General features: G+C 42.2%; 3 protein-coding genes and 1 long non-coding RNA gene across 5 annotated transcripts; 2 read left to right on the top strand and 2 right to left on the bottom strand.

Moving 5' to 3' along the window:
* Positions 1 to 43,835: 43,835 nt before the first annotated feature.
* LOC125881595 (CBY1-interacting BAR domain-containing protein 2-like) lies at positions 43,836 to 105,848 on the bottom strand. The gene is made up of 9 exons (XM_049564781.1): positions 105,550 to 105,848; positions 105,152 to 105,386; positions 104,992 to 105,060; positions 103,617 to 103,718; positions 78,317 to 78,322; positions 78,085 to 78,189; positions 77,880 to 77,993; positions 48,083 to 48,286; positions 43,836 to 45,597 (listed from the first exon to the last, which is right to left on the bottom strand). The coding sequence occupies exons 1-9, from the start codon at positions 105,567 to 105,569 to the stop codon at positions 45,415 to 45,417; spliced, it is 1,038 nt and encodes a 345-aa protein (XP_049420738.1). The 5' UTR covers positions 105,570 to 105,848; the 3' UTR covers positions 43,836 to 45,414.
* LOC125881597 (uncharacterized) lies at positions 73,799 to 105,117 on the top strand. The gene is made up of 3 exons (XR_007448247.1): positions 73,799 to 74,103; positions 77,013 to 77,207; positions 105,020 to 105,117. It is a non-coding gene; the product is annotated as an uncharacterized LOC125881597 (long non-coding RNA).
* Positions 105,849 to 117,814: 11,966 nt separating the features above from the next.
* LOC125881594 (uncharacterized) lies at positions 117,815 to 124,015 on the bottom strand. 2 transcript variants are annotated; one of them, XM_049564780.1, is made up of 9 exons: positions 123,607 to 124,015; positions 122,007 to 122,086; positions 121,615 to 121,733; positions 121,082 to 121,495; positions 120,722 to 120,944; positions 120,081 to 120,295; positions 119,858 to 120,005; positions 119,572 to 119,681; positions 117,815 to 118,732 (listed from the first exon to the last, which is right to left on the bottom strand). In XM_049564780.1, exons 4-9 carry the CDS (start codon positions 121,136 to 121,138, stop codon positions 118,421 to 118,423), a joined length of 1,065 nt encoding a protein of 354 aa, XP_049420737.1. In that variant the 5' UTR covers positions 121,139 to 121,495; positions 121,615 to 121,733; positions 122,007 to 122,086; positions 123,607 to 124,015; the 3' UTR covers positions 117,815 to 118,420. The 2 variants fall into 2 exon arrangements, with proteins under 2 accessions (XP_049420737.1, XP_049420736.1); XM_049564779.1 differs by lacking the exon at positions 123,607 to 124,015 and adding an exon at positions 122,500 to 123,202.
* LOC125882260 (uncharacterized) lies at positions 123,313 to 125,575 on the top strand. The gene is made up of 3 exons (XM_049566044.1): positions 123,313 to 123,485; positions 124,066 to 124,152; positions 124,667 to 125,575. The coding sequence occupies exons 1-3, from the start codon at positions 123,402 to 123,404 to the stop codon at positions 125,573 to 125,575; spliced, it is 1,080 nt and encodes a 359-aa protein (XP_049422001.1). The 5' UTR covers positions 123,313 to 123,401.
* Positions 125,576 to 144,179: the final 18,604 nt, after the last annotated feature.

Raw genomic sequence — 144,179 nt, 5'->3', positions numbered from 1 at the left:
CTCATCAGACACGACACGACAGCGGACAGCAGTAAGAAGAAAGGAGGGGGACTGGCTGTGTTTGTGAATGATAGATAGTGTAACTCTGGGCAAATCACTATCAAGGAACAGCATTGCTGTAGGGACATTGAGCTACTGGCTGTTGGCATGAGACCATATTATCTACCCAGGGAGTCTTCTCATGTCATTATGGTAGCAGTGTATGTCCCCCCGTCTGCTAAAGCTGAGTCTGCTTGTGACATTCTCCACTCTGTTACAAGTAGGCTGCAGACACAGCATCCTCAGGCCCTCCTTCTGATCTCTGGGGACTTCAACCACGCCTGTGCATCCACCACCCTGCCCACCTTCACCCAGTATGTTTCCTGCCACACCAGAGACAATAAAACACTGGTGCAGAGAGAACCAGCAACCACCAGCACTGTGAAAAGATGGTCTGAGGAGGCCGAGGAGGCCCTGAAAGACTGCTTCGAGACCACTGTGTGGGAGGTACTCAGTGATTCCCATGGGGAGGACGTTGACAGTATGACATCATGCATTACGGACTACATAAACTTCTGTGTGGAAAGCACTGTACCCACCAGGACTGTACGCTGCTTCTCTAACACCAAACCCTGGATTACTCCAGAGTTAAAAGCTCTTCTGAAGGAGAAGCGGAGAGCTTTTAACTCTGGAAACAAAGAGGAGCAGAAGGCCGTGCAGAAGGAGCTACGGAGAAATATCAGGCGGGGAAAGGAAGGATTTAAAAAGAAGATGGAGGAACAGCTACAGCAGAGCGACGTCAGCGGAGTCTGGAGAGGTCTGAAAACCATCTCAGGACACAAACAACCAGACTCCCAGGCCAGAGGTGACCAGCAGTGGGTGAATGATCTGAATCTGTTCTTCAATAGATTTGATCAGTCTGCCCCTCCCCTGGCCTAGACATCAACCCCTTATCTTCACCTTCACCCCACCTACACTCCTGGCACACTGCTTCGACACCTCCCCCACCCCCTCCTCCCCCGGACATCTCACCAACCCCCACTCCTCTCCCTACCTCATCACCTCCACCCCCCAGCACACAGCCCCCCTGCTCCAGCTTGTCCTTCACTACCTGTCAGGTGAGAGATCAGCTGAGGAAGATAAAGACGAGGAAGGCTGCGGGTCCAGACGGCATCAGCTCCAGACTCCTGAAGTCCTGCGCAGACCAACTGTGCAGGATCGTTGAAACCATCTTCAACCTGAGCCTGAGACTGGGAAGAGTACCACAGCTGTGGAAGACATCCTGCGTGGTACCTGTGCCCAAGACTCCGCACCCCAAGGACTTCAGCAGCTTCAGACCAGTGGCATTAACATCACACCTCATGAAGACTCTGGAGCGCCTGGTCCTGTCTCGTCTCCGCCCCGCAGTATCAATCAATCAATCAATCAATTTTATTTATAAAGCCCAATATCACAAATCACAATTTGCCTCACAGGGCTTTACAGCATACGACATCCCTCTGTCCTTAAGACCCTCACAGCGGATAAGGAAAAACTCCCCAAAAAAAAACCTTTAACGGGGAAAAAAAACGGTAGAAACCTCAGGAAGAGCAACTGAGGAGGGATCCCTCTTCCAGCACGGACAGGCGTGCAATAGATGTCGTACAGAACAGATCAGCATAATAAATTAACAGTAATCCACATGACACAGAGAGAGAGAGAGAGAGAGAGAGAGAGAGAGAGAGATGCAGGTAATGACAGTAGCTTACAACAACATTAATGAAAGTAATAATATTATAGTTATAGTTCTGGTTACTGCGGTACAATATGTTCAAAGTATGTATTAATACCTGGCAGTATACATGTGTGACAATAATCATATGTGTATAATAACAGAAGAAGTATGACTAATGACTAATGATGGCAGCAGCAGCAGGAAGCATCTGGCGGGACCACGGCAGCAGCACAACCACACACGTCACGCTGTCCAGGCACCGCTGTGATATGAGTTAATCTGAGAGACAGTGGAGCACAAAGGCTCCGGAGAAGAAGCCGAGTTAGTGACATCCAGAATGGCCGGGTTAGCTAGATGCAGTAATAGGATATGAGAGAGAGAGAGAGAGATAGAGAGAGAAGGAGAGAAGGGGCCCGGTGTATTATAGAGGGGTCCTCCGGCAGACTAGGCCTGTTGAACCTTAGATTGAGGAGGAGCAATGTGGTTTTCCTCCCGGACGCGGAACTGTGGACCAGCTCTTTACCCTCGCCAGGGTGCTGGAGGGGGCATGGGAGTTCGCCCAACCAGTCCACATGTGTTTTGTGGATTTGGAGAAGTCTTACCACCGTGTCCCCAGGGGCATCCTGTGGGGGGTGTTCCGGGAGTATGGGGTTGGTGGCCCCTTGCTAAGGGCCATCCAGTCCCTGTACTGAAGGAGCATGAGTCTTATTCGCGTGCCTGGCAGTAAGTCAGACCTGTTCCCGGTGAGGGTTGGACTCCGCCAGGGCTGTCCTTTGTCACTGGTTCTGTTCATAACTTTTATGGACAGAATTTCTAGGCGCAGCCGAGTGGTGGAAGGTGTCAGGTTCGGTGACGGGAGGATCTCGTCCCTGCTTTTTGCAGATGACGTGGTCCTCCTAGCTCCATCGAACAGTAACCTCCAGCTCTTGCTGGGACAGTTCGCAGCCGAGTGTGAAGCGGCTGGGATGAGAATCAGCACCTCCAAGTCTGAGGCCATGGTCCTCAGCTGGAAAAGGGTGGATTGCCCACTCCAGGTCGGGGGGGAGGTCCTTCCTCAGGTGGAGGAGTTTAAGTATCTTGGGATCTTGTTCACGAGTGAGGGTAGGATGGAGTGGGAGATTGACAGGCGGACTGGGGCGGCGTCAGCAGTGATACAGGCGCTTAACCGGTCCGTTGTGGTGAAGAGGCAGCTTAGCCAAAAAGCGAAGCTTTCGATTTACTGGTCGATCTACGTTCCAACCCTCACCTATGGTCACGAGCTCTGGGTAGTGACCGAAAGAATGAGACTGCGAGTACAAGCGGCTGAAATGAGTTTCCTCCGCAGGGTGGCTGGGCTCAGCCTTAGGGATAGGGTGAGGAGCTCAGACATCCGGGAGGGACTCGGAGCAGAGCTGCTGTTCCTTCACATCGAGAGGAGCCAGTTGAGGTGGTTCGGGCATCTGGTAAGGATGCCTTCCTGACGCCTCCCTTGGGAGGCGTTTCAGGCATGTCCAACCGGGAGGAGACCTTGGGGCCGCCCCAGGACATGCTGGAGGGACTACATTACCTGGCTGGCCTGGGAACGCCTCGGGGTTCCCGCGGAAGAGCTGACGGAAGTGGCTGGGGAGAGGACTGTCTGGGCTTCTTTGCTGAGGCTGCTGCCCCCACGACCCGGACCCGGATAAGCGGAGGACGACGAGTACGAGTACTAGTACGAGTACGAGTAAAACCCTATTTGTCTTTGTGACATGTGCTTTTGTGTTGTTTGGACTTGCTGCAACAATTTCAAACTGTGAGTCTGTGTACTTTGTCTCACATGTAGAGTCTGTTCTTGCACAAGTACTGTCAGATGTTTTTGTAATCATCACATCAGTAAAATATGTATCAGCTGTGTATGTTTTGTCTTTACAGTTACTCTCTATTTTGGGTTGTTTTGATTTGACAATATGGACCCACACAATCACACAAGACCCTTTTGTCATGGTACACATTTGGTGCCTGTATATCTTGTCTTTGTTGGTTATCACCTGGTGTTCCAGGTGTTTTCTCTGTCTGTGATGTCTATCATTACAGTCGCTATTGCATTTAATTAAAGTGCTTTTCTCTGCGAAGTAAACACTGAGCAGGTCAATGTTTTCTACTTCTTCTACATTACAGATTTCTACTCTTTCTTGGTCTGTCTTCTCTACACTTATTCCACCTCTATATCTTGTCTGTAACCTTGTGTCCATATGTGATTTGCTGTTGTTGTGTCTCCACAATCTTGTCCTCTGTGGTATCCATATGTGTGATGCATGTTTTTGAGTCTGTAGACTCATACAGTCTATTAGGATGGCTTTCTTCAGATTATGCATGCAACTTCCCTTCCTGGGTGTCTGCTGGACTATTTACCTTTGTGTCAAAGGTGTCTGTGTTGGGTTGTCTTGGTACATGTAAACTGAATGGCTCCGTGCTGCCCTTGACTTGAGTATCTTGGCAATCAACCTGTAAACCGGACAGTTCTTGGTGAAATTGTTGTTTTAGTTCCTCTGTACTTATACAGGGTTGAATCTGATCTGAGCACAGGTCTCTGGGGCTGAGCTTCAAGGGAGTGTTACGGTCCACATGGTTTTCTGTGCTTGCCCTCCTGCTACATCATAGTCGTCCAATATAAGTGTTTTTGGCATCTCTGTGGTCGCCCTTGACTGTTACTAACTCTTTTTTCTGTTGTTGCCTGTTGCTCGCCAACCAAGGTAGGCATCTTCCAGTCCCAACAGAGTCTTCCCCGTCTGTTTTTAAATTTGACAGGGTGTTGCTGTGCCAAGAGTTGGAGTCCAAATTCTCATCAGATGTGTTACCCCCTCCTGTGCCTCTCTCACACCATTCCAGGGAGTCAGCACCCAAATCCCCCTCTTCTAAACCTAATCCTATAGAGAGGTAGGGAGAGTATTTAAGGGCCTTCTGGGGCTGTGAAGACAGTAAAGAACAGGATGGTGAGATAGAAAGCTGCTCCTCATTTGTCATTTTGGAAAAGTGGATCTTTCTGATCATTGCCCATTGTATCTGTCCTTAATAGTGACATATAGAAGGAAGCTTACACATTGGAGATTTAATTCTAGCATTTTGAATAAACATAGGATCGAACATTTAACAAAAGTGATATCAGATTATTTAGAATATAACAATAATAGTGAGGTGTCTCTGGTTGTGCCCTGGGATGCCTGCAAGGCAGTAATGAGAGGGAAGGTGATTTCATCTTTTCTTAAAAATCAACAAGCAGAAACTCAACATCCTTCTGGTTGAATTGAAAAATCCAGAATCTGAATATAAAATCTAACATAAATCCTAAGATTAAAGTAGCAATAACAAGGAAAAGAAACCAGATGGAAGTCATATATACGTAAGAAATCCAAAACAAATTGGTGTATACTAAACAAAAGCCCTATGAAGAAGGCAGCAAATATACAAAATACTGGCTTAGAAATTACTGAAACAACAGGCAGATAATATAAGACAAAGGGTCCCAAAACTATGGACACCCACCACCAAATAAAGGAAAAGTAAAGACTGTTACAAGGAATACTATGAAAAAATTTCAAAACCTGAGTTGTGACCAATGACCAGAAGATGGAGACACTACTCAAATTATTACACTTGCTAACCCTTACAGAAGATCAAAATAAAATACAAGTCTCAAGGATAACAAAAGAGGAAATGTACTCGGCCATAGTCACGTTAAACGTTAATAAATCCGCTGGCACAGATGGATTTATCTCAGAGTGGTATTAGAGGATCCAACACCTTTTTTTTTTACTACTTTTACTAATTTAACTGGGCTCTAACAAAAGGAGAAACTCCAGCTTCATGGAAATAAGTAATTATTTCAGTTATACCTATGGGGAAAAAAAACATAAATTAAATTGTTCAGTCTAAAGACAAATTAGTGTGCTTAATCTAGATTACAAATTTATTACTGCAAAAACATGTAAGCATTTTTTTTACCCCAAACAGTGAATATGGACCAAACATGATATGATATGATATGATATGATATGAGATATATATATATATATATATATATATATATATATATATATATATATATATATATATATATATATACAGTACAGGCCAAAAGTTGGGACACACCTTCTCATTCAATGCGTTTTCTTTATTTTCATGACTATTTACATTGTAGATTCTCACTGAAGGCATCAAAACTATGAATGAACACATGTGGAGTTATGTACTTAACAAAAAAAGGTGAAATAACTGAAAACATGTTTTATATTCTACTTTCTTCAAATTAGCCACCCTTTGCTCTGATTACTGCTTTGCACACTCTTGGCATTCTCTTGATGAGCTTCAAGAGGTAGTCACCTGAAATGGTTTTCCAACAGTCTTGAAGGAGTTCCCAGAGGTGTTTAGCACTTGTTGGCCCCTTTGCCTTCACTCTGCGGTCCAGCTCACCCCAAACCATCTTGATTGGGTTCAGGTCCGGTGACTGTGGAGGCCAGGTCATCTGCCGCAGCACTCCATCACTCTCCTTCTTGGTCAAATAGCCCTTACACAGCCTGGAGGTGTGTTTGGGGTCATTGTCCTGTTAAAAAATAAATGATCGTCCAACTAAACGCAAAGCGGATGGGATGGCATGTCGCTGCAGGATGCTGTGGTAGCCATGCTGGTTCAGTGTGCCTTCAATTTTGAATAAATCCCCAACAGTGTCACCAGCAAAACACCCCCACACCATCACACCTCCTCCTCCATGCTTCACAGTGGGAACCAGGCATGTGGAATCCATCCGTTCACCTTTTGTGCGTCTCACAAAGACACGGTGGTTGGAACCAAAGATCTCAAATTTGGACTCATCAGACCAAAGCACAGATTTCCACTGGTCTAATGTCCATTCCTTGTGTTTCTTGGCCCAAACAAATCTCTTCTGCTTGTTGCCTCTCCTTAGCAGTGGTTTCCTAGCAGCTATTTGACCATGAAGGCCTGATTCACGCAGTCTCCTCTTAACAGTTGTTCTAGAGATGGGTCTGCTGCTAGAACTCTGTGTGCCAGTTTCGTTGTAGCGCTTGATGGTTTTTGCGACTCCACTTGGGGACACATTTTTTTTGTAATTTTCCGGACTAACTGACCTTCATTTCTTAAAGTAATGATGGCCACTCGTTTTTCTTTAGTTAGCTGATTGGTTCTTGCCATAATATGAATTTTAACAGTTGTCCAATAGGGCTGTCGGCTGTGTATTAACCTGACTTCTGCACAACACAACTGATGGTCCCAACCCCATTGATAAAGCAAGAAATTCCACTAATTAACCCTGATAAGGCACACCTGTGAAGTGGAAACCATTTCAGGTGACTACCTCTTGAAGCTCATGGAGAGAATGCCAAGAGTGTGCAAAGCAGTAATCAGAGCAAAGGGTGGCTATTTTGAAGAAACTAGAATATAAAACATGTTTTCAGTTATTTCACCTTTTTTGTTAAGTACATAACTCCACATGTGTTCATTCATAGTTTTGATGCCTTCAGTGAGAATCTACAATGTAAATAGTCATGAAAATAAAGAAAACGCATTGAATGAGAAGGTGTGTCCAAACTTTTGGCCTGTACTGTATATATATATATATATATATATATATATATATATATATACAGTGTACACATACATATACGTATATATATACACACATATACACACACAGATTATATATATATATATATATATATATATAATCTGTGTATGTATATATGTACGCTGAACTTACTTTTGAAAGCTCTGCAATGGATGAAGAGCGGATTATTCATGAAGTTGAAATGATGAGTTATCTACACAACATCTCTTCACTGAACTGCAAAAACCCAAATAAAGTTGGATTTATACCCATGCAGCAGACCCTACCCTGTAGCCTATGTATGTCGCCTATACCGTTATGAGCATTAATAGATATGCAGTGGTTTGTCTGTGTCACTCTGCAGTTACACTTCCAAAACATATGGTGCATAGTTTAGCTGATTCAAAATACACCCAAAACGCACAATAAACATGGCTTAATAGACAATTTCACACAATACAAGTACAAAAATTGGCTTTACTATAATTCGCAGCATTCATAGACAAAGCACTCATCTTTATCTGGACACATTTTCCCCACAAATACAACATACTAATGTTATTGGCAGAAGCCTGTGGAATTTTACATTGTATAAATTAGACTAGCAACTAGCAAACCTTTCCTCTTCTCTTATGAAACCAGGGACAGTAGCAACATTTAACAAAGGTAACATTACAAAATTTGGCCTTTAGTACATCTCACAAGGTTCATCGACAAAACAGTCTTATACTTAACAAATATAATATGCTAACGTTATTAGCACAAGCCTATGGCATTTTGCATTGTATGAATTAGCCTAGCGACAAGCAGAGATTTCCTCTGCCCATATGAATCAATCAGTTTCACTCAATTTTATTTATAAAGCCCAATATCACAAATCACAGTTTGCCTCACAGGGCTTTACAGCATACAACATCCCTCTGTCCTTAGGACCCTCACAGTGGCTAAGGAAAAACCCCTTTAACGGGGGAGGATAGCCAGGATAAATCCCAAAATATAAATCCCTGAAAGGATAAATCACCCACAAGACTTAACATGCTATTTTTGTGGAGGCTTTATTATCAACACAATGTATTGTTTATCTGTGATATTAAAGTAGATAAAAGCTTTGCTTCCACTGAGGGAAATGGTTTCAGCTTACAAAAATAAACAGAAGGTCTGCGTCGCCGCGACATGTGGATACATTCCTGGGGAGGCGCATGACAGGCTACAGTGTAGGTACGGCATCGGCTCAACACAGAAGTATAAATTCCGCCTAAGGTTGCAGCTGGCTGGAGGAAGATCAATGGAAAACTGAAATTTTCTGTTGAATGACCAATACTAATAACAATCTACGTACTTGCTGTTGGCTACATTGTTATGTCACTTCCAGTAAATATCACAACATTAAATGTGTGTTTTCGGTCTAAAAAGTGCAAATGTAGAAAGATGGAAAGTACACAACCATCAAGCGCATGGCTTATAGGTATCCTGTGTGGTTTGTTTACATGACATAACAGAAGTTCATATTTAACATACTGAGTGTGGACAAACAGTGAAGCTTGCTTGCTGTTAGGACATGGTGTAAAATACATATGACACCCGTATTTCCCATTCACAGACTTTACAAAAAAGTGTGTGCAGTGCACCTAGTACACAACAATAGCAGAGGACAGGCACAGCCAAGACACTGTGGGCTCTTGTTTCGCAGACCGGGCGAGGCGGTTCGCAGCGCACCTGCACTTCGCCAACTGGGTGTGGCCAGGCGGATTTTCCAAGTTCGGCACACCGTGCGTCTGGCGCAGCTACTCCTCTTTCCCACCTCCGTCCCTCCTACCTGCGCAAGTCGGAAAGAGGGAGGAGAGAAGGCGTGGAGTGGGTTTTACACACATCACACCAATCAAATGAGCCCCTCTCCTTGCCCTTAAATGCGCCACGCGAAGGCATAATGAGAGTTTACTCAATTTGCCATGGCAGAAGAGAGCAGCAGCGTCAGACGGCCAAACTTCTCCCAGGAGGAAACTGATGTTTTGGTCCGGGAGGTCCAAGCTTGCAGTGTCCGAATATACGGAGCTGCGAACAGACCTCCACGGGCTGATGATGCAAAGGTAGCCTGGGAGGAGGTCACCACAAGTGTAAATCAATGTTGTGTTTCTCTCGTGCGCGCACGCTCTCTCTCTCGTTCTCTCTCGCAGTTTCACTCTGTTTCTTTTCTTTTGACTTTTCTAAGATGAAAGATGCTGAATATATACTCCCTATCTGATGCTGTGGCTGTTTGCAGCTGTGTTAATCAAATCAGGTTGGGTTTCCATTACGCATGCCAAACGTGCCAAACGTGCCAAACGGTGCCAATCCCCTTTGATCTGGCATCAGATATGATGGGACAGTCGATATAGAGATACATTTATGTGCTGATTGCAGATAGTTGCATTGAATAGTGTTTTTTGGGTATTTATTGCATCGTTAATGTGCCTGATATCCTGGAAACCTGCCTGTGAGGTTTTGGTGACGTGTGCGCACTGTCCGCCCGTCAGCCAAACTTCGGCTTACACCGGCTGCGCTCCCCCTGCGCTGACAGTAGACCTGGTTTCAGCTGGCGAGCTTTTAGCGCACCTTCGGCGAAGCCTTTTGGCACGAAACTGTCACTGCGTCAAGCTGGATCTGTCGACACCTCCCCCTGCTGCGCTGCGACACCCATCTCAGCGCACCTCGGTCTGCCAAACTACCAAACTGAGCGCACTTCGGGCTGCGCTGCTCAAAACTAGCTCTGCGCGGGGTTCGCCACCCTGCGCTACCCTGCGCCACCCTGCACTGTGCCGGGAAACTAGAGCCCTGTGTGTGTTTTTTGACATGGAAATATAAGACACAGACAAAGGAGTTCAGCAAGATGATTTTTAAGTATTTCAAAAGTAATCCAAAGTATGTAGAATTCTGTACTTATTTGAGTAATCTGACGTAATACTTAAAGAGGCAACAGATAGGATTCGGGTTTTTTTAGCTTGGCACCACCTAGCATCAACGGTGTTGCTCGCACTGTCGCAACGACCAAATTGACTGTGGGGATCAGAGATAATCAATAAAATGTAGGCTGTAAAGCCACCAGTATACCTCTATGTATATGTAGAATGAGAAGGTGTGGACACTATACTAAATAAATGAGTAAAGAGACCGAGCAACAATTATCAGATTTATCTGAAGAAAAAAACAAATAGTAATGCAAATAATTATACCAGAATGCACAGTACCAGTACAAACAACTCACAGTAAATGATACCAATGTGTACAGTATCAGTTCAAACAACAGTAGACACGTAAGTCACTATGTAACCTATGTAAACGCTGATAGTCTGATTTTACTGTGTATACTACCCTGTGCAACCCATATTATTTTCATAATGATATACATAGGCAAAAATGCTGTCTGTTGCTACTTCAACAAATTACATTTTAAGGCATGCATTCAGTAATTTGTAGTGGAGTAAATTTTAAAGGTAACACTCCCAAAACTGTTAATGTACCACTTTTACTGCCCACCCACACAGATATTGAACCAAATGAGGCCCTGGCAGTACACAAGTCAAAACAAACAAAACAATTTGTCATGATTTCTTAGCAAAAACATATTAGAAGGGACACTGCTAATAGAAATAACCACAAATGTTCTCCATGCTGTTGCTGTTTTAAGCAAATATTTATGATCTCAAGCAACAGATTGCTCTCCCTGGGGGTGAGAGATGGCCATTGGGATGGCAGCATGTTGTGGTGGAACTGCAGGATCATACCTGTGCTCTGCCAGCGGTGGTGCTTTCGTCTCAGAGCCTGGCTTTTCCCGCAGTCCTGGGACTGGACTTCCTGAGTCTCAGTGAGCTGCAAATGGATGTCAGACGGAATTTGTACTGGTTCAGGAATAACAGTTCAAAGAAATATTGTTTTGAAGATGACACTAAAAGACTTACTGATTGGACTGGAAAGGGCCTGCTTTCTTTTTATTCAGCCATTGATCCTCGGGGAGATGCTCATCCTACCCTCTCCAGGCCAGACACAGAGCTGTTGCACAAGGCAGTGGGGAGAGCACAGTTGGATGGACACAGCAAGACTCAGTTTTGCAACCTGTTAGAAAAGAATACAGATGTGTGCACCTCCTCCTTGGGCCGAACAAATGTTCTGACACACAAAATATTTGTTACTCAGGACATCCCGATTAAACAGAAATCCTACCGAGTCTCTCCAGTGAAACTGAAGGTGATAAAGGGGCTAGTGGAGGAAATGCTGGTAGCTGACATCATCGAACCCTCATCTTCAGCTTGGGCATCACCAGTGGTCCTCATTCCAAAAAAAGATGGGAAACCCAGGTTCTGCGTGAACTACATCAAACTTCACATAGTAACATACACCGATGCCTACCCTCTGCCAACCATACAGGACATTCTGGATTCACTTGCTGGCTCGGCTGTTTTCTCCACCATCGACCTCAACAGTGGTTACTGGCAGTGCCTGATGGATGAGGACAGCAGGGACAAGATAGCCTTCACTTGCGCTTTTGGACTCTATCAGTTCAAGGTCATGCCCTTTGGACTCAAAAATGCACCAGCAACCTTCCAGAGGCTGATGGAGATGACCCTGGGAGAGCTGAGAGGTAACATTTGCTTTGTCTACCTGGATGATATCATCATTTACTCTCCGTCCTGGGAACAACACTATGATGACCTCCAGGTGGTCTTCCAGAAGCTCAGAGAGGCAAAGCTGACTGTCAACATGAAAAAATGCAACTTCTTCCAAACCTCCCTCAAGTTCCTGGGTCACATTGTGTCTGCCGCAGGTATCCAGGTGGATCCAGACAAGACAAAGGCAGTTGAGGAATTCCCAGTGCCAACTAACATTAAGGCGGTCCAGCAGTTCCTCGGCATGTCAGGCTGGTACCACAGGTTTGTCCCGAACTTCTCCCAGCTGGCTGAACCCCTGAATGCACTGAAGCACAAAGGGGCCAAGTTCAAGTGGACACCGGCTACAGGGGGCTGGCTAACTACTGCAGCTACCAAGTGATTTTCTATGCTGCGGAGCCGCGCTTCTAATTCACTGAGCCTTGCCTCCAACGCAGCAAATAAGCTACACTTATTACAATTACCACTGTCGCTAAAGGAGGCAGAGGCATAACTAAACATCTGGCAAACCGAGCAAGAAAGAGCAGAAGGAGAAGCCATCGCTAAGCTAATGTAGCTAACAAGGCTAGTAACGTGCAAACAATAGCTAAGAGATTAGCAAGAAAGTCGTAAAAAGGAGGAGAGCTACAAGTGCTTAAACAGAACTAGTGTGGGTTAAGACTTGAATTAGATGTTAAGCAACTGAAGCATTCACTAGAGCAGCACAGAGACGCTGTCACAGAAAACACTGGAAATGATGCAACACACTTACCGCAATACGTCAGCACGTCTCTCAAACTAGGAACTAGTGATCTGTAACCAATTACATTTCAAAAGAAACCTTCACAATACACTAGTCCTACTCCAGGCATATACTTTTCTTTTTCTGGTTTAAATGAATTATAATGTCATACTAAACTGACATTAGCCACTGTATATGGAATATGAGCAATGGTTTTAGGTCTCTAAGACCCAATGCATTTAAATGACAGTTCAGGTTAAGATGGCTTTCCAAAGGCAAACATCGAATTGATCAATTCAATGATACATTTGTAATTTTTGATTTACTCAGTAATCCAAAAGAAAACTCTTACAAAGTTTCTTGTAAAATACACTGCTCAGAAAAATTAAGGGAACACTTAAATCACACATCAGATCTTAATGAACGAATCACTCTAGTTGAAAATCTTTAGTTATGTACCTTGTATAATTTGTTGAGAACAAAATGACATAACAACAGTCAATGGCAACCAAAATCATCAACCCGCTGAGGGCTGGATACAAAATAACACCAAAAATCAAAGTAAAAAAACTGAAATGGATTTAGGTGAGGAGAATGACATTGTCCTGCACCAGGAGGAACGCAGGGCGCATGCACTAGCATAAGGTCTGATAATCGCTCTGAGGATTTAATTCCAGTACCTAACAGCAGTCGGGTACCGTTGGCTATGACATGGAGGTCTGCGCAACCCACCAAGGATATGCCTCCTTAGACCATCACTGCCAAACCTTGTATGCTGGATGGTGGTACAGGTAGCGTAATGTTCACCACAGCGTCTCCAGACTCGTTCACACCTGTCACATGCTCAGTGTGAACCTGAAGGGAATGGGGGGCCAATGGTGGACCTGCCAATTGTGGTGTTCTCTGGCGAATGCCAGTGGAGCTGCACGGTGCTGGGCTGTGAGCACAGGTCCCAATAGAGAATGCTGGGCCTTCATGCCACCCTCATGGACTCTGTTTCTGACAGTTTGATTAGAAACATGCACACCAGTAGCCTGCTGGCGGTCATTTTGTTAGGCCCTGGCAGTGCTCCTCCGGTTCCTCCTCCAAAAGGAGCAGATTCTGGTTCTGCTGCTGGGTTGATGTCCTTCTACAGCCTTGTCCAGCTCTCCTCATGTAATGGCAGGTCTCCTGGTATCTTCTCTTGAGACTGTGCTGGGAGACACAGGAAACCTTTGTCACAGGGTGCAGTGTGTCTATGTGTGTGTGTGTGTGTGTGTGCGCGTGTGCATGTGTGTGCAGTCCGTAGGGGGATCCTGACTGGCCCATGCTGGTTGGAGTGGTGAGTCCAACCCCCTTCAGGCAGGTGATTGAGAAGGTGCAGGTCAGGTGTGCGAGAGGAGAGATGACAGACGCTGTGGCAGAGAGGAGTGGAGTGAAGCTCAGAAAACCACAGAGTGCCAACCAGCCTACGGCTGGATCGACCGAACCTGAGAGGACGGCAAGAGCCTCTGCAGCTCGACTGCACCAGGAAGGAACGGCAGCGGAGAGACCATAGACACCCACTGCTACATAGAGGGAGGCATGCCACGTGGGGAAAGTGGAGGGGTGAACGCATGCTGCATGTTTGATTTTGTGTATTTTGTGATTTTCCATTTGCCTAAGTTCGTGTGATTATTAGGGACCGAGCCTAGAGGCAGAGGACTGCTCAAGGAGCAGTCCTCGCCAAAGGCGAGGACCCTCTTGTTTTAGCTGCGTGCGTTTATAAGTGACCGGGCCCAACAGTAGTGGACTACTCACAAAGAAGTCCTCGCCAAAGGCGAGGACCCTCCCTATAGTTTTTGCCGCATTTTTTCTCACTGACCAGTCCTCGCCGAACACTATTGTTTTTGCTGTGTTTATTATTATTATTATTAGGGACCGAGCCCTAAGGCAGAGGACTGCTCACAGAGCAGACCCTATTGTTTTTGTTGCGTTTATTATTAGGGACCGAGCCTAGAGGCAGAGGACTGCTCAAGGAGCAGTCCTCTGCCTCTAGGCTGCCTCTGCTCTGCCTCTAGGCTGCCTCTGCTCTTCTGCCAGGTGCGCTTACTTAATTAGGGACCTCGGCTGAAGGGCGAGGACCCTCTTGTTCTTATAGTGTTTATTAGGGACCTCGGCTGAAGGGCGAGGACCCTATTGTTCTTGTAGCGTTTATTATTAGGGACCGAGCCTAGAGGCAGAGGACTACTCACAAAGAAGTCCTCGCCAAAGGCGAGGACCCTACCTATAGTTTTTGCCGCATTTTTTTTCACTGACCAGTGAACACAGTGACCAGTGTTTTTGCTATGTTTATTATTATTTATTAGGGACCGAGCCCTAAGGCAGAGGACTGCTCACAGAGCAGTCCTCGCCGAAGGCGAGGACTCTATTGTTTTTGCTGTGTTTATTATTATTATTATTATTAGGGACCGAGCCCTAAGGCAGAGGACTGCTCACAGAGCAGTCCTCGCCAAAGGCGAGGACCCTATTGTTTTTGCTGTGTTTATTATTATTCTTTATTCTTTATTCTTTATTCTTTCTTCCGCCGCCTCTTTGAACTGAAATTTGACCCCCTAAACATGCTCAAAAACTCACCAAAATTGGCACGCACATCAGAACCGGTGAAAAATTTTATAAAATGGTGACATTAACCCCTAAAGTGCCAAAATGGGCTCTCTAGCGCCACCTAGGCACACAAAAATGGCCGCCACGGCCTGTAGGAACGTCGTAGAAACATGAAACCAAAAGCGGCGTGTTCGTTTCATCAAGACCTAAAAATCACGTGCTGACACCCCTGACCTAAATCCAACAGGAAGTGACATATTTGCCCTTTCAAAGTAAGATTTTGCCTTAAAACTGCCTTTCCTAAAAAAATCATCTTCTCATACAGCGTTTATCCTATCGACTTCAAACTTGCACAGATTACAGATCAACTCCTTCTAATCAAAAGTTGTGCGTAACTTTTTCATTACTCGCTTCATTTAGATTTTATGGCCTCCATAAGGTGAGATGTCACAAAAACGTCCTGACAATCTTCGAAAGCTGTCCCATAGGAAATGAATGGCAGCAGGGGGGAGAAAGAGACCAATCTTCGGGCTTTTTCTAGCATTTACAGCGTCTCCATACTTTGTGCTACAGACTCCATTCCAACTCACAAATGTTGCCACAGGTCTCATCTATTCACTCATGTTTTCATCTTTTTCATATCTTTTATCGTTTTTGATCGGTGCCTCTCAAAGTACCATGAGCAAAAGTGGAGAAATTCTCAGTTTACAATGGGTATGTATTGCATGGAATGCTGTGAGCTAGAGTGGAGAGGGCTCTAAAAATTGTCTAAAACTTTTGTATTTAACTCACTGCCATGGCCACAATTTTCACTGTACAGACACAATTTATGCCACAAAATGTAGGAAAATTTGTCCTGCTCACAGATATGTTGACATGAAATCTCTCACACGTACACATTTTTGCTGAGTGGCTCCAAAGCGAAGGGAGCACCGTTTTTTTTCTCATTCACTCCCATGTAAACTCTGAGGAGAAATTTCTGGAAACAGCTTAGGTGCAACACATTTTAAACTCGCTCCCCTGACCACATTTTTGACTGAAGAAATATAAAACGCGGCACGTGCGTTCACGAGACGTGGCTGTCTCTCAAAATCACTTTATTTTCTTGCTTGGACCAACGGTTTGGGCATGCGAAGCATTTGTTCGAGGAGTTAAAACCCATTATAAACAGCCTTTGGTGAGCTGCTCTCCTTAGCTGTCTGTGTGTGCCACAGGTGCTGACAAGTCATTAATCGCCATGACAATGGCTGCACACACACACACACATAACCACAGGGCTCTCTCTGTCTGTGTGTCTCACAATCTATAAAGGACAGATTACAGCAGCAGAAACTTCATTTGCAACAGCAAATACACATTATTAACCCCTACAGTGCCAAAATGGGCTCTCTAGCGCCACCTAGACGCACTAAAATGGCCACTACAGCCCGTAGGAATGTCGTATCAAGATCAAACCAAAACTGGTGTGTTTGACTTACAAATCACGCATTGACACGCATGACCTGATTCCAACAGGAAGTGAGCTATTTGACCTTTCAAAGTAAGATTTCACCTCAAACGTGTTCTCAAGAAAACACATCTCCTCCTACACCGTTTACTTTATCAGTTTTAAAGATGCACACATGCCACCTCAACTGCTACTAAACAGATCTTCTGTATAACTTTATCTCTCTCATCATCACATTATTTTCATGATTGGACCAACGGTTTGGGAAACTTGCTTACACTAAAATGTCTCCACTAAATGTCTCTTGTGTCTGTCTGCCAGGTGCACTTACTTAATTACCATGGCAACCGCTGTCACACACAAACTCACAGAAACATGATGTCTGTGCGTATCTACATCTTACATTCAGACATGACAGACAGCATCTCAACATTTTAACCCTTTTAGGTGCCAGAGTTAATTGAGGAAAATATTCCATTTCATTTCAACATTTCAAAGGCTGTGACAGAAGGTGACAGAAAGCATACTGTAAATGAAAACTATTCATCATAACCAAATGCTGCTTGATCTGTAAGTATTAACTCATCTAATTTGCATATTGTTTTACGCAGATTTTCACATATTGGATTTCAAAACTCAGAAAATCAACATACACACATAGATTTCTTTTGTTTTGTGCTGTTTTGTTGTCTGTTCCTTCCTACCTAAAAGATCTCTGCTGCATAGGATCTTTTGCAATATGTGACGTGCATGATAACGCCGAAACATCTAAAACCAAAGTAGGCTGTTTCTGATTAGACTATTGACATTTTTGACCTAAATCCAACAGGAGTGACACGTATTTTGCCCTTTATTATTATTATTTCTTTCTTCCGCCGCCTCTTTGAACTGGAATGGCTTTCTCATACAGGCTTATTCATGACCAAAATTGTACGCATTACAGATCAATCCTGAAAAATTTTATAAAATTGACATTAACCCCTGCCATCCAACAGGAAGTGACGTATTTGCCCTTTCAAAGTAAGATTTTGCCTTAAAACTGCCTTTCCTAAAAATCATCTTGTCATACAGCTTATCCTATCGACTTCAAACTTGCACAGATTACAGATCAACTCCTTCTAATCAAAAGTTGTGCGTAACTTTTTCATTACTCGCTTCATTTAGATTTTATGGCCTCCATAAGGTGAGATGTCACAAAAACGTCCTGACAATCTTCGAAAGCTGTCCCATAGGAAATGAATGGCAGCAGGGGGAGAAAGGGAACAATCTAAGGGCTTTTTCTAGCATTTACAGCGTCTCCATACTTTGTGCTACAGACTCCATTCCAACTCTCAAATGTTGCCACAGGTCTCATCTATTCACTCATGTTTTCATCTTTTTCATATCTTTTATCGTTTTTGATCGGTGCCTCTCAAAGTACCATGAGCAAAAGTGGAGAAATTCTCAGTTTACAATGGGTGTGTATTGCATGGAATGCTGTGAGCTAGAGTGGAGAGGGCTCTAAAAATTGTCTAAAACTTTTGTATTTAACTCACTGCCATGGCCACAATTTTCACTGTACAGACACAATTTATGCCACAAAATGTAGGAAAATTTGTCCTGCTCACAGATATGCTGACATGGAATCTCTCACACGCACACATTTTTGCTGAGTGGCTCCAAAGCGAAGGGAGCACCGTTTTTTTTCTCATTCACTCCCATGTAAACTCTGAGGAGAAATTTCTGGAAACAGCTTAGGTGCAACACATTTTAAACTCGCTCCCCTGACCACATTTTTGACTGAGGAAATATAAAACGCGGCACGTGCGTTCACGAGACGTGGCTGTCTCTCAAAATCACTTTATTTTCTTGATTGGACCAACGGTTTGGGTATGGGAAGGACTTGTTTGAGGAGTTAAAACCCATTATAAACAGCCTTTGGTGAGCTGCTCTCCTGAGCTGTGTGTGTGTGCCACAGGTGCAGACAAGTCATTAATCGCCATGACAACGGCTGCACACACACACACACATAACCACACGGCTCTCTGTCTGTGTGTCTCACAATCTTTAAAGGACAGATTACAGCAGCAGAAACTTCATTTGAAACAGCAAATACACATTATTAACCCCTACAGTGCCAAAATGGGCTCTCTAGCGCCACCTAGACGCACTAAAATGGCCACTACAGCCCGTAGGAATGTCGTATCAAGATCAAACCAAAACTGGTGTGTTTGACTTACAAATCACGCATTGACACGCATGACCTGATTCCAACAGGAAGTGAGCTATTTGACCTTTCAAAGTAAGATTTCACCTCAAACGTGTTCTCAAGAAAACACATCTCCTCCTACACCGTTTACTTTATCAGTTTTAAAGATGCACACATGCCACCTCAACTGCTACTAAACAGATCTTCTGTATAACTTTATCTCTCTCATCATCACATTATTTTCATGATTGGACCAACGGTTTGGGAATGGGAAGAACTTGCTGGAGGAGTTAAATCTCCACTAAAAGATGTCTCTCTGTGTTCTGTCTGTCTGCCAGGTGCACTTACTTAATTACCATGGCAACCGCTGTCACACACAAACTCACAGAAACATGATGTCTGTGCGTGTCTACATCTTACATTCAGACATGACAGGGGCAGCATCTCCATTTTAACCCTTTAGGTGCCAGAGTTAATTGAGGAAAATATTCCATTTTCATTTCAACATTTCAAAAGGCTGTGGCTTGAAAGTGGTGACAGATAAAGGCATACTGTCAATGAGAAAAGTATTCATCGTGACCCAATGTGTGGGATCGGAGTAAATTAACTCTTCTAATTTGCATTTTGTTACGTCACTAGGCAGTGGCCATATTAGATTTCATACATATCAGTAAATCAAAATATTTACGCAGTAGGTTTCTTTTGTTTTGTGCTGTTTTTGTTGTCTCTTCCTCAAAATAAAGGAAGAGGACTCTGCTGGGAATAAATTGATTAATCTAATTTGCATATTGTGACATCACTTCTACATACCTACAGCTACAGAAAGCATTCTAACATCAAAACGTTCAGCTCTGTAAGGATTGCAGCTTTAATTATTATTATTATTATTCTTTATTCTTTATTCTTTCTTCCGCCTCATTGAACTGGAATTTGACCCCCTAAACATGCTCAAAAACTCACCAAAATTGGCACGCACATCAGAACTGGTGAAAAATTTTATAAAATGGTGACATTAACCCCTAAAGTGCCAAAATGGGCTCTCTAGCGCCACCTAGGCACACAAAAATGGCCGCCACGGCCTGTAGGAACGTCGTAGAAACATGAAACCAAAAGTGGCGTGTTCGTCTCATCAAGACCTAAAAATCACGCGCTGACACCCCTGACCTAAATCCAACAGGAAGTGACGTATTTGCCCTTTCAAAGTAAGATTTTGCCTTAAAACTGCCTTTCCTAAAAAAATCATCTTCTCATACAGCGTTTATCCTATCGACTTCAAACTTGCACAGATTACAGATCAACTCCTTCTAATCAAAAGTTGTGCGTAACTTTTTCATTACTCGCTTCGTTTGGATTTTGTGGCCTCCATAAGGTGAGATGTCAGAAAAACGTCCTGACGATCTTCCAAAGCTGTCCCATAGGAAATGAATGGCAGCAGGGGGGAGAAAGAGACCAATCTTAGGGCTTTTTCTAGCATTTACAGCGTCTCCATACTTTGTGCTACAGACTCCATTCCAACTCTCAAATGTTGCCACAGGTCTCATCTATTCACTCATGTTTTCATCTTTTCCATATCTTTTATCGTTTTTGATCGGTGCCTCTCAAAGTACCATGAGCAAAAGTGGAGAAATTCTCAGTTTACAATGGGTGTGTATTGCGGAATGCTGTGAGCTAGAGTGGAGAGGGCTCTAAAAATCGTCTAAAACTTTTGTCTTTAACTCGCTGCCATGGCCACAATTTTCACTGTACAGACACAATTTATACCACAAAACGTAGGAAAATTTGTCCTGCTCACAGATATGCTGACATGGAATCTCTCTCACGTCCCCATTTTTGCTGAGTGGCTCCAAAGCGAAGGGAGCGCCGATTTTTTTCTCATTCACTCCCATGTAAACTCAGAGGAGAAATTTCTGGAAACAGCTTAGGTGTAACACATTTTAAACTTGCTCCCCTGACCACATTTTTGACTGTAGAAATATAAAACGCGGCACGTGCGTTCACGAGAAGTGGCTGTCTCTCACAATCACTTTATTTTCTTGATTGGACCAACGGTTTGGGTATGGGAAGGACTTGTTTGAGGAGTTAAAACCCATTATAAACAGCCTTTGGTGAGCTGCTCTCCTTAGCTGTCTGTGTGTGCCACAGGTGCAAACAAGTCATTAATCGCCATGACAACGGCTGCACACACAGACACGCACACACGGCTCTCTGTCTGTGTGTCTCACAATCTTTAAAGGACAGATTACAGCAGCAGAATCTTCATTTCAAACAGCAAACACACATTAGTAACCCCTAAAGTGCCAAAATGGGCTCTCTAGCGCAACCTAGGTACACTAAAATGGCCACTGTGGCCTGTAAGGGAATGTCGTAGATCAGATCAAACCAAAACTGGTGTGTTTGACTTACAAATCACGCATTGACACCCAGGACCTGATTCCAACAGGAAGTGAGCTATTTGACCTTTCAAAGTAAGATTTTGCCTCAAACGTGGTCTCAAGAAAACACATCTCCTCCTACACCGTTTATTTTATCAGTTTTAAAGATGCACACATGCCACCTCAACTGCTACTAAACAGATCTTCTGTATAACTTTATCTCTCTCATCATCACATTATTTTTATGATTGGACCAACGGTTTGGGAATGGGAAGAACTTGTTCGAGGAGTTAAATCTCCACTAAAAGATGTCTCTCTGTGTTCTGTCTGTCTGCCAGGTGCACTTACTTAATTACCATGGCAACCGCTATCACACACAAACTCACAGAAACATGATGTCTGTGCGTGTCATCTTACATTCAGACATGACAGGGGCAGCATCTCCATTTTAACCCTTTAGGTGCCAGAGTTAATTGAGGAAAATATTCCATTTTCATTTCAACATTTCAAAAGGCTGTGGCTTGAAAGTGGTGACAGATAAAGGCATACTGTAAATGAGAAAACTATTCATCATGACCCAAAGTTTGTGATAGGAGTAAATTAACTCAACTCAGTTGCATATTGTTACGTCATCACTAGGCAGTGCAGCCATATTGGATTTCATAAATCTCAGTCAACATATTTACACAGTAGATTTCTTTTGTTTTGTGTTGTTTTTGTCATGTCTGTTCCTCAAAATAAAGGAAGAGGAATCTGATGGGAATAAATTGCCCATCTAATTTGCATATTATGACATCACTTCTACATACCTACCGCTACAGAAAGCATTCAAACATCAAAACATTCAGCTCTGTAAGGATTTTCTGATGTTTGTGGCAATATGTGTGAGATTTCAAAATTATTCGCTAGAGGCCGAAACGGGCGAAGTCCCGCCAAACGCTGCTTGCAGCTTTAATTAGGACCGAGACATAAGCTGAGGACTGCTCAGAGCAGTCGCTCTTATTCTTTCTTCCAACTGGAATTTGACCCCCTAAACATGCTCAAAAACTCACCAAAATTGGCACGCACATCAGAACCGGTGAAAATTTTTATAAAATGGTGACATTAACCCCTAAAGTGCCAAAATGGGCTCTCTAGCGCCACCTAGGCACACAAAAATGGCCACCACGGCCTGTAGGAACGTCGTAGAAACATGAAACCAAAAGTGGCGTGTTCGTCTCATCAAGACCTAAAAATCACGAGCTGACACCCCTGACCTAAATCCAACAGGAAGTGACGTATTTGCCCTTTCAAAGTAAGATTTTGCCTTAAAACTGCCTTTCCTAAAAAATCATCTTCTCATACAGCGTTTATCCTATCGACTTCAAACTTGCACAGATTACAGATCAACTCCTTCTAATCAAAAGTTGTGCGTAACTTTTTCATTACTCGCCGTTGGATTTTGTGGCCTCCATAAGGTGAGATGTCAGAAAAACGTCCTGACGATCTTCCAAAGCTGTCCCATAGGAAATGAATGGCAGCAGGGGGGAGAAAGAGACCAATCTTAGGGCTTTTTCTAGCATTTACAGCGTCTCCATACTTTGTGCTACAGACTCCATTCCAACTCTCAAATGTTGCCACAGGTCTCATCTATTCACTCATGTTTTCATCTTTTTCATACCTTTTATCGTTTTTGATCGGTGCCTCTCAAAGTACCATGAGCAAAAGTGGAGAAATTCTCAGTTTACAATGGGTGTGTATTGCACGGAATGCTGTGAGCTAGAGTGGAGAGGGCTCTAAAAATCGTCTAAAACTTTTGTCTTTAACTCGCTGCCATGGCCACAATTTTCACTGTACAGACACAATTTATACCACAAAACGTAGGAAAATTTGTCCTGCTCACAGATATGTTGACATGGAATCTCTCACACGTACACATTTTTGCTGAGTGGCTCCAAAGCGAAGGGAGCGCCGATTTTTTTCTCATTCACTCCCATGTAAACTCTGAGGAGAAATTTCTGGAAACAGCTTAGGTGCAACACATTTTAAACTCGCTCCCTTGACCACATTTTTGACTCGAGAAATATAAAACGAGGCACGTGCGTTCACGAGACATGGCTGGCTCTCAAAATCACTTTATTTTCATGCTTGGACCAACGGTTTGGGCATGCGAAGCATTTGTTCGAGGAGTTAAAACCCATTATAAAAAACCTTTTGTGAGCTGCTCTCCTGAGCTGTCTGTGTGTGCCACAGGTGCAGACAAGTCATTAATCGCCATGACAACGGCTGCACACACAGACACACAGCTCTCTCTGTCTGTGTCTCACAATCTTTAAAGGACAGATTACAGCAGCAGAAACTTCATTTGAAACAGCAAATACACATTATTAACCCCTACAGTGCCAAAATGGGCTCTCTAGCGCCACCTAGACACACTAAAATGGCCACTACAGCCCGTAGGAATGTCGTATCAAGATCAAACCAAAACTGGTGTGTTTGACTTACAAATCACGCATTGACACCCATGACCTGATTCCAACAGGAAGTGAGCTATTTGACCTTTCAAAGTAAGATTTCGCCTCAAATGTGGTCTCAAGAAAACACATCTCCTCCTACACCGTTTATTTTATCAGTTTTAAAGATGCACACATGCCAGCTCAACTGCTACTAAACAGATCTTCTGTATAACTTTATCTCTCTCATCATCACATTATTTTCATGATTGGACCAACAGTTTGGACCAACATTTACACAGTAGATTTGTTTTGTGTTGTTTTTGTCGTCTCTTCCTCAAAATAAAGGAAGAGGAATCTGATGGGAAGAAATTCGCTCATCTAATTTGCATAATGTGACATCACTTGTACATACCTACAGCTACAGAAAGCATTCAAACATCAAAATGTTCAGCTCTGTAAGGATTTTCTGATGTTTGTGGCAATATGTTTGATATTTGTAAATAATTCACAGTAACGACATAAGCTGGGGGCGGAAACGCTGCAGCTTTAATTAGGGACCGAGCCTAAGGCAGAGGACTGCAGCAGTCACAAAGGCAGGACCCTATTGTTTTTGGTGCGATTTCTTTCTTCCGCCTCTTTGAACTGGAATTTGACCCCTGAACATGCTCAAAACTCACCAAAATTGGCACGCACATCAGAACCGTGAAAATTTTATAAAATGGTGACATTAACCCCTAAAGTGCCAAAATGGGCTCTCTAGCGCCACCTAGGCACACAAAAATGGCTGCCACGGCCTGTAGGAACGTCGTAGAAACATGAAACCAAAAGTGGCGTGTTCGTCTCATCAAGACCTAAAAATCACGCGCTGACACCCCTGACCTAAATCCAACAGGACGTGACGTATTTGCCCTTTCAAAGTAAGATTTTGCCTTAAAACTGCCTTTCCTAAAAAAATCATCTTCTCATACAGCATTTATCCTATCGACTTCAAACTTGCACAGATTACAGATCAACTCCTTCTAATCAAAAGTTGTGCGTAACTTTTTCATTACTCGCTTCGTTTGGATTTTGTGGCCTCCATAAGGTGAGATGTCAGAAAAACGTCCTGACGATCTTCCAAAGCTGTCCCATAGGAAATGAATGGCAGCAGGGGGGAGAAAGAGACCAATCTTAGGGCTTTTTCTAGCATTTACAGCGTCTCCATACTTTGTGCTACAGACTCCATTCCAACTCTCAAATGTTGCCACAGGTCTCATCTATTCACTCATGTTTTCATCTTTTTCATATCTTTTTATCATTTTTGATCGGTGCCTCTCAAAGTACCATGAGCAAAAGTGGAGAAATTCTCAGTTTACAATGGGTGTGTATTGCACGGAATGCTGTGAGCTAGAGTGGAGAGGGCTCTAAAAATCGTCTAAAACTTTTGTCTTTAACTCGCTGCCATGGCCACAATTTTCACTGTACAGACACAATTTATACCACAAAACGTAGGAAAATTTGTCCAGCACACAGATATGTTGACATGGAATCTCTCACACGTACACATTTTTGCTGAGTGGCTCCAGCGAAGGAGCGCCCATTATTTTCTCATTCACTCCCATGTAAAGTCTGACGAGAAATTTCTGGAAACAACATAGGTGCAACACATTTTAAACTCGCTCCCCTGACCACATTTTTGACTCGAGAAATATAAAACGCGACACGTGCGTTCACGAGAAGTGGCTGTCTCTCAAAATCACTTTATTTTCTTGCTTGGACCAACGGTTTGGGCATGCGAAGCATTTGTTCGAGGAGTTAAAACCCATTATAAACAGCCTTTGGTGAGCTGCTCTCCTTAGCTGTCTGTGTGTGCCACAGGTGCTGACAAGTCATTAATCGCCATGACAACGGCTGCACACACAGACACAGGGCTCTCTGTCTGTGTGTCTCACAATCTTTAAAGGACAGATTACAGCAGCAGAAACTTCATTTGAAACAGCAAATACACATTATTAATCCATACAGTGCCAAAATGGGCTCTCTAGCGCCACCTAGACGTACTAAAATGGCCACTACAGCCCGTAGGAATGTCGTATCAAGATCAAACCAAAACTGGTGTGTTTGACTTACAAATCACGCATTGACACCCATGACCTGATTCCAACAGGAAGTGAGCTATTTGACCTTTCAAAGTAAGATTTCGCCTCAAACGCTGTCTCAAGAAAACACATCTCCTCCTACACCGTTTATTTTATCAGTTTTAAAGATGCACACATGCCACCTCAACTGCTACTAAACAGATCTTCTGTATAACTTTATCTCTCTCATCATCACATTATTTTCATGATGGGACCAACGGTTTGGACCAACATTTACACAGTAGATTTATTTTGTTTTGTGTTGTTTTTGTCGTCTCTTCCTCAAAATAAAGGAAGAGGAATCTGATGGGAAGAAATTCGCTCATCTAATTTGCATAATGTGACATCACTTGTACATACCTACAGCTACAGAAAGCATTCAAACATCAACACGTTCAGCTCTGTAAGGATTTTCTGATGTTTGTGGCAATATGTTTGATATTTCTAAATAATTCACAGTAACGACATAAGCTGGGGGCGGAAACGAGCGCGAGTGTGAGGTCCCGCCAAACGCTGCTTGCAGCTTTAATTATTATTTCTTTCTTCCGCCGCCTCTTTGAACTGGAATTTGACCCCCTAAACATGCTCAAAAACTCACCAAAATTGGCACGCACATCAGAACCAGTGAAAAATTTTATAAAATCATGACATTAACCCCTAAAGTGCCAAAATGGGCTCTCTAGCGCCACCTAGGCACACAAAAATGGCCGCCATGGCCCGTAGGAACGTCGTAGAAACATGAAACCAAAAGTGGCGTGTTCGTCTCATCAAGACCTAAAAATCACGCGCTGACACCCCTGACCTAAATCCAACAGGAAGTGACGTATTTGCCCTTTCAAAGTAAGATTTTGCCTTAAAACTGCCTTTCCTAAAAAAATCATCTTCTCATACAGCGTTTATCCTATCGACTTCAAACTTGCACAGATTACAGATCAACTCCTTCTAATCAAAAGTTGTGCGTAACTTTTTCATTACTCGCTTCGTTTGGATTTTGTGGCCTCCATAAGGTGAGATGTCAGAAAAACGTCCTGACGATCTTCGAAAGCTGTCCCATAGGAAATGAATGGCAGCAGGGGGGAGAAGGAGACCAATCTTCGGGCTTTTTCTAGCATTTACAGCGTCTCCATACTTTGTGCTACAGACTCCATTCCAACTCTCAAATGTTGCCACAGGTCTCATCTATTCACTCATGTTTTCATCTTTTTCATATCTTTTATCATTTTTGATCTGTGCCTCTCAAAGTACCATGAGCAAAAGTGGAGAAATTCTCAGTTTACAATGGGTGTGTGCATGGAATGCTGTGAGCTAGAGTGGAGAGGGCTCTAAAAATCGTCTAAAACTTTTGTCTTTAACTCGCTGCCATGGCCACAATTTTCACTGTACAGACACAATTTATACCACAAAACGTAGGAAGATTTCTCCAGCTCACAGATATGTTGACATGGAATCTCTCACACATACACATTTTTGCTGAGTGGCTCCAAAGCGAAGGGAGCGCCAATTTTTTTCTCATTCACTCCCATGTAAAGTCTGATGAGAAATTTCTGGATACAGATGGGGTGCAACACATTTTAAACTCGCTCCTCTGACCACATTTTTGACTGTAGAAATATAAAACGCGACACGTGTGTTCACGAGAAGTGGCTGTCTCTCACAATCACTTTATTTTCTTGATTGGACCAGCGGTTTGGGTATGGCAACAATTTGTTTGAGGAGTTCAAACCCATATTAAACAGCCTTTGCTGATCTGCTTTAATGAGCTCTGTGTGTGCCCCTCAGGTGCTGACAAGTCATTAATCGCCATGACAACGGCTGCACACACAGACACAGACACACAGCTCTGTCTGTGTGTCTCACAATCTTTAAAGGACAGATTACAGCAGCAGAAACTTCATTTGAAACAGCAAATACACATTATTAACCCCTAAAGTGCCAAAATGGGCTCTCTAGCGCCACCTAGGTGCACTAAACTGGCCACTGCAGCCCGTTGGAATGTCGTAGAAATATCAAACCAAAACTGGTGTGTTTGACTTACAAATCACGCTCTGACACCCATGACCTAATTCCAACAGGAAGTGAGCTATTTGACCTTTCAAAGTAAGATTTCGCCTGAAACATGCTCTTAAAAAAACATCTCCTCCTCCACCGTTTATTGTATCGGCTTTAAAGACACACACATGCCAGCTCAACTGCTACTAAACAGATCTTCTGTATAATGTTGGGAATAGAATGATTTTATGCATTTTACTATCAGTTGTGTTTCACTATATAAGTTTTAGATGTGTGAACAATGAGAATACTAAGATGATTTCAGCTGATCTGAATGTGTTTGCTTTGCAGAAGCGGAGAAGTACAGGAGAGGAAGAGACATGAAATCTGAGGAGCACATACCGCAATGCTTAGATAATTAGTTTCATATATGGTAAAAATAATAGAAAGTGATGTACAGATAGTAAGGTACAGCACGTGTAGGGAGTTGTGTTGTTCTCTTGTCTTTCAAAACAGGAACCACGCCCCCACTGTCAGCGGGAAGGAGTCAGATTAACACGAGGCAGGGGCGTGGTGTGGTGAAGGAGGAAGTGGAACTGCCAATGAGAAGAGGACAACGCCTTGCGTGCACAATGACACTCTGTTACGCTCAAATATACTGGGTCAGGGAAAGGACAGGAGGTCAGACTTCGTGAACTGACACACCTTTGTTGTTCGTCAGGGACTTGAAGTTGAGACCCAGAGCTCTGTAATTTTATTCCTTTACTGCTTAATAAACTACATTAACTGAGACCGAATATCTTCTCCTATTGCTTCATTAAAGAACATGCAGGACTGAGCTCACACATAGCACATTGGAGAGTAGGATGAGCCCCCAGTCCATCAATAACTTTATCTCTCTCATCATCACATTATTTTCATGATTGGACCAATGGTTTGGGAATGGGAAGAACTTGTTCAAGGAGTTAAATCTCCACTAAAACAGGTCTCTTCTCTGTGTTCTGTCTGTCTCTCTCTGCTCTTCTGCCAGGTGCACTTACTTAATTACCATGACAACCGCTGTCACACACAAACTCACAGAAACATGATGTGTGTGTGTGTCTTAATCTTACATGCAGACATGACAGGGGCACAATCAGTCGATAAAAAGACGTGACGAGTTTTTTTTTTCAACACTTTATTTAAATTCTTGTACAACACAAGCAGTGATAGACATGAACAGAACAAATATACCAGGGTTAAGAGAAAAGAAAAAGAAATAAAATAAACAATGAATGAATAAATAAAAAGTTTAGTAGCTCAAGCAATTAAATTGTTTACATATTTTCAGAGTCTTTATAGCTTTGGAGTTTGAGGAGTGCTGAATGGTTTCTAAGTATTGCTGCATTTCATTCATAAAAATTTTGAACAAGGGTTTTCTGTTACAAAATTTACTCTTCAAATCTACTCTTCGAACTTCGCTAACATAATAAATAGATTAATGATATAGAATTGTTTTTGTTTTGAAATGCTGACATCATAAAATCCAAACAGCACATCTTTGTACAGTATATAAAATAGAACATAAATGTTGCAACGAATATACTCGACAAAATCTTTCCAAAAAGTGACAGTATAGGGGCAGCAAAACAAATGTACAGTTACCAAACAACAGTCTTCGACAATGCTGTCTGCAGCTGTGCTGATTTCATATTGAAACAGAATGCTTGATCACTTGGGGAACAGTTGCTGTTGTGACTGAGATTTATGTTATGAATATGAACAGTTCACAAGTTACAAATTACTCAGTCCCATAGTCTTTTTGGAGCCTGCTTGCTTTTTGTAAACTTGTCTTCATTGGTGGCCCTGAAATGAATCAGGGCTTGTGTTTTGTCTGGTGGCCCTGAAATGGAACAGAGATAACAACATTACTTTCTTTCATTTTTTATTTTTTTGGGCTACCTGTCAGATACTCTTTAAGTTATTAGTTTAGTTTCATGTAGTATTGCGAGTATTATCACAATGAATACTGTAGTCAACATCCAGCAGAACTGGTGAGGCTGTTTACACGGTCACACAGTGTTATCTGGTGACTTTCATCCACATTAACGTTTCACTCTTTGGGTTATAAGTTGATATTCAACCAAATAACCTGTACCACAACAACCGACGTAAGTTATTCAACGAAAAGTCACCAGATAATATGATCACTAACATTAACTTGCAGCTGTAATGTTACCAGCTGCAGACTCTACGGCTACAGGAGATGACACCGTCCGGTCATCTTACAAAAATGTTGATGCAAACATTTCACATATATTAAAACAACTTAACACTTTATCACTGAGAAAAATGACATTTTGTAACTGAACGACAGCATACTCGGTTATCAGAGAACTGGGGTTACGTGCGGCGGGGCAGGCAAGCTGTCGCCCGCGACCAAAAATATGTGTGTTACGCTACAAAGAGGTCTGTAGTCCATAAAATGACATTAAACTAAGATAATGCAATGGTTATCATAATTTTAAAACAACATATTAACGAAGAAAATACAACATTGATAACTTGCTTCCTTACACTTGTCGCCGCCATCTTGCATTGATTGATTGATTGATTGATTGATTGACTGATTGATTCAGATGTTTATTTCGAATATGATGCAATAATAAAAGGAAAATAATAATAAACAATATGAAAAAGAAAGAAAGAAGAGAAAAAAATAAATAAAAATTAAAAACATATTGAATCCAATAAGAAGTGACATAAATCAAACAATATGCATACCCGAAAAGGAGTGAGAAGAAGTAAAACTTATTTGCTCCCACCCCTTCTCCCTAACATAATAAATAACAATAACAGTAACAATAACAATAACAAAACCTCCCAACCTAGTCTAAACCAAAGTATCCATTAATGTCCTGTGTTAATACGTATAGCAAGAACATATTATATATAATACACATATAAACACCCCTCTGACTGAGATGCAAAAACTTTTCCTGGTGGTTTGAATTAAGTTAATTTTAAAATTGAATTTTCCTCTTAAATTATAACCCCCCTCCTGGTCACTGAATAATTTCTGTACAGTTTTTTGGTAGTACATTATTTTTAGCTTTGAACATTATTTGTGCCGTTTGATATTCAACAATGTCTGTAAACTTTAGTAATTTTGACTATATGAATAATGCGTTTGTGTGTTCCTGGTAACCAACTTTGTGTATAATTCGTATAGCTCTTTTTTGAAGAATAGTTAGAGGAGATAGCGTGGTTTTATAGTTGTTGCCCCAAACCTCAGCACAGCACTGTAAGTAAGGTGAGACTAAAGAACAAAGAAATTTAATTTCGTTTTCAATTTCAACTCCATCTATTTTTATCATGACCTGTGTATTCATTCTACAATTACCAAATAACATTATTTTTGTCTTGTTCAAATTTAATGACAACCTGTTTCTGTCAAACCACATGTTTAGTTTCTTCATTTCTTTAGTGATGTCCTCTTGTAATTGTTGTAAGCTGTCCCCAGAGCAAAAAATATATGTATCATCCGCAAAAAGAACAAAATGCAATAACTGAGAGACTTTACAAATATCATTTATGTACACAATGAAGAATTTGGGCCCAATACTGACCCCTGGGGGACACCACAAGTAATTCCCAAACATGATGAGGAGCAGTCACCCAATCTCACAAACTGCTGTCTCCCACTTAAATAACTTTTGACCCAGTCAAGCACTATTCCCCTAACACCATATCTTTCCAGTTTGCTAAGATATCATGGTTGATTGTGTCAAAAGCCTTTTTCAAATCAATAAATATCCCAGCAGCATATTGTTTATGGTCTATAGCATTTGTGATTTCTTCTATTGCTTCTATTATTGCTAGTGAAGTTGATCTGTTTGACCTGAACCCATATTGACTCTCTTCAAGTATGTTGTGCTTTTCCAAAAATGTGTCTGCTGTTGAAGACTTTTTCTAGTATCTTTGAAAATTGTGGCAGTAAAGAGACAGGTCTATAGTTCATGAAATGATGTCTGCTCCCAGTTTTGTACAGAGGTAATACTTTAGCAATTTTCATTTTATTTGGAAATGAACTAGTTTGAAATGATAAGTTGCAGATGTAAGTTAATGGTTTCAAAATGCCGTCAATTACCTTTTTTCACCAGTGACATGTCAATATCGTTAAAGTCAGTAGACCGTTTATTCATACATTTTTTCATGATTCCCGATATCTCATTTTCTTCCACTGCTTTGAGAAACAACAAGCAGGGATTTCTCTCTGGTAAGTGTTCTACACATGTTCCCGGATCAGAAATTGTCCTTGCTAAATTGGGTCCAACATTTACAAAGAATTCATTGAATCCATTAGCCACTTCATTCATGTTATGATTTTAAACGTCCTTATCGATAAAAAACTTAGGAATACTATTGTGTCTTGAGCCATTTTTTAAAATACTATTTACTATACTCCATATTCCTTTAATATTATTTTTGCTATCATCTAATAACCTCTTATAATCATCTTTCTTACTTCCCCTTAAAATATTAGTTAACTTATTTTTATACTTTTTATATTTCTGTTCTGCCTCTTTAGTTCTCTGTCTTATGAAATTTCTGTAAAGTGTATTTTTCTTTTTACATGCATTTTGTAACCCTTTTGTGATCCATGGACAGTTAATGTATGTTAGTTTTTTATTAAATTTCTTAATTGGACAACACTTATATAATGAGCTGAATATTCTTAGAAACTCCTCATATGTACAATTGACATCTTTTTCTCTATATATTATATCCCAGTTCTGCTCCAATAATTTGTTCCTTAGGGTGATTATGGATTCCTCTGACCTTACTCATCTATATTCTGATTGTTTGTCTAACCTTTTCCTTAAGTTGCCTTCATAAACTGTAAACACTGGCAGATGGTCACTAATGTCATTAATCATTAACCCGCTTATTGCACTATTGTCAATGCCATTGGTGAAGATATTATCTATGAGAGTGGCACTGTTGGATGTAATACGGCTTGGTCTAGTGATTCTTGGAAATAGGCTCATACTGTACATCGTGGCGATAAATTCGTCTGTACTTTTGTGCTTACTGGGATTTAACAAGTCTATGTTGAAATCTCCACATATGAAAATTATTTTATCATTAATTTTTGAAAACATATTTTCCATCCACTCAGTGAAAGTTCCGATGCTTGCCCCTGGAGCTCTATATATGCAGCTAACAATAACATGTTTATTATTTTCTTTACAGATTTCAATGGTTAAGCATTCAAGTAGCTCTTCAACCACAGTTGTCATTCCATCCAAAACCCTAAAGTCTAAAGACTTATGGATATATATGGCCACTCCTCCCCCACCTTTGTTTTGTCTGTTGCTAGACCTGAGTTCATAGTCATCTAATTCAAAGTCAATCCCTTTCTCAGTGCTGATCCATGTCTCTGATACTGCTATTATATTGAAGAGCTGTGAAAATGTATGTAAATAGTCCTTAATGCTGTTGAAGTTTGCATATAAACTTCTATTGTGAAAATGAATAATTGATAGTTTGTCCTTAGAAGTAATGGTCCTGTTGAACTGATCATCCGTGTAATAGCAACAATTATTATTTATGGAGGAGAAGAAATTGTTGTCTGGGTCTATGTTCTGTTCCAAGTCCAGTATGTTGTGATCAGTATATTCAAATGCCTTTAACTCCAGTTGTTCATATTCAGTTATCCTCTATGTTATGTGATTATCACCCCCAGATGTAGAGTAAACTCTGTCAGTGCTTGACATGTTTGTTTTTTGTTTATTACCTAAATCTCCAGTACCACCAGTCCAGATCAATCCAGATGATCTATTGGTTGAGCCAGGGCAGTTTAGTTCATGACAATCACTGGAATTTATCTAGATCCATGATGTTTCTGATGCAGATCACTTTAGCTTCCTCGGGGGCCCCATTTAGTTTTATGAATACTTTGCAATTTGAAGTCCAGGTGTTTTGTATTTTCCTCTGTTTCTTGGGTTGACGCGCTCTTCTGGCTATGTCAGCATTATGTTTGGCTAGGTGCTCGTTTATGAAAACATCTGTTCCCTTTAACTTCCTTCCCTGTTTCAGAAGTGCGATCTTGTGCTTTCTGTTAGCGAACCTCAGTATTACGGCCGGTCTATCGCTGGCGTTCCTCCTGGGCAGGGGGTGGCATGCAACAGTCCAACTCGATCCCTTTGGACTGTAGGAAATTGGCCACTTGCTTCTCCATGGAGTTAGCGTCCAGCTCACCGGGCTCCCCTCCGATGTCAGTGGCCACCGCTCGAGCGTATGACCTCGGATTTATTTTGAGACCGGTGACGATCACATCATTGATCCGGGAGTACTGCTCCAGGTCCGCGACTCTGCATTCCAGGTAGGCGATACGCTTTTCCTTCTCAGCATTTTGTAATCGCAGATCCTTCACTTTCGCGACCAACTCCATAATGCTCTTCTGCTGCAGCCTAACAGCAGAAACTTCTTCTGTAATAAAGTCGAGCGACTTTTTAATGTCCTCGACTTCTTCAGTCTTCGGGTTCTTCTTCGGTCCCATGTCTGCCAAAGGGAGGAAGCGGTGAACTTTGCAGCAGCCTCCAAATCTCTGTGGCTGCTCTGACCTGTTAACACAAGCACCAAACAAAAGATGTTCAGTGACGCACACGCCCTGCTCATGCAGACAGTGTGACTGAATTGTCTTTCTCGGCTGGGTTCGGCTGAGCTCGGTGGATGATACACAAAGGATTCTGGGATAGCACTTATTGCCAAGGGTGGTCCTGGAAAATCTTAAAAGTAAGGGCCATACAGCCCTTATTCTTGACCCTCAACTCAACACTTTGAGAATCGGGACAGCACTAGCACTTTGCAGGAGCACGGATTTTTGAGACTGAGGGTTAAGATTGAGGGTTAAGATAGGAATTGGGATTGGGCGTAACTCTCTATTATCAGGTAGCTCTAGTAAGTCCTTAAAAACTCTCCAGCTAATTCAGAATGCAGCAGCACATGTACTAACAGGAACTAAGGAACGGGATCATATTTCCCCCTGTTTTAGCTTCTCTGCACTGGCTCCCGGTAAAATCCAGAATTGAATTTAATTTCCTACTGTTAACTTATACAGCTGTAACTGGTCAAGCTCCGTGATATCTTAGAGAGCTCATAGTGCCATATTATCCCACCAGAACACTGCGCTCTGAGAATGCAGGGTGGAATCATCTTCCTGTTGCGGTCCAGGAGGCAGACACCGTCTCCACATTTAAGACGAGACTTAAGATTATAGTTAGGGCTGGCTCAGGCTTGTACCTTGTACCAGTCCCTAGTTAGGCTGACTTAAGCCTAGTCTGCTGGAGGACCCCCTATAATACACCGGGCACCTTTCTCCTTCTCTCTCTCTCTCTCTCTCTCTCTCTCTCTCTCTCTCTGTCTCGTGTCCTATTACTGCATCTTGCTAACTCGGCCATTCTGGATGTCACTAACTCGATTTCTTCTCTGGAGCCTTTGTGCTCCACTGTCTCTCAGGTTAACTCGTATTGCAGTGGTGCCTGGATAGTGTGACATGTGTGGTTGTGCTGCTGCCGTGGTCCTGCCTGATGCCTCTTGCTGCTGCTGTTATCATTAGTCATACTTCTACTGTTATTATACACATATGAATATTGTCACATATGTATACTATCAGATATTAATGTATACTTTCAACATATTGTACCACAGTATCCAGAACTATAATTATAATAGTATTACTTTCATTAATGTTGTTGTAAGCTATTGTCATTACTGTCTGTCCTGCATCTCTCTCTCTGTCTCTCTGTCTCTCTCTCTGTCTCATTGTGACATACGGATTACTGTTAATTTATCATGCTGAGCTGTTCTGTACGACATCTATTGCACGTCTGTCCGTCCTGGAAGAGGAATCCCTCCTCAGTTGCTCTTTCTGAGGTTTCTACTGTTTTTTGCCCCCCATTAAAAGGGTTTTTTTGGGGGAGTTTTTTTCCTTATTCGTTGTGAGGGTCCTAAGGACAGAGGGATATCGTATGCTGTAAAGCCCCGTGAGGCAAATTGTGATTTGTGATATTGGGCTTTATAAATAAAATTGATTGATTGATTGAAAACACTTTTATGTTTAAAAAGCAATGAAAATTTTGATTACAAGAAAGAAAACGTAGACAAATTATTTGGGGAGGCAAACAAAGTATAAGTAGTGAGGCGGGGTCCTGCTCCCAGGCTTAAGCCAACCAGTAAACTGGTTTACTAGCTAGGACTGTACCATGACCAAGCGATTTGTAAAGCTTTAATAAAATGGGGGAAATACAAAATGTTGAGGAAGGATAAACGAATGAGAGAAGGGGATAAACATGGGGCAGGAGGTTGTCCATTAAGCTTGTCTGGGATGGTTATATGAAGGTCTGGGAGGAGGAAATGGTTACAATTGTTGCAAACATGGGAGCAAATGTGGTGGCCAGCATTGGAGGCTGCGTTGATTTACTTCTCAGGAGTGAGAATGAGACAAAGTCGGAAGTAGGAAGTTGCATTAGAAAAACTGTAAAGGAGTGGAGGTCAAAGATGCACTGGGGCAATTCGGAGCACTGCAGGAAGTGACCAGCCACGGAGGCTGCGTTGATTTACTTCTCAGGAGTGAGAACACGAGAGAGCTGGAAGCATGAAGTTGCGTTAGAAAAACTGGGAGGAAATGGAGGGTTGTAGATGCATAGGAGTGGATTCGGAGCACTGCAGGAAGTGACCAGCGGCGGAGGCTGCATTGATTTACTCCACAGGGGTATGAATGAGACACAGTCAGAAGTATGAGGTGACAGTGTTACCGATAGCTTTCTGTGAAGCTGATGGAAAGTTTTACGGTTGTGAAAATGATAAGATGGCTGTGACGATGTGATGAAGCCTTCGAATGCAGAGATGACAAGAATGATGAACCTGAGAAAGGACAAACACATGGGGTGATTGTTAGTTTGTTTTACTTGTGTGGTTTCCTTTTGTATGAATTAAATGAGCAATAGCTACTTGAGAGATTTCCCCCAATACATATTAAATGAGCGTTGGCAGTAGGGATGTAACGATATGGAAAATTTGATATCTCGATTGTAGTGACCAACTTATCACGGTAAACGATAATATTGTGATATTTTTTTAAGCGCTGTAAAATGTCCGAAAAATAGATACATTGAAATAACTTCACTAAATCTTGTAACTTCCTTATCATACTAAAATATTAACAGCCAAAATCTTATATTAAAATGAAACTTTCACATTAAAGGTGCAAGGGATTGTCACAGCAACAGAAAAAATTATTTTAAATGACAAAATATGTAAACAAATTGCAGGAACAAAGCTTACTTGTCTGGTGCATCTTAACAGTCAGCAAAATATGTAAACAATTTATATATTATTTATTTATTAGCACGAGAGGAAAATATATATATAAAACAAAACAATGCAAGAGTAGAACAAAAAACATAATATCACAAATTTGCAGGAGAAACCAAAAAAACCCTAAGGGCAATGGTCACCATTACACAGAATAATTCACACATTAGATGTGTGCATGTGAGAGGAGTACCTGTATGAGAAAAGGAGTGCATGTTCTCGTGTGTGTGTGTATGTGTTAGATCAAGACTGTGAGCAATGAATTTAATTAACCTTATAAAACCAAGGTTAACACGGCAACGTTTTATGTTGTTTCCTTGAGCTTATGTTGAGAAAGCATGACTGGCCGTCTATATCAATTCTAGCTCGCCACACAATAACCATAATCATAGTGATTCAATCATAGTTGATCTCAATTGGCGTTACGTTACGTCGGTTTATATTCTGTCGGCTCTGCTCAGTGTTTTCAGCTCTGTCATGTTTTGAAGCACTTAGCAACCTAGCTGCTAATACGGCTCAGCTAGTATTAGCTCCTAAGTGTCTTAATGTTAAACGAAAACGGAAAACCTAGTCACCGTTTAGGAGGACAGATACAGCTCAAATGTCCCGTATACATCTAGAGTTACACATTATGACAATCTTAGTAAAACCGAAGTCCCTAACACAATAACGTTTGCATAGCATAACTTGCATGGGCTGTAAAGCTGTGGATGATGGTCATGAGCCAGCAGATTTGTAGTGTTGCTACCCTTCGCAGCAACTTTCTTTCTGAATGTTCTGCACACAGGATAGTTGTCCTCCACCAGCTGTCCCTCGGCATTCTTCAGAAACCCAAAGTACCCCCAGACCTCAGATTTTGTGCGTTTATGCTACGCATTCACGCAGCGCCAAGACTTGAATGGCTGTTATTACATATCCTGATAATCCACCGCGATAATGCAATTAATTTAAACATAAACGGTAATTCTTACCGTGTAAAAATTAACCGAGATTTACCGTAATATCGGTAATTGTTATATCTCTAGTTGGCAGAAGGAACCTGAAATGTGAGATTACTGTTTGTCAAACAAACAAACAACAATTGTTTCCTTTAATTGCATGTGACGATGAGTAACCTAAAACTTGAAACCATACAATCTGGCTCCCTGGTAGTGTGAGATTATGTTACTGGCTGCTGCCCTCAAGGAGGTGGAGTCTCTGTGATGTCACAGGCGGCAATCCTAGCATGGATGTCTCAGCTGGCGTAGATCCCCAGATGCCGGCAGTTACGTAGGCATGGCGTTCGTGGAGTTGGAACCCGGCTTGTAGTCGCAGTTGAAGGGAATTCCTTTTCCTTTCGGGACGCGTTGGAGACAGTCCGCCGTCTGCTCTCTGATGTCCGGTTTGGATTGTGATGTGGAAAATGCTGTTGCGTGGAGGAGGCTGCACCGGGCATGATGGATCGTTGGAACAGGTGGAGAATGTGCATGCACGGTCGCGCCGATGGCAACCACGATCCATGGCCCTCGTGGATGGGGGAGAGGATCGATCCAGAATTGGAGAGAGTTTGTGGGTCAGATGGACTGGAGGAGCTGGTGAGGCCAAAGTATGGAAGCCACGGAACGCTTGCGGCTCTGCCTGGAAGTCTGTCTGTAGCCTGACTGCTGCGGGAATATTATGACTTGAGGATAATCGCGTTCTGGTGGATTTTTGTCTGGATCAGAAGGATTGTTCTGCAGTTCTGGATCCGTGGTGAGTTGATTATTTGATACAATAAAAACTAGCGTTTGTCTTACTTTAAGATTGAGGTAAGCCTGTGGTTACACATGAAGCACACAGTTGGTCGATCGTTGTGAGAAAATTATCGAAGAGAAAGAGAATGCATCAGATGTGCTTAAATACTATTGGGCAGAAATGGGATGTGTTCGAGGCGTGGTCTTTGTTCCCGAACTTATAACATATATACATAAACTAAAAAAAAGATAGGTTGCTTGTTGCTGAAAATGTGGCCCATTGACATTTTCTGTTTTTCAAAATCCGGCCCAGTTGAATTTGTAATTGAATAGCCCTGACTTACATTATGCGTCAAACTAACAGACTAACATGACACACAGTTGCAGTGGTGGAATTCAAATCAAATAAACAGAAGAAGTTTGTGCTCTAGAGAAAGGATCAGCACTCATTGAATAACCTCCTAAGCCCTATGATAAGTTAATATGGCAAGGCCTAACTATTCTAACATGTTTTTGGGGTCTTCGGGTGGGAACCTCCTTTCACCAGTGTTTCATCTAGTTGGTCCCACAACACCTCCAGGAGGCTAGACAGTGATCTCTGGCGTCCCAAAGAGACTGTCCTGAAGCCAGGTCTCACTGCTCCCCGCACCAACCCAACAACCTCCTTTACCTTACTTACACATGGCTTTCTCAGCCCAAACAGCACTGCCAACTTCAACAAACCCAGGCTCCGTACATGTGAGCTCCAGGTAGAGACAGTGCTGATACTACCTTTCCTAGCACATTCACCATACTCTGTTTTACACGCTACATACCATAACTCTAATATAAGCTAAAGTTAAAGGAGATAGATAAACTCACAGGATCAGCAAACACACTCACCTTGCAGCATGGTCTCAAACACTCCCACACTTAAATAACCTTCCTCTTCCTGGATTTTCTCCTGAGAGGACTGATGAGAGGATCTCTCCACCTGATCTCAAGGAGTTATGTACCCTGCTTAGTAGTTCCCCCTGCTGGCCCCCAACTGTCATTATTTCTTCTCTTCCAGATCCACTGACTTGCTCTGGCTGCTTCATCTGACATTTCCTTCACTGTTTTCCTCAAACTCTGTCCCCGCACTCCAAGTTCCCCCAGGAGAGAGACAGCTGATCTTGCTATAAATCTTGCTATAAATCCCCTACACCCCACTTCCACTGGACAAATCCTAGTTTTCCATCCTCGCTGCTCAGCTTCTGCTACTAAGTCTGCATATCTAAGCATTTTTCTTTCATAGGCTTCTTCCACTGAGTCTTCTCAAGGAACTGTCAACTCAATGAAATAAACTATCCGTTGACTCACTGACCACAACACTATGCCAGGCCTCTGCTTGGTACAAACTATTCCCCTCTAAATCTACTTGCATTTCCCAATCACAAGCACCTTGCAGGCGGCCACACCCTTGCCTCCTTACTAACTTATTCCTTCTGTATTTCTCTCCCTCACGGAGAAACAGTTTTAGGTTCTGGGGGGTTGGTAACACATCGTATGTAGCCCCTACCGGGAATCAAATACGATTCTCCTCCATACTCCACAGGTCCCTCCAACTAAGCTTCACCTTCTCTACACTTTCCCAGTTCAACCACTGTCCCTGTTTAGCCTGGGCCACTACCTTTGCACCCCTTAATATCTCCTCCTGTCTACGTATCTGTTCCATGACCAGCTTTCTTTTATCTCTGAGACCTGCTTTATTCCATACCGGTTTGCCTGAGCCAAGCCCCAGGCCTCCCCAGCCAAACTGAACAATACCTACAATCTCTGCATGCCTAAGAGCTGCCTCTGCCTCCTGAACTGCCGATCTTGGGTTCCACTTCCTCCCCTTGGTTGGTTCTTATTTACCTTCTCATGCTATATCCCTCCTAATGAAGGGATATCCGATGGGAAACCTACTATCCTATTTTTCTCTAAATCTGAATATGTATTTCTCAAATATTCTTCAACCTCTGACCTTTCTGCTTTGAGCTGCCCTCCCTTTTCCTGGCTGAACAATCCTTTCACAAGCTTAAAAGAGTCCCTGAAAAAACCTGTCCTTACATGTTCCTTCTTCCTCCTCTTTTTACTGAGATGCTCTGCCCTTCTAAGAACTGCTAGCCTGCTTCTCAGCTCCTCTTGCAACACATTAATTCCCTCCCATTCTCTTCTGTAGCCTTTTTCCACTGCTTTCTTAACTGTCTCCTTTCCTTAACTAACTTCTCTATTTCTCTTTGCCGCCTAGACTTACCTGACTGTACCCTCCCACTCCTCTTTCTCTTATGCACCCCAAACCTCTCTGCACCATATGAGTAAATTATATCTCCCATCTTTTTTAACCTTTCTATTGCATTTCCTCTCAGCCTACTTAAGATTACTGACACATCTCTGTTAACTATCTCCTATTCTTTACCGTCATTTGCCTTAGGCCATCTAACTCTAACCTTTTGCTCCATGGTTCTCTCGCTGACTGGCATACTGACCTCAGTGTCACCTCTCTTACTACCCCCTCCTCCTCCTCTTCAGTGTCAGTGTTACCGATATCCTGCGAACTGTGGTTTTATACCTGCCGCTGGACTTCATCCAATTGACTTCTTAGGAAGTACTGATCAATGCGGCTACTCTGCCCTTTCTTTGCCACACGCTTCTTCTTTCCCTGATGAGTTCTGAGGCCTTTTATTGATGTTACTTTCTGCCAGCCACAAGGACAAACCTGAAGCATCTTGTTCTCGACTGTGCTACTTTTATCCTCTACAGATGTGCTCGCCTTGCCCTGAGTGCTGCTAATTCTAGCCCTGGTGGATAGGTCCGTGCCCCTATCCTTCACTGAGTCACAGATCCAATGAACAGTCATGTCCGTTCCAATGGCTGTTACCGTGTAATCCACCTGTGAGTCATTTTCCACCCCAGCTCTCACTGACTCTTGGGGTATTTTCCCTATGTTGGCTGTATCTAATTTTGGTTGTAGTAAGGCTGCTAGGCCTCATCACTGCTACCATGGGTTGCTAGCCCATGCCAGCACCTTATGGTTCAAGTGGTGGAAGAAGTACTCAGATCTTTAACTCAAGTAAAAGTACAAGAAAAACAAAAAGTAAAAGTACTAGTTATGCAGAACAGTCCATTTCAGATCAACTAAAACTACTGATTTGTTCATGTGTTTGTCACTTTAATGGTGAAGCTGGTAAATGTAGGGCTTTTTTTGCAGGTAGCAGTCAAGTTCTTTGTTTATCCATTATAATTTATTTGTTCATTATGCTGTATGTTCTGGCATAAAACCTGCACTGGCTGTACCACTGTAACACGCTTGACCCCATTATTTGTCAATCCATGAGCCAGCATAATATTAGAAGGTGTGTAACAATCCATTGATCTCAATCGATATATCAATTCAATGATCAGTGATCCAATACACAAATTACAACAACAAAGTGTAAGAACCACTTTCAAAAGTTTGTGTATTTCTGTTTATGGGGTAATTCTATGGAATGGTTTAGATGAAGAGGTTAAACTCAGTAAAAATGGTAATAATTCAAAAGGAAGTTTAGAATAGGAGTGTTTGAAATGTATAGCAGGGAAGAGGAGGAGGAAAATGATGTAAACTGATGAGATGATTGTGGGGAAGAGGGGATTCAGAGAGTGACTAAGTGTGTGTTTTCGTTGTATTGACTCTATTTGTGCTGTCTAGGGGTTGGACTAGATAAGCTTTGCTTCTTACATCCCCTTTTCAAACTGTGTTGTTGTTGTTGTTTGTTTGTGGTTGTTACATTGTTATCAGTGGTGCCCTGTGGATTGGTTATGTTTTATGTGTTGTATTATTTTGTTGGATTGAAATGAATGAATAAACTAAACTAAACTTAACTAATCTAATCATCATCCTTGGGCAATGCCTTTATTTTGAAATTCTGTGTCAATGACAAACAGGGCCAGGCAGATGGCAAGCAGCTGAGAGAAAGATGAAGAGGGTAACTTTATTTTTTCGGAATAAATCAGTGGTGTGGAAATATTTTTGATTATGGAGAATATACAGGTCAACAGACAGAGCACATGCTGTATGTAAACAATGCTGATAAAACACAACGTACCTGCCCGAATGAGCATCTCACTCCGCTAACCTCTCACCACAGCAACATTAGCTGCTCGGTTTCAACAATGTTCAGCTGAAAAAATGTGCATGCAGGCTGAAATTCACCAAGCTGTTCTGTTGGGAGATAGAGTAACTTAAACCAATGGTGAGTAAGAAAAATAATGTAATGTACATGTAATTTGCTCAGCTATGAGTGGAGGGAAAAAAAGTCAGCTAGCCGTTAGGCTAATTTCTGCAATGTAAACATACTTAAGATAACAATGTGTGTCTAGCAAATATTGCCCACTTGAAGTCTGACATTACATAATGGTCAGATCCACACGACAGTGTGGGGGGAGGTGATGGCAGATGGGCTGTTCTAAAAAAAAAAAAAAAAAACCCGCAAAAAAGCTTTACTATCTTTCCTGATCTCACCTCCTATTTAAACTAAAGTGACTGTGCACACTTTGATTTCCTCCAGTAGCAGACAAAGAAGGCAGTGACTGTTTCACCTCAAGTGCTCGAGGAAATCCCAGGTATCCCCTCAAATACTTGACAATTTCAACTCCTGCACCATCTAGAGTTTCCAGATGGGGAGCATCACAGCCTGGCACTGGTTAGGACCACAAGGATCTGCAAAGAGTGGTTCATTCAGCTGGACACACTATCTGCACTGCCATACCCTGCTTAAAGGATGTTTGCGCCCACCCCCCATTCATTATTATCCTTTTTTTTTTCTTTTTTTATGCAGACATTGGATGTACTGATGGGATCACATTTCACTGGCATTGTGTCTTGTTGATTTCATGTGATAAATAAATAGATTGACTAAATTAATAATCATTGGATTGTTAATTTAATCAATCTATTTATTTTGGTAATCTAGTCATCTGTATATTCTGATTAATCTTATTTATATATTCTGATTATTTTTATTGGGGTGGCTATGGCTCAGATATAGAGCGGGTCGTCCACCAATTGACAGATCAGCAGTTCGATCCCCGGCTCCTCCAGTCTGCATGTCAAAGTATCCTTGAGCAAGATCCTGAACCCCAAATTGCTTCCAATGGCTGTTCCATTGGTGCGTGAGTGTGTTAAAAACTGAGTAGCAGGTGGCACCTTGTATGGCAGCCTCGGCCACCAGTGTGTGAATGGGTGAATGTGACTTGTAGTGTAAAGAGCACTTTGAGTGGTCGGATGACTAGAAAGGCACTATACAAATGCATGGCCATTTAAGGTACTTAATTCATCTTTGTCCTCTAGGCCTTCTCTGTACTTTCCACCACCTCTCTAATTTCACTTTTACACTCATTACACACACTTTCATGAGGTCACAGGGTGATAACACATGGCATAGTTTCTCAGTTAACTTCTGTGACTGTTAAAATGATTGTTAATCCTTTCTTTATAAAAATCATTAATACTTTGCTTGATTTGACACATTTCGTTTGATATCATGATATAATTACAGATTAATCCCACAACTCCATTCATACATACTGTTTCAATGAGTATTGTCATAATTATTTCCTTCCTACTTACAGCATTCAAAATGTATTTCTCTCGCTGACCTTCATCTCCTCTTAAATGCTTTTTCCTTGGTGTTGCTGCTCCCTGTTGCTGGGCCTTGGATTGTCTTTTGGTGGTGATGGATCAGATCTTAAAGACATTCAGGTCCAATAATCAATGACCAACTCTGGTCTCTTTTACTGAGCATTCTGTAGTGGAATGGACCTGTTTCAGTTCTTTTTCCTCAGTTTTCTCTTCTCATGTATCTGTGACTTGTGAATGCAGTTGTTATTATGTCTTATTTGTTGACTTCAAGGCCTCCTGAATCTAGCATCAATGTCTGTCTTTTGGTTCTCTGTGACACAGTTCTCCAAAAATAACTACAATATTTCCTTAACTTTATCCATAGTATATTGTACTTGCTATGAATAAATACTGCAAAACAAAAAAAAAAAAATACTGCCCAAATTTGATAAAAATGTTGGGTAAAAAAACCCCCCAAAACATTGCCATTTAACGTAATTCTGAGTTATGCAGGATCCATCAATGCTGACGGCAGAGAAAGTGTGCTCTCTCCTCTTCCTCCATTTGTTGTCTACTTATGAGCCCACATCTTTTAATCATAGGTGTGAGTTGGCATTCACATCTCCAACCTGAAAGAACTGAAATAAAACATATTTTCTTGAAGTGAGTTGATCCATCTTGGTTTATTTTGGTAGTCGTTTTTTCTGCCGATCTGACTCATTTCCAGCAGAGATCATAAGAGAAATTACTAATATATGTGAGTTTTTCAGTGCATTCAGTATTACATTTACATTGTATAAACATAATTTGAAAAGACTGCACCTTGGTGACAACAATAATGAAAATAAGTTGATTGGAAGACAGCTGTACATGTAACAGCATCTATTTCAGCATGGAAAAAAATTAATATATAGATAATATTTTCATTGATATGTGCCCTGCATTGTGTGCCAGTAGTTGGATCTGTGTATCTGTGTGTGTTTCCGAACAGTCTGTTACTTTTGCCATCTGCGCATCTGGGTATATTGAGCAGCATAAGACCGCCTGCTGGTCTGCTGACCCTCTTCTATCTTTGATTCCTCCTCTTCTTCTTCCTCCTCTTCTTCATCCTCTTCTTCCCCCTCCAGCTCCTTCTCCTTCTCCTCCATGCCTCTCTGGCGTTGTAAGATGTTGTGAGACTGCAAATCAAATAAGGTGAGAATTCTTAGGTTGGTCAGAGCATTACTGAAGTTTCTGTCTCATCCCTATCAAGCATTCTCATTGTGTCACTATGGCAGGGTTGCAGTGGTATGAGATTTTCTAAATGTGATTATTGTTTTAGAAAATAATCACAGTTTTGCGGTATCACTGAAAAACACTACTTACAGTGAATGCTGACACAACATTCACATTATTGTTATCATTATTATAAGTTACAATGACCCTTAAAGTAATGAAAATTGAAAGAAATTTTAGGTGGAACAAATGTTTTTTTCTAATTGAAACTTCTTTTTTTCTTAATGGAAGTGTGTGTTAAAAAGTCTCACAAAGGTGAGATTCTCTGTCTTGTTGCTTTTTAAAAAAAAATACCGTAGATAAGCAAATGTACACATATGTTAACTGTCAATTTTCATACCAGGGTATACCTTGAAACCAGAATACTGCTGCAACCCTACCAGTGTTGGGCAGTAGTGTCACTACAGTAGCGGACGTTTGTAGTTTAACTAGATTTCTCAGTAGCTTGGTGGTAGCATCGCTGTTTTCTGAATCAAGTAACTTCTCAGTAGTTAAACTCTTTTATTCATTACTTAGTGTGGTAGCGTCCACACAAGCTACATTTCCAAAATCATTCCTGAAGCTCAAACGAGACGGAGATTTCTGTTACGGACTGAAATAAAACTGTCACCGCTACCACACAGAGTCACTTGCACATGAGCCTGACGGAGGACAGCCCTCCATTCTGAAACACCACCGTTCTGAAACCAGCACTCCCACTGTGTTTGCCAGGGCATATCAGGCTGTGTGATTATGCACAAAGATTGATTTAATGCATTGGAGCAATTTCATACAATTTCGGACATTTAACATGATAAACTAATTTCAATTCAACATGGTCATTTGCTTAGAGGATTCCGCTGAAGCATAATGAGTATTATATGTCATTAAGATGAAGTATTTGCTTGTTTTGTGGTTAATTATGCACATGATCCGTTTGACCCCATCATGTGGTCCGTTCATCTCTGCAGACAGGGGCAAAAGGATCAATGCACAGCCTCCATTTCCTTTGCGTCCATCTCAGTCATTCAAACTTTGTAAACACGGTTGGGATTTGTAGGGGACATATGTATGCTGCTCACTATAAAATGTGTTTACTATAAATAAATGCATCTCTGTGCAGAGAGGGAAATATTAAAAAGTGATCCGTTCATCCCTGCCCTCCCCATAAATGAAGACAGTGACATATTTTCAATAAAAAACAATGAGTTGGACGTTCATTTCAAGCTTTTGTAGTAGGACTACAGCTTAATTCAGAATTGTGTGAGTGTGGCTGGAGAGCGGGCGGCAGTGTTTGATGCAGGAAACTCGGAGAAATATGGACTTGAAAATCAATTTCGGAACGGCGGGGTTTTGGAATGGAGGGGTTGTCCCCAGTTTTGGGATAGCGGGGCCTTTAGAAAAAATGGGAAACCCCACCATTACGAAGAATGGAGGTCTATTTTCAGAAAGGCGGGGTTTTGGAAAGGCGGGGTGTAACCACGCTGACGTGACGACGCTGGTACATGTAACGGTGCTCTGCTGCCTGCAGACGGCACACGCCACCTGATGAGAAGAAAAGCATAGACCTGCCTTAAGTCAATATAATATGAATATTCTGTTTGTTTGTGTTGTTTATTTTGTTGTTTGGAATATCTGTCTTATTTCTAGTCAAAATGTTTCATTTCTAGTCTCTAATCTCTTTACACTTAAAAAATACTTGTTTCAAGCAAAGTTTCACTTGAAATGAGAATAAAAATCTGTCCATGGAGCAAGGTTGTTTTTTTTTTTGCTTGCATTAAGAAAAACAAACTTGCTCCATGGACAGATTTTCTTCTACTTATTTCAAGCGAAAATTTTCCTGAAACAAGTGAAAATTGTCTAGGTGTCTAGTGATGAGATAAGGTGATGAGTCTTATTTCAAGTGTAATGAGATTTGTTTTGACTAGAAATGAAACATTTTGACTAGAAAGAAATATTCTTGGTAAAATTTTGAGTTTTTGCAGTGTACATACACATACATACACACACATGTACGTTTTTGACCATGTTGTGACTGTTTGAAGCAGGTCTTCAGTCTTGCTGTTGTGGTTTGAGTTGTGTTGTGAGTTAGTGCAGGTCATTGTTCAATAAACAATTGAACTTAACTTTTTTGCCTGCCTATCTGTTTGACTGACAGTTTTATTCATCAGTAAGATAACACTGACTTGGCACGAAGTTGGTTCAATTTAGTAAAAAGCTTGGATGTAGTTGTACTAGTTACTTTCATTTTGCTGTAGCTTAGCTTGCTACATTTTTGAGGGTGATAGCTTTGATGTAGTGAAGCTTCATTTAATATTAGAGTAACTAGTAGCTTAGCTCACTACACTTTCCAAGTAGCTTGTCCAACACTGAACCCTACACTACGGTAACAACGACATCAAGGCTCACCCGCCTGCCTGTGTCTGGGTACTGGCTGTGTTGTCTGTGATGCTGGCCTCTGGTAGAAGCCAATGGTGACCTGAGGCTGCGGCCTATGGTGGAGGCCAGAGGATGACTGGGATAGTGGCTCATGAGGGGAGAAGAGTAGCTGATCAGAGGGGTGTCAAGGCGCTCAGCCAGAGAGTCAGACATCTTGATCCATCCACTGAATAGCTATGGAGTCATATAGACAGTGTCATGTTACTCCAATAACAGGAAAGAGGTTGACAGCTTGCCGTTATCACTTCTTGTTAAAGTTTAAAACTGCAATCATTACTGTCTGTTTTTGGCGTAAGTTGATTATATGGAACTACTTATTGATTAGCGACAGCCCCAACAACAAAACCTGAACAAGAACATGTCTAAAGAACACCGTTTGGTGCTGGCTCCTTGTCAAACTAGAATTACCACCTCGCGGTTGTACACTTCTGCACACCAGTCAGGTTTCTCTTACAGTTTACATGCATGTCTGTGAAAACATTGCATTCAAACAACAGAGATAGACAAGGTAAAAGTGACCTTGACCTTTAACCACCGAAACCTAATCAGTTCATCACTGAGTTCAAGTGAATGAATAAGGATTCGGTGGTCAAAGGTCAAGGTCATTGTTACCTTGTCTATCTCCTTTTTGCGAATGTGACATCTCAAGAACACTGAGATACAAAAATGTTAACTTGGTCTCAAAAATGAACTGACGTGCTGATGTACTGCGGTAGGCATGTTGTGTCATTTCCAGTGTTTCTGTGATAGCGTCTCTGTGCTCCTCTAGTGAACTCTACCAGCTTGCTTTCTGTCTTTTCCTCACTTAAGTTGCTTAACATCTACTTCAAGTCTTAACCCACACTAGTTCTCTTTAAGCACTTAAAGTTCTCCTCTTCTTGTACGAATTTCTTGCTAATCTTAGCTGTTGTTTACACGTTATTAGCATTGATAGCTACATTAGCTTAACAGTTAGCGATGGCTTCTCCTTCTGCTCTTTCTTGCTCGGTGTGCTAGATGTTTAGTTATGCCTCTGTCTCCTTTAGCAACAGTGGTAATTGTAACAAGTGTAACTTTGCTGTTTTGGAGGCAAGGCTTAGTGAATTGGATGCGCAGCTCCGCACCGTGGAAAATCATTCAGTAACTGCGGTAGTTAGCCAGTCCCCTGTAGCTGGTGCGGAGCCACATAGCGTAGCCTCTGCTAGCGGCCCTCCGGTAACCCCCGTGCAGCCGGGAGGCAGGGTAACTGCCTGAAGTCAGCAACACCAGCGGCCATAGTCAGATGTATCCTTGGGACCAGAGCAGGCGACACTGAGTCAAATTTAAAACTGCTGGCTAAGGCTAAACGGAGATTTAATAGATTGTTATTCATGTCGGTGGCAATGACACCCGGTTACGCTAATCGGAGGTCACTAAAATTGATGTTGCCTTGGTGTGTGAATACGCTAAAACTATGTCGGACTCCGTAGTTTTCTCTGGACCCCTCCCAAATCTGACCACTGATGACATGTTTAGCCGCAGGTAGGAGGAGGGCTGGCTGTGTTTGTGAATGATAGATGGTGTAACTCTGGGCACATCACTATCAAGGAACAGCATTGCTGCAGGGATGTTGAGCTGCTGACTGTTGGCGTAAGACCATATTATCTACCCAGGGAGCTTTCTCATGTCATTATGGTAGCAGTGTATGTCCCCCCGTCTGCTAAAGCTGAGTCTGCTTGTGACATTCTCCACTCTGTTACAAGTAGGCTGCAAACACAGCACCCTCAGGCCCTCAACCACGCCTGTCCATCCACCACCCTGCCCACCACCACCCTGCCCACCTTCACCCAGTATGTTTCCTGCCACACCAGAGACTATATAAAACACTGGATTTATTTTATGCCAACACCAAGGAGGCATACCACTCATCCCCCCTGCCCTCCCAGGAAGAGCTGATCACAACCTGGTTCATCTTCTGCCTGTCTACAGACCTCTGGTGCAGAGAGAACCAGCAACCACCCGCACTGTGAAGAAGTGGTGTGAGGAGGCCGAGGAGGCCCTGAAAGACTGCTTTGAGGCCACTGTGTGGGAGGTACTCAGCGATTCCCATGGAGAGGACACTGACAGTATGACATCATGCATTACGGACTACATAAACTTCTGTGTGGAAAACATCGTACCCACCAGGACTGTACGTTGCTTCTCCAACACCAAACCCTGGATTACTCCAGAGTTAAAAGCTCTCCCGAAGGAGAAGCGGAGAGCTTTTAACTCTGGAAACAAGGAGGAGCTGAAGGCTGTGCAGAAGGAGCTACGGAGAAACATCAGACGGGGAAAGGAAGGATATAAAAAGAAGATGGAGGAACAGCTGCAGCAGAGCGACGTCAGCGGAGTCTGGAGAGGTCTGAAAACCATCTCAGGACACAAACAACCAGACTCCCAGGCCAGAGGTGACCAGAAGTGGGTGAATGATCTGAATCTGTTCTTCAATAGATTTGATCAGTCTGCCCCTCCCCTGGCCCAGACCACACGGCTGCAACCCCCCTCATCCTCACCTTCACCTTCCCCCCCACCTACACTCCTGGCACACTGCTTCGACACCTCCCCCACTCCCGCTCCCCCGGACATCTCACCAACCCCCACTCCTCCCCCCACCTCATCACCCCCACCCCCCAGCACACAGCCCCCCTGCTCCAGCTTGTCCTTCACTGCCTGTCAGGTGAGAGATCAGCTGAGGAAGATAAAGACGAGGAAGGCTGCGGGTCCAGATGGCATCAGCTCCAGACTCCTGAAGTCCTGCGCAGACCAACTGTGCGGGATAGTTGAAACCATCTTCAACCTGAGCCTGAGGCTGGGAAGAGTACCACAGCTGTGGAAGACATCCTGCGTGGTACTTGTGCCCAAGACTCCGCACCCCAAGGACTTCAGCAGCTTCAGACCAGTAGCATTAACATCACACCTCATGAAGACTCTCGAGCGCTTGGTCCTGTCTCGTCTCCGCCCTGCAGTAGGCCCTTCAATGGACCCGCTGCAGTTTGCCTACCAGCCTGGCAATGTGGTGGTTGATGCCGTCATCTTCCTCCTGCATAGAGCTCTTTCTCACCTGGAGAAGCCTGGAAGCTCTGTGAGAATCATGTTCTTTGATTTCTCCAGCGCTTTCAACACCATACAGCCTGCGCTTCTGAGGGACAAACTGGAGCACATAGGGGTGGCTAATCACCTCACATCCTGGATCCTGGACTACCTCACGGACCGGCCACAGTATGTCAGGACCCAGGATTGTGTATCGGACTTGGTTGTCTGCAGTACAGGGGCCCCGCAGGGGACAGTGCTGGCACCGTTCCTCTTCACTCTCTACACGGCAGACTTTTCATACGACACCCCCACCTGTCATCTGCAGAAGTTCTCTGACGATTCTGCCATAGTCGGCCTCATCACAGATGAGGACGACAGGGAGTACAGAGAACTGAACCAGGACTTTGTGGACTGGTGCCTGAGGAACCACGTTCAGATCAACGCGGGGAAAACCAAAGATCTGATGGTGGATTTCCACAGGCGCAGACTCCTGCCCCCAACACCGGTGAACATCCAGGGAAAGGACATTGAGATGGTGACATCTTATAAGTACCTGGGTGTTCATCTTAACAATAAACTGGACTGGACTAATCACATAACAGCATTGTACAGGAAAGGCCAAAGCAGACTCTACCTGGTGAGGCAGCTCAGGTCTTTTGGAATGCAGGGGGTGCTCCTGAAGACCTTCTTTGACACTGTGGTGGCATCAGCCATCTTTTACGGAGTAGTCTGCTGGGGCAGCAGTGTCTCGGCTGCAGATAGGAAGAGACTGGACAAGCTGATCAAGAAGGCCAGCTCTGTCGTGGGATGCTCTCTGGACTCTGTGCAGGTGGTGGGAGAAAGGAGGATGACAGCCAAGCTGTCATCCCTGAGGACTAATGACTCCCACCCCCTGCAGGAGGAGATAAAAGTTCTGGAGAGCTCCTTCAGCGATAGACTGATTCACCCAAAGTGTGTGAAGGAACGCTATCGCAGGTCCTTCCTGCCTGCTGCTGTCAGGCTACATAACCAGCACTGCTCACAGTAGACTGCACCATGGACACTTTATTGACACTTTATTGACACTATGGACACTTTATGGACACCACAGCTGTCTGCTGTTTTGCACATACAATCACTTGTACTAGATGTGCTCCCTTTATCCACTGCTCATTTTTATTCACTACTGCTCATTATTATCCACTTCCTATTATTTTCATTATTATTATTGTTATTGTTATTTATCGCAGACTCTTGGATTTTTGTACTTATTTGCATGCCTAGTTATTTAAGTTTTTTAAGTCTAATTTTAAAATCTTTAATCTGACTCTTTTTCCTTGACTGCTGTAACACTGGAATTTCTCAATAAAGGTGTATCTTATCTTATCTTATCTTATTTTCCATGGTGCGGAGCCGCGCTTATAATTCACTGAGCCTCGCCTCCAGCACAGCAAATAAGCTACACTTGTTACAATTACCACTGTCGCTAAAGGAGGCAGAGGCATAACTGAACATTTGGCACACCGAGCAAGAAAGAGCAGAGGGAGAAGCCATCGCTAACTATTAAGCTAATGTAGCTAACAAGGCTAATAACGTGCAGACTACAGCTACAACATTAGCAAATAAGTCATAAAAGGAGGAGAGCTATTAGTGCTTAAACAGAACTAGTGTGGGTTAAGTCTTGAATTAGATGTTAAGAAACTGAGGTGAGGAAAGCAGAAAGCAGGCTAGTAGAATTCACTAGAGCAGCACAGAGACGCTGTCACAGAAAACACCGGAAATGACATCACATGCTTACCGCAATACGTCAGCACATCATCCTATTCATTCTATATATACTTCCTTTAGGTAACATCATTAGAAATCACTCTGTAGATTTCCATTGTTACGCGGATGATACACAATTATATTTATGAATGAAGCCAGAAGAAACTAATCAATTACCTAAACTTCATAATTGCCTTAAAGAAATAAAAACCTGGATGAGCACCTTATGTTAAATTCAGACAAAACTGAAGTTATTGTTCTTGGCCCCAAACAACTCAGAGACTCTTTATCTGATGACACAGTTTCTCATGATGGCATTGCTCTGGCCTCTAGCGCTCCCGTAAGAAGCCTCTGAGTAATATTTGACTAAGATTTGTCTTTAAATTCTCATTTAAATTACTGCATGGATTACTGTTAATTTATCATGTTGATCTGTTCTGTACGACATCTATTGCACGTCTGTCCGTCCTGGAAGAGGGATCCCTCCTCAGTTGCTCTTCCTGAGGTTTCTACCGTTTTTTTTCCCCGTTAAAGGGTTTTTTTGGGGGAGTTTTTCCTTATCCGCTGTGAGGGTCTTAAGGACAGAGGGATGTCGTATGCTGTAAAGCCCTGTGAGGCAAATTGTGATTTGTGATATTGGGCTTTATAAATAAAATTGAATTGAATTGAATTTAAAACAAATCACACGGACTGCATTTTTTCATCTGCGTAATATTGCGAAAATTAGGCCCGAAAAGATGCAGAAAAATTGGTCCACGCTTTTGTTACCTCTAGGCTGGATTACTGTTACTCCCTATTATCAGGTAGCTCTAACAAGTCTTTAAAAACTCCAGCTAATTCAGAATGCAGCGGCACATGTACTTACAGGAACTAAGAAACAAGATCATATTTCTCCTGCTTTAGCTTCTCTGCACTGGCTCCTTGAAAAATCCAGAATTGAATTTAAAATCCTACTGTTAACTTATAAAGCTCTAAATGGTCAGGCTCCATCATATCTTAGAAAGCTCATAGTGCCCTATCCACCTTATTTTTCACGGAAACGCGGAGGCAAAACAGAACGCAGCCAGCTTCCGTTTTTTTGTGCGACACTTCCGGTCCAGCACTCTTACCACTGTATAAATGGGAATCGCCTTGTTGTTTACCTTGCTGAGTTTAGCTATATATATGTATATATCACATATTTCATGTCACTATATCACCGTTTAGACTAATCTGATGTTTGTAAAGTCTATAAACACAATGACTGAACAAACATTCGTATTTTCTCTGTGTGTAATTAATAACATGGTTATCGTAGATTAGCTGGGCTAACCGTTAGCTGTTAGCCGTTAGCCGTGTCTGTAATAACTCACTAAACTCACAAAGTGGCCCGTGAAAAAAAGTATTTTCTCCAGCGGATGTCTTAGTTACAACATGATTGAGCTAACTGGAGTAGTTTCATGTCGTATCCAACAACGGGAGGCTTTTAACGGATGACGATCCTGATGTTAGCTTTGCTGCTAGTGTTAACGTTAGCTGTCCCTGTCCGCTGCAGCCACTGATGCTTTCTAGACATCGTGATTTCCCAAAACTGAATAAATACCACACATAGCAACACAAAACTGCTTTGCTAGCTCAGTCATGTTGTAACAGCTGGATGGTTGATGCATACATGCTGATTCAGGTGCTATCAGCATCACTATGGCTTAATGATCAACTCAGTCAATTAAAACAACCCGTCCTGTGTTAGGAGTGTATGTCGCTGACAGAAAGAAAGAAAGAAAAGGGGAAAAAAAGATAGAAAAGCAGCGTACACCTCACATATTTATTTCTCACAGTTGCGCACACGTTTGGCTGGCATGCAGAAGCACCGTCTGTGTGTCGAGGGTGCAAGCCGCAGCTTCAGCTGCTCTGGTAGAGAGGCTTAGCCCGGTGTGTTTTTTCGCTGATTCGAACCTGCAGGTTCTCTGCTGGTACACTTGAGACGGGGATCAAGCAGTTTGTCTCACTCGGGATAGATTGTGCTTTTTTGGTTCATAGTTTATGATTGATGTGCGATTTATTCGCGTTTAGATGGAATACATTTCCGTTATAACGGAAACGTGAGCACAGTTATCTATAAAAAATACACAGACTAACTAACTAACTGATTGGCTAATAAACAACTGAAAATTGAAAAAAATTAGCTTGCACTGTTAGCTCCGGTAAGGCAAAGCATGAGGGAAAGCGGCTGACCGGAAGTCACGCACAAAAAACCAAAAGTTGATCACTATTTACTTCCGTGTTTGAAAATAAGGTGGATTATCCCACCAGAACACTGCGCTCAGAGAATGCAGGGTTACTTGTGGTTCCTAAAGTTACCAAAAGTAGATCAGGAGCCAGGGCCTTCAGCTATCAGGCTCCTCTCTTGTGGAATCATCTTCCTGTTGCGGTCTGGAGGCAGACACTGTCTCAACATTTAAGACTAGACTTAAGACTTTCCTCTTTGATAAAGCTTATAGTTAGGGCCGACTCAGGCTTGCCTTGTACCAGACCCTAGTTAGGCTGACTTAGGCCTAGTCTGCCGGGGGACCTCCTATAATACACCAAGCACTTTCTCTCCTTCTCTCTCTCTCTCATGTCCTGTTACTGCATCTTGAACTTGGCTGTACTGCATGTCACTAACTCAGCTTCTTCTCCGGAGCCTTTGTGCTTCACTGTCGTGCAGGTTAACTTATATCGCAGCGGTGTCTGGATAGTGTGACGTGTGTGGTTATGCTGCTCCCGTGGTCCTGCCAGATGCCTCCTGCTGCTGCTGGTATCAATAGTCATACTTCTACTGTTATTATACACATATGATTATTGTCACATATGTATACTATCAGATATTAATATATACTCTCAACATATTGTACCACAATAGCCGTAATTATAATTATAATATTATTACTTCCATTAATGTTGTTGTAAGCTATTATCATTACCCTCTGTCCTGCATCTCTCTCTCTCTGTCTCTCTCTCTCTGTCTCATTGTGTCATACAGATTACTGTTAATTTATTATGTTGATCTGTTCTGTACGACATCTATTGCACGTCTGTCCGTCCTGGAAGAGGGATCCCTCCTCAGTTGCTCTTCCTGAGGTTTCTACCTTTTTTTTCCCCCGTTATCTGCTGCGAGGGTCCAAAGGACAGAGGGATGTCGTATGCTGTGAAGCCCTCTGAGGCAAATTGTGATTTGTGATATTGGGCTTTCTAAATAAAATTGATTGATTGGATGTCGCTGATTAAAAGTCAAGTGACCTCGCATCTGTCTCATTCTTGTGAACACAATATCCCATGAACACCTGAAGGGAATTTCTTTAAATTAAACACAAATGTCCTCTTGGACTGACGCATAAATTGATTAGGATTTTGTGCTTGAAGGTCAAAGGTCAAATCACTGCCCCTCTCCTCCCAACTTCCGTCTCAGCTCCTCCCCTTTTTGCCAGCGCCAACAGGAGGCAGTTTTTGCCACCTCTCCCAACTTTCAACAGCTGTTCTACTGTCGGGGTCTCTAACTGGACATGGAATTATTGCTGATAAATTATTGTCAGCAGAATCCATACCAATTGTGCAGGGAATCCTCTGTAGCCCACCCCCACTGGGAACTATCAGGTAAGCCAGCATTCATCCTTGCAGTCAACCAGCGGCTGATATTTGCCCGCTTTCTGCTCCACTGCCACACATACACACACATGCTCTCACAGCCTTCGTCCAATGGTACAGTCAACTCCCCTATAGTATCTGTGTGCTTTTCCCATGACTACATTGCCAAGTCTGGCCTCAGGGTGGCTTTTCTCCTTCCTAAACAAAGCTGATGATGTGGAATGATTTTCCTTTGGCCTGGTGTTTCTTACACATTTACTGATCCAAGATGCTCGCTACAAGAGTACTTTGTCATGGCGCCATCTGTACCTCCCTTGGGTACGTGAAGTCTTGCATCCTGCCGTGATATGTCCCTGGTTCCTCTCCCACTGCACAGCTTACACAGGTAATCCTCCCTCATAAAAACCTCTGCAGTTTCACTGGGGTTGAGGAGGGTGTCATAGACTGCTCTCAGGAAAGATATGGCTCCAGCTTCCACAGTTCAGGACATGTGAGGTTTCTTTTAGGGAGGTTAACCTTGTCCAAAATACTTTGAACCCCAGCTCAACAGGTCTGGCTCTTCTCCCTTCCTCTCTCAAGTTTCTCACTGCCTGAACCATGGTTCTTTGCTCCGTTTTACTAGCTTTCGCCCACTGCTAAAAGTGAAATGTCCCATGGTCTTGTCCCTCAGTGCAAGAGTTTCCATGTAATATATCTTGTCCTGAGAAAATGCTCAGTCTGTTGTATGGCTGCCCACATCCACCCAGGCCTTGTTGTGATGCTGGCCTCTCTAACATGGTCATCTTTGAATTCCTTCTAGGTCATGGTGAGCCTGCACTTGAGCAGCTACTTTTAACTCCTCCACCAGTAAAGACAGGGAGCTGTAGCTGGCCAGATCTTAAATAGAGCCCAATTGATGTGAAGTTTGGAGGGATCTATGGAGCTCCATAGCTCTATGGAGCTATGGAGGTGTTTGATGAATGCTCTCTCCATTACCTTCACAATAGTTACTGATACCTTGTACACCATCAATAGCCATATCAATCTTGGCAGCATGTCATTTTATAAAAGCCGTGCCTTGAACTTTCCAGGCAAGCCACACTTCTGGATCTTTCTGATTTTTAGTGCTGGAGATGTGATTCCTGTTGTTGTCATTTAAGATTCAAGGGAAATTTGTCTTTGGACATAAAGGCAGCCACATAAAAATATATACATAGTCCAGAAACAGACATAAAGGGACAGACAAGTGCAGATGTAAAGTGCATTCAAATACATGCAACACTGCCCCTCATTTTACACCCTCCTTATGTCCTGAGTTTAGGAGATTCACTGACAGAGAGCCAATTTACCAGGCACTTGATGGGTTTTTCCTCAAGCACCAGTGACTACTTTGCAAACTGGTAGCCTTGTCATACTTACATGAGCATAATGTCCATGACTAGGTCTTCGTCAGACCTATCATCTACTCATTTATATTTACATCACTTTTTTGTGTGTAACAGATAGCAATGTCCCTGTCAACTGAAAACAATATTTTTTGGCTCCTTAGAGGCAGCAAAACAAGCTGTAAACACACTATCTGACATTATCACAGAATAAATTTGATATGCAGAAAACAGTTATCTATTTGCGCATCAAGGAGTTACAGAGCAACATTGCCATTCCTTAGGAGCTGGGCAGCTCTGGTGCTGGTCTCTCTTGTATTTGCTAATATTCTCTTCCTCCTTCTCCTTCTCCTTCTAAGGAAATCTGACCTCCGACACGTGAACTAAAACCAAACTTGGGCATATAAACCCAGTCCCACACTGTAAAAAAAAAAAAAGAAGTAAATTTACAGAAATATGCTGTCATTTAAAGGTTTAGTCTCAAAATTACAGTAAAATTCTAGTATATAGTAAAATGTTTGGCAGCAGGGGTCCCAGATGGGTACTGTTAATTTACAGTAAATAACCAGGACCCAAAATTACATAAAATTGTCTGTAAAAATACAGAGGTCAAAGTAATTTTAAAAATAATTTTCAAAATTATTACAATTACAGAATTATGGGCCTCATTCACAAACAATGCGTACGCACAAATCTGTGCTTAAACTGTGCGTACGATCATTTGATGCACAAATCCGGGATTCATCAATATTTTCTTACCCGAATTTGTTCTTTGTGAACAAATTTAGAAGTACCTCGGACCATGCGTACGCACAAATGAGGATGGCAGATCTGACTTAGAAAATGCAAACACATACCTTTTAAATACATGCAAAGTCTATAAAACCACATTCATTAAAAAGAGATTTAATTAACATTTTTTAAAATCATTAATTTACTAATATATTGGCCAAATGTATTAAATAACCATGAAATTGACACACGTTCACCCTCATCATTGTGACAATTAAAATATTAACAACAACATGAACAGAAAAAACAATCACTCCATCAACATGCAGATGATCTGTAATGCCAACTGCCATATTCTTAATGCTGTGGCCCGCTGGCCAGGAGGCACCCACGACTAATTTATTTTGCAAAACAGTACAGTGGGAATGCATTTGGAGGCAGGGGCTGTGAGAAGTGGATGGCTTGTTGGTGAGCATCTTTTGTTCTAGTGTTTTATTTCAATTGTTTTTAGTTAGTATTTTTCAAGTCTCTATTTCGTTAATGCTAAAATGTTATATTGTTTAGGTGACCGGGGATATGGCCTTAAAACATGGCTGATGACGCCATACGCAAACCCTGAAACCCCTCAAGAGGTGCGCTATAATAACATACATGCCCACACACATGCCGAAGAGCGCACTTTTGGCGTGCTTAAGGGCCGTTGGATGTGTTTGGATACAGCCGGTGGCAAACTACTTTATACCCCTGAGAAGGTATGCAAGATCATCCTGACATGCTGTGTCCTCCACAATCTTGTAATGACCCATGGCATTCCTGTAAGACCCGGCGCCATCGCTTCTAACAAACTGTGAAATTTACTACTTCTCTCCTCGCGTAACCGCTTCCTTCATTCATGAATCAACTCTAGGCAAGCGGTTTCCTTATATGGAGAAATGGGGGCGTGGTAGTATGCTAATCACAAATTGCGAGCACGCGCCTGTCACTTTAGAATGATTCTGATTCACACACGTACGCAAGGTGGTGAGAACAAAATTGTCTGGTGCGCAGGTGTCATGAATCCCACAGTGATTTTGCGTACACACTTATTTTGTGCGCAAAGTAAGAACATTTCCACGCACATATTAGTGAATGAGGCCCATTGTTGTTAATAAATGTTCATTAAACAGTAAAAAACTGGCATTTTTATGTCAGAATACATTAAAAACAAGCATCTTTCATGTTATTCAATGTAAATTTAGGACATTAATCAGTAAACTTATAAAAATGCACAGTATATCTACAGTAATGTTTTATTTAAAAAAAAAGTTTCTTAATGTAAAAAAATAAACATGTTGTGTAAAAGGATAATATTATATACATTATCAAAGAGAAATGTCTGCAAATACCAAGAATTTTGCAGTCATTTTAGAGTATTACAAGATTTAAAAATGCCCATAGGATGGTGGAAAAACAGAAAAATCATTGTAATTTAAAGACATTTTTAGTAAGATTCTGTGCCTTCCCAGTTAATCTACAGTAACAGTAAGGAGAGGAAAGCTGTATTTTCTAATATTATTGTAACTACACTGTATACCACAGACAAAATATAATTACTAATAATTATAATTATTAATGATGTCTGTGGCACATAACGTTACACTGTGCAAACGTAGCATTGCGTTATTAGGCCTTACAAGCGAGATTTTACACTCCCCGCATTGCATCATGGGATCACTGCGGTCTGAATTTGAATTCTAGGCGCGCAACCAAGTGCGTGTACTGACATGGTTTTTGCTTTTCGGCATTCTCGCAAGAAGGATCAGAACTCAGGTATGTAGCCTAACATATATCTCTGCTGAATTGAGTGACTTGTGACTGTTACACTCGACTGCTTCATCTGCTTTGATTCAATGACATGAGCTAGCATAGGATTACGACTAGCTAGCTAGCTAACTTTAGCTGGCTCAGTGTCAGCTAAAGTTAGCAGTGGAGGGGTGAAAGTCAGTGGAGGGGTGATGACAACGTTAGCTAACGTTACTTCTTCACGGGTTGAAGCTAGCTAACTTTAGCTATTTTATTTCTAATCTGCCCCAAGTAACGTGGTTTGTTCGCTGTGTGGATAAACTGACGAACTGCATAGCCTATAGTAGCTAACGTTAGCTTGACTGTGGGCTAGTATGAAATGTTCTTCAGAGTCATTTGGTCCGTTTTGGAACTAGTGCTAGCTAGCTGGCTACTCATTGTTCTTTCACTGTGTGAGTGAGGCCAATTTGTAACGTTAAAATGACTGATGTTAATGTTAGCAAGAGTAATGTCACATTTCGATTGGTTTGTCTAGCTCGGATTATTATTGCACTGCTTACTTGTGTTTCAGGGTAGGCTACTCTATTCTGACTTCTTCTTTGTAACTAAGTTAGCTGTGAGTTAAACTGTAGCTACAATTAGCTAACGTTACTAGACATCCAACAGACAGCTCCCGGTGATGTTAGTTAGAGGTGAACGTGGGAACCACATGCTCCCACGTTCACGTCTAACTAACATTACCCCATTCCCTTTTTGAAAGTAAAGTGTATTTAGCAAGTCTTTTGGGCAAGGCAACCTGTAGTAATTAAGTATCTAGCTAGCATTAGGAGGATGGCATCCTGAGGATGGTTATCATGTTAGGAAGATGGGAAGATAAATATTATCTAGCTTTTAGCTGTATTTCCCTGGTCATGATGAATCTACAACAGCACTATTTTGTTCGTCGTTATTCTGTTTTAATTTCAGTAGCTATCTACTAGTTTTCATTTTTGGAGTATCTATTACCAACATTGTTTCACAGCTCTTCAAATGGCAGGGAGTGCGACAGGACTCTCACTTCTAACAGTGTTCTGAGATGGGAGGAAGACAAGTCCCCTTGGGGTTGGCAATCTGAAGCTACTAATAGGCTTACTTGAGATGAAAAACAACCTGGGTAGAGATTACTGAAACTGCTTTGTGTGAACTGTGCAGTAAATTCCACTGAGCCTCAATTATTATTTAACAAATGTGTGTGTGATATTTTTATTCCTGCTCAATCAGTGACATTATTTTCTTTTTAAGGTTCACCCAGCCAGTACTGATATAGCTAGACCAAGAACTCACAAGAACACGCCTGAAGGTTACGGACGACGGTGAGAAAATAGGCTTAGGATGTTGTTAGCCCTTCTCAAAGCATCTCTTAAAGTCTGACAAGCCGCTGCAGTATTTAACTATTGTAGATTTTTCCGTAAGTGTATATTGTTGGCTAATTTGCATTATAGGAGTTGAATAGGGTAACAACAGCCTACTTTGTTTTTGACCCCTCACCCTACCTCAAGAGTACACTGACTTTCCACCAAATACAATATTGAACATCACGGTCGCTATGGTGGGTGAGAAGATCCAACCAGTGAAATATCTGAATCTGTTTCACCCATAGACTGTATAAAAATATGGATGTAGTCACCGGGATGTCACCCATTGGTTTCTGAGGGGTGGGTTTGAAGCTCAAAGTAGCCTCTGGACATCGCCATCTTGGCAGTGCCTGAGTCCGCCCAACTCCCAGCCAATCACAAATGGGCAAAGAGGCGGGCCAAATTAAGCCTGGTTGCTTAAACACACCCACCTCGCTCGAAGCTGCTAAGTTAGCTAAGGCTAACAAGCTAGGCTAACAAGCTACGCTACGTTGGCTAGCCCTGTGGTATTGGCTGCTCCCGCTTGGTGCCAGCTCCTTCACAAAACTTGAGGTAAGTTGAGTTTACCTGAAACTAATGTTATACAACAAAACTTGAAACAATGATTCAGCTGTTATTGAGATAAGACAATCTCAAAAAATGCATCAACGTTTTTAAATATATAACATTAATTTTGGTACGTTAATTTGCAACACTTGATTTTGTCAAGACATGCAGTAATTAGGTCAGGGTTACAATGACCTGAATTTAGATTTTCACTTAACTTTAGTAACGAGTTGTTTATTTGGATGTCACTTGATTATAGTTTGAATAAGATAATGTTAATAAGCTAAGTCACATGTGATGTTAGCCATTTAACAGTAGTGTTCTTTCTTACCATGAATGTTTTGTTGATACCAAACAAGAAATTCGAGTTAGTAGTTGGATTTGCAGTGTGCATAACGGCTGACATTAAAGATTATTTCCTAGTACCCAGTGGTCGAATTGAGGGGGGATGAGGCGGGATGCCATTCCCTTTGTTAGAAAACTGACCAAAAACCATCCCCCATGTTAATCTAGAATCTGTGTGCAGGTGGAGCTGTGCTGCTAGCTAAATCCCGCAACTCAGTTTATTTTATAGTGCTCGAAGACGTAATAAATAATAGAAAGTGAAAGTTGAAACCACTTGCACTTGGTGGAACCAAAAAACACATGTACGCGAGACGGGAGCATGTTATAGCTGCACACACACTCACTCATGCACTTGATTGATGCATTCATTGGCAGCATGACCACACAATAAAAAAGACCTTGACCTTCGTGATTATTTTAAAAAGAACGGGTGAGAAGCTTGGATTTGACTCATGCCCAGACAATTTAAGTGACGTGATTTCTCACACAAAACTTGAATGTTGCAGACTGGCTATTTCTACAGAAATGCCTTATCTAGCTACGCTACTGTTAGCCTAGTCTATGTTGTGATAGAGCCAACGTTCAGCTAGCCAAAGTGAAGTGAAATTGGCCAGCTAGGCAGTCTAGCCAGCCAGCTAGGTAACTGCAAACTTTACCTGCTTTTCTGTACATGCTTTGGTGACACCTGGTTATGTAAGGCAAAACTTGCTTGATATTTGGAGTAGAAAAATAATATTGGTATCATTTGTTGTTTGATTGTCAGTAAAGCACTTTGGTTCACATATGGGGTGATTGTAAAGTGCTATATAAATAAAATACATTTACAGCTAATGATATGTTGGTGAGATGATTACCAGTGATTGAAGGGTGTTAGTGAGACATAAAAATAAATCACTCTGCTGCATTAAAAGGTGTATTTACTCATTACTTGAATACACAGTAGTGTCAGTAGTGTAGTAGGATAAAAGGAAGAAATTGAAGGAAATTGAATCGTAGAATTATAAATATAGTGATGCTTAAGACGTCCTGCAATAATGTCCTTTGGGAGGTGTACATTTTGTGAAAGTCGTTGTGGGCATGATGTGTGCACGCAAAAAAATCAAAGCTACAGTGCATCCCCCTTGTAAAAATTAACAATTTGACCACTGCTAGTACCCACACCGCTATTGCAAACAGCGCGCATATTTATGATTTTGATACTGATAAAAGTCCTAAGGGGACTGAAATGTATGTGTAACTTTAACGTTACTGTTATGAACAGTGCATTGTGAGATTATCATCTAGAACAAGATAAAGAAATGTAGAAATTGCTTAAGAAAGGTAGTATTATACTTATTACAAGATGTTAATTTCTTTCAGTAAATCACTGCATAGCATAAAGTGTAAGTACCAGTTTTGGCTACTTGACATTAGACAGCTAATATTATATTGTCTTCCAAGGACAAAAAGAAAGCATTTAAAAGACTGTCATCTATATTTTGAGGTGTTGCTCTCTATTTTATTTTATCCTACAGATGTGACATAATAGTATTGTCAACAAAAATAATTGATTCACCCTTTATAGTTAACTTCCTGTTTTTCAACATACATGACAGAGGGAGACGTGATGTGACAAGATGGCGTGCTGAAGGTGCTGGCGTTCTTATCACAGACCTAACATTTAACAATTAACCCATCGGATAATATACAACAAGAGTCTTTGCAGCAAAAGAAGCGTCTTTCTACACTAACAACGACTATACAAATGAGTGAGAATAAGTGGTACCGGAGGACAAGACAAACAGCAAAAGAAAGTGTTGAACGCCAAACCATAGAGAGTATGGCGGAAGAAATGCCTCCAGGTTGGGCCCAAGAACTATTGAAACAATCTGCAGAACTGAAGGAATCTGTCGAGCAATAGTTCGACGCACTGAACAAAAGAATTAATAGCATGAAAAAAGATCTGCGCACAATGACGAACAGAGTGGCAAATGCCAAACTGCGCATCAGTAACCTGGAGGACTTTAAATCTGAGCACGCTAAGACGGCCCATGACTTAAACAAAGAAATTCACCTGCTGAAATCTAAAATGACATATTTGGAATCTCAGAGCAAAAGGAACAATCTGGTGTTCGTTGGTCTAAAAGAGGGGCTGTTTGAGTCACCCAATCCAGGTACTGAGCTGGGAGAGATACTAAAATATATATTAGATCTGAACCCGGAATCCGGAAAGGTGCCAGAGGTGGAACGGCAACACAGAGCACTACGCCCGAGACCGGGACCTGATGATCCACCGAGGCTGTACATTGTCCGCATGCTCAAGTGGAGTGATAGACAGCGTATCCTGACAGCAGCGAAGGAGAAAAAAGCTTTGAAGTGGCACGGGAAACCTTTCCACCTATTTCAAGACCATTGCATTTTTATTTATCCAGCCTACCGTGGGTTGTTATTATTATGGGTTAAACATGACATTTAAAGTGTAAGAAAGGTCTGGAATGCTATACTGATACACACATCATATTGAAACTGTCAAGAATTTAGTTTTGTTAGTTTTTCTTGTAAACAATAAACAAAAAATATAATTTGTATTTGTTTGTATCTGTCTAATGCAGCCACACCTTTTGAAACACAAAAAAGATTTTTCCACAAATATTTCATGATAATATTTGAGATTGTGTAAAATTTTAAGGGTGTCCGAAAACTTTTTTCCACCACTGTACATTACGCGCATTACGCGCATGTATATATCTGCTCACACATACACACACACATACACACGCGCTCATGTGCTCGCTCACACACACACACACACACACACACACACAGACACACACGCACACACAGACATACAAACCCCTAATGTGTGTAAACTTTGTTAGCAAGAAGTTATGTCTACTTTAAAGTTGATAAGTTGGAATGTTAAGGGGATTTCTAATAAAACAAAGAGATATAAGATCATTACACATCTGAAATCCCTAGAATGTGATGTAGCAATGTTGCAGGAGACTCATTTGAAGGATGCTGAGTGTGTTAAACTCAGACAGAGATGGGTTGGCCAGATCTACTCGGCACCAGGTTCTGGAGCCTCTAGGGGTGTTTGCATTCTAATATCAAAGCGGGTGTCATTCAAACTCTCCCAAATAGTCACTGATAAGGAAGGTAGATTTGTTATCATCTCGGGTTATTTACAAAATGTAAAATGCACATTAGTCAATGCTTACGCTCCGAATATAGGTCAAGCTGAATTTTTATCCAAGCTGAACTTGGTTTTGTCTCAATTTTCGTCAGATCCAATATTAATGGGAGCAGATCTTAATCTTGTTAATGACCCCTTGGTGGACAGATCAGGCCGCCCTCTGCCTTCAGATGCCTCACTATCAGCAGAACTGAAAGAGTTTCAAACCTCTCTGGCAGTGTCTGACATTTGGCGTATAGTAAACCCATCTGCCCGCGAATACACGTTTTATCCCAACGCTCATAACTCCTATTCTAGGATTGATTATTTGCTGTTATCACAAGCTATGGCAGAGAATGTTATCGACAGTAAAATACACAATATCATTATATCCGATCATGCCCCACTGTCAGTCTTGTTTATGTTGTCTGTAAATGATCATAAATGTAAACTATGGAGATTTAATAATTCCTTGCTGAATGAAGAGATGTTTGTATCCACATTAAGGGGAAAAATAAGTGAGTTCATAAACTTTAATTTGAACTCTGTGTCCTCAATGCAGATAGTGTGGGAGGCATTTAAAGTAACTTGCAGGGTTTGGATAATTAGTTATGGCACGATGAGAAAGAAGGAAAGGGTATTAAAGAAAAATAGACTAATTTTGGAGCACAAAACATTGGAATCCCAGCATATGCTGGACCCCAATAATGTAAGACTTAAAAATGCAATGCTGATTGCCAAAACAGAACTGCAATCACTTATTCATGAGGAGACATCTTTTGCATTGTTCAGACTCCGTAGAAAACATTTTGAATCAGGTGATAAAGCAGGAAAAATGCTGGCACTAAGATTAAAACAATTGGAAAACCAACAATCAATACTTTTTGTTTGTGGTGATTCAGAATCAACTATTTTTGAGCAAACTCAAATCAATAAAGCCTTTAGAGAATACTATATTAAACTTTACCAGTCAGAGGGCTCTATTGAAGAGAAGGACATGGACATCTTTTTCAAGGACATTTCCCTACCAAGTCTAAAAGAGGAAGAGAGAGATAGTCTGGAGTCACCAGTTAGTGAATATGAGATTATTTCTGCCTTAAAATCACTCCCAACAGGGAAGTCACCAGGCAACGATGGCTACACTAGTGAATTTTACAAGTGCTTTCAACAAGATTTAGCCCCCCTTCTTAAACTATTATTTAATAATATGATAGCTAACAACTCTATGCCACATAGTATGTCCCAAGCTTTAATTTCTTTACTGCCTAAACCAGGAAAGGACCATTCACAAATGAAGAGTTTTCGTCCTATAAGTTTATTAAATAATGATTATAAGTTGTTTGCCAAAATTCTTGCAAGGCGTTTGGAGTCTGTAATTCCCTCATTGATACATCTGGATCAAGTAGGATTTATTAAAGGCCGCCTTGCCTCTAATAACATGAGGAGGCTTTTTCATGTAATGTCAGAGGCAAATGCTTTGCAGCATCCAGCGATAGCTATATCGCTGGATGCAGAAAAAGCCTTTGATAGGATAGATATTATTTGTTCTGTGTGCTCACTAAATGTAGTTTTGGGCCAACCATCATTCAATGGGTTAGGGCTCTCTATAATAATCCAGTTGCATCAATTAAAACTAACGGTATGATATCAGAACCTTTTCATCTTATGAGATCTACCCAGCAGGGCTGCCCTGTTTCACCATCCCTGTTTTTACTTGCCCTTGAACCTTTGGCATGTGCTATACGGTCAGAGGCAAAAATTTCAGGTGTACACATTGGGTGATATTATTTTAAGGTTAATTTGTTTGCAGATGATTTATTATTAACATTAACACAACTGTCCCAGTCTGTACCTCAGGTGATGAAGTTGACTGATGCATTTGGGGCTTTATCAGGATATAAGGTAAACTATACTAAGAGTGAAGCTATCCCCTTGAACCATCGGACCTACTCGTCACATCTTGGTTCTACCCCATTCCAATGGAGAATTCATGGCATAAAATATCTTGGAATAAACATCCAGTCCCCCATAGATAAGATTTTTGATTTAAATGGACCACAACTTTTGAAGGCAATCTGGGAGGATGTTAAGAGATGGACATTCTTGCCCATATCTTTATGGGGCAGAGTAGAAGTTATAAAAATGAATATCCTACCTAGGCTGTCATTGCTAATATCTGCCATACCATTAAAATTTCCACCACATTGGTTTAAAGAAATTAATAATTTGCTCACAGGTTTCTTGTGGAAGGATAAGCCGCCAAGAATTAGTCACAAAAAAATGTCGAGACCTAGGACAAGTGGGGGATTGGGTGTCCCGGATGTTTATACATACTACTTGGCCTACAATGCTAGATTTCCCCTGTCATGGCCCTATATGAACAAGAATGAAACTGGCAGTTGGAAGTGGACTGAAGAGAAGGTTCTGGCAGAATATAGTAAATCTGTGTCGTTAGCAGCTTTATTTTTCCATCCTAAAATTAACTTTAAATTGGATAACCCTATAATAAAATTCTCATGTGAGGTAGTTAAATCTTTACATAGATGCTTATTTTTTTCTGGGTCCATCATGCCCCCTTATGGAATAACCTGCTATTTACAGCAGGGGGCAGAACATTATGCAACAACGTTTGGAAACATAATGATATTAATGAACTGGGCCAGATTATCAAAGACGGGGACATGATATCCTTTAATGAATTAAAAACTGTATTTAGTGTTAGCGACAGAGTTTCTCTCATATGTACAACTGAGATCTATCTTGAGGGTACATATATTAAAAAATGTCAACACTGGTTGCAATAGTGATTTAGACAATAAGTTCAGGAAAATTGCCACGGGGAGGAGAGTGGTTTCAGTTTTGTGTAAGTTGTTATTCATGGCCTCTCCTGACAGCCTATGCCACATAAAACATCAGTGGGAGAAGGACTTAGGTGTCGCTATGACAAATTCTCAGTAGGAATCCATTTTGAGAAACACAACTGCATCTTCTAAATGTGTGAGATATAAAACCATCCAATTTAAAGTTTTGTCTGGCAAGTGTTTTTTTTTTACCATTGATGTGGTTTTGTCGTGGTCTTTTTGTAATAATTATGTGAGTGTTGGCTGTTGTATGTATCTGTTTGGAAATTGTCAATAATAATAAAAAAAAAAAACTTCCTGTTTTTCATTACCTGAAGCATTTCTTACACTTATTTTACTTTAATAGGCACAGTGTGGATCATTGGTGACAGCTATGTCCAGCGTGGTTCCCAGAGAGCTGCAGAGACCTTGGGAAGCAACCTCAGCATGCTGGGCATCCGTGTCTGGTGGTTTGGCTGGGGTGGACTGCAGTGGAGAGGCCTTCTCTCCTTCTTTTCCCACTCCCTGCGAGGAAGAGCAGTGCCAGATGTCCTCATCATCCACTGTGGTGGCAATGACGTGGGGAAGGTCAGCAGTGTCAAGCTGGTCAGCATGATAAAGGAGGAGAAGACAGGAGAGGACGCTGGCGTTGGTTTGTTTGCCGCTTCTCTGTCACTAAACTAGTGTTTTACTAACACGTTTCAAGTCATTTTATGACTAGTTTTTAGATTTTTCCCTGCTTGCCTACAAGTTTTTACTCCTGGATTATTTGCACGGATTCACGGCTGTCACAACGAAACCTACATGCTGCCATCGCCTTCAACGCCAGCTGTTTGTTGCCATTCTCTCCACCGGGGTCTAACACTCTGTTCTTCTGGTGCTGGGAGGTATTCCAATGGGACAGTTTTGCTGCTGTCTCAGTTTGGTTTGGCCTCGTTGCCTAGGACTACTACCCTTCCCGGCCAGCTTCAATGCTATTGACCACCTGGCTAGTCCTCCAGCTCGGTGCATGGCTAACAACAACTAGCGCTAGGCTAACTCCACCAGCACCCGGCCTGATGCTGAAATATTCCACCTCGCAGCTGCTGAGTTTCAAGAGCTCCATTGCTCCAATGTGTGTCACAGCCATCAGACAGCACGGATTTCCATGCTGACCCCGTTATATCCACTGAAGTGCCCAGAAAAAGTTAATCTATTCTCAGCATGGTCCTGCTACGATTCCTTCCATCTGATCCCCAGCTGAACGCGTCGCACCTCTACGACGTCATCGGAAGGCTGGCGCACTAGGGATTTGTAGCAGCTACCGCTGCTATCCGCAAGATCACAGCGCTAGGCGAAATGGAAGAAATGGACTGGATCACACTGTGCTACGGAGTTTGCAGAGACTTCCACCACCAGCTCTGTCTCCTGTCACTATGGAACTGTTCAACACACAAGCCCTCAACAAGAAATCCCTCCTCATCCATGAACATATTCTGGAAAAAAGGCTTGACTTTATGTGTCTAGTTGAAATGTGGTACAAACCAGGGGACCACCTTCTGCTGAATGAAGTCTGCCCCCCTGGCTATAACTACATGGAGAGAGCCCACAGCTCAGGCCGAGGTGGTGGTCTACTCATCATTCATTGGGCTGAACTGGAACTCTCTCCTTTGCCGATGCCTGACCTTACCTCCATGGAGTGTCTAGCTTTCAAATGCAAACCTCCATACTCCATGACAGTGCTTCTCATATACCGACCCCCAAGCCAAACCCATTATTCCTCCCTGAAATACATGATCTACTGACATCACTCTGCACCATGTCAACCAATATTGTCATCATTGGCGATATTAATATCCATGTTGGCAACCCCACCTGTCCTTTTGCAACAGAGTTTCTGAGTCTGCTTGAATGTCTTGGTCCGCAGAAACATGTCGAGGTCCCCACCCACAACAGGGGCTACACCCTAGATCTGGTCATTACTGACTCAGCCCTCATCAAGAGCCTAGAGGTATATGATCTGGGGGTGTCCGACCATAAGGTGGTCTCAATGGACTTGACATTTCTGCTGCCCTCCACTAGACCTAAGTGTCATATGTCCTTCAGGAATTTAAAATGCACCAATTCTGTTGACATGACCACAGACCTCCAACGTATCACCGTCCCAGCCTCTGCAAACATGGATGAACTAGTGGAGCACTATAATACATCGCTGAGCAATATTCTTGACCTTCATGCCCCTGTCAAGACACGTGAGGTCAGGCTTGAACACTCTGCCCCCTGGTTCACACAGGAACTGTGGAAAATGAAAATGGCTGGCCGCGCCCTGGAATGTCGACTCAGACACACTGGGCTCACTGTTCACAAACTGGCCTTCTGTGAACATCAAAGAGCCTACTCCAAGACCCTCAAAGATGCTCGGTCACAATTCTGCTCCAACCTAATCAATAATAACACTGGCAACTCTAAAAGGCTTTTCTCTACAATAAATCATCTCCTGAAACCACAACCGTCTTCCCCCACTCAAGCTACAGATGAGTGATGCAACAACTTCATTGACTTCTTCAGATCCAAAGTCGACAACATCTACTCTCTGATGCCCAGCTCCTCCTCTCTGTTTGCCCCTGCCTCCAACCCCTCGATGGGGAGGTTGCCATCCCTCCCATGCTTCTCTGAAGTTCCCATTCCAACCACTCTGCTCAAATCATACATCCCCATCCTCAGTCCAATCATCACCCAGGCTGTAAACCTTTCCTTGCAAACTGGTTGCGTCCCACCTGCTTTCAAAGTTGCAGTCATCCGACCCTTCCTTAAGAAACCCACCCTGGACCCCCTGGATCACAAACTACAGGCCTATTTCAAACCTCGCCTTTCTGTCCAAGGTACTATAGAAATCAGTTGCCTCCCAGCTTCAGGACTACCTCAAACATAACAACCTGTTTGAAAAATTTCAGTCAGGTCTCGCTCAGCCCACAGCACCGAAACAGTTTTGCGTAGGGTGACAAATGACCTACTAATGGCAGCTGATGCAGGATCTCCATAACTCCTCATTCTCTTGGACCTGACAGCAGCATTTGACACTGTGGACCATACCATTCTACTGGAGCCCCTTCCGAACACCACTGGACTGTCTGACCATGCACTGCAGTGGTTTCAGTCCTACCTCTCAGACAGGAAGGAATATGTCTCGCTGGGAGGATGCAAGTCCAGGCTGCTCCCTGTCATCTGTGGTGTTCCGCAGGGGTCAGTTTTGGCCCCCTCCTTTTCATCACCTACATGCTCCCCCTCAGTCGTCTCATCAGCAGACATGGGATGTCATTGTTATGCTGATGACACACAACATCAAAACTGCCCCAAACCCCTCTGCAGCCCTGTCATCCCTCACCACCTGTCTCGAGTAGATAAAGGCATGGATGAACAATAACTTTGTCCAACTGAACAGCAATAAAACAGAAGCACTTCGCATTGGCACCCCACACCAGGTTCAGTCTTCACCCATATCCCAATTTACCTTTTATGGCCAGCCCATCCCTCTCTCCTCCTCAGTTACAAATCTGGGGGTTCGGTTTGACCCCCCTTGACCTTCAATGACCCTATAAAACACCTGTGCAAGAACTCATTCTACCATCTTCACAACATCTCCAGACTCTGCCCCACTTTAACCCTCCCAGATGCAGAGAAGCTAGTCCATACCTTTATCTCCTGGAGACTGGACTATTGCAACGGACTCTTCATCGGGATTCTTGACAAGAACATTCAGAAGCTGCAATACATCCAGAACAGCGCTGCCAGGGTCCTGATGAGAGTCCGTAAACACAAGCACATAACCCCCATTCTACACTCATTGCACTGGCTCCCTGTCTCATCCCGGATCAATTTCAAAATTCTGTAGCTCACCCACAAATGCATCAGTGGACACGCACTCCCCTACCTACAAGATCTAATCACTCCACAATCCTCCACCTGCACCCTCAGATCTGCAGGCAGCCTACTCCTCCAAGTCCCCAGCACCAAGCTCTGCACCATGGGAGACCGAGCCTTCTGCTCGGCCGATTGTGGAACAACCTCCCTCTCCAGCTGAGGGCTGTACAGAGCCTGGACTCTTTTAAAAAAGGCCTGAAAACCTTTTTATTCAAAAAGGCCTTTGACTGTTAATTTGAGATAATTATAGTGTTTTTTGTTTTGATTTGTTTTTCATATGTTTTTTTTTCATACGTTTTTATTATGCATTTAACCAGTAGCACTTTGAGATCCAAGGATGAAAAGTGCAAATTAAATCTACTACTACTACTATTATTATTATTATTATTATTATTATTATTATTATTATTACCTGCACCAGCTTCACCTCCAGCATTAAGATAATATTTTCTTTACTGGCCCAAAGGTGCAGGTGGGAGGCTGGTGGCAATCCAGCAAAGATTGATAAGGCCAGGAAATTTAACAGTATTATGGCTACATTTGTTCATAGTTTAAATGGTGCCATAATTGAGCAGTCTCACATCAGACATGACAGTCCTGGGCTATTTTTGAAACATGGAGTTCATTTCACACCTAGGGGAATTTATATGTTTTTAAGTAAATTAGTTAATTGTCTTAAAGACCACCTCCAAACGCAGTGGCCTGCTTACAGTTGGTAGTGTCACTGCTTTTGAATTTGTTAGGGCTTAATATAGCCCAGGCTGTCATGGCTAATGTTGAGTTTTTTATATTCTTTATTTGTTAAAAAAAAAAACAAAAAAAAAAAACAAAAAAAACATCTGTAGCCATAACACTGTTGCCATCTCTGCTCTTCCTCATCCCTACAATACCACCCTTTATCCCCTTTCCCCCTACCACCCCATGTACTCTGCAGCTCTCTGGGCCCATGCTGGGCATGGCTGTTACCACTTTCACAGGCTCAGTCTGTTTTGACTTAAGGGGTGTTTTTTTTTTGTTTTTTTTTTTTTTTTTGCTGTTACGTCCTTTTATTTAAAACATTCAGTTCATCTAGAACTTGTTTAAAATTTCAATAAATTCTATTTATATTTGCACTCCTTTTGTCTTTATTACTAAATGAATGTTGTATTTCACAATCAAATATGACTGTCAATTGAAAGGACAAGCAAATCATCCACTACAGATAAAACAAAGCATTAATGTTTAACATTGTCACTGACAATAATTAAGCAGTCCATTTCTGTGGGGGCCTGATTATTTTAAATTTGTACTTGAAGATAACTAAGCACCTTACACCCAGCAGCAGAGCCTGAGAAGATTTTGGAGAGTACCCTTTGTACAAAAGGTCATCCCTCTGTGCATGTTTCCCTCCTATATATCTCCTTTGCCTAATCACGCGCTGATCATGTGCCGTGCATGTGAACTCAGATATCCCACACTGCCTATGTCCGTGAACGCCTCAAAGATGTGTAGGTCAGTTCAGAGCGTGGAGACATCAGATGAACGTTTCTGCAGTGTGTGCGTCCATAAAACCGTGAGTTGATGTTATTTCATGTTTATGTTACACTCTGCTGATGTTTATATTATCCATATTTTGCCGACTTATAGGTTAATTCTATCTGTTTACATGATGTGATGCAGAGCTAGCCGCTAGCTGGTAATAGCCTGAGAGATTTGTGTTACTGCATTTTGTAGACTATTTCTGTGTATTTTGGTCACTAATTTCTGTCATTTATATACATTGCACACTGAATGCTTATGGCTTAGTGAGTGTCTGTCATTCATATGTTGCACAGTTTGAATGCTTATTCAGTGCTGCTAATTAATGATTGTTAGCTCAACATGAGCTCAACGTGAAAACATTAAGATGCCATTAATAACTATTATATGTTGTTAAAGGTTTTAATCACCACTGTATTTCCAATCATCACAGGAAACTGATGAATGACAGCTTTCAAAAAATGTGCTTTTAGTCTAAACTAAATTTTGACTGATCCATTTTATTTAAGAAAAATTATAACTATTACACAAGCAACAGTTTAATAAAATAAAGTTAAATCTTGCATTCATGAAAACATCCATATTAAAAGGTTACAAAAAGTACACATGAAATAAATCAAAAGATTTGTAACAGTAATTATAAAACCGATGGATTAGGACCCAGTGTCATAATTAGCAAAATCTTAATTTCTTGTGAAACAACCTCTTTACTGTGGAGTAAACATCACATTGGCCTAGGCATTTTAACTTTCCTTAAATGTCCTACATGAGAGAAAGATGACAGGTTTAAAACACAGGTAAAAAACATTGACTACAGCCTGTTTTGGTTAAAAGCCCACTCACCACCAAAATGATCTTATTGCTGAGTAAGTGGCTGTCATTCATAAAATAGTTTTGTGTTTAAGTTCTGTAGATATTCAGCTTTATATTTGAATGTGATTTTAAATTTAACAGCGCACTACCAAGACAACTGGAGTATGAATGTACAGTACGCAATTCATCCACATTAAAGTAATTGTTGCTGTTAAAAGGATATTCAACTGTTCTCAAAGCTCACTGCCACTGTGGAATCATGCTATGTTCGGCTGTCTCATTTTGAGAATATTTTTTTCCATTGGTTCTTCACAGACTGTATGTGGGGAAAAAAGTAGTAATTCTCACTATGATAAAGGGTCTTTGCATAAAAGGCACTAAAATTTTAACGTTGGTAAATACATGTCATGTTCCTTGATTGATAAAATCCTCATTTGGCCTTTTGCATCAGGGGAACACTAAACTGCACTGGTGTGTTAATAATTTCACCTCATCAGTAACAGTTCAGAGCAAGCTGTGCCCTAATTGAGTACTTAGTAATGTATGAAAATTAGTAATATATGTAATGCATTTAAATGTATTATGGTCAATAATTCATCATTTTGAACTAATAAGTTTCTTGACTCTGTGAGGTACTGTATGAAAAAAGGTGTCTTCATCCTGGAGTCAGTGCTGAAGTGATGACTCTCAAAGTGTTCACTGCACAGATGGAAGTCTTGTTGGGAGTCCAGTTCTGTCCTCTCCTGTTGAGTGTCCACTGGTCCAGTCTTTCTGGGTCACCTAGAGGAAAACTTTACACAGAGAAATAGATAATAAAGTAATATATGTGTTAGGTTACCTACTTCACAGACTCTTTTACATGCAAACAATACAACTTAAATTACTTCAATGTTCAACAGATCATAATCAATTTATTTTAGCAAAAAAAAAGGTGGTGGAGTCATCACAGTCCTCATATTCTATGTATTATTTATTGTTGTGTAGCTACAGGCCTATATCCTACACTTATTTTCTTAATATTTTTCATGTGACAGTCAAATGTCACATTAGGTTTTTTTTTAATTACGTTACACACCTTATTGTAATTTCACACGGTTTGCCACTTTTTAATTTACACACACAGAATATGAGGACTGTGATGACTCCACCACCTTTTTTTTTTGCTAAAATAAATTGATTATGATCTGTTGAACATTGAAGTAATTTAAGTTGTATTGTTTGCATGTAAAAGAGTCTGTGAAGTAGGTAACCTAACACATATATTACTTTACAAGTATTGCCTTAATGTTATGTTAACGTTACATTGCTCATATGACAAATTTAACATTATCATTGCAAAACGTTAGCTAACTAAAGTGGTGGACCTTTATTTTCAAACCTCACACAGACGCCTTCTGTTCAAAATATTATCTCCCTAAATGCCTAAATCCTAACACTTCTCTGTTAGGTTCTGACTTCAATGCATCCCGGATTGGCGTCTTGCTCGAAGGCTAACCGTTAGCTGGCTAGTTAGCTAGTTAACGAGCTAAGCTTGTTTTGTATTGTATTGTCTGTTGCTCTGTAACTTGATGCGGATTTTGCTGCTGTGATACAGGTCACACTTGAAAATGAGACCTTTGGTCTCAATGTGATTTTACATGTCCTAAATAAAGGCTCAATAATCATGATAATAAGCTGACAAGCTAGGTGGTGACCGCAGACACCGATACCCGCTAATTAGTGCTAACATTTAAACATAAATAAAATAATACTAGAACTTCCGAATTTCACTTACCGAAAAAACTGGAGCACAGACTTCCTGGATGGTCAATTAATCGAACAGCAAGCCATAATACAATATTTGCTTTAAAAAAATATCCAAAAGACACAAACACGGCTAAGAGGACAGATTCACTGGCTTGAACATGGACGCGAATTAGCTGAAACGACACCGAGCAGACAGACAGTGGCTACGTAACATGCTAGTTAGCCACCCGTGATGGTGCCATCTGTCACCGTTTTTTGTACCAGGCTGTAAACATGTTTATTTCTACTGTAAAGTTGAGCATTTTAACATGGGGGTCTATGGGGATTGACTTGCTTCTGTTTCACCACATTGCCATTTCCCCCCCTTGTTTTGTCATTTATAAGGTGGATGTTGTGGGTCCAGCTCGGACCTCGGGTCCAGTCCGGGAGTCGAGACACTCTGTGTCAGTTCCATGGGTGCGGAGCTGGTCCAAGGGAACAAGCGGGGCGTGCTCCCCGGAGACCCGCACCACCGAGACACAGAGCCAGGAGATGCGGAATGTTTTGCCACCACCATAGAGGCTGGCTCTTGCTGTTTCTGTAGGTACACATTTCCTGGGGACACCTGCACATCTTGGCCACGCCCCCTCCATTGTGATTGGCTAAAGCGCAGCATCGTACAACCCCCCCCCCCAGTCGTCTTTCACAAAGGGCTGCCGACAGATTCTACAATGTAAATTGCAGAATCTGTCTTGAGAGATTACTGATATCCACACCCAAACTGCATCCACACACCCCTCTGGTTACACTACTCTTACATAATCTTATACCGCATACACGCATCCATACATTACCCCCACTAATTTGCACCCTCGGTTTATTTGTAGCAACCCTTTTCACCCCTTATTATTTAAATACAATATTTGCTTTTTTGTGGCTGTGGCCAGGTTTTGCCGACTCAGTGGTTACTCTTAAATAGCTTTCATGTTCCTGTGCATAGATGGGAGACTGACAGAGGGCCATCTCTGTAGCACTCTATCCAGTCCAGAGCCCTGTCGTGATGTCTCGACTCTTAGGATACTCTGACGACGCGATGTTAAGATACCTCTTGGATCTGATGAGTCTGACTATCTGACGCCACCTCTCAGGTGGGCTTTGGCTATGATGGAGAGCTGGAGAGCTAGTTGGACACTAAGTCTATCTTTACAGTTAGATCAGTAATCACACGATGTTGTTTCAATTGTTATCAGCTGTGTCATTAGATAAAGCTACCTCCAGATCCTTTTGAGTGTTCATTTCTTCCAGGTTGTGGTATGAATGTGCATAGACCTCCAGCACTTTAGCATGGAAGAGCATCTCCACTGTGATGAAGTCTGTGAAAATCCTCTGTGAAAACAAAGCAATGGTTTTGTCAGGGGGATATTAATGTTTTAACTGCCGAAGGATGTTTGTGTAAGTGCGTAAGTGTGAGACTGACTTTGATATCCTCTAGCTTCTGTCTCTGGAAGTCTGTGATGGTCTCCTCCAGTTGTCTGATGTTGCGCTGGGCATTGTTGGAAGCCTTCTGAGCATTTACTTCTGCCTGTCAATTAACATACAATACAATACAATACAATACACAAAGCTTTACCTTACAGTCAGTATGAGCTGCTTGAAGGGTTGGTAATGTGATGATATTGAGAAGAAAATATGAAAAACATGTACATTACCTGGGACTGAAAGGTTTTGTCAAGAAAATATTCTCAAGTATGTAATATATTTTTACAAACATATTCAACCTATCTATTTTTATGGCGTTATTTATTCATGAGGTATTTGGTCATGAGGTTAGGGCATTTTCCTTATATTAATAAGACATCCATCCACCCAGCAGCTTATGTCGACATCTTGATGCCAAATCAGAAAAAAAGAAGAAAAAATTAGTATCAGGTATTAAAGGGAAAACTTTATCCTGATAACAACATTTTTCAGTTTTTAACAAGATACCTTTATGTCATAACAGGATATTTTCACATTATAACAAGAACCTTTAATTGTTAAAACAATACTATCTGTCTTATAAAATATTTTATGTTATAAGTGATCACTTATAATGTGAAAGGTTTCATGTTCTAATAGTCCAGGGGCCAAGGGGCTAATTTTCATAAATTGGTATCACTTAAAGGGACTAAACAATTTTGGTATTTTTGACTTTATCTATGTCTCTAGTTTACATTTTAGTATGATAGACCTGCCTATGTAGTAGCTTAATAAAAAGTTTTGGATGATCTTTGGGTCCTCCCCAAAACTGAAAACAGTCAAAATTGAGGCTTCTCCAAAAGGGACAGTATCTGCCTTATCACACGAATCTCGGGAAATAATTATCAGAATGTCACCAAATTTGGACTGAATGTTCACAGACAGTTGCTGCACACAGTGTAGCAAAGATTTCATCAGTACCTTGCTCCTTTTAAAAAATGTATACACCTAAACACACATGAATTACAGGCGGACATAGTAAAGCAATAAAAAATCCAAAAGGCAAATAAGCCAATCACCCCAAAATTGCATTTATATGTGCCAAACAATGTCATCTTATCATAAAAGTAGGTTATTAGATTATTCACCTCACCATCTGATGTCACCAGCCCCTGACAGGTAACTAGTGCAGCCAGAACTTCAAACAGATAAATAGAATGCGGCCCTATTAGTACAGGGGCTAAAGGGATCGTTTTCACAACTTGGTAGGCCCCTATCACCCACGGGGACCCAACAATTTTGGCATTTTTATCACTCTACAGGTCTCTAGTTTATATTTTGGTATGATAGCCCTGCCTATCTAGTAGCTTAATTATAGTTATCACTCTGTAAACAAACTTACACCCGTGTAGGCAAAACACTACAAATAGAGCGAAAAATTAACTAATAGATATCCCCATGTAACTTGCCCAGTTGATCACTCATATTAAGACAAGTATTTTTTGTATTACAAATTTTCTGAAATATTTTATTTAAATATGCACCAATTTTGTTAATGAAGACAATCAAAAGGAGGAGAAATTGATTACGCAGTTACTGTGCTAACACTCAGTGTTACTGTAGCCAACAGTAGGCCTACTAGCACTCAGAGCTGCCCAGTTGCTATTTGACCCATAACAAAGGGAGGCAAAGGGAGTGCTACTGCTTGCCTAAGGCGGAGTCCCAGGCTAGCAGAAGGAAGGAGGTGCCTTATTTCTCCATTGTAGCCCGTCCTAAAATAGAGGGGCCCACCTGCTACCCTCATCCTAGCTAACACTACTACAGAGCTACTATACTGAAATTGAATGTCAGCGAGCATGGAGAGACAGCAATGGCAGACTCTGAAGAGACAGGAGCTGTGGCTGGTGAGTCCTTAAAACAGAGGGAGAGATGGCATAAGGCAGAGCACAGAGATAATCAATCAATCAATTTTATCAATCTTATTTATAAAGCCCAATATCACAAATCACAATTTGCCTCATATGGCTTTACAGCATACGACATCCCTCTGTCCTTTGGTCCTTTGGACCCTCACTGCAGATAAGGAAAAACTCCCCCCAAAAAAACCCTTTAACGGGGAAAAAAAACGGTAAAAACCTCAGGAGGAGCAAATGAGGAGGGATCCCTCTTCCAGGATGGACAGACGTGCAATAGATGTTGTACAGAACAGATCAACATAATAAATTAACAGTAATCCATATGACACAATGAGACAGCTCCTCCGAGAACCGTTACCTTATCGTGGTGGAGGAGTTTGAGTGCCCTAATGACCCTTGGAGCTATGCTGTCGGGGGCACTTTCCCATGGCAGATTGGTTCTGGGCGAAGGGTCAGACGAAGAACGGTTCAAAAGACCCTTCATGATGGATACAAACAAGGACACGTGTACCCGGCCCAGAGGGTTACCGGGTACACGTGGAGCCAGGCCTGGGGTTGGGGCCTGTGGGCGAGCGCCTGGTGGTCGGGCCTTCACCCATGGGGTCCGGCCGGGCCCGGCCCGAACCAGCTACATGGGCTCGTCCCCCTGCAGGCCCACCACCCGCAGAGGGATCCAGAAGGGTTCAGTGCAATGTGGATTGGGCAGCAGACCAAGGCGGGGCCTTGGCAGTCCAATCCTCGGTTACAGAAGTTGGCTCTTGGGACATGGAATGTCACCTCTCTGGCGGGGAAGGAGCCGGAGCTTGTGGAAGAGGTTGAGCACTACCGGCTAGATATAGTCGGCCTCACCTCGACACATAGTTCCAGCTCTGGAACCCTAGTCCTTGAGAGGTGTTGGACTCTCTCCTTCGCTGGAGTTGCTCAGGGTGAGAGGCGGAGGGCCGGGGTGGGCTTTCTGATAGCCCCCACACTCTCTGCCTGTACGTTGGGGTTTACCCCGGTAGACGAAAGGGTTGCTTCCCTGCGCCTTCGGGTCAGGGAACGGGTCCTGACTGTTGCCTGTGCTTATGCGCTGAACAACAGTTCAGATTACTCGCCCTTTTTGGAGTCCCTGGGACGGGTGCTGGACAGTGCCCTGACTGGGTACTCCATTGTTCTGCTGGGGGACTTCAACGCTCATGTGGGCAATGACAGCGGGACCTGGAGGGGTGTGACTGGGAGGAACGGCCTGCCCGATCTGAACCCGAGTGGTGTTCAATTATTGGACTTCTGTGCAGGTCGCAGTTTGGCCATAACTAACACCATGTTCAAACATAAGGATGTCCATCGGTGCACGTGGCACCAGGACAACCTAGGTCGCAGGTCAATGATCGACTTTATAGTCGTATTATTTGACCTGCGGCCATATGTTCTGGACACTCGGGTGAAGAGAGGAGCAGAGCTGTCAACTGATCACCACCTGGTGGTGAGTTGGATCAGATGGTGGGGGAAGACGCCGCACAGACCTGGCAGGCCCAAATGAACAGTGAGGGTCTGCTGGGAATGCCTGGTGGAAGAACCTGTCCAGATGATCTTCAACTCCCACCTCCGGGAGAGCTTCGACCACGTCCCGAGGGCAGAGGGGGACATTGAGTCCGAATGGGCCTTGTTCCGCTCTGCCATTGTCGAGGCAGTGGTAGTGAGCTGTGGCCGCAAGGCTGCTGGGGCCAGTCGCGGCAGTAATCCCTGAACCCGCTGGTGGACACCAGAGGTGAGGGGAGCCGTCAGGCTGAAGAAGGAGGCCTACAGAGCATGGTTGGTCTGTGGGTCTCCGGAAGCAGCTAACAGGTACTGGCAGGCCAAGCGGAGCGCAGCGGTGGCAGTCATGGAGGCAAAAACTCGGGCGTGGGAGGAGTTCGGTGAGGCCATGGAGGAAGACTATCGATCGGCTCCAAAGAGGTTCTGGCAAACCGTCCGGTGCCTCGGGGGGGAAGGCGGCAACTTGCTCACACTGTTTACAGTTGGGACGGGGAGCTGCTGACGTCAACTGGGGACATTGTTGGGCGGTTGAAGGAATACTTTGAGGAGCTCCTCAATCCCACCAACATGTATTCCAGTGAGGAAACAGAGAGGGGGGTCTCGGGGGCAGGTCGTCCAATTTCTGGGGCAGAAGTTGCTGAGGTAGTGAAACAACTCCGAGGCAGCGGAGCCCCGGGGGTGGATGAGATTCGTCCTGGATATCTCAAGGCTCTGGATGTTGTAGGGCTGTCCTGGCTGACACGCCTCTGCAACATTGCGTGGACATCGGGGGCAGTGCCTCTGGAGTGGCAGACCGGGGTGGTGGTCCCCATTTTCAAGAAAGGGGACCAGAGGGTGTGTTCCAACTACAAGGGGATCACACTCCTCAGCCTACCCGGTAAGGTCTACTCCAGGGTGCTAGAGAGGAGGGTCCGGTCGATAGTTGAACCTCAGATTGAGGAGGAGCAATGTGGTTTTCGTCCCGGATGAAACCGTGGACCAGCTCTTTACCCTCACCAGGGTGCTGGAGGGGGCATGGGAGTTTGCCCAACTAGTCCACATGTGTTATGTGGATTTGGAGAAGGCTTACGACTGTGTCCCCAGGGGCATCCTGTGGGGGGTGCTCCGGGAGTATGGGGTTGGTGGCCCCTTGCTAAAGGCCATCCAGTCCCGGTACCGAAGGAGCATGAGTCTGGTTCGCATGGCTGGCAGTAAGTCGGACCTGTTCCCGGTGAGGGCTGGACTCCACCAGGGCTGCCCTTTGTCACCGGTTCTGTTCATAACTTTCATGGACAGAATTTGTAGGCACAGCCGAGTGGTGGAGGGTGTCAGGTTCAGTGATGGAAGGATCTCGTCCCTGCTTTTTGCGGATGACGTGGTCCTCCTAGCTCCATCGAACAGTGACCTCCAGCTCTCGCTGGGACTGTTCGCAGCCGAGTGTGAAGCGGCTGGGATGAGAATCAGCACCTCCAAGTCTGAGGCCATTGTCCTCAGCTGGAAAAGGGTGGATTGCCCACTCCAGGTCGGGGGGGAGGTCCTTCCTCAGGTGGAGGAGTTTAAGTATCTTGGGATCTTGTTCACGAGTGAGGGTAGGATGGAGCAGGAGATTGACAGCTGGATTGGGGCGGCATCAGCAGTGATGCAGGCGCTTAACCGGTCCGTTGTGGTGAAGAGGGAGCTTAGCCAGAAAGCGAAGCTCTTGATTTATCGGTCGATCTATGTTCCAACCCTCACCTATGGTCTCGAGCTCTGGGTAGTGACTGAAAGAATGAGATCGCGAGTACAAGCGGCCGAAATGAGTTTTCTCTGCAGGGTGGCTGGGCTCAGCCTTAGGGATAGGGTGAGGAGCTCAGACATCCGGGAGGGACTCGGAGTAGAGCCGCTGCTCCTCCACATCGAGAGGAGCCAGTTGAGGTAGTTCGGGCATCTGGTAAGGATGCCTTCCGGACGCCTCCCTTGGGAGGTGTTTCGGGTGTGTCCAACCGGGAGGAGACCTCAGGGCCGCCCCAGAACACGCTGGAGGGACTACATCACCCGGCTGGCCTGGGAACGCCTCGGGGTTCCCGTGGAAGAGCTGATGGAAGTTGCTGGGGAGAGGACTGTCTGGGCGTTGTAGTGTAAAAAGACAATTCCTGATCAAGTAGAATGGTTACACTGCACAGGTGATTAAGAAAACAAAGCCATGTGACCATCACATAACCATGTTTAACGTATAAGTTCTTATAATACTGAGTGTGGTGCATCTATATGTGTTAAAACATTGATATACATTGATATACACGTCAAAGTATTCATAATAGAAGTTCACATTGTATCCATATACTAAAGCACACACGCATTCAAGTGTAACCTATCATGCTTTGTGTAATGATAACACACACACACATTCAAATGTTTGTATTATCTAGTGCACATTAAAGGTTCATATTGCATGAGAGCACATAAGGGCACAAGGGGCTGCATAAAGAAAGTCCCTAAAATTCACGTTTTTTTAAAAATAAAGTGAAAGTGAATCCGGAGCTAAGGGTGGAAAACTTGGGGAATTCCAGGCTCCAAGCGAAAGTATTACACCATTAAAAATGGGCCTGCTCATGATTGGACAAAAAGAAAAAGGTGTCCACCAATAGAATTGGGTTAAAGTGGGATGGATTAGCAAAAAGAGGTGGAGACTCCACCCAGTCTCCACCAGCATAAAAGCAGATGAGCTGAGAAGTGGTTTTCAGTCCAGCTCTGGGGCTTGACTCGATGAGTTGTATGTGTTAAGCTTGTGAACACATTAAACTCGATTGCATCGGATTCTGCCTGTCTCCAGTGTTTTCTTGAGTGCTGTTTAGTTGAATCCAAGGTACCAGACTGACACCTGAGGACAATTGAGAAGCATCGTTGAGGACAAGGTCGGGAGCCTACAGGCCCACTTCCAGGCACCGATTTTTGCCCCTTCAGGTTGGCGAGCGCAGCCAGGAGGGAAGGAGGGTCGGAGCCAGAGACCGGGAGCACTGGGCTGTGCGCCAGACACACAGGTGGCCACCAAATAAGGTAAGCAGAGCTTTTTTCTGTCTAAACCAGGTGTGTCTGGGGTGCAGTGCTGGGAGCCACCCAGGTCAAAGGTATTTGACAAACTCCTCTCCTAAAGAACCTAATTATGATGAATTGATTAAATCTAATTATGATGAATTGATTAACGTAATTGTGACAGATTGATTAAATTGAAAAAAATGGAAAATAGTTAAACATATTACAAAAAAGGCAACTAACATCACTGGAGATGGTTGGGTCTGCTGCAACAGGTGTGATCGTGGTGCGGAAAGAGAGAATGTGTGTGTGCTGAATGTATGGAACACAAGTAATAAGATAGTTAAGGCATTTAAAGTATTTAAAGTATTAAGAAAAAGTACATGACAAAAGACCTGTAAGAGTTAAAACAGGAAAAGAGATACAAAAACCGGTAAATGAGAGCTGAAAAAGAAAAAGCAGAGTAAAAGAGAAAATAGAGATACATAAAACCATATCCGTGGATACCACTGCCTATCCTTTCGGCACACCTTTAAGCTTGTAGGGGCAGGTGTGCTGTGTTGGACGGCAGGACTGCACGGGCGGATATAGGGTTACAGAGACATAAAAAGCTTCTGTGGATACTGCTGTTTAAAGGGCGATCTCTCAGTCAAGAGAGCGGGGGAGTCACCATAGATAAACAGGTCTGAACGGGCAGAATGCTGGAAAAGAGTTGAAAAAAGGCCTAAGAGACAAAGGAAAAAGAGAAAACAAAAAAAAATAGCTAACAGATCGATCAAAGTGTACAAAATGTGTAAAAATCCTTAACTGTAAATCATAAAGTTGTTGTGCATATACTGTAACATATTTAGAAGTGTCAAGTAAACAGTAGTGAACGTGATATAATCTGCCTAAAAAGTTATGCATGAAGTGTTGTATAAAGTATTGTAAATATGGTAAAGTGTTAAACAAAATGTAACTGTAAAAAGACTGACAAATCATTGGGAGACTGACTTAACAGAGAGTACGAAGGGAGGGGGTGAGGAACACAGCCAGCAGTGAGGAATACAGTCAGCAGTAAGGAATGCAGCCAGAACAGGGGAATTAACTAATAAATCAAACTGTTGTAGAAGACTTTGAGGTGGGCTCAGAGAGAAATACAGAGCATCTAAAAATAGATGGAAGAGGGAGAGATTGTTGAAGACGAGATTTGGGAAGAAGAATATTGTCTGACTGAGAGCCCTATAGAATATAAAGGAATACGTACACATTTTTGGTTGGAACGAACCTACTTAGATAATGAGGGGGTAGAGCATTGGCAAAGCGAGCAAGAGATTAAACAAAAACTTTGGCAGATCACTAAGTTCGTTAACCTAAAAGAAGTAAAAGAACAGTTTCCAGGTGCCCCATGGGAAGAGATTTTGCGTAGACTGTGGATTCCCTATTCACTAAACTTTCTATTACAGACCTTGTGTGACAAATATAAGGACGGGCCAGTAGCTTAACCCCTGTTCCACTAGGGGATGGGTCACACAAGTTAGAGTACAATCCATTCAAAGAAAAGAAATATAAAACTGCCATAACAGTAGGGAAAATCATAGTACTAATACGTACAAAAGAGACAGATGAGATACCAGAGATCCCAAGAGCCAGTGAGGTAAAACAGGGATTCATGGGGGCCAATCAGGAAAAGATGGAAAAGAGGGTCTTAACCCCAGTGGAGCTAGTAATGAGACAGCACCCAAACAGGGCTAAAAGCATCCAACATTGTGTAGCAAAGTGGCATAAAAGAACATCGGGAAAGAATCGCTGGCCCCTGGAGGGTACTTTCAATCTGGCATGCTGTGATGAAGTGGAGACAGAATTGAGGCATAAAGAAGCTCATGACACTAAAACGAGCTACAAGCTAAAAAACAAAAGAGCCAAAGAAAGGGAGGTGCTGGGATGGTTTAAACAGGCTGGTGCAAAAATGATGGTGCAGCAGGAAGAGAAGGAAAAAGAACAGCAGGATCAGGAAGAGATGACGCCTGCAGCCCCTGTGACACCTACAGCACCACCTCTACCCACACCACCACCGCCCCCATACCCACAAGATCTAACACAGTCAGCAATAGGACAATATCCACTCTGGCAGTCAAAGGACATGGAAATAGAGGATCAGGTACAAGGGAAATTTACAGTGACCTTGACCAAGAATACCAAAAATACCAAACAGAAACCCAACAGGAAGGGACTACAGGAGCCTCGACGAAAACTAAAATTGGAAATGGAGCCTCCCTCAGAAACTGAGAGCACTGATGGATCGACAGACGATGAGGAGGATGAACAAACTGATGAGTATGAGACAGACAAGTCTCTTAAGGTGCCCCACGACTGGATGAATAACACCTGCTATCAGACCACAGACATGGAGGTGATAGAACGGCTCAGTGACAAGGAGACCCCTCCCACTAAAGAGCGGGCTCTGCCCCAAGGACAGAGTGAGAATGGGTGGCAGAGACGACTGAAAAAGGGAAGACTCGAAAAACACCGACCCTACCACTCTAGCTTCTTAAGTCTTCCAACTGAGAAAAACCAATTTCCTGCAGAAGAAATACAGGAACAGAAAAGGGAGAGACAGGCGCGACGACCCAGGCGCCACAGTGACTTGGACGAACAAGAGTTGGAAAGGCTGCTCGAGGCAGAATATCAGCTGTCAAAGAAGCACCATCGCAGACACTCAGCTACTGTCGACCCACCACCGGGTCCAAGCGATGCAGTAAGGTCCATGCAGGCCGACAGAAGCGGACACAGTCAAGAAAATGGTACTGCAGCAGGGCTGTCATCACATAACAACAGCCATGAGGACCTGTTTCAAACATGGCAGGAAATGATAAAACAAAAAGATCAGAGGATAGACCAAATGAGCCAGAGCATAAAGGCCCTAGAAGAAGACCTTAAACTACCCCAGCACCCCCAACGAGGGGAAAAGGAACTTCAAGCCAGCCCTAACACTGAGCACATTACTCTGACACTCAGAGGCATGATGGAATCCAGTAAGACACCACCTCAGAAGGTACAGGCAGTCAGACTGGCAGCTGATAGCAAGGGGCGGAGCCATAAAGGCATGGAACTGAGGGGTGGGAAGGTACTTGACAGACCCCCAAGCCCATCGGATTCTGATTATGAGGAGTCAGACGGCACATCTATGTGCCCTATTGTGACTAAGTCTAGTGGAAGAAAACAGTATGAGCCCTGGCCCTTTATGGACATGATAGGGCTAGCAGAACGCCTGCCCGTGCTTACAGATGGAGCTGACAAGTGGATCATGGCTTTGGAAGAAATCACAGCTGGCATACAGTTGGCGGCCGGAGACATCAAAGCCTTACTCACTTACATGGCAGGAAAACAAGTCACCCAGGAGATCTTTACAGATGCACAGTCGCATGGAGCTATTGGATCTAATTCACATGATTGGCTGGGCTTCGGAGGCTAGCATGTGGAGGCAATTAAGGGTCCCTCTAAGTTCCTACACAGCTTCCAGAAAAGGTGGAAAGAAGAGACAGTGGAAGCATGGAATGCCAATAAAACAACTCAGAGTCTATTTAAAATGATGGTGAAAAAGGCTATGCCAGAAGAGGTACAATGCTGCTTGGAGGGCGTTGTAGGATTGATGAAAATGGACTGGCCATTGTTTTCAGAACACATTGTCCATCATGTGGAGCTCTACAGAAAAAACAAAAAGAAAATAGAAGAGGATAATAAACAACTGGCCAACAAGCTGACACAACTACAGCTGGGAGAATTGAGCAAGCTGGTTAAAAAGGAGAAAGAAAAAGAAAAAACTAAGGTTCAAGCCCCTCTGGTTACAGCAACCCAAACACCTCACCAGGCGACACAGCCACAAGTGCCCCTGCAGTCAAGTCCTTCTGACCCCAACGCAGCAGGGACAGTCACCCCAGCCAGCGCTACACATCACCATTATTATTACCAACAAACACCAAGAGGTGGCAGTGGCCAACGACCCCTCAGAGGGCAGGGCCGAGGCAGAGGACGAGGAGATCCAGCATTTACAACACTTCGGGGAGGCTGGAAAGGGGGCAGAAATTACATACCAGGCAACCAGCATGTCTATCAGGACTTATCCAATCAGCAACCAGGACCGCCCCACATGGGCGCAAGCTATCCAGGAGCCAATCAGGCTCCACCTGATAACCTCTGTTGGGGGTGTGGTCAACCAGGCCACATATGGGCCCAATGCCCTAGTAATCCATGGGAAGGTCCAGCACAAAACTGGCCCAGTGGTGAACAAGGACGCCCCTGGTAGGGGTGCCCAGAGGAGCCTGAGGGGGAACTGATGTCACCAGCTATATCACTACAGTCACATGATGAACCCATCATACCTGTTGTCATCCATGAGCGTGAGTACCCGTTTATGGTAGACACAGGAGCCACATACTCATGCATTGGAAAAGAAGGCTCCAGCTTCCCCCTCTCTAAGTCATCAATAAAGACAATAGGCTTCTCTGGTAAATCACAGGTCATACCACTAACTGAGCCTGTTCCAATGCTCATTGCAGGCAGAGTCATATGTGCACCTTTGCTATATTCAGCCCACACTCCAGTAAACCTGCTTGGAAGAGACATTCTGTGCCCATTAAAAGCAAAAATCATGCGCACTCAAGATGGACTGTATCTGGACTTCCCAGATGAACCCCCACAAAACATGATGGCACAACTACCTCAAGATGCAATAGGAAAGCAACAAGCTCTTGCCTATTGGCTCCAAATGACACCACAAGAGTCAAATCTCAGACAAAAATGGACTGAATGGGAGGTGTGGATTCGTATGCATTATGACACAGCACACACCCCCACTCTGCCACTGCATTTCACACTCATGTATGACAGAGATCAGACTCATGTAGATTATCAGGAATGTTGGGATGCAGTCAGTACAAGGTACAAGGTCTGCTCCCTTCAGCCTTCTCTCTCTTGCTCCAGCTGTTTAACAGCTGCACACCTCTTTCTGGACCAGCCCAGAGGCCCAGACCCTTGCTCCATAGCCCAAACCACTAAAGGGAGGGCAATTGATCATGGACTCTCTTGCAAACACAAGGTTTGCAACAAGCTTTCCAGCAACAAGGAACTAAGTGAGTTAGCACCCAGCGTCTAACTCTACTAAACCCTGAGCGACCAGCTTCCTCAGAGTTTCACCTTTGGAACAAAGAACCCAACAAAGACTGCACCTGGAACCATCTTCCCAGCCTTCTTCTGCCGGCTAACAAAGCAGCACACCACCAAGTGACTCTTTCTCCCATCCACTCAAGGATCGGTAATGTAACAACTGGGCATAGCTTATCACAGCTTTACAGGCTAAGCAAGACTGTTTAACTTGTTGTATGTGATTTGATGCTGTTTATTGAGTTATTGTTGTGATAGTTTCCAGTCAGGTCATTGTTTAGTTGGCTTCACCAAAGCTATCCAGGCCGTTTGCAACACAAATCACATTGACATAGACTCATTAACAAATAGGCTTTCAACAGAGCTACACCGAAACAGGCATCTCAAAGTTCCCGCTTCTTTTCCTTTGTCTTTGTCCTGACCACACGGTCAGACAAACACCTCCCCCTGAAGCCAGCCTTGATTCGGCCATTTTGGTAGTTCTCTGTTGTCAGCCATTTTGTTTTGTAGGCTAAACGGCTCCTTGATCACCATACCCTCCTTTGTCTTTCTTTCTCTTCTTTCTCTCTCTCACACACACACAACACACATATACACACCAAGCTTGTATATAGTTCGTTAGAATTTGTGTGTTTTGGTTTGCTTTGCTAGTTTGTGAATAAATATAATTCTTTGGAGTCATACCTGCCGTCTGTTTAATGTTGCACAAGAGTGAATGAATAGTCAACCTCTGCTGCGTCAAGAACTCTGAGATCCTCCAGGCGTTACTGTTAATTTTGGTTGTTGTCATTAATTTAATTATTAATCAAAACTCCAAATTAATAGTTTAGCGTATTTTACGAGACTGATATCTTTAACTGGTCAGGGGTTTCAGCACTTTAGGCCATAATCTTAAGCTCATGAAGCTGTTGCCAAAAAAATAGTTTCTATCCTCCCCATTCATGTTTGCAAGTGCGACACCTTGTGGGCCATCGCAATCTTAGGATTTAAGGACTTTTCCCATTGACTTGAATTGGTAAGTCCCGAATTTCAAGATCTTGCAAATATGGCCCAAGTTAGATGCTAGGAATGGGTGAAGTTCACTAAGTGGCCACCAGGTGGTGACATAGCACCAAAAGGGAGTCCATAAATACAAGTTTCGAAGCCGTGATTACAAGGACAGTTACATCCTTCTTGCGCTTCCACCTGCGCCTCCACCTGTCACCGCACCTCATCCTGCACCTCAACCTGGACCTTCATCTGCCACCATACCTGTGGAGAAACTCCCAGATGTGGTAAGCACTCTAGACTTACATATCCAGATTTATGAGGGACCCATCCATCATTTTTGCGTATTCCATTTAATTTTTCTCTTTTTAACAATAGGAAAGCAGGACATCAATCTGGACAGATGACCTAAAAAATGGCATCAGAAAAGCCAAGGACATGGTAAATATTGTGGTATTTACTATGAAAAATATGTCGTGGAAATTATTCATGTAATTAAGATGGATTGTGTTTGACCTTTAGATTGCTGACATTCTGAGCCAGGATGAGGAGCTTTTGAAGAAGTGTGCACTCCTTAATATGAAAATGAAAACCGTCTCCAAGTTGATTGCAGACCTCCAGACTGAAGACTCCAGGGAGACTGAAGACATTTAATGTTTTATATTTGTTATTTGTATTGTTATGAAAATGAATAAATTGTTCATTATTTGAAAAAGCAATATATTTTGATAATGTTAAGTTATTTGTTGCTTGTTTTAAAGGGTGTTTTTTTAATAATGTTTTTGATCATAAATACTCTCAAATGTTCAAAATGAAATCTGTTGTTTTATTTCATCTAGTAAAAAGTAAATACAGAATATATAGGGGGAACATTTCTCTCTCTTAACATTACGGCTTTTCACAGGGGAAGTTTATGAGGCTTCTGCCCAACCTCCGAGTGTCAGTTTTCCTCCTTGTCCACACACCGCCAGAGAACCAGTGGGAGAGGTTTGTTTCCTTTTAAATAAGGCTTCGAAATTTGTATATACAAACTCCTCAGGTCAGAGTGGCGGGCAGGTTCCCCAGAGGGTTAAGCCTAGGGGGTCTGAGTGAAAGGCAGCCGCCCTAGAACATACAACATGGGACTGTGGGGATTGGGGGAGGCTGCTTGGGGGCTTAGTGACAGAAGTCAAAGTCCATAAATACAAGTTTCGAGGTCGTAATTATAACGACACAAACCGTCAACCTCTGGTTCTCTACATAGCTGACAGCGGGCACTCAGAGATGGGTAGGGGCATCACAAACATCCCCTCTCCCTCTGGTTCTCGGGTGGTGTACTTTGGTCACCATGACTAAGTGCCGCGTATGAGCTAAAGTCCATAAATACAATTTCCAAAGCCGTAATTATAAGGACCTTTCTGTCCTTCTTGAGTAGCAGGTCTGAAGAACAGCGTGGGGCCCCAGAGCACAGCCTGGGGATGGGGTCCTTGCAAGAGACTGATTGGGGGCTGATGACTAAAGTCCATAAATACAAGAGTCAAAGCCGGAATTATAAGGACCTGAGTGATGTGTACATGGAGTTACCCAGGAATGAAGCACTCTCTGTGGGATCAATGGCTCCACATTCACCCCCTCTTTCCCTGGAACTTTACCCAGGATTGGAGCACTCTCTGTAGGATGAATAGCTCCACATTCACCCCCTCTATCCCTGGATCTTTACCCATGATTGGAGCACTCTCTGTGAGATGAATAGCTCCACATTCACCCCCTCTATCCCTGGACCTTTACCCAGGATCGGAGCACTTTGTGTCGGGTACATGGCTCCACTTTCTTCCCCATCTATCCCTGGAACTTTACCCAGGATTGGAGCACTCTCTGTGGGATAAATAGCTACACATTCACCCCGTCTATCCCAGGAACTTTACCCAGGATTGGAGCACTTTGTGTCGGGTACATGGCTCCACTTTCTCCCCCATCTATCCCTGGAACTCTACCAAGGATTGGAGCACCCTCTGTGGGATAAATAGCTACACATTCACCCCGTCTATCCCAGGAACTTTACCCAGGATTGGAGCACTTTGTGTCGGGTACATGGCTCCACTTTCTCCCCCATCTATCCCTGGAACTTTACCCAGGATTGGAGCACTCTCTGTGGGATAAATGGCTCCACATTCACCCCCTTCCCCTGGTTCTCTGCTTATAATCCTGGCTTCCAAACTTGTATTTATTGACTCTGGCTCCCTAGCAACAGCCCCTTAGAAGCCTCCAGCAAGCCCCAGAGGACCAGGCTGGATTCTTGGCACCCTTGATCCCAACCAGCCCCCTCCAGGGACCTTGCCCACCAGCCGGACCTGTGCACCCACTCTTAAGCACCCCTCCCCTGGCTACACACCAATAGCCGCACTGACCAGAGTTTCGTGCCCCCGGTACTCCATTTAAAGTTTCGTGCCCTTGGTACTCCATTCTGGGTCCGCTGACTCTGAGTGAGAGTGAGGCTTGCTGGAGGCTGCTTGGGGGGCTGTGGTACAGAAGCCAAAGTCGGTAAATACAAGTTTCAAAGCCGTAATTATTAGGAAATATGTATATATCTCCAGAAGTGAGCCATTATTTCCAGGTATCCCTTTCCAACAACCTTGCAATCATGTCCCATGGCTCTTGACTCCCCCTGCTGGTCAAACCGTAGAATGCAGCCGTAATGAAAACTAGTATAGGCGTGCAAATGCCTGACAACCTATAATTAGGGCTATCATTTTTCCCTTTACGGGAATGGTGCCCCACGAGGTGATTTAATGTTAAATAAGTCACATTATTTAACATAATTATTAATTACTATTAATAATTATTAATTATTTCCAATAGCCAATTAGATCCCAACATTTTGGTGCCTCCGTGTGAAGCCTGAATTTATGTTCCCAACATTTTTGGTGCCTCCGTGTGAAGCCTAATGTGTTGATCCCCAACACTATGTCAGGCCTTTGCTTGGTACAAACTATTTCCTGGGGAACAACAAGCTTTCCCCTAAATCTACTTGCATTTCCCAATCACAAGCACCTTCTAGGCGGCCACACTCTTGCCTCCTTACTGACTTATCCCTTCTGTATTTCTCCCCCTCACGGACAAACTGAATTGCTAAACTCCTATTCTTAAAAGCCTCTGAATTTACCTGTCTTTGTTTCCCTTCGATGTCTGTAGCTAAACTTTTCAACACCTGGTTATGTCGCCATGTATACCGGCCTTGTGACAAGCTAACTTTACAGCCTGACAAAATATGCTTTTAGGTTGTGGTACCTGAACACAATGGCCATGATGGGTCCCCATTTACCCACAGTTTTAGGTTCCGGGGGGTTGGTAACACATCGTATGTAGCCCCTACCAGGAATCTAATACGATTCTTCTCCATACTCGACAGGCCCCTCCAACTAAGCTTCCTCTTCTCTACACTTTACCAATTCAACCACTGTCCCTGCTTAGCCTGGGCCACTACTTTTGCACCCCTTAATATCTCCTCATGTCTGCGTATCTGTTCCACAACCAGCTTTCTTTTATCTTTGAGACCTGCTTTATTCCATACCGGTTTGCCTGAGCCAAGCCCCAGCCCTCTCCGTCCAAACTGAACATTACCTACAATCTCTGCATGCCTAAAAGCTGCCTCTGCCTCCTGAACTGCCGATCTTGGGTTCCACTTCCTCCCCTTGGTTGGATTTGGAACCACACTCCTAACTACCACGTCCTTACTCCCAGATAACAAGAGCTCTGTCCTGACCTTTGTACATTTAAATTCCTCTGTTAAACTAGATACTGGCAGCTGAAGTATCCCCTTTCCATACAATGCAACACTACTTAGGCACCTAGGAGCGCCCAACCACATCCTAATATAGGAGCTTTCAATTCTCTCCACAACGGATATTGGAATTTCATAAATTGACAATGGCCACATTAACCTAGGATATAGCCCAAATCGCAGACACCACAACCTCAACTTTCCTGGAAGTTCTGATTTATCTATTCTATCTAATTCTGCAGCCACATCTTTTCTAAATTTCACCACCTGTTCCTCATCATTCAACTCCACATTGTACCACCTACTTAAGCTCTTTACTGACTTTTCCCTAATTGTTGGGATTTCCTCATCATATATGACAAACTTCCTGTCACTTAATTTCCCTCTAAGTATCGAGATGCTTCTAGACTTACTAGGCTTGATCTTCATGCTGGCCCACTTGAGGTTCTTATTTACCTTCTCTAGTAGCCTCTTTGTACATGGCATTGTTGTGGTCACCAGTGTCATGTCATCCATGTAAGTTTTTTTAATCTTTGCTGCCTGAATCTGGTGCCAGATCATACTAATATGTTCTAAACACCCTGCAAAACCTGGTATTCCTGCCTTCTGCACCATAGTATCTAATAAGATATTCCTTTCTAAGTAGCTATCTCTGCACTACTACACTAAAGAAAATTTTTCCCTCCACATTCAAGAGAGAAATAATCCAGAATTGGCTAAGGTCCAGACTCCTTCTCCTTAGGAATGAGGACACCCCCTGCCCTACGCCATGCTCTTGGGATAATTTGTTTCTCCCAAACTATTCTTAGCTGTTTCCACAAAAATGTAAGGATATCAGGTGCACTTTTATAATCCCGGTAGGGTTTAGAAGAAGCCTTTGCATGCCTGACCACCTCCTGAACCTTCCACCTAGGTGGTCTGACATCCATCTCATGCTCTATCCCTCCTAATGGAGGGATATCCGGTGGAAAACCTATTAAAACCTATAAAAACCTATAAAAACTATCCTATTCTTCTCTAAATCTGAATATGTATTTCTCAAATATTCTTCAACCTCTAGCCTTTCTGCTTTAAGCTGCCCTCCCTTTTCCTGGCTAAACAGTCCTTTAACAAACTTAAAAGGGTCCCTGAAAAAACCTGCCCTTACATGTTCCTTCTTCCTCCTCTTTTTCCTGAGATGCTCTGCCTTTCTAAAAACTGCTAGCCTGCTTCTCAACTCCTCTTGCAACACATTAATTCCCTCCCTTTCTTCTTCTGTAGTCTTTTTCAACTGCTTTCTTAACTGTCTCCTTTCCTTAACCAACTTCTCTATTTCTGTTTGCCGCCTAGACTTACCTGACTGTACCCTCTCACCCCTCTTTCTCTCATGCACCCCAAACCTCTCTGCACCATATGAGTAAATTATATCTGCCATCTTTTCCAACTTTTCTATTGTATTTCCTTTAAGCATGCTTAAGATTACTGACAAATCTCTGTTAACTATCTCCCATTCTTTACTGTCATTTGCCCTAGGCCATCTAACTCTAACCTTTTGCTCCATGGTTCTCTCTCTGACTGACATACTGACCTCAGTGTCACCTGCATCCTCTCTTACCACCCCCTCCTTCTCCTCCTCAGTGGCAGTGTTACTGATATCCTTCTACCGCTCGCTGGACTTCATCCAGCTGACTTCTTAGGAAGTACTGATCATGGATGAGGGCAGCAGGTGGGCCCCCCTATTTTAGGACGGCCTACAATGGAGAAATAAGGTACCTCCTTCCCTCTGCTAGCCTGGGAGTCCACCTTAGGCAAGCGGTAGCACTCCCTTTGCCTCCTAGTTATGGGTCAAATAGCAACTGGGCAGCTCTGAGTGCTAGTAGGCCTACTGTATGCTACAGTAACACTGAGTGTTAGCACAATAACTGCGTAATCAATTTCTCCTCCTTTTGATTGTCTTCATTAACAAAATTGGTGCATATTTAAATAAAATATTTCAGAAAATTTGTAATACAAAAAATACTTGTCTTAATATGAGTGATCAACTGGGCAAGTTACATGGGGATATCTATTAGTTAATTTTTCGCCCTATTTGTAGTGTTTTGCCTACACGGGTGTAAGTTTGTTTACAGAGTGATAACTATAATTAAGCTACTAGATAGGCAGGGCTACCATACCAAAATGTAAACTAGAGACCTGTAGAGTGATAAAAATGCCAAAATTGTTTGGTCCCCGTGGGTGATAGGGGCCTACCAAGTTGTGAAAACGATCCCTTTAGCCCCTGTACTAATAGGGCCCCATTCCATTTGTCTGTTTGAAGTTCTGGCTGCACTAGTTACCTGTCAGGGACTGGTGACATCAGATGGTGAGTTGAATAATCTAATAACCTACTTTTATAATAAGATGACATTGTTTGGCACATATAAATGCAATTTTGGGGTGACTGGCTTATTTACATTAATAATGGCAAACACATATACATGCCTTTTGGATTTTTTATTCCTTTACCAGGTCCGCCTGTAATTCATGTGTGTTTAGGTGTATACATTTTTTAAAAGGAGCAAGGCACTGATGAAATCTTTGCTGCATTGTGTGCAGCAACTGTCTGTGAACAATCAGTCCAAATTTGGTGACATTCTGATAATTATTTCCCGAGATTCATGTGATAAGGCAGACATTGTCCCTTTTGGAGAAGCCAAACCAAAATCTGGTAGCATGCTACCAGATTTTTTGCTATGATGAGTAGGCTACTGTAGGCCTACACCAAAAAGGATTTTAAGAATTCCCTATCAAAATCAGCAAGAACAGGTGTGTGGTCTCTTTATAAACCCCTTCCCATGTGGATTAATAATGATTGATAATATATCAGTAATTTAACCTCTCTAACTCCCCTCAGACGCCGGCGTCCGCGCTCCCCTCCTCGGGTCCGTCCCAAGTCTCTTATTTTTATAGTGCTACTGTTAGCTCCTCGGTTGAACCGGAAGTCATTCGAGGTCTGCCATCTTCTAGGCCGTCCCAAGTCTCTTATTTGTGCAGCGACGAGCTAGCGCTAGGAGCTAGCAGCAAGGATTTAGCAGCTACAAGCTAGGATGGTCGAGAGCTTCCTATCCGGAAGAGTTTTTCAGCTAAACGCCATGACGTATAAATACCGGCCCTCTACATCTGGCTCATTTGAACGAGATGGCGGAGAAACAGCGCAAGTGTACCCGTTACATGCTTCTTTGCAATGAAACGCTGTAATTCACATGTCTACGTGACTACAAAGAATGGCGTTAATGATATTTCGTGCAAGACTGTCATGTTGTAATTAAGTTAATTTCATTCACAACCCGTTGCGCTGTTCAACGGACTGTCGGTGATGTGTGGCTGTTAAATGTGCAGCTGCTTATGTCCAGAACCACATGTGTTGATATAACACCACACACACACACAAACACAAACACAAACACACAAACACATTTGCCCATCATTAATTGTCCTGCATGTCATGTGAGTGGATTAATGTTTAATAGCCTGTAGGTAACATTAATTATTAATATTAATATTAATTAATATTATTACTTTCATTAATGCTGTTGTAAGCTACTATCATTACCGTCTGTCCTGCATCTCTCTCTCTCTCTCTCTCTCTCTCTCTCTGTCTCATCGTGTCATGCGGATTACTGTTAATTTATCATGTTGATCTGTTCTGTACGACATCTATTGCACGTCTGTCCGTCCTGGAAGCGGGATCCCTCCTCAGCTGCTCTTCCTGAGGTTTCTACCGTTTTTTCCCCGTTAAAGTTTTTTGGTGAGTTTTTCCTTATCCGCTGTGAGGGTCCTTAGGACAGAGGGATGTCATTTGCTGTAAAGCCCTGTGAGGCAAATTGTGATTTGTGATATTGGGCTTTATAGATAAAATTGATTGGCTGAATCCAAAGCGCTGGGGAGATATGGCTTCTGTCCACTTGCCATACCCTGTGTAACGCCATCTTGCAGCGGCACCATTGCTGCAGTGACATGTGTCAGTCATCAATTCATTATGCTGTCATTGCGAACTGACTCTCTATAATGATAGCATCATGAATAGCTGGATTGATGATAGTGGCCTCCGGTGACTGATGAAGGTATCTTAAATGAGTACCGATATTAAATTAGAAATTAATCATTTGTTTGAGCGATAAGCAGGAAAGATTAGAGTAATAGGGAGATAATAGACTGTATCATTAAACACTGTGTGATATAACGTTAGCATACCTTATGTGTGCTGACGTTAGCAAGCTAGCAGCGTGACGTTTAATCATTATGGACAGGCTACGTGACTAAAAACAACAACAACACGTGTTTGTGTTTTGTTCTAGGATTGTGCCATCCTCAGCTGTTATATAGGATCGCATTGAATTTATGATTACTGATGCATGGATGATTATTGATGTGTCACAGCGACGTATTTGATTTTGTGGCTGGTAAATGTAAAGCAATGTTTTTATGAGTATTTATTCCTATGTAGTTTATTTCGCACACGATCCAAGACACTGTACAGTGATGCTGCATCCTGTTTTACTCTTCAGAGCAACTTCTGACAAGGAAAAGCGCAATGTAGTCATCTTAGTTAGATCCACCAAGCCCGACTCCCCTAACATAAACACGCCTGACATGACAGCAGTATGGCTGAAAAATTACTCTTAACTTTAAATCATGTTTTACACTTAGTTAATGCACTTTGTATTAACCATTCTCACTTTCATTCAAGTGATTTAATGTTATGTTTAAATGAGGTATTTGCTCATATGTAACGTAAACACCGACTCCCCATGGCTAACGTTCAGCTAACGTTAAGCGCCCTGACTAACATAAGCTATTTTATTTGCTGCAGCCTTAGTTGTGTGGTTCACAGATTGTTATTAAGACACCTGCCTGTAACAGGCAACAGTATTTTCCATGTACTGGGACCAACTTGCATTGAAAGTTGTAACGTTAAACACTGGCTCGGAAACACATTTATGAGTTGCACAGGATTAACGTTAATGTTACAGCATTTCAAGTCAGCGAGTAGTGATAGCTAACGTTAGCTGTTAGGCTATGCTATCTTAAATGCTAGTCATTGTGGCATGAAGAGAATATTTAACGTACTGTTTTTATTGGCAACAAAGTCCTGTCTGTTGATATTCTTTATCCAGCTGTGGCAAACACCTTGGTCCTTGGCACGCCCAGGAAGTCTGTGTAAACCATATGGTCTAAAACATGGACAGTCCGCATGAAGTAAGGGGCTGTGTATTTTGCATATCGTTTTGTTCCAAAGTTGGAGTTTTCCGCTGTTATTAGAACAGTTGAGGATGGCACATGTCCTCCCAGCCTTCCTAGACATATTCACCAAAGAGAAATGGTCCACTTCTTGGAGCTTGCATTCAAATGTCCGCTTTGCGCAGCTGTCACCGCAGTAATGGCGGCTGCTCGACTTCTGTTTTTTTCGCCGAATTCGTCTATACCTGAGTATTGTATATGGCAAGTGGACAGAGGCCATTTCTCCTTATTGCCTTGAGCTAGAAGGCTAAAATCCCAATCAAGTGAATTTTTTTCACACATGGCACCTGTCACTTTCAAAAAAGGTAAAAAATCATGAATTGGAGCTTTGGGCCCAAGTGCCGCAGCTGCAGTGGAGAGAGCAGCATAGCTCCTCTGTTTTTTTACCTTCCATACACACACACACACACACACACACACACACACACTCACAAAAAACAAACAAAACAGGCAATAGCTTTCACATTACTGGACCCAGACACCCCACACCAGTGTAGAATGGTTTGGCCAAGTGGGCCTAATAAGGCACACCTCTTTTAAATGGGTTCATGTTCTTTCCATTTTATATGATTTTTTTAAACAAACGTCATTGGTTTTCAGTGAAATAGCTTTGACATTACTGGACCCAGACGCCCCACACCAATGTAGAATGGTTTGGCCAAGTGGGCCTAATAAGGCACACCTCTTTATAAATAGATTTCATGCTCTTTCTATTTGACACAAATTTTGAAACAAACTCCATTGGTTTTCTAAGAAAAAAGGGCATGAAACCCATTTATAAAGAGGTGTGCCTTATTAGGCCCACTTCGCCAAGTCATTCTACACTGGTGTGGGGTGTCTGGGTCCAGTAATGTGAAAGCTATTGAAGAGCTGGCAGAGAGCTTGGTAAATAAGAAACCCATAAGGGCAAAAGACCCAAGGAGCCTCTCTGTCTGGAGCAATGGGAAAGGCAGCGGAAACAGGATGCGATTTATCACCCTGCCGCCCATGGGCATAGTGGACACGGGGTATGCGTGGGACATGTCCCCCGCACTTCCCGTATCTGTGCCCTCTATCCCCCACACTTTTTACAGCCGTTACAACCGTTCAATTCGTTTTTAACATGTGGTAATGTGTTTTTCCGAGCTGTCTTTAAACGCACCATGAGTAGGCGGTGCCAGGCTACATACATATGCTGTCCTGTTGTGATCTGAATCAATCGCACAGACAAGACACTGCTGGGCAGTGTGCTGCTGTGTCTTAACTATGTTCAGCAAACCAGCCAGCAAGAAGCAAAAAACCTTGCACAGTTTCTTCCAAACAAACTGTGTAAGTTGAGTAAAGCTGTTGCATGTAGATAATGTAAGCTAAATGATGACTAATTGATAATTGCCAATATATCAAGTTAAGGTAGTTAACAATACTAATGTTATTGTTACCGATTTAAATCGCTTGCTAGCTAGTTTCATGCTAGGAATAAACCCACTCCTTAATTTCTGCGCAGATCTTGTGCTCACTATTGCTTAGCACATATTTTTTTAATCTTGATTGCCACAATAGAAAGAGCAGGGCATAGGCGTTTCTAGCCCATTTTTTGGGGTGCTGGAGCACCCCTAAATTGAATACCAGCACCCCTAAAATTTGAGAGATTTTAAAAAAAAAAAATGTTTTTTTTTTACTCTATGTCCCTTTTTAACAAGCTAGAAAAGTGTCAAAACCATACAGTACTTGGTTGCAATGTAATATTTTAACAACAAAAATACAGCAGCATGTATTGTGTTAATATTAAAGCCAAGGTGCTACTGACTGGCTAACTGACTGGATGCCCATTAGCATTATAACTCCTATTGTGTGTATTTATTATTATTATTTTGTAGATTTCAAGCACTTTTCTTTTTTGAAGTGTATTTTTATTTATGTATTTGTATTATATAATACAGACAAGAAGGAAAAAGGCAGAGACAAACATTGAAAAAGTCAATTACTGTTAATGTGTTAGTATTACATGTTGTGCATTGCATTTCAAATAAAAGTCCAAAAAATAAGTCCAAGGTACATTTTTGGTATTTTTGGTACTCACTATAGGGGGCTGGTTTACTCCAGAAACATACATACTGTTTATGTGTATGTTGAGGAGCTGCTGTATCAAAATGAGTTGTCTTCCCCCAGAAATTAGGGTTACGATATGTTTCTTTTATGATTCCAATCCATTCCTCTTTTGCTGTGGCTCAGCATTTACATAACCTTTCTCAGATTTGATGGTTTAGTCACAGACTTTTCCAAAAAGTGTTGTGCTTTTCTTTCACAAATGTGGGAATGAAATTGAGTTAAAATGTACAAAACAGTACAATTTATCTTGCCTGGCCGGGCAGCTCTCTGGGTGCTCAGCACCCCTAAACCTCTGATCCTAGAATCACCCCTGGAGCAGGGTCAGGGAGGAGACAGTGGACCAGAGGCCAGCAAGGATGATCATGCAGGGTCTTCACAGGTGAGGAGAGATTATAACTTGCTGAGAGAAAATATCTATAGCATAAAAGTGACTTTGAGGTTAATTTCTACAGCAATTTCACTACTACTATTCCTAATTCTATTTCAAATTTTGCTTTCCACATTTATTATCTATATTATTGCAATAGATAGATGATGGACAGGGAGAAACCAGGCAGGTATTTGGCACTTAATTATCTGGCTACTTACCCTGTAAATGCTTGAGGGTCATTCTGTGTCAACTCAACCAGAGTTTGGCAGCTAAAACTTTAGATTTTTTTAGTATATAATTTTAAAGAACTAAAGTTGGTCCCCTGGTGCTGTACTGTGGCTGTTTGTGGTTATGTGGTTCTTTAGCGGCTAAGGAAAGGTGGAATTGAATGTGAGAGGATGATAAATCACTCAATAGACCTCTGAACAATTTGTCCCCCTCACCTCTGAAATGATGGCTACGTCCCTGCTGCCGCACAGCATGGGTGAGTGTAATATATCAGAAATATAGTGTCCTTCAATTTCATTTTAAGGTTCTCATGCACATTTTAACGTGATTAATGACGTGACATTACAGAGGACTATGTGAAGACCTACAGGGCCCATCATGAGGGCCTGAGCCCCACTCAAAATGTGCAAGAGAATGCCATCTCCAAGGTCAGGAGGGTCAAGACTTTCCTGCAGGGAGTCTGACTGGTTGTTCCTGGCTAGTGTAGACAGCATTAGAATGTGAGTAACATAGTTATGAGAGCTTTGGTTGGAGAGTTGGTACATTTAAATTCCTCTGTTAAACTAGATACTGGAAGCTGAAGTATCCCTTTTCACATACAATGCCACAATGCTTAGACATCTAGGTGTGCCCAACCACTTCCTAATAAAGGAGCTAACCAACCTTTCCATTCTCTCCACAATGGACATTGGAATTTCATAAACTGACATATAATTTCTATTCATATGACTTTTTTGCTCTCTAAGGAAGTATTGAAAATAATATTCAAACTGTCCAGTTTAATCAAATCTATAGCTATTTTGCATCTAATGACACTGTTTTTTAACAATATAACACAATAACAATCTACACTAATATTCAGGGAGGCAATTAGTCAGAATTTTAATGAATGGGGGGCACTGGCCCAAAAAAGGTTGAGAACCACTGCAGAAACTAATGTTGGCTTACAAATTGTAACACCTTCTGTCACTTTTTTCACTTTATGAAACAACCTCGCAAATAGTGACCCAGAAAGATACCCAGTCTTTGCAAAATCTAATTATGTGACTTAAAACTCACTAACTCATGATGCAGTGGGCCTCATTCATGAAACATGAGCAGGAACATATGTGCATCAGGAAGTATTGTGTGTTTATGAGTGTTGTCAGAAAAGTGTTGTGAATGCATTATAATTCACTATAAATGCCCTCATAATACACAATAGATGTGGTCGTCATAAAAAGTGTTACCGTAAGTTCTCATGAATATGTGGTGATGAAAAAAAAAAACAAATGTCTGTATGTAAAGGATACAATGGTCTGTCGATCAGCTGGGTTCCTTAGTCGTATTTTCTCCAGTTTCTGCAACTCCTTCAGCTGACTGTTCAAGTCAGTGCTGAACTTCTTGAGATGTGCCTAAATGGTAAATACAATGTCAGCTCACACGACACACACACATAACAAAGTCAGTCAGTCTTTTCCATATTGTGTGCACATGTGTAAGACTGTCCAAAAGAGAGGACAAAAGACAGCATTGGTTGTTTGATCAAATCCATAAATTGACCTGTATGTATTCTTAATGTTATTCCACTTAATGTGTTAGAGGGGTCATTGTCACCCCATTACCTTCAAAGCTGTGTTGTAGAGTCACTGAAGGCTGGTCTGAGGCAAGGGATCAAGAGCAAGAGCAATTTTTAGAAACCTTATGGAGTGTCAATTTTGGAAACAAGCCCACCTCACTTAGATTAAGGAGCCAAGCCTGGTGGACATAGGGATTAGGTGCTTCAATAATAGGGCAGCAGGCAACAGCAGGGACACTGATGTCCTGACCCGAGGTTACTTAATTTCTTTTATCTGCCAAAGACCTATAGAGGCAGTATGATTTGTCAGGAGCAAGGGTAAATGTAGAGTGACAGTGCAGTGCCGCAAAACGTCTAGGGAGAAGGTGGATGGTCACCATAGCCCAGGACTATGACATGGGAGACCACTTTTTGGAGCCTGTTTCCTACTAAGAGTCAACAGTGGTCTATTTAAACTTGTTTAATTAGCTTCTGTTCCTCAACCTAACTAACCAAACCTTAAGCATGGCAGTGGCAACGTTTTTAAAACAGCCCTCTGTGACAGTTTTTGAAGGCATTGACACAAGCATTGGTCTGCTTAATCAACAAGACTTTCTGTAGGTTCATATAGTATGTTTTGGAGAAATAAACACATCCTCCTACATCTTAATTGAGAAAATGGACAAAGGACTGAATTATCTGTCAAGGTGTCAAGAATTACAGTTGTCACAGATGATGAGGAGTTCATAAAGAAAAATACAAACTGTTAGATAAATCATTTAAACCTCTTCCAAGAGCCTGACAAGAGAGTGTATGAGTATGTGACTACACAAATTTGGGCTTTATGTTCTGCTGAAGTATTTCCTGTTTCACCTTTACAGGGAAAAGGGTTTCAATGATTATGTTGATCTTCTTTTTAGCCTATAATATCTCCAAGAAATGTTCCCATCAGGACCAGTCTAAAATTGTTTTCTACCTTAAAATATGTTCTCCCAACAACAGGTTCTGGAAAAGGGGGAGTCATCTTATTATTAGGGTCATCTTACATTCAGGCCAACATGGTTGTCAGCTGATATTAATTTCTTGCAGATTTATCAATATTGAAGGCACACATTTGTAACCAAACTCACCTTTTTATTTTTGATTATGTCTCCATAGGCTTTTAGAGGAGTAACAACTTTCATCTCCAGTCTCTCTACCTGCAGCAATAAAGGATTCATCATGGCAACAACTTAATGTATAATAGTTAGATGCAGAAAATAGAGCATTAATAACTACAGTGTCCCTGACCTGCGCCTGTCTATAGTCCTGCACCATGGCCAGGTCTTCTGCCAGGTTTTTCAGGCCAACCTGGAGCTCGGGATCCTCTCTGCTGGAGAAGTGAAAGAGCTGAGCCACCAGGATGTCTGCCTTGTCTCTAAGCTTGGCTGTCTTCCTGGTGTAGGAGGCCAGCAGGGAGCACAACTCACCTAGATACTTCTCAGCATGTTTCACTGTCTGCTCCATGCTCTTTATGTGGACATCCCTGCTTGGACATTTCAGGAAAAATTATTGGTAGTAGGATACAGTCTATTGTTACATGTTTGGAATATACTAACTTGGTATATTCTATACAGAGAAGCTTTTGAAACTTCTAACATGTTAATGACTTCCTGGATTATGTGAAACATAAAAGCACTGACTCCTACCTGGAAAGGAGACCGTTCATGTTTGTTCTGTTGTCCCCCCTGCAGCTCCTCTGTCCTGTTCTTTGTTTTCAGTTGAGTCTCACCTGCACCAGGTAACAGAACACTGCTGTCATGGAAACACCAACAACAGATGTTGTGTAATAGCTGTGGTGGGGGTGTAAGTGAAACTCTCTGCCACATGATGGCAGCAGAGTATTATTGTGGCCATCAACCAGGCCTTAGAACTTAAGGGTCTGTATGTCTCGCCCTATAAAGGATTATGTAAGAAATGCTTTATATTACAGAGGAAAATGATCATATCACACTGTCATTTCATCCTCTATAATGACAAGAAATAAAGTTTTGCAGTTTGTATGGCCCAGTTGTTGGCAGTAGCTTTTATACCTCTGGGGGCACAAAGTCAAATGTATATTGATGCACTAAAATAACAATCAACTTTTTTTCCTTTTTTTTTTTTTGTTCTGTTTCCAATGTGAGACTGGTGGTGGAAGTACACTGATCTTTGACTTGAGTAAAAGTACCAATACAACAATGCAAAAATACAAGCCAAGTCCTGCATTTAAAATCCAATTTAATACCTTTGTACTGTTACTTATCACAAAATATACTTGAAGTATCAACTGTAAATATTCTTTGGACAGAAAAATGACCCCTGTTCATGATATTAAATGCTGTATAACATTATAAGATTGTTATTAATCTATAAGTAACATATTACTATTGTAGCTACTTGAGGGGGATAGTCTTGTGGTTCCCAACTCCCAATAGAGAAGGGAGAAGGAAAGAAAAAGAAAAACATTTTAAAAAGCGCTCCCTGAACATATATATATATATATATATAGACAGATAGATATATATATATATATATATATATATATATAAATATATATATATATATATATATATATATATATATATGTATATATATTCATATTTTGGACTTTTCTTTAATATTTGCTTATTTTGTGAAAATCTGTTTTCCTTCGGTCTGAAATATTCATTAAAATTAAACTATCTTAGAAGTTTAGAGGGCAAATGTCGAGACTGTCCTCCTTGAAAAAACAACCATATAGGTCGTTTGTACAAGTGGCGTATTACGACGGCCTGTACCACCTAAGCGACCTCGAGCGGTCGAGTAAATATCGACACTCCGGTGTCTCAGGTGACCCGTCGTCACCATATGAACTTTGACCTCCGTCACCAATCAAAAAACGACGTACTCAGAGGGGGAGGAGTTTCATTGAAATCATTTCGTAATTCAACGTTGTAGCATTAGTAAGTCCGACAAGTTTGTATATTTAATTTTATTTGCTTATGTTTTATATTAAAGTAATCGATACTTGCAATTCATATGTAGCTGAGTTTGTTTATTTTGACGTTTTATTTACAGATCAGTTGTGAATGATATTAACGACATATGATTTTACCAATAAGACGATAACGTTAGCTCACATGCTAATGTTCTAGCTAGTTAGTTTACATATATACATGTAATCCCTTAATGACCCTGCATCTGAAATAACATTAACTGTACACGCAAAATTGAAGGTGTCTTGCTCAAAACAGAATTAGTTTGTCCTATAAAACACTAACGTGACGTTCACTGCCCCGTTATTATTAGAAGGTTACATAGATTAAATAAACAGTAAAGAGAAATTACTTTTAGCCAACGGGGTTAAACTAAATTCTGTGGGACTTCCGGCTTGGCGAAACAAGGAGGAAGACGTGCGTCGGCGAGCTCCTCCAGAGTTGATTTATTTTAGTCTTTAAGTGGCACCATTTACATTACTTAGGTTTGCGCTAAACATTGTTTGTTTGTTTTTTGACTTGTTTGACGTGGCTTTTTATCGCGAAAATACCTCCTAAAAATGTTAAAGCTGGTAACAACCCTCATGCTAACCTGCAGCCTGCGGCTCATGTCAGCTCAGAGGTGAAGTGCAGGCGCGTTGTTTTTCCAGTCCTTTCTCATCTCAGCCATGGGAGTGAAGGCAACAAACTGCTAAGAGGACAGAGAAAAGAGGAGAAAAATCCCAAGATAAACGGTGATAAGAGAAAGAGAAAGCGAGCACACTTACCTGCTGGAAGTTCAGAGCCGAGTGACTACACGAAGGAGAGGAGACAGGAGTCGCTGCCCGGCAATATTCAAAACATCATGGCGGAGCAACGGCAGCTGGCGGCTGGAGCAGCGCATCAATACAGATGTAACTACACGCACACTTTGTTAGGTTACTTATATATATATATACGTAAATATATATATATATATAATCTGTTTGACCATTACATGTATAATGTTGCATTGTTGTGGCTGCACACGTCTGTACGCCTCGTTCATTACTAAAGATTTAAGTTGCACAAATATACAATTATCAACACACACAGTTTCCATTGGTCAAAAATGTATTTCTGCTATTATGATTATGAACAAAGTGGTCTGTTTTATACCAGTATTAAGTTAGTTTGATATTGGACATTCACATTCGTTTGACATTCAAAAGACAACAACAAACAATAATAAAATATGTAATGATAATAATAAATACTAGTACTGTTAAAACAAATGATGATTAAGTTTGGCATAATGGAAGTACATCATGGCAGAGCAGTTTTATTGGATGTCATTGTACTGTGAGAGGTGACAGGTGTTCAAAGTGACTCAGCCTACACACATGACAGAATGTGCTGGTGGAAATGTTGTATCTAGATATTGATATTCAATGAACTAATCACTTGATTGACACATGATGTTAGCGTTGTGACACTTATGAGAAGTGATGATGGTTGTCATAACCCAAACAGGTTGGATTATTTCAAAAACAATATAAAGGATCTTCAAAGCGCAAAGTTTAAGTTTCTGAGTGTGGCATGTCATGTCATTGCTTACCTGTGGCAGTGAATTAATTATTATGTGCAAAATCAGAATCAGAATCAGAAATATTTTATTGATTATTTATGTTACAGGTGCTCCTTGCAAGAGAGGAAAGATACGTGAAAATATAAGAAAGTTAAACAATAGTATTTACAAATATATAGTTAAATAAACAGGAATTATTAACATAAACATAAATAAATATATGTACATATATATTGTAAATTGAACAAGATTATTTACATAAACAGAATCAGGGTGAAATGGGGTTATTGCACAAGTTACATTGAATTATTGCAGTGTGTGTGAAAAAAATCTCAGGGCCACTCAGTGGTACATCTTGGTGGTATGAGTCTCCCACTGAAAGTACTCTTGTGCCTGACCAGCACATGGTGGAGTGGGTGTGAGACATTGTCCAAGATAGTTTGTAGCTTAGACAGCATCCTCCTCTCTGACACCACCGTCAGAGAGTCACACTCCGTTCCCACAATGTCACTGGCCTTGCGGATCAGTTTGTTGAGTCTGTTGGCATCCGCCACCCTCAGCTTGCTGCCCCAGATAGCACTGGCCACCACAGACTCATAGCAAATCCTGAGCACAGTCCGACAGATGTTGAAGGACCTCAGTCGCCTCAGAAAATAGAGACGGCTCTGGCCCTTCCTGTAGAGAGCGTGTTCTTAGCCCAGTCCAGTTTATTGTCAATGTGTACCCCCAGGTACTTACAGTCTTCCGCAATGTCCACACTGACCCCATGGATGGAAACAGGGGTCACCAGTGTCTTGGTCCTCCTTCAGATACCCAGTTCCTTTGTCTTTGCCACGTTGAGCTGCAGATGGTTCTGCTCACACCATGTGACAGAGTTATCCACAACAGCCCTGTACTCATCCTCATCACCCTTGGTGATACATCCGACTATAGCAGAGTCATCAGAAAACTTCTGAAGATGGCAGGTCTCAGTGCAATAGCTGAAGTCTGTGGTGTAGAGGGTGAAGAGGAAGGGAGAGAAGACAGTCCCCTGCGGGGCCCCGGTATTGCTGACCACTCTGTCTGACACACAGCGTTGCAAGCGTACATACTGTGGTCTGCCAGTCAAGTAGTCTACAATCCAGGACACCAGGGGGGCATCCACCTGCATTGCTGTCAGCTTGTCACCCAGTAGAGCTGGAAGTATGGTGTTGAATGCGCTAGAGAAGTCAAAAAACATGACCCTCACAGTGCTCTCCGGCTTATCCAAATGGGCGTAGACACGGTTGAGCAGGTAGATGATGGCGTCCTCAACTCCAAGTCGGGGCTGATAAGCGAACTGGAGGGGGTCCAAAGGTGGCTTGACCATGAGCCGGAGCTGCTCCAAGACGAGTCTCTCCAGGGTCTTCATGACGTGGGAGGTCAATGCCATGGGTCTGTAGTCCTTGGAGCCACTGGGACGCGACATTTTTGGCACAGGAACGAGGCAGGATGTCTTCCACAGCAAGGGGACCCTCTGAAGACTCAGGCTCATGTTGAAGACATGCTTAAGTACTCCACATAGCTGGGGGGCACAGGCTTTGAGCACCCTGGGGCTGACACCATCAGGGCCTGCAGCCTTACTTGAGTGGAGTCAGTAGTGAAGCACATTGTGGAGGTGACGACACGTGGGGGAGGGGTGTAGTCCTCATGATGGAGAGTGCAGTCAGTCTGGACACAGGGGGAGGAGGTGTGTGTGTGTGTGTGTGTGGGGGGGGGGGGTTGAGGTGTGAGAGGGAGGAGTGGGGGAGGAGGGCGGAGTGGGAGATGGACAGACAGCAGAAGAGTCGGGGGGGGGGGGGGTGGCCAGGTCCAGCAGTGTCAAATCTGTTAAAAAACAGATTCAGTTCATTGGCCCTGTCCACGCTGCCTTCAACTCCTCTGTGGTTGTTGGTCCTGAAGCCAGTGATGGTCCTCATTCCACTCCAGACCTCTCTCATGTTGTTCTGCTGGAGTTTCCTGTCCAGCTTCCTCCTGTACCTCTCCTTAGCCTCCCTTATCTTCATCTTCAGCTCCCCCTGTATTGTTCTCACCTCTTCCCTGTTACCAGCTCTGAAGGCCCTCTTCTTTGAGTTGAGGATGACTTTGATGTCCTTTGTTACCCACGGTTTGTTATTTGGATAACAATGGACAGTCCTGGCTGTGACAGTGGAGTCCACACAGAAGCTGATGTAGTCCTTGATGCATTCTGTGAGCCCGTCGATGTCCTCCCCATGTGGCTCACAGAGTGCCTGCCAGTCTGTAACCCCAAACAGCCCTGAAGTGTCTCATAAGCGTCCTCCAACCATCTCCTCACTGTCCTCAGGGTCGCAGGCTGGCTCTTGACTAGTGGTACATAGCAGAGGTTGAGGTAGACCAGGTTGTGGTCTGACCTACCCAGAGGGGGTAGGGGGGAGCAGCTGTATGCATCTTTGGCGTTTGCATACAGCAAGTCCAGTGTTCTCTCCTCTCTGGTAGGACAGCTCACATACTGTGTAAATGTGGGCAATGTTGTTTCCATGGTGACATGGTTGAAGTCACCCAAGCACAAATACCAAACTTTATATAGCAAAAAAGTAAGAAAACTGAGAAAACAAGCGCATGAGCACTGGATCAAAAGAAGGCATCTGCGAGCTCTGTCTCGCCTACGCCTCTCATTTTGTGTGTTGATAAGCATGAGAGAGCTTGCAGACATGTTGCTGGTGGGTAAAGAGTGGCCAGCTTCATTTTTGTGTAATTTCAATAGTCAAAGGTGCAATAGTATCCAGCTGCAGCCCCGGAGCAGAAGCCCCTGACGTGACACAAGCCTCTGGCTTGCCAGAAGTGACTTTTCTCTTTTTTTAACAACTTTTTTAAGTAAAATTGCTTAACATAGTGTCTATGAATTGATGAACTGCCCATATATTTTACCTATATTTAATCATACAAGTCAACTTTGTTTTTTGTTGTTTGTTTCTGAACACCACGTGACGTTCAAACCATAAATAAAAGAAGCTGCGCTCAGTAGGCACTCCTTCTATATTTATATTCATATGCTTTGTTAACTACAACCTTTATTCATTTAGGTCGGACCTTTCAAACTACAAATATTTCACCATTCAATGTGAGAAATCAATGCTAACATTCAAAAATAGCTGACTGTTACCCTATTTCATGTATAAGTGTGCACAATGAAGAGACAAAATCAGACAAACTTTTTTTTTGACAAACTTTATTTTCAGATTTCCACAAACAGTATCTGATGGCTAGGGGTCCATGTCATTGGTTCGACATCCCATTAGTATGGTGCGCCGCGACCGGCTTGCGGCGGAGCAGGCTTATGTGTTTGTCACTTTCTTTTTCATTTTAACCCACACCATGATCTTTTCCTGACCCTAACCAAGTGTTTTTTGTGCCTAAACCTAACCAGACCTTAACCACAGGGCATCATGATGATTTCGGAACGGACTTGGGAACAATGGGTTTAATATGGTCGGAACAATGGGATGTCGGACCAATGGGCTGTCGAACCAATGGGCAGTTCCCATGGCCAGTCCGCTTCTCCTGGCAGCCTGCAAGAGACAGAAAAGACGATAAGCACATAACTTCAAGAAACAAATTCCAACTTCACCACTGTATTTTTTTTTTTTTTTTTTTTTTTTTTTAGCATTTCAGCTATCTTTGGGTCCGTCACTCTGCTTAATTTAGTGTTGTAACGGCCTGACCTCCACGGTCCTCTTCGCTCCCCTCACCCACATTTGAGCACCCGTTATGGGATACACAATGTCAGCCAGCCCGGCCTGACCTCCGCGCTCCTCTCCGCTCCTCTCACCCACACTTGAGCATCCGTCCAGGCCACGGAGGTCAGGCCCGGGCGGGACCATAGGTGAGTGGATCCCAAGTTTACGAGCCCTGCCCTCGCCACTCACCAGGGACCTCTTTAAGGGTCACAGAATAAACAACATAGCTATTTTCTGCCAGTTTATTCCAGTTAGCTTACCTGAAACCTACTGTGTTAAGATGCTGTGTCCTGTGAGCTCAGTTCCGCACAAAGACTGCGACAATACTATCCAGCAAAACACGTCACTTCCGTCATGCCAGGGGCACTTCTGGCAAGCCAGAGGCTTGTGTCACGTTCAGGGGCTTCTGCTCCAGGGCTGCAGCTGGATGCTACTCCACAAGTATGTTCAGATTTTGGTGCAGTACCTCAGCCAAGCCAGCAGATGGGGTGCTTTCGTAGGCACTCCATCTGCTGGCAGAGCAGAGCCAGCGGATGGAGTGTTTTCCCACCAATCTTTTAATATGTCCGAATGGACCCAACTTGTTTAGTAAGTAGGAGTAGTATCTAGTGGCAGTACGTAGTAGTAGTAGTAGTAGTAGTATGCAGTATGCCAGTGGGCCTTTCGGACACAGCCCAGGCGTTTGTTGACAGCTTGATTTTGAGGCTTTGTGCTTCGCGCTGTGCATGTGGGACTGCACTGCCTTGATTCCCATCATGCCGATTTTGAAACATCTTGCACAAAATACACTGTGCCTCGTATAAGTTGCCTGGTACCGGTTTCTGCCATCCAGAAAAATCTTTGTTGGGCAGCCAATTTTCATTAAATTTAAACTTTCCCATGTGGTTCGACTGCTACATGAATGACGTGCATCTGCTCTGAGAGTCACGGCCGCAAACACATCACTGTTTTGTTGGTTCCGCTCTCGTGATTGCGTGACGTTACTGCTATTCGGCAAATTATTTTTAAAAAAATAAATGTTACCTATTATTTTTAGATTTGAGAGTAATTACAATCATAAAATCCTCCTTACCACGTGTTAACATTTTTAAGACTTTTGAAAGATTGATTTAAGACATTTTAATGCCAATTAAGGCCATATTTTCAGATTAATGAATTCAATATCTTTTAAGACTTTAAGGATCCCCGGGAACCCTGGATGATACCCGGACCCTGTAGGCTACATAGGAGTCTTAAAATGTCATCTTGTTGTGTTATTGGGAGCCAGAATAGAAGGAGTCATGGCTCAAAACCAGCTGCCACTGCCCGTCAACAAAAACAAAGACAACTATGGTTAAATGTGATAAGCCCAAAGGACTGAATGGAGGTGATCATCAAAAATGCTCACATGTGCAGCGCACACTTAATATCAGGCTAGGGAGAATGTATTTAGTGTCGTAGGGATGTGTAACGTTATGTTATCATGTCCACCTCATCAGAAACTGGGGAGGGATTTAGATGAATATTGGAATTCTCTGGAACGCTAACTTTTTAGCGCATTAGCTAATGTTAGCTTCATTAGCAAAACAAGCAAGGGTGGTCCTCCTTTGGTTCATCTCAGATTGGCTTCCTGTGACCAGGGCCATTGCAACCGGACAGGCAGACTAGGCAATTGCCTAGGGCCTCGAGCTGGAAGGGGGCCCCCAGAGATGGCTGACACTGGTCCATATCAATGACAATATGATGGAACCCCTATAGACACTGCAACAACGACAACACGTTGGAATCCCTCCTAATGGGGCCCCCTACTAACTGACTTGCTGCTAGGGTGACCAGACATCCCGCATTGTGCAGGACTGCACAGTATTTCTGTCTCTTTTCACGTGTCACGCAAATTGAGACCATCTCCCGCATGATTGGTTGCCACCCACGCTAGCATTGTTTGAGTACCATAGTACTATGGTACCTCACGGTACCACTACTGTGGGATAAGTTCAAAGTCCAATCGCAAGAGGGTGAGTGTCCATGCGCCGTCCAATAACTGCGCGCGCTGGCCACCTGGCACTCACTATCAATATAACAAATCACTCAGAACAATCAGAAGCCCGGCTCCAGGTCCAATAATTTCCTCTTTGTTGATTTCATGACTGCCCAGTAGTACCTGATCAGCTGAGCCATGGCGGCACACAGGTACAGTACAGGCCAAAAGTTTGGACACACCTTCTCATTCAATGCGTTTTCTTTATTTTCATGACTATTTACATTGTAGATTCTCACTGAAGGCATCAAAACTATGAATGAACACATGTGGAGTTATGTACTTAACAAAAAGGTGAAATAACTGAAAACATGTTTTATATTCTAGTTTCTTCAAAATAGCCACCCTTTGCTCTGATTACTGCTTTGCACACTCTTGGCATTCTCTCCATGAGCTTCAAGAGGTAGTCACCTGAAATGGTTTCCACTTCACAGGTGTGCCTTATCAGGGTTAATTAGTGGAATTTCTTGCTTTATCAATGGGGTTGGGACCATCAGTTGTGTTGTGCAGAAGTCAGGTTAATACACAGCCGACAGCCCTATTGGACAACTGTTAAAATTCATATTATGGCAAGAACCAATCAGCTAACTAAAGAAAAACCAGTGGCCATCATTACTTTAAGAAATGAAGGTCAGTCAGTCCGGAAAATTGCAAAAACTTTAAATGTGTCCCCAAGTGGAGTCGCAAAAACCATCAAGCGCTACAACGAAACTGGCACACACGAGGACCGATCCAGGAAAGGAAGACCAAGAGTCACCTCTGCTTCTGAGGATAAGTTCATCCGAGTCACCAGCCTCAGAAATTGCAAGTTAACAGCAGCTCAGATCAGAGACCAGATGAATGCCACACAGAGTTCTAGCAGCAGACCCATCTCTAGAACAACTGTTAAGAGGAGACTGCACGAATCAGGCCTTCATGGTCAAATAGCTGCTAGGAAATCACTGCTAAGGAGAGGCAACAAGCAGAAGAGATTTGTTTGGGCCAAGAAACACAAGGAATGGACATTAGACCAGTGGAAATCTGTGCTTTGGTCTGATGAGTCCAAATTTGAGATCTTTGGTTCCAACCGCCGTGTCTTTGTGAGACGCAGAAAAGGTGAACGGATGGATTCCACATGCCTGGTTCCCACTGTGAAGCATGGAGGAGGAGGTGTGATGGTGTGGGGGTGTTTTGCTGGTGATACTGTTGGGGATTTATTCAAAATTGAAGGCACACTGAACCAGCATGGCTACCACAGCGTCCTGCAGCGACATGCGTTTAGTTGGACGATCATTTATTTTTCAACAGGACAATGACCCCAAACACACCTCCAGGCTGTGTGAGGGCTATTTGACCAAGAAGGAGAGTGATGGAGTGCTGCGGCAGATGACCTGGCCTCCACAGTCACCGGACCTGAACCCACCGGACCTCGAGATGGTTTGGGGTGAGCTGGACCGCAGAGTGAAGGCAAAGGGGCCAACAAGTGCTAAACACCTCTGGGAACTCCTTCAAGACTGTTGGAAAACCATTTCAGGTGACTACCTCTTGAAGCTCATGGAGAGAATGCCAAGAGTGTGCAAAGCAGTAATCAGAGCAAAGGGTGGCTATTTTGAAGAAACTAGAATATAAAACATGTTTTCAGTTATTTCACCTTTTTTTGTTAAGTACATAACTCCACATGTGTTCATTCATAGTTTTGATGCCTTCAGTGAGAATCTACAATGTAAATAGTCATGAAAATAAAGAAAACGCATTGAATGAGAAGGTGTGTCCAAACTTTTGGCCTGTACTGTATGTGACATGTCAGAGGAGAAACGAGCCGTTCATATTTCTCTCTTTGTGGCAGGTAACGGTCCACAAACCTCACCGCACTTTAGGGACTGTTCTTTACTTATGAAGGGACTGTTCTTTACTTGTCAGGGGAGGGGGGTGGCTGGTTGATTTTTATTTTATTTATTTTATTTTGATCCCCCCGATGTTAATCACTTATTGATGCTGTTTTTGAAGTATGAATAAGTCATTAAGTAATTTATTCCATTGAAATATCATTGATGTATTATAGAAAAGTGATTTATCTTTTTATAAATGACAAAAGGCACATCTGCACTGCAAAAAACCCCTGTCTCAATATAAGAAAAAAAAAACTTGCTTTGAGTAGATAAAGACTAGAAACAAGTCAAATTTACTGCCAGTGCAGTAAGAGAATTTCACTTGCTAAGATTTCTTGAAATAAGACAAAATATCTAGACTTTAGAAAAGTCAGAATGTCTTGGAATAAGTAATAAGTCACTTGTTCTAAGCATTGCATTAAGTCAAATAAACTCAAAACTAGCTTTTCAGTTCTTCTTTCACTGGTGTTTCTTTCTTAATTTGAGTGAAAAAATCTTAAAACTAGAGCTACTAAAGAAGATCATTATTCTTAATTCAAGAGTTTGTTTCTTCTTAAAAAGGAGTGGAAAATTCTTGAAACCAGACCTACTAAGCAAGATTATTATTCTTAATTCAAGAGTTATTATCAACTTTTCTGTCTTAAAATGAGAAAGCCTAAAATGAAATCCAGCACACATAATTAACGTTGTCAGCATTTATTAATAATTTTCTGGCTCAGCACACACATACAGAGCAGCAGTATGAACACAGTCCATCCAAACTTTTTCTAGCATGGTTCAGTTTTTAAGCGCAATGACATTATCGAGGTTATACTTCATCATAACATGCATTCTGTTTTTGAAACTGACTGAATAATATGATGTATGATCAAGTAGCTTTTCAGCATCGATCAACTCTGTTGCCTGGGCAAGATTAGGCACAGCAACTTCATATGCTAAAAGATCTCTATTCAAACCCAAAGTCTTGTAAATCTGATATTCAAAACAATACAATGAACTGTTTACCACATAAATGTTTTTAATAAGTCCAAAGACTTGTCTTTCGAACATCCTCTTTATTGTGTACCTCAAGGTATTCAGAAGAGCACTTTGATACTGCTGCACTCCAGAGACAATACTGCTGATGCATCACCCTCAAGAATGATGTGCGTAATAACCTGCGCACTGCAAAAATAAACTGTCTAATTTTGGAATGTTGTCAAAATGAAATGGGCACTGAGCATCCCAATTTTGTACTTGAGAAGGAATTGGGTCCTGTCTCAGAAGTGACAAATATGGAGTACATTACAGCAAAACTTTTTGGGGATTGAAGGCATACAACACACAGTCAAAGTAAAGTGGCTTATACATATACATATGCAACATAGACACGTTTTTGAAACTGACTGGATAATGTGAAGTATGATCAAGTACAGTCCCACAAATATACTTTACAAAACACAAATCCAAAGTTTAGGTCAAAGCTGACCTAAGTTGACACTTGCGTAACATACTTGCTGGGTTCAAGGAAGGGGTTGGCTTTGTATCTGAACTATTTCAATTAAGTGAAACTGAACATATGCATGTTTCTCTGTACTGTTCAACAGAAACAGCATGATCTTCAACAATACCAACATTTGCCCAGAAGACTGTTTTAGTTTTTTTTTATCATGAGAGGCCAAGGTAGTGACAAAGGTAATGTAGCTTTGATGAAATGTAAGAGAATTTTGACAAAAACGTTTTACTGAAAGGACAAACACATTACACAGTACCATGAAATAGAAAGGGCTAGCACAGACTCTAAGTTGAGAGATGCTAAAAGCTACTTGATCATACATCATATTATTCGGTCAGTTTCAAAAATGACATCATTGATGGGAGCCTTTTCAAATCCCACTCACTATTTCCAAATAAACCTTACATTTTGCAGGTGATATTGAACTCTGAAGGAATACAGATATGCAATCTGCATGTGTGTGCTGCACATGCAGCCGAGCCAAACCAGGTGAAGGAACTTACTGGAGTTTGAACTACACTCATACTCATATTACTTTAAGTGCAATAAAAGCTTTGCAAGTAAATATCCAATCACAATGTGACATGACATCACTCAAAACTAGTACAATAATGCAGTGCTTTTGTGTTCCACCACGTTTGCAAACCTAATTAAATGTCTTAAACATCTAAAACTATTTAATTACTACTGAAACCCAGCTCTATAAAGTGCTGTCATGCAGAACATTTGTAGCACATATGTTTTGATGGTTGAGAAAGAAAAGCCATCAGAAATATTTTTTTATGAACCAAAGGAAGACTTTCAACTTTCATCTTCAATGTTTTCTCTTGTACTTCTTAACAACGTCATGACACTGAACACTGAAACTGTGTCAGTGGTTTTGTTTTTGTTTTTAACAATACTTATCCCTAGAGCACAGCTCTACGTCCCAATAAAGTTTTTCCACTCTGACATGGCTCGTTTGTATGAGGGAGTGTTGTCTCTCTCATGAAGTGAGTCATGTAATATTTCTGTCTGTATGACCGAGAGGAGGGTTGCCACACACCTTGGATATGTAAGGTGGATGGTGTAGTAGTAAGCCATCAGATACAGTAGACCTTCACCGAGTTCTTCCTTGGCAAATGTGGTGATGGGAGTGGTTCCGATTGCGACCAGACAGCGGGACCCATCAAAGAGCAATAGAGGGCTGGAGAGAGGTCTCTTCTGGAGGTAGATGGTGGGATCCTCTGTTGGCTACACAAAAAAAGAAATTATCAAAATTATGTTTTTCTTCTTGTTCCTACAGGTTTTCACAGTGCAGAATGATGTATTAGCAGAGTTTGACAGGAGGCTGTTTTCACATTCATCTGCTGAAAATAGAAAGTCTCTGTGCTCATTTAACATCAGATTTTAAGGGGTGGGCCTGCAAGTATGATTAGTGACATCAGAGTCACTCCTGGTAATATTCAACATTCACAAGTCTGATATGGAAACTTGAAACCTTCAGGACACCAAGAATGGACTTTACAGTGAAGTAGGAGACATGTTGTGTCCAGTGAGAAAAATTCAGAAATGTGCATGAAATGTGTATTTGCATATTTATAGATTCTGGAATTTTTATTGGGGGATTATTTTAATATGTTTTTCCTAAAAAATAAAGTAAATTATATCACATATTACAAGAGTATGCGCATTTTAAAAGAGGAAATCTTCATGACAACATTAAGTACATGTATAGCCATATGCTATACATGTACATAGATATACTATGATTGAATTCTAGCTTGTGCATATGGTATAGCATGTGGTATATGAAAGCAGACTTCCTTTCTTTTATAAAGATAGGGTCACTGATAGAAATATGCCCTACAGAAAAAGCAAAAACATGCGCCACTGAAATTATTATGAAAGAATGGCTCTTGCCTCCGTCAGTTTTACGAGTGTCGGCCACCACATATGTCGAGAAATACTGGCGTACTTGTTAGAGATAACGCATCATTAGAGAAAGAACAAAAGATGAAAGTAAAAAGTAAAAGCCCTTCTACAGACAAACAATAAATGTCCAATGTGACAAAATATGAACCAATTCTCACCTGAAGGACATGAAGCAATGCCTCACTGGCATGTCCAATCTTCTTAGGCGGTGCAGCTGGTGAAGGAAAGAGTGTGGGGAGTGCCCTGACCAGCTCTATGGCGTGTTCCACTAGAATAGAACAAATCAAATTTTAGTTTGGTTACCTTTCCTAAACATGACTATTATCAGGTTCATAGTTAGGTCATAGACAATTCTTATTTTCATCAACATACACAATCCTATTTACACCCAGGTCTGAGGAAGCAGCTGCACAGATCATTAGAGACAGCAAAATGCCAAATTACCTCCATCCATGTTCATAGGTGGTTTCATCACTTTCTTCCAAACACCGTAAAATTGCACCTTGGCACAGAAGTCTTCCCATCTCTTCTTTACTTCATCAGTGAATTTCTTGTTGCCCTTATCCAGGATCCGACGCAGCTCATCCATCACCTATAATGCAAATACAATTTAATACCAGCAACAATACTTGCTTTGTGGATAAGTCAAGATAAGTTACTTGCTTACATGATGAAGTTCCTTGAAACATGGATATGCATCCAGGATCTTCGTTGGCCTGTCCTCTTCTTTCAGGACATTACAGTCAATGAAGGCTCTTCTTGCTTCAAACTCAAGGTCAAGGAGTTGGGAGACAGCATCTTGGTTGGGTTTTGATTTCTTGTACATCGCTTGCAGAGTGTTGTAATGTCTGGCCTGGGTTGCCAGACTATCCTGACTCTCCACTATAACAGAGAACAATTATCAGTAATTGGTATCGGACATATAAATATCAATGACACTATTGGTTTTTAACAGCAAGTGTAACATTAAACCAAAACTGACAGATTATTTTAGCCCTTACATAGACGTGGCAGTTTGTTTTCTACGACAGAAAATTAAACGATAAGATATATTGATAAAGGAGATCACCTTAAGCCCCACCACACACAGTACTGTAAATGTATGTTACACACTCAGTAATGTGTGCTCCCTGTGCTCTGAGAGCCAAATAAATGAAAAGAAATGACAAATCATGTCACTTTACAGTAAATCAAGGAGCAATCACAATTAAAATATAGAACATCAATGTACGAAATATATCATGATATCCAATGCTATCGTAATATTGCTAACCTTCATGTTATAACAAAAATTCTGTTTCCACTTACATGAAGTGAGGCTATCATCAGAACTGCTCCCAGATCTTTGATGCAAAATAATTGTTGATCCACCACTTGAGTCTGCATCATAATCCTCTCCCTCCTTGTCACTTGTTGCGAAGTCAATCTGATGCCTTTTCTTTGAATGGCCTCTCACAGGTGTGGGCCCCTGCCTCTTTTGTGGGGACTTCACATTCTGCAGCCTCTTGAGAAGATTCTTGAAAATGGTCATCTGTGGTTAAAAAAAAAAAAAAAAAAAACTCACTGAGAAAAAAAATGTCAGTCAAAAATAAAAACGTACACACTGGACTGTGTGCTACAAGTGCAAGAAATATAACAGAAAATATAACAGAAATTTTAATCACTTACATGCGTTTTGTCTTCATCCTGTAGCATGGGATAATACTCCACTAGTCTCCTAGCCATTGCAGTGATTTCGTGCCTGGTAGGGTATCGGACTTCTTCTCCTTGCTGACTCGCTCAAGATGGAAATCATGCTGGTGACAGTGTTCCTCACTAGCCTGCATCTCAGCTCTTTGGACATAATACATTCCTCTCTCTGCCAGTGGAGACCATCTCAAAGTAGTGTTTACGCACTTGCTCTAACTCACTGTCTGTGTAGACAACATATTCTGGAGGACTGGGAAGCTGTAGGGTTTTCTTTGGGGTTTTCTTCACTAAAGGAGTGGATGCCTGGGGGCAGATTGGGGACATTCCTCCAGGTGACGACACAGGTCCTGTGTCAACAGGGCCAGTTTTGTCTGGTAAGGTGGGATTCTGATCCTGGGTAAAGGTGTAAAAAAAAAAAAAAAAAAAATTGAAAGAGTTAATCAGACTCATTTAAATACAACAGGTCTTGTGCTACTGTAGGTGTTTTCAGGGCAAAGTGGGTAACCAGTTACCTCTGGGCTAATAACAGCCCACACTCGTTTCCTCCTGAGAAAGTGCTCTGGCCCAGGAAAAAGGTCTCTCAAATCATCACGACTGAGGGTGTGGAGTAAGGCCTCATCAATGCCGGCAGCTACAGAAACAGCCATAAACAAACCTTTTACAATTAAAACTGTCTATAGCTTTACAAAATTATATATTTACCTGTATTTAACTTAACGGGATGTACTCTTGTCGTTTTCTGTGTTTTCCATAATAAAATTTAAATACAATACAATTTAAATATTTGGTATCTATTCTTGTAAAACTGTTTAAATTAATTTGGTTTTTGAGATGTAAGCATGCACTGTAATTTAAACTAATAATTCACATTAGAATGCATTTATAACACTTAGACATGACATACCATTTAAAATTGAAACTGTAACATTATCCAGTTCATCCATGATTGTCCCAGTCTTGTTGTCCCTTTAATTGCCTCTGTTCCTGACAGGCAGAAAATATCACGTTAAGTCATGGTTAGGTCAATTTGGCCGAAGGCCTCTCTTCAACGCGGAACCTCTCCTGTCCTGCTACCACCTCATCGCTACTCGGTGCACACTGTGTACACACATGCTGCTGCAGAGCAGCACTTTATGCTTCTTCATACATGGCGGGTATAAACCAGATACATTATCGCCACCCACAAGAGCTATGTAATAATAATAATTTTCACTGTGTAAATGCCGACAGCAGCACTGTTTCTGTTTAACATTTTAGCTAACGTTAGCTAGCCTAGGCAGCAGCTTTCCTTGACTGTAACGGCTGTAATGCAACCTTAACATTCCCGAGAAAAATACATGCATTGTCGACAGTTCATAATCATTTTTGGTTAAAGTGTTTTATAAAAGTTATATTACCTTTTCTCCTTATTGTGATAAATACTTTCCCTCTTCTCCCGGAATTCAAATGGCTGACCGTTGGCTCTGGGTGCAGGTGCAGACGTGACCACATGACTACAGTGAGGGGAGGTGTGTGTGTATGCACGAAACATATCAGTCTAAATCTAAAAAGTTATAATTAAAATAGATAACACGTGGATATTACGACTTTACATTGAATATTAATCGTTAAACTTGTTTTATAATTTTTGTTTGCATTACTATGTAAGTTAAATTGAGTCTTTTAGAATGAATCCCCCCTACTTCCTGATTTGGTATAGACCAAACCAATGCGCCTTGCTCCCGCCGGACTCCGCCAAAAACAATAGCTGGGAGTGTAATTACTGGTGGTGTGGGGTGGACTTGACTGGTTTGTGGACTGCTGGACTGCTTGTTTGATTTATAAATCGTTTATGTCGCTAAGCTAGGAAGACTTGAATTTGTCATTTGAGGAGTTTTAAATAAGTCTAACGCTAAACTAGTTGAAGTTACTGTCAGCTTCTGCCTGCAAGAATTTTTGGAGCACAAAATGGCCTGTTGGAGGTGTGTGATTTGCTTCGTTTTTGTTGCCTTAACGCTGAAGTCCCTCTTAAGCCATATTAACACTGCACATGGTCGCAATCCCGATTTCCGTGTAATATGCGGCATTGATGGGTGCCCTGAAGAATACAGAGTCTTCAACTCTTTTACTACTATATCAGACGCAGGCATGCTTTGTATCTTGTATCCGCCGCCCACCCACTGGATGGAGGACAACAGCTTCATCTGAGCCATCTAGGATTGGAAAAAATTTTGGTATACCAATTTTTTATGACTGTACCACGGAAACAAGAGGGCTGCAAAGAACCGCCAGTGAAGTCAACACACAGATCACTAATGACATGCAGCAGGAGCTGGAGGATTTCCAGTCACAAAGCCCTGAACATCAGCCGCAAGACTTCCCGATTCAGTGCCTTGATCATCAGGTAAGTCAAGATGTAATGTTGGCTATCATGCATCATAATGTTATACTATTATAATTCTTGGCATGAGCTAGTCTGAACTTAAATTGCAGTGGTGGAAAGTAGGGGTGTGTGGATTTCTTACCTGCTTCCTTGTTTGTGAGTGTAGTTGATCCCAGTGAAGTAGAGATGAGCAAAAGATTTGTCTGCTCAGAGCAGCCTCCTCAAGTGACCTCAAACATTGTAGACAGTCCTGCTAGTTAAAAATAGTGATCTGATGGTGAAATCCGCAGAACTAGGTTACATTATGATGCGTTTAGGGTTGACTAAGAAAAATGACAATTAGGCGATGGTAAACAACCAAGTCATTATGGTGTGTTCAAATGCAATTTCAAGAAAAAGAAAATGTAGGTATGCAGCAAGACAATGTAATACTTCTACAACATCAAGCTGATCAAGTGATAATATTTATGTACTTTTACTGTGATAGGATTTTTTATGCAGGACTCAATAGATACTTATAATGGGATATTTTTTTAGATTGTTGTACTGGTACTTTTAAAAAGATCTGAGGACCTCTGCCACTGTTTGTATATGTCTACAGGAAGGACCTGGTGCATTGAGTGAGGATGTTACCAGACGTGCAGCTGCATTTGTCATCAATGTCCGGGAACAATGCCACCTGTCCCAGGTACTTACCATGCATCCATCTCATCAATATTATGTTTACATTTTTAATTTATATATTAATACCCCTTAACAAGGTCTGCATACTTTAATTTCCTTAAAGTCAGTTTTAATGGGACATCTGCCACTAGTCACTTCTTCAGACTGAACAAACAATACAGCTGTCATCTTGAAACATTTTCATCAGATGAAAATCACATGATATATGTGCAAACCCACCAGCTTAATATATACAATATACAATCACAAACACCTATATGAAGAGAAAAATACATCATGTAATGCATAGAACCATAGACATAGAAAGGATCCTCAGAGCACAATGAAAATACAGTGGTAACCAATGTAATTATGTTCCTTCCACAAGAAACTCCTGTGCTTCTAGGACAGTGACCATTTTGTTATAAATTATTGTTTAGAGGACTTTTGAGATGGGTTATGCTAGTTCTTGGTGATGGACAAACAGGATGTATACTTCATACTACTATTATTAATTAATTACTTTTTTTATGTTTCAGAGGAGCATCAACAGTATTGTCTCTGGAGTGCAGCAGTATCAAAGTGCTCTTCTGAATACCTTGAGGGACACCATGAAGAGGATCTTCGAAAGACATTCAGACAGTATGGAGAAACTCCAAGAGGAGGCACTGGCAACCTTGGACAATTTACAAGATCCTTTCTCCACAATGGCCACTAGATACAAGCAGGACATTAACCTTGAGAGACTCTTTAGCCCAGTAAAACCAGAGGAGGTAGTGATATCTCAAAGGGTTTGTAGAGTTAAGAAAGGACAATCAAGGGTTCTTGCAATCAAAAACAAAAGTTTTTACTACATACCATTAATTAAGAGTCTTCAACAGCTGTTGTCCAATTCCAGAATTTTTGACATGATCAACACCACACCACAGAGCTGCCACAAAGAAGGGTTTTTGTATGACATTATTGATGGGAGCTTTTTCAAATCCCACCCACTGTTTTCAAATAAACCCTCTGCTTTGCAGGTGATATTGTATTCTGATGAAATAGAGATATGTAATCCCCTGGGACCACACGCTACAGCAAATAAATTGCTGATGGTTTATTATACTTTAGGAAACATAGACCCAAAGTTTAGGTCAAAGCTTGCTGCAATCAGACTCCTTGCTATAGCAAAAGCTAATGATATTGATGAGTGTGGTGTTGAGGTTGTCTTAGAAAGAATTCATAAAGACTTAGAGTTGCTGTATAATGGTGTCAAAATCCAAACGAAGAATGGGCAGATGGATTTATTTGGTGCTGTAGTTTCAGTATGTGGTGACACACTTGCCCAACATGAACTTGCTGGGTTCAAGGAAGGGGTTGGCTTGCACAGCAAGTGCAGGCATTGTGAATGCACCTTTGATGAAATGCAGGAGAATTTTGAAAAAGTTTTACTGAAAGGACATTGAACAGACATATTAGACAGTGCCTTGAAATAGAGAGGGCTAGCACAGACTTCTTGAAATCAGCCCTCAGAACCACCTATGGGATAAACCGAAGAAGCAAACTGGTTGATTTTCCAGCCTTTGACCTCATTCAGCAAACTCCGCAGGATATCATGCACATCATTCTTGAGGGTGTTGCACCTATGGAAATTAAGTGTGTGTTAAAACACCTTGTTCTTTCTGGACAATTGGAGTTGGACATGTTCAACTCGGCCTTGCAGAGTTTTCCTTTGTCAGCAATCGATACGTGACAAACCCTGTCCTATCAGTGTCACTACCTTGGCCTCTAATGATAAAAACTTAAACAGTCCTCTGGGCAAATGTTGGTATTGTTGAAGATCATGCCATTTCTGTTGAACAGTATCGAGAAAATGAATATGTTCAGTGTGTATTAGACTTAATTGAAATAGTTCAGATACTTTTTGCTCCTGTTCTATCTGTGGAAAGTGTAATAAGACTGAAAAAAATGATTGAGCAGCATCTAAAACAATTTAAGCAACTTTTTCCTGCAAATAACATAATTCCTAAGCAACATTATCTTCTGCATCTCCCTGCTCAAATCCTCTCTCTGGGCCCTTTGATAAGGCATATGTGCATGAGATTTGAGTCAAAGCACTGTTTTTTTAAACAATGGTCATCTAAATTGAACTTCAAAAATGTATGTAAGTCACTTGTGAACCATAACCAGCTTTTTGAATGTTGTCAAAATGAAATGGGCACTGAGCATCCCATTTTTGTACATGAGAAGGAATTGGGTCCTGTCTCAGAAGTGACAAATATGGAGTACATCACAGCAAAGATAAGAGACTTTTTGGGGATTGATGGCATACAACACGCAGTTAAAGTAAAGTGGCTTATCCTCAATGGAAATAAGTACAGCAGTGAAAAGTCTCTGATAATCACCAGTGCAAATGAGACAGTACCTGTCTTTGGACTTATCAAAAATATTTATGTGGTAAACAGTTCATTGTATTGTTTTGAATATCAGATTTACGAGACTTTGGGTTTGAATAGAGATCTTTTAGCATATGAAGTTGCTGTGCCTAATCTTGCCCAGGCAACAGAGTTGATCGATGCTGAAAAGCTACTTGATCATACATCATATTATTCAGTCAGTTTCAAAAACAGAACGTATGTTATGATGAAATATAACCTTGATGATGTCATTGCGCTTAAAAACTGAACCATACAGGAAAAAGTTTGGATGGACTGTGTGTGGCTAATGTGTTAATTGGCATGTGTGATTGTTTTTACTGGGCAGTCTTGAAACAAGTGTGGTTTTTTTTTGCTTGGAAGTCTTGAAACGAGTTCTCACAGCTAAAACTTTCTCTTAAAAGTCTAAATGTGGCTTCGTACAGAGTCTCAGACAGTAATTTAGCTTGATGTGCATGTAAAATAACTAACTTTAAGATTTAGCAGCTAATTAAGAAAAAAAAGATCCATATTCTTAAAACAAGCTTGATAATCTAAGACAATTTGCTCAATGTTTACTTATTCAAGTTTCAAGTAGCACTGGCAGTCCCGGAGAGTGAGTGACCTGACATGGTGTGTTGGTAAATTCAGTCTGACGCTCTACACTAAAATGAGAGGCCTGTTGGTCAAAGAAATAGAGCTTCATATTTTTATATTAAATAACGAACAGCTGGGTTAAACACACAGTCACTCCGCACGGTGCTCTGCTGCTTTTGTAATTTGTATTTGACAAGGCCGATAAAAAGCAAATGTAATTTTTTTTTTTTTTAAATTTTCATTTTTATTCATTTTTGAAAGGCACGGTACATGGCATATATCTCACAAACTGTTGTTTCTAGATCACAGAAACACCTGGCACATTTGTATTATATTACAATATGAAGGTAGACTCCAGTACTCAAGTCCAGTACAATAAATAGACACATACAACCAGAAGAAAAACAAAGAAAAACAGTCCAGCAGAGGGAGAGTTTTTGTCACATCTTGAAACACATTACAGGATCACACAGTCACATGGGAGACTGCTATCTGTTCAGACCTATTGTCTATTGCAATGTAGGTCCAGAAACTGTCCCAGAGAGTTACCACTACTTCCTCCCGGTTATCGTTTACTCTAGTGAGCATACATTCATAAGATGCTATTTCTACCATTTTATCAACCCATTCTTTCAGATTTAGAGCCCTTGCTTCCTTCCAGTGTCTTAGGATAACTCAACAGACTGTGATCAGACTCACAATAATAATAGAGAATGCACATTTGGATATGTTAGGCACTTGGGACTGGTACCCCAGCAAACACAACAATGGACTCAAGAGGACCTCTGAACCGGACCATCTGCTCAGGGTTTCTAATACCTGTATCCAAAGTGGTGTGACCAATCCACATTTCCACATACAGTGTAGGAAGGTTCCTACTTCAGTCTTACACTTCCAACACAGGTTATTATTCAACAACTTCATTCTATGAAGTCTGGATGGTGAAAAGTAATATCTGTGCAATACTTTATATTGAGTGAACTTCCCCCTCGCTTCCTTCACATATTTACCACAGTCTGCAACAATTTTGACCATTTATCATCCCCAATGTCTTCTCCAAGGTCCTGCTGCCATATCATTTTCACACTCACAGAGTCAGTACTCAGGGAGGAGTTAATCATTTTATAAAATTGCGATGCTTTATGGCTCTCCCGTGGTAGTTGCAGATAGTTTGAAATTATATTATCAGTCTCATCATGATACTTAGACATCACACAGCTTCTTATCTGCAAGTATTTCCAGAAATTTCCTTCCCATACCAGACCAAAATATTCCTTTATATTATTATATGACCGTAACACACCGTTTTCATACAAATCACCAATGGTGCTTATACCACAGGAATGCCACTGCCTCCAATACACAGTATTCTTCCCAATACGGATTGCAGGATTGTGCCACAATGAGGAGTATCCTTGTAAATCACATGGAAGTTTGAACATTTTGTGCAGTCTGATCCAGACATCTCTTGAGTGTACAAAGACACAAAGTTTCGATAGGATTTAAAGGCATGCACAGCTCACGTTCAATATCTATCCAATCTGGTTTATCCTCAGTCCCACCCCAATATTTGGCCATCATAGCCATTTCAAAGGATAGATGATACAATCTAGGGTCCGGAAGGCCCAACCCACCTTCCTCCTTATGGGCACATAACTTTCTCAGTTTAATTCTTGCCCTTTTCCCATTCCACAGAAAACTTTTTATTATATTATCAAATTGCTTAAAAATAGTACATGGAATCTTGATTGGAAGCATCATGGTAATGCAATTAACTTGAGGACCCACTACCATTTTTACGATGCTAATTTTTCTACATAATGTGAGGTTGATCTCCTCCCATTTTTCTAGGTTTCTTTTAATTTTTTGTAATAGTGGATTAAAATTTAACATCACCATTTCCTTTGCATCCTGAGAAAGTTTGACACCAAGATATTGCATTCCCTTGCGGACCCATTTAAAATTGAACTTCTCTGGGAGAGCAAAATTTGGAGAGGGGCATCGCTTCAGATTTATTCCAATTTATAGAGTAACCTGATAGTTTTGAAAATGATTGGACTGTGTCCATTAAATGTGGTAGGGATGTCAAGGGGGCAGATATTGTTGCCAATATATCATCTGCATAAAGCAGCAATTTGTGTTCCTTATCCCCTCCCCTGTTCCCTCTAATGCCAGGTTGTGCCCTAATAGTGACTGCCAGTATTTCTAGAAAAATTATCAACAATAAAGGGCTTAATGAGCACCCCTGGCGTTTCCCCCTAGAGAGGTTAAAAAAAGGGGACACCACTCCATTTGTCATCACTGCGGCCTTTGGTTCTTTATATAACATTTTAACCCATGTAATGAAGTTTGAATTAAAGCCAAAATGACATAAGGTGGAGAACAAAAATCGCCACTCCACCATATCAAAGGCTTTTTCTGCATCTAAAGAGATAGCGGTTACAGGAATGTTTTTAGGCTGACTTAACCACATTAGATGTATTAGGAGTCTAACATGATCAGTGGATGGTCTATTTTTCATAAAACCCACTTGACTAGGGTGAATGATGCTTGGTAGCACCCCCTGCAGGCGCATGGCAAAGATTTTGGTCAAAATTTTACAGTCCAAGTTAAGCAGACTAATGGGTCTGAAATTGGAGGGATCGGTAACATCTCTTCCTCTTTCAGGGATAACCGAAATCAAGACTTCATTAACGGTTGGTGCTATGCTTCCCTTCCTAAACATCTCCTGATAAACTTTTTGTAGTATTGGAGCAATGATATTTATGAACTCTTTGTAATACTTCACCGGGAGTCCATCGTAGCCGGGTGATTTCCCATTTTTCATTGCAGAAATTGCCGTCCTTATTTCGGCTTCTGTTATAGGTGACTCCAATCCCTCTGCTTCTTCAGGCTGCAGCTTGGGTATGTCTGTGTTTGAGAGAAACTGTTCTATCACTTCTTGTGTGATATTAGTAGCTAATAATGATGTGTATAAATCTTCATAATATTGTTGAAATACCTTATTTATGTCCTTGGCTGAGAAGATTTGTCTATTCGCCTGCTTAATTACTGGTATTGTATTCTCTTTCAGTTGTCTAGCTAACAATTTCCCTGTTTTTTCTCCCCCTTCATAAAAATTAATCCTTAATCTATACAGTGCATATTCCGCTTTCTTATTATATATTTAATTTAACTGAAATTTGAGGTTACATGACTCCTAAAATTGCTCGTCATCAAAATGTTTGGAGAGTTTAAGTTCTTTATCCTTAATTTCCTTTTTTAAACCTATAGTCTTATTTAAATTTTTTTTCTTTTTAGCAGCCTGTGCTATAAATTTACCCCTGATATATGCTTTTTGATGCTTCCCAAACTGTTGTGATTTCCTCAGTGCTGCCAATACCAATTTCAAAAAATGTTTTCAAATCATCCTCTAAGGTCTTTCTAAAAGAGTGATCCTGCATTAACGCGATATTCATCCTCCACCTACCCCTCCCCCAGTATCCAAGCTCACATTCATAAGTAGCTCTACTGGGGCATGGTCTGTGATAGATATTGCTTTTATGGTGCAACTTACTACACTGTCTATTAGGGAGGTGGCTATTAAAAAGAAATCTATCCTTGAATATGTCTTATGACGGACAGTTGCAATTTGAATGTTTGAACACAGTTAACAAATAACATTAAAGGAATGTTTTAAAAGAAAGGACTTTCTGATATCGCAAGTATCAATAGCATCCTAAAAGCATTTTAAGACAGTTATAGTAAGAATGTTCTTGCTTTGTCAACATATCATATTTCAGGAATATTTTATAAATCTCATTCTGCATCAATAACATCCTAAAAATATTTTTTAGAAAGCTACAATGAGAATGTTCTTGTCTTATCACCATATCATATTTCAGGAATATTTTTAAAATTTCATTCTGCAGCAATAACATCTTAAAAATATTGTAGGAATGTTATAGTGAGAATGTTCTTGCTTTATCACCAAATTAAATTTTAGGATTGTTTTACAAATCATATTCTGCATTAATAACATCCTGAAAATATTCTTAGAAAGTTGCAATTTGAATGTTTGAACACAGTTAACAAATAACATTAAAGGAATGTTTTACAAAAAAGGACTTTCTGATATCCCAAGTATCAATAGCATCCTAAAAACATTTTAAGACAGTTTTAGTAAGAATGTTCTTGCTTTGTCAACATATCATATTTCAGGAATATTTTATAAATCACATTCTGCATCAATAACATCCTAAAAATATTTTTAGAAAGCTACAATGAGAATGTTCTTGTCTTATCACCATATCATATTTCAGGAATATTTTTAAAATTTCATTCTGCAGCAATAACATCTTAAAAATATTGTAGGAATGTTATAGTGAGAATGTTCTTGCTTTATCACCAAATTACATTTTAGGAATGTTTTACAAATCATATTCTGCATTAATAACATCCTGAAAATATTCTTAGAAAGTTGCATATTGAATGTTTGAATACAGTTAACAAATAACATTAAAGGAATGTTTTTTAAAAAAAAAAAAAAGGACTTTCTGATATCCCAAGTATCAATAGCATCCTAAAAACATTTTAAGACAGTTATAGTAAGAATGTTCTTGCTTTGTCAACATATCATATTTCAGGAATATTTTATAAATCACATTCTGCATCAATAACATCCTAAAAATATTTTTAGAAAGCTACAATGAGAATGTTCTTGTCTTATCACCATATCATATTTCAGGAATATTTTTAAAATTTCATTCTGCAGCAATAACATCTTAAAAATATTGTAGGAATGTTATATATCCCAAGTATCAATAGCATCCTAAAAACATTTTAAGACAGTTATAGTAAGAATGTTTTTTTGTTTTGTCACCATATTACATTTCAGGAATGTTTTATAAATCACATTCTGCGCCAATAATATCCTGAAAGTATTTTCAGAAAGTTATAGTAAGAATATTCTTGTTTTGTCACCAAATTACATTTCAGGAATGTTTTACAAATCATATTCTGCATTAATAACATCCCGAAAATATTCTTAGAAAGTTGCAGATTGAATGTTTGAATACAGTTAACAAATAACATTAAAGGAATGTTTTAAAAAAGGACTTTCTGATATCCCAAGAATCAATAGCATCCTAAAAACATTTTATAGTAAGAATATTTTTGTTTTGTCACCATATTACATTTCAGGAATGTTTTATAAATCACATTCTGCACCAATAATATCCTGAAAATATTTTCAGAAAGTTATGGTAAGAATGTTCTTGTTTTGTCACCAAATTATGTTTCAGGAATATTTTATAAATCACATTCTGCATCAATAGCATCCTAAAAACATTTTAAGAAAGTTATAGTAAGAATGTTCTTGTTTTGTCACAAAATCATGCTTCAGGAATCAGGAATATTTTATAAATCACATTCTGTATTAATAACATCCTAAAAATATTTTAAGACAGTTATAGTAAGAATGTTTTTGTTTTGTCAGCATATAACATTTCAGAAATGTTTTATAAATCTCATTTTGCCCTCAAAACATCCTGGGAACATTTTAGAATGTTACAGTAAGAATGTTCCTCCTTTGTTATTATCTAACAAAATCTATGGTGCTTATAACATCCTTAAGACATCTTTTGAGTGTTGTAATTAAAATGTTTTGTCTTAGTTCTGGTTTTAATGTTGCAAGAACATTATTTGAAAGGATAAACATCCTTAAAATGTTTTTTGCATTTTAAATTAAAACATTGTCTTTACAACGTAAATAGAACTTGTTGGTAATGTTAGCCAGTGTTATGGTAATGTTCCCTGCTAGCTGGGCAACTCTTGTGCCTTTACTCAAATCAGTTATGCTTTAAATGGAATAGGGGGCATCTGTGTGGTATCTATAAAGATACAAAATCGATATATGCATAAAATAATGTCACAATTTAGTGGGGGCAGATACACATAAATACCCTGTATGTCACACATAAATTTGCAGTTCTACATGATGACACTGTTGAGGGAGATCATGAGGCTAAATAATAGGGGACCTGACACTGACCCTTGTGGAAATATCATAGTATAAATGTCCTTTATGAAAATAAGACTGTGTAAGGAGTTAGTACAGGTCCGGCAGAAAATATATATAATAATAACAGTACTGCTAATTCTCCAACAGTTTCAGTTGGATGCTGCATCTCAACTGCTCACATGTGCCACCTGCTGGTTGTTGTTGCACACTGCAGCTACTCCTGGATCAATTATTTCACCACCTTCACTGTGGCTGCGGTATTGAAATGAGTAACATCTGTATGTGAAATGGTCAACAAAGGATGACACAGGCTATTTCCACATATGTAATTAATTAGGCTATTAATTCACACTACACAACTAAATAATATATCACACATTTTTTGGATAAAATATATTTCATATGCATAGCATATGTAGGCCTATTTATTTATTTTATTAGATTCTGTGCTTGCATAATGTTGGGTGTTACATTTTTAATAGAATGGCCATTCTAGCCATAAATATCATATATATATATAAATATATGTATATATATATATATATATATATATATAGATATATAGACATATATATATATATATAGGGGTTCGGTGCAATGTGGATTGGGCAGCAGACCAAGGCGGGGCCTTGGCAGTCCGATCCTCGGTTACAGAAGTTGGCTCTTGGGACATGGAATGTCACCTCTCTGGCGGGGAAGGAGCCGGAGCTTGTGAAAGAGGTTGAGCGCTACCGGCTAAATATAGTCGGCCTCACCTCAACACATAGTTCCGGCTCTGGAACCCTAGTCCTTGAGAGGGGTTGGACTCTCTACTTTGCTGGAGTTGCTCCGGGTGAGAGGCGGAGGGCCAGGGTGGGCTTTCTGATAGCCCCCAGACTCTCTGCCTGTACGTTGGGGTTTATCCCGGTAGATGAAAGGGTTGCTTCCCTGCACCTTCGGGTTGGGGAACTGGTCCTGACTGTTGTCTGTGCTTATGCGCCGAACAACAGTTCAGAGTACCCGCCGTTTTTGGAGTCCCTGGGACGGGTGCTGGACAGTGCCCCGACCGGGGACTCCATTGTTCTGCTGGGGGACTTCAACGCTCATGTGGGCAATGACAGCGGGACCTGGAGTGGTGTGACTGGGAGGAACGGCCTGCCCGATCTGAACCCGAGTGGTGTTCAGTTATTGGACTTCTGTGCGGGCCGCAGTTTGGCCATAACTAACACCATGTTCAAACATAAGGATGTCCATCGGTGCATGTGGCACCAGGACAGCCTAGGTCGCAGGTCAATGATCGACTTTATAGTCGTATCATTTGACCTGCGGCCATATGTTCTGGACACTCGGGTGAAGAGAGGAGCAGAGCTGTCAACTGATCACCACCTGGTGGTGAGTTGGATCAAATGGTGGGGGAAGACGCCGCGCAGACCCGGCAGGCTCAAACGAACAGTGAGGGTCTGCTGGGAATGCCTGGCGGAAGAACCTGTCCAGATGATCTTCAACTCCCACCTCCGGGAGAGCTTCGACCACGTCCCGAGGGCAGAGGGGGACATTGAGTCCGAATGGGCCTTGTTCTGTTCTGCCATTGTCGAGGCGGTGGCTGCGAGCTGTGGCCGCAAGGCTGCTGGGGCCAGTCGCGGTGGTAATCCCCGAACCTGCTGGTGGACACCAGAGGTGAGGGGAGCCGTCAGGCTGAAGAAGGAGGCCTACAGGGCATGGTTGGTCTGTGGGTCTCCGGAAGCAGCTGACGGGTACCGGCGGGCCAAGCGGAGCGCAGCGGCGGCAGTCGTGGAGGCAAAAACTCGGGCGTGGGAGGAGTTCGGTGAGGCCATGGAGGAAGACTATCGATCGGCTCCAGAGAGGTTCTGGCAAACCGTCCGGCGCCTCAGGGGGGGAAGGCAGCAACTTGCTCACGCTGTTTACAGTGGGGGCGGGGAGCTGCTGACGTCAACTGGGGACATTGTTGGGCGGTGGAAAGAATACTTTGAGGAGCTCCTCAATCCCACCAACACGTATTCCAGTGAGGAAACAGAGAGGGGGGTCTCGGGGGCAGGTCGTCCAATTTCTGGGGCAGAAGTTGCTGAGGTAGTGAAACAACTCTGAGGCGGCGGAGCCCCGGGGTGGATGAGGTTTGTCCTGGATAGCTCAAGGCTCTGGATGTTGTAGGGCTGCCCTGGCTGACACGCCTCTGCAACATTGCGTAGACATTGGGGGCAGTGCCTCTGGATTGGCAGACCGGGGTGGTGGTCCCCATTTTCAGGAAAGGGGACCAGAGGGTGTGTTCCAACTATAGGGGGATCACAGTCCTCAGCCTACCCGGTAAGGTCTACTCCAGGTTGCTTGAGAAGAGGGTCCGGTCAATAGTTGAACCTCAGATTGAGGAGGAGCAATGTGGTTTTCGTCCCAGACGCGGAACCGTGGACCAGCTCTTTACCCTCGCCAGGGTGCTGGAGGGGGCATGGGAGTTTGCCCAACCAGTCCACATGTGTTTTGTGGATTTGGAGAAGGCTTACGATCGTGTCCCCAGAGGCATCCTGTGGGGGGTGCTCTGGGAGTATGGGGTTGGTGGCCCCTTGCTAAGGGCCATCCAGTCCCGGTACTGAAGGAGCATGAGTCTGGTTCGCGTGACTGGCAGTAAGTCGGACCTGTTCCCGGTGAGGGTTGGACTCCGCCAGGGTTGCCCTTTTTCACCGGTTCTGTTCATAACTTTTATGGACAGAATTTCTAGGCGCAGCTGAGTGGTGGAGGGTGTCGTGTTTGGTGATGGGAGGATCTCGTCCCTCCTTTTTGCGGATGACGTGGTCCTCCTAGCTCCATCGAACAGTGACCTCCAGCTCTCGCTGGGACTGTTCGCAGCCGAGTGTGAAGCGGCTGGGATGAGAATCAGCACCTCCAAGTCTGAGGCCATTGTCCTCAGCCGGAAAAGGGTGGATTGCCCACTCCAGGTCGGGGGGGAGGTCCTTCCTCAGGTGGAGGAGTTTAAGTATCTTGGGATCTTGTTCACGAGTGAGGGTAGGATGGAGCAGGAGATTGACAGCTGGATTGGGGCAGCGTCAGCAGTGATGCAGGCGCTTAACCGGTCCGTGGTGGTTAAGAGGGAGCTTAGCCAGAAAGCAAAGCTCTCGATTTACTGGTCGATCTACATTCCAACCCTCACCTATGGTCACGAGCTCTTGGTAGTGCCCGGAAGAATGAGATCGCGAGTACAAGCGGCCGAAATGAGTTTCCTTCGCAGGGTGGCTGGGCTCAGCCTTAGGGATAGGGTGAGGAGCTCAGACATCCAGGAGGGACTCGGAGTAGAGCTGCTGCTCCTCCACATCGAGAGGAGCCAGTTGAGGTGGTTCGGGCATCTGGTAAGGATGCCTTCCAGACGCCTCCCTTGGGAGGTGTTTCGGGTGTGTTCAACTGGGAGGAGACCTCGGGGCCGCCCCAGAATACGCTGGAGAGATTACATCACCTGGCTGGCCTAGGAACGCCTTGGAGCTGACCGAAGTGGCTGGGGAGAGGACTGTCTGGGCTTCTTTGCTGAAGCTGCTGCCCCCGCGACCTGGACCCGGATAAGTGGAGGACGACGAGTACGAGTACGATATATATACATATATATATATATATATATATATATATATATATATGTATATAAATATATATAATATTATACATATTTATATACATATATACACATACATATACACATACACATACACATACACATACATACATACATACATACATATATATGATTCTACTCTCTTGGATTTTATTTTGACGTTTTTACACTTCACTTCCGCTTCCTGTCTGCCCACTGCACTACTGTCTGTCCCAAATGAGAAACAAAAAAAGGAATTTGCAAAAACCAAAATAGGTTTTCTGGTTTTTCGTTTGGAAAAAAAAAAGGAATAGATCATGTTTTTGTTTTTGGTTTAAAATGAAAAAAAAGGAAAAAAAACATGTGACTTCTGTTTTTGGTTTCAAACGCAAAAACGAATTGGCTGAATGTCCGCAGACCTGTTCAATATTCAATCCAAAAAGGAATAACGGTAAAACGAATCGGCAAAAACCAAAAACGGGGGTTAGGGTACCTTCAGGCAGTTCGTTTTTTTGTTTTAAACCAAAAACAAAAAAACGGAAATACCATGGTTTTCCCGTTTTTTCCTTTTTGGTTTAAAACAAAAAATGGAGCCGTTTTTCCGTTTTTGTTGTCAGAATCAACGACAAATGACAAAACCAAATTCAAATAACAGCCCGATTTTGTTTTTTTTGCAGATTCACTTTTTCATTTATTGTTTTGGACAAAAAGTAGAACTGCGGTGAAATCAGAGGCGGAAGTAACTTAAAAATAAAAGACAGGAAGATAAGATTGCCTATAAAACTTATAAATATCCTATAAAACTTTCCCATGTATCTTTTATTTCCACTTACACCTGATGTTTTGCGCATTTTGAAAAGCTGCCTGCCATTGCTGTGAGGAACTTTTTATTCATAAAAACAGAAATAAAATGCTATGATTGCAAATTTTATGGCTACAGTAAAACTTGTTGTTCAACCATAACGTTGCTGTTCAGAGGGAAATCGTCATGCATATTGTTCCCATGAAGGACGTATAGGGATTCCCTCAAAGGTTGTGGGGGGGGGGGGGGAGAGAATTGATTCACATGAAAATCGTGATTTTTTTTTTCGACGATTCCGAATCGATTCATTAATCCAAAGAATCAGTTTTTTTTTAAAGCACTAGGATCGGCCATTGTTTAAATTTTAACAATTCCTGTTCTGATTCTTTTAAGAGGTGGGTTCAAAGAAGTTTGCATTGTCTATATGAGGTGAGTTCTTTTTCGGCGGCTTCGTTGTTGTTTTTCGGTGGCTGCTTCTTCCTTGTTTTACTGGCAATTGATGGACTGCAAACCAAAGACGAAGCAAGGGTGAAAATTGTTTACAAACTGTTTAGGGGAATCAAAATTAAAAATTCTTAATGATTCTGATGAAATTGAAATGTTAGAACGGGTTCAATTCGATTCTTGATGCCCAACCCTAAGCAGCACTTTTAATTCATTTTTTGATACAAGGAGCAAATCACCGCACTCACGACCAGAGTATGCCAAGGTGCCAGAAAACCATGTGTAAACTTCTGTAAAAATAGGATCTGCACACTTGGATCAATGCAAGTATCTTTAATTAACCAAGCTTTCAGTCAGAGGACCTTCATCAGGGTAACAATCAGCACATGAGTACAATGAGCAGTCTCATGTGATTCATCAAGGCAATCAGCAACACCTGTGCTGCACCACTCCTGCTCAGATGGGAGATGTAGTTCAAAAGCAGAGTGTGTAGTCATCTCTGCACAGCAATAGATTCCAAGTCAAGGAAACAATATAGAAACACTCCACAAGAACCATGCGAAGACAAAAACAACCAGACAATAGAGAAAAATATATATACATATATACACAACACAACAAGTAGGAGATACATGCCACTAAATAAAGGGTGTGGACACTGCATAAACATCAGGAAAACCATCATAAAATGCTGAAAACTTTAAATCAGGGCTCATGGTATTGAGATAAGTGGAAAAATCTCTAAACTCTGTTTGGGACCCTTTAAAGATGCATAGAATATCATCAAGGTACCTGAAATATTTTGTGATAAAATGGATTTCTGTTCTCATTAAAGATAAACAGTTGCTCAACATAACCAACATAAAGATTGGCATAACTAGGAGCAAAGTTGCTCCCCATACTTGTGCCTTTGACCTGCAAGAAATACTCTCCCTGGTGGAAAGAAAAGGAGTTAAGTTTGAGAATGAGTGATGCTAAATCACAAATGAAAGCACTTGGAGGGCAAGAATTTTCATGTCGGTCTTGTAAATAACATTCAAGTGCTACAATACCCCTAGCATGAGAAATGTCTGTATATAAACTTTCCACATCGAAAGTAGCTAAAATAGTATCAGGAGGGAGTTCTTGCAGTTCAGAGATTTTGTTTATCACATCAGTAGAGTCTCTCACAAAGGCAGGAAGCTTTTGAACATATGGTTTAATGCAGTGATCAACGAAATTGGATAACGGTTCCAATAATGACTCATTACTAGCCACTATAGGTCTACCCTTGGGGTTAGTCAGACGTTTATGAATTTTTGGGAGCATGTAAAAGACAGGGGTCACGGGGTGTTTTCTATTCAAATACTCAAATTCATGTTTAGTTATCTAGTTTTGTTCTAGGGCTTGAGTAGTGAGATCACTGATAATCTTAGGGAAATCAGCAGTGGGATTATTCTTTAATTATCTATAGAATTGGTCATCGTTCAACTGGCGATATGCCTCTGCTATATAGTCAGTGCTGTTGAGAATGACTATGGCTCCGCCCTTATCTGCAGGTTTTGCTCATTGTACTCATGTGCTGATTGTCACCCTGATGGTCCTCTGACCGAAAGCTTGGTTAATTAAAGATACTTGCATTGATCCAAGTGTGCAGATCCTATTTTTACACAAATTTATTTTTTGATAACTTGAATCTATTATTCTTGAAGTCACTGAGAATTCAGTTTTCATTTGTGCAAGTTAAGCATGAATAAATGTTACCTTTTGTCTTAAGTTTGCCTGTGTATGTTTGATTATTGCAATCAGTTGGTCTGACATAATTTTGTACATACTTTACTCTGCTTTCATGCCTTAATTTTCCACAGTCTCTCTCCGTGACAGCAGATTGGAGTAGAAATGAAACATCCATATGTACTGAATCAAGAATCAATTTTTGAACCGGGAATCGTTTTGAATCAAGAATCGATTTTGAATCGAATTATGACCCCAAGAATCAAAATGGAATCGTGAGGTACCCAAAGATTCACATCCCTTGTCATCATGGCTCAGGCAGGATGAAGATGGGGCCTCCGTGCAGTATGTGCTGCTCCTGAGAATCACCGGTCCAAACAGCAACGCTGAGCACAGCGAGAGTCTCCTGAGCATTTCATTTTTAAGGACTTCACTGCACTCTGTCGCAAAGGTGGATTCAGTCTCCAAAAATGGGTGACGAACAGCTGTTGTGTGTTGATGTCAATCGCAGGTGACATCAGAGCGACAGAGATGAAAGAACTGGATTTGGACACGGATCAGCTTCCTGTCGAAAGAGCGCTTGGACTGAAATGGTGTGATGAGTCTGATAAGTTTATGTTCAAGACTTCAGTGCAGGAATGGCCATAGACCAGGAGAGGAATTTTGTCTGTGGTTAGCTCACTGTACCATCCATTAGGATTTTTGGCTCCTTTCACCATGTCAGCCAAGTTAATGTTGCAGGAGCTCTGCAGAAGAAACATGAAGTGGGATGAACAAATTTCCCCCTCCTTCTCCAAGCAATGGTCTGATTGGCTGAGTGACCTCCAAAGGATGAGTGCATTCACAGTGGAATGCTGCATTAAACCTCATGACTTTGGAACATCTGTGACAGCACAAATCCATCATTTTTCTGATGCCAGTCAAGCTGGTTATGGTACAGTGTCTTACTTGAGACTGGAAGATGGTGATAAGTTGCATGTGTCATTTCTTGTGGGGAAAGCCAGAGTTGCTCCCCTGAAGCAAATCACCATTCCTCGTCTGGAGTTCACAGCAGCAGTTCTTGCTGTCCGAGTGTATTGTGAAATGCAAATCATTAATCTAAGACTTTACTCATGCTGTGTAGATGAATCAAATGCACAATATTAATGACCAAGGTACCTTTTAACCGTTTGTTTTCTGGGAATAACTGACACAATCAGAAACCAGAAACAAGTCGTTTTTTCGTTTTTGGCTAAAAAAACAAAATTACCACTCCATATTTCGTTTCATTGGTGAGCAGGCTCTCAGCGCTCCCTTGCTTCTGATTGGCTAACATGCTCCGTCACTTACATTTGGGCTGTGCCCTTCAAAATCAGGGCTGCGTCCGAAAGGCCCACTGGCATACTGCACACTACTACTACGAACTACCACTAAATACTACTCCTACCTACTAAACAACCTACTAAACAAGTTGGGTCCATTCACATTCACATCACTTTTGCACATAATAATTAATTCCCTGCCACAGTAAGCAATGACATGACATGCCACACTCAAAAACTTGGCACTTTGAAGATCCTTTATATTGTTTTTGAAATAATCCAACCTGTTATGGTGATAACAACCATCATCACTTCTCATAAGTGTCACAACGCTAACATCATGTGTCAATCAAGTGATTAGTTCATTAAATATCAATATCTAGATACAGCATTTCCACCAGCACATTCTGTCATGTGTGTAGGGTGAGTCACTTTGAACACCTGTCACCTCACACAGTACAGTGACATCCAATAAAACTGCTCTGCCATGATGTACTTTCATTATGCCAAACTTAATCATCATTTGTTTTAACAGTACTAGTATTTATTATTATCATTACTTATTTTATTATTGTTGTTTGTTGTTGTCTTTTGAATGTCAAACGAATGTGAATGTCCAATATCAAACTAACTTAATAGGTCCGTGCATAAAGTATTATGACAATGAAATAGGAAATACCCCCAAAAGTGGGATTTTTCATTATACAACGTGAACAATGTCGATGAATTATATTTCATGCACAGACCTTTTAATACCGGTATAAAACAGACCGCTTTGTTCATAAACATATTAGCAGAAATACATTTTTGACCAATGAAAACTGTGTGTGTTGATAACTGTATAGGCTATTTGTGCAACTTAAATCTTTAGCTTGTTGCCCATAATGAAGGAGACGTACAGACCTGTGCAGCCACAAGGTATTTGTCGCAACCGTCTTTAATGAATTTGCGTATGTAAGCCTACAATTAATGTAGCCTACTATGACTGAATAAACACGGAAGGGCAAAAAGCGCAACCGACTGACGCGCGTAGTGATGACAAACTGTTGGGGGATGAGGTTGAACTCTATGGGGGTGTTACAGAGCAGCAAAAAGACGTGGTGAAAAGGCGCTCTGTTAAAATAACACAGAAAACCTTATCGGACAAAACTGACAATTTGCAACGGGATAGAAAAACTAAACTAAATGAACTGTCTAAATTAAAGGTAACAACTGTGAACTTGATAGGTGATAAAGAGTATGTGAATGAGGTGAAATGTACATTTGACAAGTATCAGGGTTTGTGTAATGAAGCAAAACAAACACATATGACATTATAGGGGTTATTCAATGAAGAAAGACAACACGCACTCTCAAAAAAGAAGAAAAAAGTCTGGAGGTGCTCCGCAACAGAACAACAGTATAAACAAGAAAAAGCCAGCAACACTCAGTGTCCTTCGTTAGCAAAAAAGAGGGTCTTTTCACACACTGAGGAAGACACTTGTCAAAACCGTTCTGTGTGTTTAACCGCCTGTACCAGTAAGGTTTTTTTTTTTTTTTTTTTCCACAACTTGTCTGCATTGGTCTTCATAGCTTAGCGCCACAAAAGGGTGTAAGCTTCTTGTGAAGATTGATGCACTGGAGTGATCCCATCGGTTCTTTGCGATGCGTCACGGAGCTGAAGTATCAAACATGCATGCGTGTATTTGAACCCTCCCAATGTGTTTATGAAAACCATCACCAGGGTCCAGGGCCAGCCCTGCGGGGGAAGGGGGGCGGTATGGCACCCCAAGACCGCAGGAGCGCCCAGACCCCAAGACCAGGGAGCCGCAGAGGCCGCAGGACACCACGCAGGCCCAGGGACCCGGGGCGGCAATGGCCGGCACCCCCAGAGAGCCAGAGACACGCCCCAGACAGGCGGGGCAGGAGGGCCCACCCACCCACCACCCGACGCGGACCGTCGGGTGGTGGGTGGGTGGGAAATTGGAGAACAGATAAGGATGGGCCAGGGGGGCAGCATGGAGGGCTACCGGACACCACTGTCCCATAGCCTGCCCCATCATGAAGCCCCCCAATCTATCAGTGGTCTGCACCTCGAAGAGTGAGTGTATGTGGTGCGTTAAAACTGTGGAATGTGTGGTGAGTGAACTAAATGTGGTTTAGGAGATCAGGCCAGTGTAGGCCCGGCCTGAGGGCTGGAGGGATGGATGGGAGGGGCTAGAAGGTGGCGCCAACCAGACCCCGACGCTGCGAGGCCCCCAGCGCCCATGGACAGCGGGCCAGGCGGGCCCCAAGGAAACCCAATGGGCCCCCACCCAACCCCGCCCCGCAAGCAACTGCAGCGTCAGGCCCCCGCAATGGTCCCGACCTGGGCCACACCGCCCGCAGCAAGTTGACCCCCAGCAGAAGGACGAGGCGCGCCACCAGAGTGCACAGACGATGGGCCCCACCCAGCCCCCCCGAACCCCGACGCGCAGGAGCACAGGCCAACCCACAACCCCGCCAGTACCCCCCCAGACCGCCACAGATCCAAAGCCGGACCCCCAGCCCATCCGATCCGCCCCCCACTGCCGGCTGCACACAAACGGGCAGGCCCACACTGCGCAGCACCAAAACACCCCCTGCGGGCAGCCCCCAGCCCCCACACCAGGCCCCCACACCAGGCGGGCCCGGGGGAGGATCCCTCCCTGCTCCTCTGGGAGAGAGGAGCAGGGAGGGACGGGGAGAGGGGGGAGGGAGGAGGGAGGGGGAAGGGCGGGAGCGGAGCGAAGGGGGGGAGAGCCCACCCACCCCGCACCACCAGGGGCGGAAACAGCCCCCCAGGGGGGGCGGCCACGCCACCCCAGGCCCAGGGAGCACGAGGAGACCCCGCCCCCCCCAGGCACACAGGGCGAGCAGTCCAGACGCACCCGCCCTCAGGGGAAACCGCCCGGCCCCGCGATCCCCCAGAGAGCTAGGGAGCAGGCCCGGATTCAAGGGGGAGAAGGTGCACCTAACACATGCTTAAGACCTTGAGTTCTCATGAACCGCTGTGGTATATTGTGATGAGAGAGATAGAGGGATTAGGGGTTACATCATTAACAGAAACCCGTTACATATTACACAACAGTCTTTCTTGAGTTGTAACATTTATATGTACAGGTGGCATATGTTCACAGGCTGAGTGGCACTATACAGACACGTCTAGTGAGTGAATAAATGGTGACTATTTTTCTGTAAAGTATGTTAATTGGTTTCTGTGGCCAGCAGAT

The sequence above is a fragment of the Epinephelus fuscoguttatus genome, linkage group LG21 (assembly GCF_011397635.1).
Source record: "Epinephelus fuscoguttatus linkage group LG21, E.fuscoguttatus.final_Chr_v1".
NCBI lineage: Eukaryota > Metazoa > Chordata > Actinopteri > Perciformes > Serranidae > Epinephelus > Epinephelus fuscoguttatus.
Note: the sequence above shows the minus strand (reverse complement) of the source record. Positions and strands in the feature narration are given on the sequence as shown.

What these genes read in the sequence shown, in the direction of transcription:
- LOC125881594 (XM_049564780.1), bottom strand. Translation starts at nt 121,138, where the DNA reads ATGGCTAGGAGACTAGTGGAGTATTATCCCATGCTACAGGATGAAGAC. An exon ending in AGGATGAAGACAAAACGCAT is followed by an intron (nt 120,945 to 121,081) that starts GTAAGTGATTAA and finishes TTTTAACCACAG; the next exon opens with ATGACCATTTTCAAGAATCT. An exon ending in GTTTCAAGGAACTTCATCAT is followed by an intron (nt 120,006 to 120,080) that starts GTAAGCAAGTAA and finishes TTTGCATTATAG; the next exon opens with GTGATGGATGAGCTGCGTCG.
- LOC125882260 (XM_049566044.1), top strand. Translation starts at nt 123,402, where the DNA reads ATGCAGCAGGAGCTGGAGGATTTCCAGTCACAAAGCCCTGAACATCAG. An exon ending in TTCAGTGCCTTGATCATCAG is followed by an intron (nt 123,486 to 124,065) that starts GTAAGTCAAGAT and finishes ATATGTCTACAG; the next exon opens with GAAGGACCTGGTGCATTGAG. An exon ending in AACAATGCCACCTGTCCCAG is followed by an intron (nt 124,153 to 124,666) that starts GTACTTACCATG and finishes TTTATGTTTCAG; the next exon opens with AGGAGCATCAACAGTATTGT.
- LOC125881595 (XM_049564781.1), bottom strand. Translation starts at nt 105,569, where the DNA reads ATGAACGGTCTCCTTTCCAG. An exon ending in ATGAACGGTCTCCTTTCCAG is followed by an intron (nt 105,387 to 105,549) that starts GTAGGAGTCAGT and finishes ATGTCCAAGCAG; the next exon opens with GGATGTCCACATAAAGAGCA. An exon ending in ACCCAGACACAGGCAGGCGG is followed by an intron (nt 45,598 to 48,082) that starts GTGAGCCTTGAT and finishes TTTGATTTGCAG; the next exon opens with TCTCACAACATCTTACAACG.